Source organism: Carassius carassius, chromosome 24 (assembly GCF_963082965.1).
Source record: "Carassius carassius chromosome 24, fCarCar2.1, whole genome shotgun sequence".
NCBI lineage: Eukaryota > Metazoa > Chordata > Actinopteri > Cypriniformes > Cyprinidae > Carassius > Carassius carassius.
The window spans coordinates 26,926,474-27,044,137 of NC_081778.1; the positions used below are offsets into that span (position 1 = coordinate 26,926,474).

Here is a 117,664-nt window from a genome sequence, read left to right on the forward strand (position 1 = left end):
ACAGAGGAATAATAAGAGATGTGTCCTTCACACTGTATGTTAGGAGCTTAAGGCTAATTGCAGCATCTCTGATTCTCATTCTGTTTGCTTGACCCAGGGCTGGCGCTACCTAGGCAGAGCAGGCGATTGCCTAGGCCAGGGGTCACCAAACTCGGTCCTGAAGTGCCGGTGTCCTGCATAGTTTAGCTCCAAACCTAATTAAATACACCTGAACTAACTAATCAAGGTCTTACCAGGTCCACTTGTAACTTCTAGCTTGTGTTGAGGAAAGATGGAACTAAACTCTGCAAGACACCGGCCCCCCAGGACCAAGTTTGGTGGCGTTATGGTGGGGCCTTAACTTTAACGGTAACATCCCCAAAACGCTAGTCCACCATGTAAAAGAAAAAAGAAAAAAAATTATGTCCAAACAAAGTAGAGCTTTTAAAGACTCTACCTTTAAGACGATATCTAGTTGTGTAAGACACATTTGAGCTTATTCTTCCACAGCTGTGTGGAGACTCACACACACTGTGTTATGAGCTCAGAGCTTTCACCGTGGAAATGCTGAATCAGGTAGTTACACAACTCTAGATCTCAAAGGACGCTGAGTCTATTTTATTGCAGAGAACACATTTCAAGCATTAAGGGTTCTGCAAGGGGGCTTAAAACCTTTCTGGCTCACAGGGAGGAATTCTCTCCCTCTGGATTTGATTTAATTTTGTATTTGAAGTTGAGATTTAATTCAAAGGCCACCAACTTTGAAGCTCCCTCACTAAGACAAGTCTCAGCTCAGGAAAGCCCATAATACATGGCAGACACAGTTCATTCTGCAGATGAATGCAAGGCATGAGAATAAACAAATGTGTATTACAGCCAATGTTTTAAGTGTATTAAAATGATTAAAAATGAGTTTCATTATATAAAAATTACATTAAATCAAAATATTATATGAGCATAGAAAAAAATAAAAAAATAAAAAATAGAAATGGAAATGTTGTCTTGTCATCTAACTGAAATGAAATAAGTTTGAGCTGAAGCACTGAACTTACAAAAACTACAACTGAAATAAAAGAAACGGGAAAATAAAAATATTAAAAATGAAAAAAAAAGTGTAAAGCACATTACACTATCATTAAAAAGTAAAATTAAAATAAAAACTGAAAATGTCAAACTAAAAGCAAAATAAAAATATTAGTATATACTATTAATATATGTATATATATAGAGACATACAGACAGACAGACAGAGACATACAGACAGACAGACAGAGACAGATAGACAGAGACAGACAGACAGACCGACAAAGACAGACAGACAGACAGACAGAGACAGACAGACAGACAGACAGACAGACAGACAGAGACAGAGACAGACAGACAGACAAACAGACAGACAGACAGACAGACAGATAGACAGACAGAGCCAGAGCCAGAGCCAGAGCCAGAGAGAGTCAGAGTCAGAGTCAGAGACAGACAGAGTCAGACAGACAGACAGACAGACAGACAGACAGACAGACAGACAGAGACAGACAGAGACAGAGTGACAGACAGACAGAGACATACAGACAGACAGAGACAGACATACAGACAGAGACAGATAGCCAGAGACAGACAGACAAAGACAGACAGACAGACAGACAGACAGACAGACAGACAGAGACAGACAGACAGACAGACAGACAGACAGACAGACAGACAGAGACAGAGACAGACCGACAGACAGACAGAGAGAGACAGACAGACAGACAGACAGAGCCAGAGCCAGAGACACAGACAGACAGACAGACAGACAGACAGACAGAGACAGAAACACAGAGACAGACAGCTTCTTAAACAGTTTTTACTTCCTCTTGAGATAGAGCAGAATTTGTGTCCGGCCTCAACTGGAAAGGACCACCTTCCATCTCAAGGAATGAATCTATCTTGAGTTAGCAGGACAAGTGTAGGACAGGTGATGAGCGACAGGACATCTAATGGGCCAAGCACTGCTTCTTCCTCACCTATCCACACAACTCCGCTCCACTATTTCCAATTAATATCCACCTCTATCAGTCACAGCTCAGACAGGAGATGAGAATGGAAGGGGAAAATATAGCAATTATTACACACCAGTTAGTTTCAGGGATTGAAAAATTCAGTCCCTGTCTGGAAAAATAGGGTGAGGGGCAGGGAACAGTTACCAACGATCATGTATTCATTATAGGAGATGTTCCAGCGCCTATGAGCTCGATTAATATTTTAGCTAGTCCACCGCACAAAAGCGTAGGCAAGAGAGAAAGAGATTTATCCGCTGTCATAATCTGATCTGAAGCACCCCCCCCCCCCCACACACTCTGCTAAACAGTATAACTTTCTGATTAATTAAACTCCTGTGGATTATGAGCATGGCGAGCCTGACTATGCTGCCTGCTGAAGTGTGGGGTTTAATGTCCTCAGCGGCTTTGCAGATAATTGCATTCGCAGGCAATAAGTCTTTGTTAATATGACGGGGAACATGGAACAAAACACTGGGAGAATAAGATATGGATCCATTACACAAAGCCGAGTAGTGTCGAGTTGTGGGAGGTGGGCAGCAGTTCATGAACGACAGTAGACCCGAAGGCTTTCCTTCCTAAATTCTCTGTGCTGAACGAACATTTAAAACCAGCACCTGAATACTGTATGAACACTAAAGCTCCTTCTGAGACCCCATTGCGCCGTATGAATTTCAAATAGGCATAACTACGCCTCCTTCTTTAATTACGGAACAATTTGAAGGCCTTTTAGCATTCGACAGCAGTAAATGAAGCACTTTTATGCTCTGAGCAATAATTTTTTCACCTATATTTTTCATCATCTTCTTCTAATGAGGCATCGTGGGAGGATTATCTCGTTTCTTTCTATTCGCCCCATTGGTCGTCCACTCTCCAGATGACCAGAGGTCACACACAGATGCTCTGTACTGATGTAAGGAAGTCTGTATTGTGACAAACAATAGGGGCAACAGGAGACTGCTGATGGACAGTTCGGCCTCCAGAGGACCTTGCTCATGTGTAATGAACCTGCAATGGCACAATGACAGTTGCCAGATTAAATCACTGCGTATCATGGGAGGAAAAGGACAGCTTAAATGAAAGCAACACCTTGAGAATATTATCCTGAAATATTTTTTAGCACTGTAAAAAATAGTATCTGGGGCTGTTTTACAGAAACCTATGTTAATTCTCCATGTAAGATTTGGAAATTTCTATTTCCTTAGCTAAGTTAAGTGAAAAGTAAATGGATGGATTCTGAGGATGTTTCTTCAATATGGCATCTGGTCCTAAATAACCTTAGATTTACTTGATAATTATAATTATTTTAATTGTTTGGTTTGCTTACTCTTCTTAAGTTCTAACAACATTCAGGAACAAATTATTCACCTCACAACCTTAAAGTTTCTTTAAGGCATAGATGGTTCCATGAAGAACCTTTAACAGCCATTGAACTGAGCTATATACTTATATAAGTACCGGCTTTTAAGGTTGAAATAATCAGTTTGTAATTTTATTGAACCATTTTTCACATTCATTTTCACTTGTTAATGAATTGAGCATATTTACAATCAACTATTTGGCAAACCAGTCCAGTTGACAAGAGCCATAAACCTCTCTAAAACCGTGCAGCAAAGCAGATGAGCATGATCTTCTGATGCTCATCTGAGAATCCATCCAACAGTGAAAGCTGAGCACACAACAATCATTCCTGGAGAAAAGCTTGTCACTGCGTTATAAACAAGAAGGGAACGGTTCAGAGGCTGACGTCTATTTGTTTGGTAATGAAAGATTATTTTTTTTCTCTAAATCACATAGGGAAGAAAATAATTTTATATGTACAGTAGCTCCTGATGCGTGAAAACATTGTAAAGGTAAATCATCTCTGGTTATCAAACACTCTTAGCTGCAGCAGCGGCAATAAATCAATACATTTGCTCTGTTGATGTGGGGTGAATGAATAATGAATAACTCACAAAAGCATGCGAATTTACAGTTAAAAACTTTAAAGGAATATAGTATCTTAAAATGATGTTGAAAGAAATGCATATTACTTTTGTTACTTACAATGATCAAGCTTGAGCTGGCCCACAGATATTTGAGCATTTCAGTGATTAAAGTCAGCATGAATTTACCTAATCTGAAATATTCAATGAAAAAAGTGGTTTAGGGCTTGATTTTATTCATTATGAACTGACTGGGTTGGAGAAGTGGTTTTTACGTACCTGGATGAAGCAAAGGTGCATTATAATATCAGTTTACCTTCTTGCAAAAAACAAAATGCAACTTTATTTAGGACAGTATTCAAAATCAGACCTGGAAATGCTATTATAAACTTAAAAAGAATCCAGGGATGATCTAACTGGCTGTTTTAGTGGATTTGCCATTATTATGCAAAGCACTGGTTACTATTGACTTAAAAGAGCATGTCAAAAGACAAACAAGTCTTAATTATAATATTTTATTCTGAGAATGTGAAGCCAAATGGTATCTTAGAAACGTAGAGGTATTTAGTGACCCAGATTGAGCATGAAATTTATGTAGAGTCCACCAAACAGCTTTTATAATCATAATTGTATGCCATTTGGCTTGTGATTTTGGTACATTAGGTCACTCTTTCAACAGAGGGAACGTGCTGTGGACTCACAGAATGATATAAACAGAAAGAAAAAGACAACAGACACTTTTTGTGTGTGTTTGATCAAAATGTCTTATGTTCACCAAGGCTGCATTTATTTGATCAACAATGCAGTAAATACAGTAATCATGTCAAATCCGATAAAATTTTAAGCACCTGTTTTCTATTTTATACTTTATAATGTAATTTATTGCTGTGTTGCCAAAGCTACATTTTTCAGCAGCCATTACTGCAGTCATCAGTGTCACATGCTTTTAGGAAATAATTCAAATATGATGATTTGGTGGAAGGTTTTTATATATATATATATATAATATGTATATATATTATCAATATTGAACATTTGAAACAGTATTTTATGAATTGGACAATGGTTGTAGTGCTTACATAGCAGGATGCTGAAGTACACAGCTATATACCAAATAAACATGTGCACAAAATAGAATTGAATTAAAATAATAAATAAATAATGTTTACTTTAGAAAAGAAACTAATTTTGAAATATAAGAAAAAATAATCTATTATGATCAATAAAGTCAAAATTGTTGAATTGACATAGAGATATAAGAATCACAATTATGAGTAATAAGGGAGCTATAATAATATTTAAAGTCACACTGGGAGAAACAAAGTCACAATTATGAGTAATAAAGTCCTACTGGAGGATATTATTATCATATTAAGTCAGAATTATGAGAAACAAGTTACAACTGTGAGATACAGCAACAACGTGTTTACACTGATTGATACATTAGTCATTACACTGGCACAGCTATCTATGAAATTAACATCTGCCTGAGACACCAGTCAATTACACACTTTAGTGGTCATCATTGAAAGATAAACATTATTGTACAAAAATATACTGCAATTGGCTTTGAGAATATTTTAGACAGCCGCTGTAAATATCGGTAGATTCTGCATTTGTCTTGTATGCTTCAAGCTGTATAACCAAACAAGGATAAAATTGTCTTAAGTATCCCAGAAATAAAACAGAGGGACATAACATCTCACAGCAGAACTGCTGCCAGGCATCTTAACAATGCTGATTCTGTCAGGAGTTCAGCAGAGGAAGGCTGCCAACTGCTCCCCGAGGAATTTTACAAGAGATTCCTTCACATAACAAATGACTGTCTAGCAATGCCTCTTTTGTGCGCGTCCATTTTCTCTTTAATAGCCATATGTTTCATTTTCCCCACTTCTTTAGACATAACCATATGCTGTCCTTTTTTATTATTTAAATTAAGGCACTGAAGTGAGTGAATGCGATCAACGATTCTTCTCATATACTAGTTATAAGATGAAATAAATGTCTCATGTAATCGCTCATTTAGTGTTTTAACCGTGAAAAGACGTCAATAAAACAGCTTGTCACGTAGCAGTACTTAAATGTACAACAGGCAAGTCATCAGTGTCCACAGCGCCTTAAGAGAAGAGTATTTAGCTAAATATTAGTCTATATATTAATTATATATTCATTCATTGATGTTCAAATTTGTGGTGAACGTCAGGAAATCTCTTAAATGTGCAAATTACAAAACCAACGAGGAACAATACATTTCAAGGTTGCTGGCAGGCACAGCTTTCTTTGTCTGTGTTTGATGGTGTGCGTTCTGTCAAATAACTTTCCAACTGAACTGTCAACAGACCCAGAGGCGGAAACAATAGAAGCATGTCACTGCAAACAATAGGTGAACTTGCAAGTTGTCAGATAATGGTTTCAGGGGTGGCTGTGTAATTTGTATATTAAATATTTCATATTTGTCCTGTTTTATTAATGTAAACTCTTCTTTAGCTGCAGGTTTATTTGCTTTAAACTGTCTTGGCACTCTTAGCTAAATCGACTTGTCTGTTCACTAATGGATAGAAGTTATTAAAGAATTTTTACACGCAACAAACCAAACACATATCATTTATTATCATATTTTAAGAGCCAGTGAACTGAGACAATCACATAAAAAGACATGATCATTTATTGAGTGGTTGTCAGAAAAAAAAGAGGTTTTTCATTAAATTATTGTTGTTGCATACTACAAAAAGTCACATTCACTATAAGCACCTAAGGCTGAAAGCAGCACAATCAGTCTTCGTTGCATATGGATCCATAATGATGTCTCACAAGTACTGCATGTAAAAGGCAAAAAGGCACACTATTTTTGCATATTGAACCTGTATGACACATTAAGAGAAATGCTTTGCAAACAATATGTGTGTGAAACAATCGGCTCTCAAGCACCCATTAAAGGTCTGGCAATTTCCAATTTGCTGCTTGGCTTAAATGCAAAATAGAAGTTGTAAATTTGCCATCCAAGCCACTTGTGTAATGGTGTAAAATTTTCAGTGCAAAAAGTTTTTTAGTGCAACCTGATGTAATGGCACTTCATCTCAGCCTTGTCAAAATACCTGAAAACTACCATCTTCTTTCAGACAAATGGAAGAGATGAGTTAAAATATACTACATTTTGAAAATCTTAGTCTGCCCCTGGCCATTACTGATAGATGCTGAGGTGACATGAATGCAGGTCAGAATAACCTTTCCTAATGGCAAAATTTATTCAGACAGACGTTTTGGGTGAGATACTAGCAGCAATTGACGATTTTCCAGCCCAAGATGTCAAACTATAATGAAACTGACTGATGAAAATCTATTATATTCCTCATTCAAGTGCTTTTTCCCCCTAATTTTTAAACATAAATGAGAATTTAGGGATACAAAAAAAAGAGAAAGGCAATGGAGCACCAAAAATAAAATAGTCTTACTAACTTTCTCAGTTTTGCTTCTTGAGTTAATGTTTAGATATTTAGATTTTATTGGAAAACAAAACATATGATTTATCAAATTATATTGAAATATACTGAATTAACAAACAATTGGATGTTCTCTTTATTTCCATTTTGGGTTCAAGTAAAGCATGTTGTTCATATGGTAGTGTATATTTTTCAGATGCTTCCCATGAATCACAAAACGGATATCACAAAACCTATAATATTCAATAAAAGCAGACAAAATTAAGTCAGGGTAAGTCATGTTTTCCCAATGAGGCCCTCAGCTGCAGTCCGTCCACTAAATACAACATCATTGACAGAGACACCACCGTAGGAAGCTCCCGCCAGTGTAAGGGGCAGATTGTGGTTGCTGATGTACTGCCTCATCTTTTCTGAAAACAAGAAACAGCACACACAAACTGTCCCTCATTAACATTATCAGGGAAAGGTTAGTGGAATGAGTTTGGGTGATAAATAAACTCACCAAGTCGTTTCCAGTGTCCTAAATGATACTGTGGAATGCAGTTCTGAAAAAAAAAAGAATCACATAGATAAAATTATTTAATAACAGGAATCACAGAGCAGAGGAAAAACTCAAAAGAAATTACATTCATTAATAAAAATAAGTAAAATAATTTTTTTAGATATGAGATTCCTGAATATCTTTTCTCTTTGTGAGAATTTTCCTCTTGCTCTATGACCATATAATGAAGAATAAGTCAGTCAGAAATCAGAATCAGAATCAGAAAGAGCTTTATTGCCAAGTATGCTTGCGCATACAAGGAATTTGTTTTAGTGACATAAGCTTCCAGTACACAGAGACAACAACACACAGACCAACACATTACAAAAAAGGAGAATTACAAATTGGCAAATAAATAAGTGTATAAACAATTGTGCTATAAATGATAATGGAATAGGATTGAGTGAGATGCAGGAATTTTCTAGGATGGAGGGTTAACAAATAAATATAAGGATATTGCACATTTATAAGCATAATTGGGGAGCATTTAACTGTTCATGAGGTAGATTGCCTGGGGGAAGAAACTGTTCTTGTGCCTTGCTGTTCTGGTATTTGCGGCTCTGAGGCGCCGGCCAGATGGCAAAAGTTCAAAGATGGGGTGACTTGGATGTGAGGGATCCAGAGTGATTTTCTGAGCCCTTTTCCGCACTCTGGATGTATACAGTTCTTGAAGGGTGGGCAGAGGAGCACCAATAATCCTTTCGGCAGTCCGAACAGTTCTCTGTAGTCTTCTGATGTCTGATTTTGTAGCTGAACCAAACCAGACAGTAATTGAAGTACACAGGACTGACTCAATGACGGCTGAGTAGAACTGTTTCAACAGCTCCTGTGGCAGGTTAAACTTCTTCAGCTGGCGAAGGAAGTACAACCTTTGTTGGGCTTTTTTCACAATGGAGTCAATGTGATTGTCCCACTTCAGGTCCTGAGAGATGGTGGTTCCCAGGAATCTGAATGACTCCACTGCAGCCACAGTGCTGTTCATGATGGTGAGTGGGGAAAGTGCAGGGGGGTTTCTCCTAAAGTCCACAATCATCTCCACTGTTTTGAGCGTGTTCAGCTCCAGGTTGTTAAGACTGCACCAGACAGCCAGCTGCTCAACCTCCTGTCTGTAAGCAGACTCGTCACCGTCCTGGATGAGGCCGATGACTGTAGTGTCGTCTGCAAACTTCAGGAGCTTGACAGAGGGGTCTTTAGAGGTGCAGTCGTTGGTGTACAGGGAGAAGAGCAGAGGGGAGAGAACACATCCCTGAGGGGCACCAGTGTTGGTGGAGCAGCTGCTTGACATGAATTTCCCCAGTCTCACTAACTGTTGCCTATCTATCAGAAAGCTGGTGATCCACTGACAGATAGAGCTAGGAACAGAGAGCTGGGTCAGTTTGGTCTGGAGGGTTGTTGGGATGATGGTGTTGAAAGCCGAACTAAAGTCCACAAACAGGATCCTCACATAAGTCCCTGTTTTGTCCAGATGTTCAAGGATGAAGTGCAACCCCATGTTGATTTCATCATCCACTGACCTTTTTGCTCGGTAAGCAAACTGCAGGGTGTCCAGTAAGGGTCCAGTGATGTCCTTCAGATAAGCCAGAACCAGTTTTTCAAATGACTTCATGACGACAGACGTTAGAGCCACAGGTCTGTAGTCATTAAGTCCTGTTATCTTGGGTTTCTTTGGAATGGGGATTATGGTGGAGCGTTTGAAGCAGGAAGGCACTTCACACAACTCCAGGGATCTGTTGAAGATCTGTGAAAAGATGGGGGCCAGCTGGTCAGCACAGATTTTCAGACAGGCTGGTGTAACGCCATCTGGGCCTGGTGCTTTTCTTCTTTTGTTCTTCCTGAAGACCTGGCGCACATCATCTTCACAGATTTGAAGAGCAGGAGGTATGGAGAGGGGTATTGCAGGAGGTGTTAATGGTTGTGTAGGGAGATGGTCAGAGTGGGTGTTGGGGGTTTCAAATCTACAATAAAATTCATTCAGGTCGTTAGCAAGTCGTTGATTAGCCTCAGTGCAAGGGGATGGTGTCTTGTAGTTTGTTATGGCTCTCAGTCCTCTCCACACTGAAGTTGAGTCGTTGGAAGTAAACTGGTCTTCCAACTTTTTAGCGTAGGTCTTTTTAGCCGCTCTAATCTCTTTGTTCAGTGTGTTCCTGGCCTGATTGTACAAGACCCTGTCCCCAGTTCTGTAGGCATCCTCTTTGGCCTGACGAAGGTGTCTGAGTTTTACTGTAAACCATGGCTTCTTATCATTGTTGAATGTTAAATAAGTCCTGGTAGGAATGCATATATCCTCACAGAAACTAATATAGGATGTTACAGTCTCTGTGAGTTCGTCCAGATCGGTGGTAGCAGCTTCAAAAACGCTCCAGTCTGTGATGTCAAAACAAGATTGTAAATCCTGCTCTGTTTCGCTGGTCCATCTCTTCACAGTCTTTACTACGGGTTTAGCAGATTTAAGTTTCTGCTTGTAGGTCGGTATAAGATGAACCAGACAGTGATCAGAACGTCCCAAAGCTGCTCGTGGAAGAGAGTGATATGCATCCTTTATTGTGGTGTAACAGTGATCCAGTATATTACTGTCTCTGGTGGGACATGTAACATGCTGTCTGTATTTTGGCAGTTCACGGGAGAGATTGGCTTTATTAAAGTCCCCAAGAATGATTAAAACAGAGTCCGGGTGTTGTAGTTCTGTGTCTGTGATCTGATCAGCGAGTTTCTGTAAAGCTGAGCTCACATGCGCTTGTGGAGGAATGTAAACACTAACCAGAATGAACGAGTGAAACTCCCGCGGCAAATAGAACGGCTTGCAGTTGACAAACTGCATTTCTAGATCAGGACAGCACATCTTCTTTAACACAGTTACATCTGTACACCACCATTCATTGATGTAAAAGCATGTCCCGCCGCCGCGCGATTTCCCCGTTGATTCTGCTTCGCGGTCCGCTCTGAACAGCTGAAAGCCCGGCAGATGGAGTGCGCTGTCCGGTATGGCGTCATTAAGCCAGGTTTCTGTGAAACACAGAGCAGCAGAGTGAGAGAAATCCTTATTTGTCCGAGAGAGCAGAAGGAGTTCGTCCGTTTTGTTGGGTAGAGAGCGGAGATTTGCGAGATGGATGCCAGGCAACGGCGTTCGAAATCCGCGCTTCCTGAGTCTGACGAGCGCTCCCGCTCGCTTTCCCCGTCTGCGCGTCCTGAAGCGCTTGATCAGCGCCGCTGCTCCTCCGATAACAATGTTCAGTAAAACGTCTGTATAATAGAAATCCGGAAAAATATGAAGTAGAAGTAGAAGTAGAGCAGCTGGTTGCTCCTCTTGCAACCACAACACCAGTCTGTCATCTCCAGCCTGAAAACAAGAGACCCTCCCAGAGCCCCCCTGTTCTGCTCACTGAACTCCCAGAACCACAGAGATGGAGAGCAGGGGCAACGTTTAAAGAAATGGACCATCAGCCCTGATTTATGGCAGAGCAGAACCACAGAGAGCTGTGAGCTCCATAAAGCGGATGCTATGCATGGTTAACTCAAGTCAGAGCTTGTATAGTAAAGATTGTTTGGCCTTTCTTCAAATGAATGTGAATTAATGGGGCCATAGTCTAGACTTCTGTAACAATTTCATTTTTCTTCCCAGATCCACCAAAGTTCAACCAAAAACTGAAAAAAAAAATATTCGTTTTACACTAATGTTTTACACCCTTTCTCTGACCCAGTGAATTGCACTGGCTAATTTTTCCATTTTACTCTCTTTAAGACTTACATGCATAACTGCTATGTTATGATTGAGTCAACATTATTTAACATTATTTTATCAACTTTATGTAACGAACAGTCTCTAACTTCAAAAGAGCAGAAAAAGTCATTTTCCACAATATGCGCTCCGTAAACTAACTTTTTTTATATAGAATATATAAATATAAAATAGTATAATATATAGGTAAAAATATAGTATTTTAAAAAATATATTATTATTAATTGAACAAAAACATATTTTTTTCATATTTGTTATTTTATAATAGCAATAACTCAAGGCTATATTCACATATCTATGTCTATATCTATCAAATAAAAAATAAAAATGATTATTGTTATTGTTACTATTATAATTATTATTATATATTTTTAAATGACTTTAAATATATTAATAATAATTTTGTTATATTTTATAAGTACTACATTCATATATATCATATATCTATCTATTTTTTAACAATATTTTACACATAAAATTTATAGAAAAAAATGTATCTTCAAATTTCCTATCATTTCATAATGGCAATAACCAACTTAAGGGTACATATAGTTTACACATATTTTATAAAAATGTTCTTCTTTTTCTTGATTAAAGTTTTTAAAGATGTAACACCATTAATATGTATATAACAATTTAATAACAATGGTTGTAATTATTTTTAGCAGTTATTTTTCCTATTTGCATACATTTTATAATTGCTATAAGCTACTTAATGCCATATTTACAGAGACTTCAGGCACTTCGCTTTGCATAGAACTCCCCTCGCCTGTGGTAAAATCACTGTAATGGCTTATTGCTTTATTTCAACACACAGTCTCACCTTGAGTAACGCGACGCAACTCCATACAGGTTGAGAGTTTACGCCCAGGTGAGAGGTCACAGCCTGGGTGGCTCGATCCAACAGCGTCTGCTTCGTCACTGAATCAGGATGCCCAAATGTCTGCTCAAACCACGCACCCCCCATCATCACCTGGAGTCAAACACACACACAGCTAGAGCACGGAGCAGCAGTGATTACACTAGACAATAACACCATTCACAGAAATGGCTTCTGTGACGATAACAGCTGGATCATCCTCACAACATCCACTAACAGGAGCACTGCTTCCCCAGCTTGAGGGAGTAGCATTATGTTATTCAGGTTGCTAAAACTGCTCAAAGCATATTTCAGCTCCTCTAATGGCACTCTGAATCTAGATGTTTCTGGCCTCTCGACTACATAGATGTTTTCAAGCAGGGAAAAACAACATGTTCTAAGCAAAGGACATCTAACTATTAAATTAATAATGATTTAAGTGGGGGAGAAATGAATAATGCAATAGCAATTTTTGTTGTTGTGAGGACCACAGAGTACCGAAGGCTATTTTTATTACCGCATGTAATATGTTCCTGATAGGGGAAGGGGGAAGAATTCATATCAGAGACTCGCAAATCGCTGATGGGGCTACTCGTTTATAGACGCATCTCTCCAGAGACCTTGTCTTTAAAGTAAAGAATGGATTTTCTTTATGTAATTTTTCTTGTCACTTTCATTTTGCCAGATGTTCTATTTTACAACACTTACATGTTTTTATTACCCTTTTATATTAAAAATAATAAAATACTTTAGAAAGACATTTTACAAAAATATCCTCAACCCCCCCCTCTATTTATTTGATCAAAAATGCATAAATAATAATGATAAAAATAATAAATAAAATAAATATATACAAATGGTAAAATGTGGCTGCAATTTAAAATGACTGTTTTCTATTTTAATATATTTTTTTTATTCTAATTCATGTGAATTTTAGCATCATTACTCCAGTCCTCAGTGTCACATGATCCTTCAGAAATCATTGTAATATGCTGATTCGATGCTCAGAAAACATTTATTATTAGTATCATCAATGTTGTGTTGCTTGACTTAGCATTTACTCACTTTTGTGACAATGTAACAGTTTGTCACTTTTGGCAAATTTAAGGTGTCTTTGCAGAATAAAACTATACATTTCTTTAAAAAAAGAAAAGAAAATTACTCTATGTAAAAGGTAAAAAAAAAAAAAAACCTTCTCAGTCTCACCGTCAGTCTAGTGGTCAATCCTCCACTCCGATTGTGTTGGGGAAAGGGAACAGAGTCATACACCACCCCCAACAGACCTGGATCTTCAGAGGAAGGCACCAAATGTCCAAAACCCTAAAATATAATATATATATATATGTGCACATATACCATACACATGCATTATGAATAAAGCCTACACACATATAAAGTTCTTTGATGCATGTACAATTAGGAAAGCTCTTCCATACAAAGAGATTATGAACTGAACAAAGCAACCAAACTTCTTGAGCATTTAATAGTTTATGGATCTGCATTATATTTTGTCTCATGCATTTAAAATCACTGAGTGAAGTCTTACAGTAACAGGAAGGATGAAGCCTTCATATTCCAAATTCACCAGAGCAACGGTTACTAAAGCGATGGATCGCAGCTCTTCCAACAGAGGTTGAGCAGCAGAGGGCAGTACAGATGCTAATGCTGGTAAAAATACACAGAAATTAGTGTAAAATCTACTTTCTATTAATGTATGTTGACTGGGTAGAGAGCAGTGTGTGAATCTATAGCGCCACAGCAATAGTGATCACATTTAACTTCAGTTGTGAGCTCGCGACGTTAACTGAACATCAGAAAATGCATTATAATGTAAATGTAAATGCATTTCTATCGGACTTTTCAGCTTGAAACAATAATTAAAAGAACTCACTAAATTAGACTTCAAATTAAGCAAAAACCAGGAAACATTTGAGTACGCCACTGTAAGATGAGTGTATTTACCAGATGCAGGTAGTGTAGAAATCACATGATCAGCTTTCAAAGAGACCCCATCATCTAGTTTGATCTATTTAAAATATATTTTAACACTCAGCAAAAGATATTCAGTCAACTCATCTTGTTTGAATGTCAAAAGAAGTTACGTCTTCCTGCTGGGCCATCATCTCACCTCCCAGCCTCCACTGTTCATGTTCAGACTCTTCACTTTGGCATGATGATGAAGCTCCACTCGTTCTCGTCTCTTCAGCGTGTCCTCCAAGGCTTCTGGGAATGCCTGCATGCCTCTTTTAAGAGACCATTGAGTCCAAGACTCTTTAGATGCTCTCTTTGCCAAGTCAGAAGGGACTACTTTAGGACCACCTCCTTATATAATATGAATACAAACAAATATTAATCAGTAACACCTTCTATGAAATTAAACAATTATGCATTGTAAAAGGTATTTTAATGTCTTATATCTAATGTATAATAAACACCAATATCTATAAATGAGTAATTATAAACAACTTACCCATAAATAATTGATATGTATTAAACTATTTAACCATGGTTAAAATACATTATAAAATCATAAAAACCTTAAAATAATAAATATTACTACCTATTCACCTTTTAAAATAAATCATGGTTACAAGAAAACATGGTTACACTATACCTTTTAAAACACCTTTCAAAATTCATTAATTCGTTATTTTTTATTTAACAAAAATTGTAAAAAAAAAATATGGAATAAAAACATTCCTGCCTTATGGTTTTAAAGGTGTAACTATGAATATATAAATATCATAATGTAATGTGGCAATTTCACAGGGGTTGAATATGTACGCAAGCAAGATACTTACGCTTTTTATTTTTCCTAAAAATATTTCCAGCGCTTTCAAATCAAATATCCATCAGTATTAAATTTCAGTGTAACATTTCTAATATGAAAGAATTGGTCAGGGGTCTGAATACATTTGCAAAGCACTGTATATATATATATATACAAAATAAATACTTTTATACCTTTATTTAGCAATGCATTTAGCAAAGACATTTATAATGTTGGGAAATATTTCAATTTCAAACAAATGCAAATAAAAAATATTAAGCATTATTATGATTACTAATAATCGTATTATTATTACATGATATACAGTATATAAGCCAACAGGATTCAAAAATATTAATCAAAAGTCAATGTTTATCATATTAATGCATTGCATGGTGGCATAGTGTAAAAAAGAAAGAAAACCAGATTCTCCAGGCCCTTCTGTGCTCTCACCTGAACCCATCAGCATGCCCAGCACAATGGAGCCCCGAGACCGCTCTGCTTCATAAAGAGGAGGAAAGCAGGACCGCATGCTCAACTGTCTGCAGTCTCCTGCAAAAACTCCTCTACACAGGCTGTCTATGGCTATATCTGCCAGCTGCATGGAGAGATACAATCAGGCGTGTTGAATCAGTTTCAGATTCTCTACTCTCGCTAAACATTTGAGATTGATTTGTCATGGCAGCAAAGCACGTCATACAGGACAAGGACAACATGGATCGTTTAATAGGTCATTGAGCCTCCATGATAAATCTCACCTCAGAACCCAGTCGTCTGGACACAAATGCATGCACTGATTCATCCTCCTCTGTCCCTTTTCTGATCAGTATCTCCTTCAGAACACTCTGAATTATGGGTCGAGAGAAAGGAGGGATGGTGCGGACAACCCCACTAGAGGAAAGGAAAACAAGATATGAAATATTTATGACTTCAAATAAGTAACTGCACACACAGTGGTGTTTCCTCTCACCCAGGTCCTGATGGCATCTTGTGCAGCTGTCCCTTCACATACAGGAAGCGGTTCTTAGACGCCACATGATCCTTTGTAACAGGCAGGATTTCAGACTCAAGACCCAACTCTGAAACCTGCACAAGAAAACAATAACTAGAACGGTGTTCCTGCTTCATAAATTTGAAGTCCTTTAAGGTAAGTACAGTTTCATTTTTAAACACATTCTTTTATTTAGCAAGGAAACATTCAACTGGCCAAATGTGACAGTAAAGACATTTATAATGTTACAAAAGATTATTACTTCAAATGTATACTGTTCTTTTGAAGTTTACACCTACATCATACATAATCCGCTGTAATGCCACTCTCTCGTGAAAGCATGTACAACAGAAAGCGGAAACTAGAGATTACAGTTTATAAAGTTTTAAATATGGATATTTCTCTTGTACAAACACATTGCTTCACTTCAAGAGGGCTTTATTAATGTGGAGTACTTTTTATGATGGATGGATGCCATTTTCTGGGCTTCAAAATCTTAACCCCCATTCATTGCCATTATAAAGCTTGGAGATTTTTTAAATAACTCTTAGACTGTATTCGTCTGAAAGAAGGAAGTCATTCACACCTACAATAACATAAAGGTGAGTAAACCATGGGGTAATTTTCATTTTTTGGTAAACTATTCCTTTAACTATTTACTGAACATAGGTTTTTATATATATATATTGTTGTTTCCTCCCTATTTTGTAAAAGCAATAAGCAATGAAAGTTTGTGAGTTACAGTAAGTTTTTAGGTACAACCAAATGCTTTTGTTAAATTGGTGGCAACTCATTTTCCAAACCAATTATAATATCAGAGATTACACGAATTTGATCACGTGAATTGAAATTCTTGAATTCATGCAGATTTCTCCATCAATTCACACATGCATACCATATTTAAAGTGTTCCGGCCGACAGCACCTGCAGGTCGCACCCCTCGTGGTCCCTGTTCAAACACGGCTCCGTCATCCCTCCGTATGGAGCTCAACCAACCCCCACATCTCCCAGATCTCTCCAACAGCACAATCTACATCAGCAGAGGTGGAGTGTGGTGTACAGTGTAAAAGGAAATGTGTTGTTATTTTGACTTAAAACGTGATCTGACCTTCAGGTTTAATGTAGCAATGAAAGAATATCTATTAAATCACAAATTCACATTGAAAACTGGCAATAGCTTTAGCAGTAATGACCTTTGTTGCTTTATCAATGATTACAAGCTGGCTAGATCACAATGCTTCAGAGCAGCTCTGAAACATGAGAAATGCATCGGGGAAAGAGTGCTTTTTTTAGGAAAGTTGCATCTGTGGTGGTAAATCAACTCTCTGAAAAGAAGTTAATACTTTGATTCAGCAAGAATAAATGATTGAAGGTCACAGTAAAGACATTTATAATGTCACAAAATATTAGAATAATATTTGCATGATTTCTGACACTGAAAAATCTGCTGAAATTTCCATCAGTGTAATAAATTCCATTTTAAAACACATTAACATTTTAAATTGTAATAATATTTCACAATATTACTGTTTGGTGTAAAGATTTTATGGAAATTATTAGCAGATACTGTACCTTGGAAACATTAGGACTCTTGCTCAGATGATGGCAGGCCGACAGACCCCCAATCCCCCCACCAAGCACAGCTACAACCTTCTGCATTCAGCTCCAAACACTTCCACACCAGCAACAAAACTGACCAATGTCTAAAACCACAATGCCTGGTCAGCTGCAAGATCATTTGTGAATAATATAACAAGCATTCTTATACTAAAGCATGCAACCTGTCCTTTCCTAATCCAAGAAAAAATAAACATTGAAGTTGAGCCACATTCAGTCACTCGGTCATACTGGACACTGAATGCATCTTTGACAGTTAACTAGACTTGAAAGATAATAATTACGAAGGGTTTTTTTCTACATTGGTATGGGGCCCTGTGGGCTTGGATGGGAGTAACAGGGTGGTGGCCCCTGATAAGGTGAAGCAGCTGTCATTTATCATATTTAAACAAAAGAGGGAAGAAACATTTATCCTCCAATACCAACTGTCCATTATCTGTTAACTGGTCAGTTAAACTTAAATCTTAAAATATAAATATATATATTAAATATGTAGAGTGTAGAGTGAGAATATTATAGAGTCAAGTCTGACAGCATATTTTACATGACGAGTCTCAAATTTTAATACAGAAACGCGACAATGCACCCTGAAAATTAACATGTATTTATTGTAGCTAACGTTACATAGAAAGAAGAGACATATTAAAACATCAATGACAATGTTTGCAGACTTTCTAACATATTTCACTTGCCTTTGCTGACATACAGTATAAACAGGAAGACAAAATGTGGAAATGTAAAAAACAACAAAAAAAAAAAAAACAAACAGAGGGACCACTAGTTGAAAAAATATGAATTACATTCATAAGAATTGAGAAAAATCGTTTGTTACCTGCATATAATTGTGTGATTTGGATAGCACGGCTTCTGCTGTTACATAAGTTACACAAGAGTCTTGTGTAGTAGTGAAACTACAAGCAAACGGCGACATGAGTGTTTCAAAATAAAAGTCCCACCCGTTTCCGCAACTTACGCATCATGTAATGGAGTACTTCGACAACTAGATGACAGAAGAGACCATGCCATTTTCCTAGGATAATGACGGTTTATATGGCTTTTATTTCATCGTTGGCTTTTCCATTCAAAATGACTGCTACAGATGTGTTGCATTTTTGTTTTTTGTTGTTTTTTTGTTGTTAAAATTATATGTAGGCATATGCATGCGTGTGTATCTTGGCTCAACTCGCCCCCAGTGTAGGGTAAATTGAGCCTAGGTAGAGGGGCAAGTTGATCCACAATGATTTAAACTGTGCCATTGATTATAAGTAGTACTGAACATTTTCACCTCATGCTATATCAAAGGAAGATAAATTATATATATAATAATATATTTTATATATATATAAATTTCAACACAAAATAAAGTTCAGATTGAAGAGTTAAAAAAACAGACTGCAATTGACCTTAGAGAACTTGGCTGATAGAACTTGACATCCCACTTATAAATGTCGCAGGGAAATACAATTTCAGAAAAACTTAAATGGGCAATTTTCATTAACAAGTGAAAAATTATTATTATTATTTTTTAAATAATATAGAATTACAGTAAAATATTACTTATAATGAAAAGATGGGGTAAGACACTGGCTCAAATTACCCCATTCCTATCATTTTAACAAACTTGTATCATCCAGCAGTTTAGAACTAACATCATGCTATCAGTTTAGATCCATATTATAGCCTCCTAAAGGCTATATTTTTTTCAGATTTGTCTGTAATTGTTCAGACACAATAAGCATGAGTCATTGAACACATAAAAATGCTTTTTTTAAACTTACCAATCATTCCAAGGGCCTCTCACAATCACATGGTATATTTGTGGTCACATTACCCATTTTGTTCAAGGTTGCCAAGAAACAAGTTCTTCCCCACAGGGTCAAATCACCCCACTCTCCCCTATATTTGTTTTTATTTGGACACATCTTTGCAGCTTTTTATTTATTTATTGCTATTCTTACAGAATTTATTTCACTGTTGACAAGTACTTTTGCTGACGAATAAACGTTTTCATCATGGTAGACGGAGGGTGATTTTGTCCTTGACAGGGTTGAGTTAAGTACTTCTTTCTTGACAGTTTAATAATTAAATGCCCAAAAGTTACATCAACTGTAGAGAGTGTTTTTCTGTGATTTATGAAATACAAATATGTAAAAAGAGAAATTGTGAGAAAGAAAAAAAACCTCTTGACACCAAGTGTGCGTTATAGGTTTCACTAGCAGGCCATAGCGTCTTTGTGTCACTGAGAAGCTAATGGACCGTACTAATTTAATCCCATGTGACACAAAGAGGCCCAGGAGCTCCCTGCGGTTCAAGAGACGGCTCTGTTGCTTTTGGTATTGTGGAGACCTCTTTGCCCACATGTCATTGTTCACACTCACACATACCTCTGCTCCGGGGTTGTAGGGTTACCTACCATAAGACTATAAGAACTTCATAGACCCTCTTACCTAAAGCACATAACTTCAGCCTAAATTATGTCCTTGTGCAGTGGACCTGCTTTGAATTTTAATTAATAGCTCTGGATTTTCTTGCAGGCTTTTAGTGTGTCATAATTCGCAAAGGAGAATGTGGTAGCGTTTAATTATTTTCTCAACCTGATTACCATGCAATAAATTACAAAAATGCATGTGTGCAAAAACAAAAGGTGATCTGTTTAAAAGTCAGATTTATTGTTTGCAGAAAAAGGTTTTTCTAAACAATATGGTGAGGATAAATTCCCAAGAGATGTTCATTTTTCTTAGCTCAGAGACCATCTTATTGGGAAAAACATTTGCAGTGTATTTCACGCATTATGGTACAGTGCATTTAATTAGCATTACATTCAATTGCTACTACATATTTACTATCTGAGCACCATTAGGCCAGTATCAAAAAAGTCTGAATGAAAGTCACCATTCTTACAGTGTTGTTCAAGCACCCTGAGGATGCTGGTCATAGTCTCTGCTCAGAGTTCATGGGATGTTCTTGCGAGGTCCCCCCGTGGATGATTGCAGGCAGTGAGCGTGTGCTGGCGGGGCTGTAGGAGGGAGACTCATAGACACAATATTTACAGTCCTCCCATCTCACCCGGTGCTTTACCCTGCCATATGCTGGTGATTTGGCCACTTTATAGAGGAACACGTCATAGTGGACTAATGGGTTGGGCTTGGGTAGGACTTTGGCAATTTTGGGAAGGTGAAGCTCCATGTCAATTGTCATTCGTCTCTGCAAAGAGAACACACGCAAAGAGAGGTGCACAAAGCAGATTTCCATTGGCACACAATGTATGTGTTAAAATGTGTTCTATAAAAACATGATCATCTTTCCTCCAATCAAATGATTGTTTATATCTGACAGAAACACATGAAAGCTGTCAAAAACATCACATTTCATATCAAACAACACCACCACCAACCAAATAAACAAACGAACAAAACTTATAGAAATTTGACATTATATTTTGCTTAGGAAAATTCTATTTTATGACCATCAATATTTTATGTGACATTCTGAATTTTGTGTACATAAATTATTTTCATTACAGTTACATTATATATCGTGTGTTTATCTATATAAATATATGAGAACTAAATAAATAATATATAAAATACTTCCATGCATTTCACCCACAGCAACAATGCATTCAAGGTTTACATTTTTATGAATTTATAAATTACCTGGGGATCAAACTCTTGATTTTGATGTAATTAAACTTATAAAATAAAATAAAATAACATTAACCATTTTTTTTTAAATGACAAAATAATAAATAATAATAGTAAATACAAAAATGTCTTAACAAAACTTAATAATAAGACAATTGTCTGGAGGCATTACAAAAAAGGGAACTGTAAAATAAAGTATTATTTTGTATCATTTTTAAATACATTTATTTTAGGGTGAAATGTGACCTAGAGTTTCACTTTCCTGCACCTGCTTCCTGATCTCACGTGCTGTTCAACATCAAAAGGACGTGCCAAACTCAGCAGGACAAATCACACTTGGGGAAAAGTGGGGTGTGGGAGTATTTAAGCTTTTGGGCCATAATCTGTCGGGTCCATTTCCATTACAAAGGCTTCTCAGCCCACATTCCAAAGGCCTCATTAATAATCTTAAGCATTCCTTATTAGTTCAGCATGTTCTGATGAACCCACACAATCTAAATCTCCTAAACCAATGCGCTGAATGTTTGTGTGTGTGCACGCTTGTGTCCTAGTATTTCTAATGGCCAATGGATGAACTCTATATGTCATGAAGATCTGTATGTCATGGTATCATGGTATCCACCGTATCTGTAACCAATGGGGAAGCAGGGATGCTGCATCCATGTACCCATGCTGGTGGAGGCGGATGATGCCACACCTCAATGTTCTCTCTCATACAGCACTTGACGCAGAAGGTAAAACAGATTCATTTATAATATACACACAGAGTTAATTATGTGCCAGTTCAAGAATTGCTTTCTGTCACATTTTGGTATAAAGAAGCAAGGAGCATTAAAAGCAAATTATATGATGTAGTGCACTTCTGATTCTACAGGACAGTCTAGAACTTGTTTAGTGGCCCCAAAAGCATTTGGAGACTTAGGCCTTATTTTAATGTATAAATGCTATTGCCATTAGATTTAACAAACCAAATGTCATCTGAAAACAAATTATATCCGACCCTTTGTCAGATCTAACTTAACTATTTGTATAATTTCTCGTAAATAAATAAATATATAAATTACACTAAAGAAAATACAATATTATATAATATAAAAATAAGTATAACTATGTATGTGTATAATACGTCAACTGTTTTATTACATAACATTATATATAAAATACAAAAAATATAATAAAAATAATAGAATAACAGAATTAAAAAAATCTTTATTTTAAATTGTTGATTTAAATAAAAAAGTTACTTTATTCAGAATAACAAACATTACAAATAAAGACCTTACACCATAGCTTCCTCTATTATTTTTCTATTCTATCTTTTTTTCTTTTTATTTATTATATTATTTAAAAGCCCTTGCTTTGTGTACTGTGTTTAAGCTAACTGAGACTTGTTATAGCACTTGTATATCATTGCTCTTTTGTTGTTTTTGATTGCTTCCATTGTCCTCATTTGTAAGTCGCTTTGGATAAAAGTGTCTGCTTAATGTAAATGTCAGTGTAAAAGAGAGCTTCTTCAAGTAAATGCAGAATCTTCATTGTATTTCGCTGTACACTTCCACCTGAGTGACAGAAAATGAAAGCAGAGATTGACCAGCCTCTCCATAATCTAGCAATGAGCCATACTATCAGAATGTGTTTCTATGACGATTACACCCCCAGAGCTGCATTTGCATGAGGATCAGCACGGCAGAAAAAGGAAGGGGAGGGAGAGAAAGCAGTGAAAGAATTCTAGAGAGATGGTGAGATCGAGCTGGTTTGGATTCAACCAAAACTTGAGGCAGGAGTGCCTGGGGACATTAGTACTGTGTCCTTTTTCACAGTGTCAGAGACTGAGAGCCACCTCAGGGCACAGAGGATTTTTATTTTTAATGTGTGTAGCACATGTTGTGATCTCTCCCTTGTTTTTGATACTTGTGTATATGCTGTTGTCATGGAAGCGGGTGGGAATTAGATTAAGAAAAATCCTTTAATAAGTGGAGCTGCCTCGAACTCAGATTTGGCCAAAACTAAGCGAAGTGCTCTTGAGCATTGAAGTAGGAACAAGTTTCACATACCGAGTTTCACAGACAATGTGACCATATAGACTCGACGTGATTATGTAGGTCTGTATGTTCCAGGATCTGATTTCATAGGCATCTGTGGTGCATTGAAAAGATACTTATGTTGCTCTGTGAATGAGAGGATGAAGTGGTCCCTATTATTCATTATAATAGAGATTCATACAAAGAGCCCTGCAACCAGAGGCCCTCGAGGTACTGAACACACAGGACTGGAAAAAATCTGAAAAATCAAATCAAATGTTATTATTTATTATTACATAAAAATAAATGAATAAAAATAATGGCTGACTCGCACTGCTAAATGAAAAATTGTCTCAGCGGTGCTTCTGCTCCCTATTTGCTGGCAGTCTCAATTGAACTTGTTCTCTATTAGTGTGGTTAGGTGAAGGAGTCTTTGCTTTGGGGCTGAAACAAACCTCATCATCAAAATCTCATAAGAGGAAACCACAATAAAGAACCTGTGACTCATTTATAAGAGAAAGGAATCTTGGTGTGTCAGTTTGACAGCTGCACTGACTGGAAAAGAGATACTTATGAGGGATAGCGTTCTTTATGGTCCATTTAACTGGCTGTTTGTTTTTTTAAACCTTAGGTTTTTACTTTTAAATCAGGGGTCTTATGATATGAGGATGCTATATGAACAGGTCATGTGCTGCATTCATCCAGTCAGTGACACGGACATTGCAAATATGCAAATAACATTAATAAAGAATTTAGGAATGTACAGTGAATTTACTCCATGAGTAGTATGAAATGTGTAGCAAGATAACCCAGGACCGCTAGCTGGGGATAGAATGACCCAGCGTTGACTATTTCAAGCCCTTGACTAAAGAAACAATTTATGCCATTTTTCCCTGACAATAGATGTATAGGTTATTTTAAGCCATGCTTATTATGCAGTATTAAATTGGAAAAGGTTGAAGACCATTGCTGAGAGACATATCTAATACAAAAGCTCTAATATGAGTCTTAGCTGATCCCTATCACCTCCGAAACTGATGCAATTGATTTTAAATTCATACCAGAATAAAAAAACAGAAAGATGTGAAAGATGTGTATGATTTGGGGTCACCCACCTTATGACAGGCTTACCAGCTTCTGCACAACCCCGTCAGTGTGAAGGTCTAAAGAGATGCAGACCTTAGGGCAGGTATCAAAAAGCCATGCGCAACACCAAGCAAAGCAAGAGATAGTGAGTGCAAGACAGCATCTGGCCAGGGAAAAGAACGCAGGCTAGGAACACACGCGGACAAGGACTTTAATGTTAAAAAGGTTTATTTCAACAACTGGCAGATATTTTTCTCGTCGTAGTTTATATTCCCAAAAAAGTACAAAATAAAACTAGTACATCAAAGGATTAGAAATCACATCAAAACAAAGACACATTGTTTTTTTTTCTTTATATCAATCCAAGCGTTTTTTTCATATATTTATACATACTCACTGAATTAGTCAGACAAACATCAAAACCTCTCAGTAGCTTTTTCTTTTATGACAACGTTTGATATTTGAAAACCCAAATATGCTTTATTTATTTATTTTTTTAACAATATACACCAGCGCATGCCATAATTCAGTTAGGCAGGGGTAGGTGTGTGAATATATAAGGGCTGGGTCAGGGGCGGGTCGACTACAGGGCAAAAAGACTGCAACAAGAGGCGAGACAGGAGGTGGAGACTCAGTGGGTATGAGGGTTGTTTTCTTTTTCTTTTCTTTTTTTCTTCTTTTTTTAGGTTTCTGTCATGTGGTGATGGTGTGGTGGGTGTGGCTGCTCATTGCATCTGCTTCTCGATGCTTTAAGTGATCGTGGACGTGGTTGCGTGGGGTGCTTTTGTTTCTGTTCTACATCATGTTGTTCTGCAGCGAGTTTACCTCCGAAGAGTCCTCCTCGCCCAGCACCTTATGGTTCTCATGCTTAGGGGTGAGTGAGTTCTGGATGTTCAGCGACTCGTCCTCTTTGGGTGGGGGGGACTTCACGGGGTCCTCCAGCTTGTTCTGGGCATTAGGATCATCCTGAGAAAGATAGTCCCATGTTAGACCTCTGCAACAACCTCATATTGTTTATTACGTCATCTACTTTTATTAAATGTTAAAAAAAAAATTATTAGATAATATGCAACTGTATATTTGTTAAATGATTTAAAATATATATATAAAAAAATTTAACAAATTAATAAAAATAAATAAATCACACTCATAATGTGTTCCTGTGGCTCAGTGGTAAGAGCATTGTTTTAGCAGCGCAAAAGATTGTGGGTTCGATTCTCAGCGAACACATGATAGGTAAAAAATGTTAGCCTGGATGCAAGTTGCTTTGGATAAAAGCGTCTGCTAAAAGAATAATGTACTACTTTATCCCCCCCCCCCCCCCCCCCCCCAAAGAAACACCATTAAAGTAGTGTAGGAGATGTCACAAGGGAAATTATTTATTTATTTACTAAGTTTACAATTGCAAATTACCCAGTACATTTTTAAGTATTTAAAATAAATAAATGATAAATCATATGGTCCATTACTTCTCCTACTCTAATATATTTTTTCAATTAGATAATGTGCAATTGTAAAGTTATAAAATTGTTAATGTAGATAAATAAATACATTGCTCATAATGTCTTTTATAATGAATGTTTTTTTTAATAGTATACTGTGCAATTGTAAAGTTAATAAATAAACTATAATCATATTGCTCATTAGGTCTCGTAATACTTACAAAATTTATTAACATTTTTAATAAATAAAACCATACATAAATAAATACATACTGTGTCTGCTAGTAGAAAATAAAAATCTAAAAATAATTTCCACCAAACCAAAACCAAAATATATGTAGTGAATAAATGTAGTTGTTTACATACAAATTTTTAATAAATATAAATTATAATAATAAATGTGTAGATACTATTTCCAAAACACTTTGGCATCACATCCAAAAAGTTGGAGTGTGACGGCACTGCGGGAACAGATCCTGCATCAAATAAATCAATTGAATGCAGTTGATCAATGGTTGAGGCTGTTTTCTCCTCTGGGCAGAGCGGAGGCTGTGTCCTGACACACATGCATACATGCAAACCCATCAAAGCTCATACAGCCCATCCCACACTCCTGTCCCGCCAGTGAACAGGAGAAGCCATGGACTGAAACAAGAGTTCTGGCAAGAGGAGCTCACCTGCCATAGTAATAAATCCTAGCACTCTCTCTCTCTCTCTCTCTCTCTCTCTCTCTCTCTGTGGAATAACCATTCAGTGGCCTTTAATTAGAGCAGTAATTGAAACTTGAAGACTTACACATCCTTTAATCATCTAACTTGAGCTTCATAGTGAATTAAAGCTGATTTGCATCATTTTAAATACAAAAACAACTGGTTTTAGGGATAACTGACGCCCTCAATACAGAGCTGGTCTAGCATGTATTTTTCAGGGGAAGCTGTTTGGGCAAAACTTGTTTTGTTGGATAAGAAGCTAATATGGCATTCCTGTCCCTTGATGAAGTTGGATTAAGGCACGGGTGTGTCACATTTTGAGACAACTAATGATGATTTACCCATTCAGTGATGACTTAGATTGTAACTTCGGGCAGGACGTGGGGATACGCCACCTCCATCGTTACCGGAAAGGGGGCGTCCTTTCTTCCGTCGGCATGAAACTAGAAAATGTGCTTTTTATTTGCGATTGGATGGGGAGGTGTTTGGATGGGGACACTTCTTTTGAGCTGTTTGAGGGATTTTCTTTGGGTATAAAGAGAGTCATGATGGAGGTGACTGATGATTATTTCTTTGCATCCTTCCAGTCAACTTTTGCTATGGTATTACTGAGAAGTGGAGGCTACCATGTTGTTCTTACCATGGACTGCAATGTATTACATTTTAATGCATTTTCTTTTGAAGCTTAATTAGACAGTTAAACAATTGAGAGAATGCTGACAGGTATTAGCCAATCAAGACAAGTTATAATGTGGCTCATCCCTAATTACTTTTAAACTTTTTTTTTCCAACTCTTGAATAATAACGTCTATATATCACACACTACCAAATAATTTGGGTAAGTTTTTTTTTATTTATTTTTATAAATTAATACTTTTATTCAGCAAGGCCACAGTAAATTGATCAAAAGTAACAGTAAAGACATTTAAAATGTAAAAAAAATAAAAATAATAATAATTAAAAAAAATTCTTTCAAAAATATGTCATGATTTCCATAATAATATTAAGCAGCAAAACATTTTTAAACATTGATAATAAATGTTTCCTGAGCAGCAAATCAGCATATTAAAATGATTTCTGAAGGATCATGTGACACTGAAGATTAGAGTATTGACGCTGAAAATTCAATAAATGAATGAATAAATGAAATGAATCAATAAATGACGCAATAAATTACATTTAAAACACATTGAAATTGAAAATCATTCTTTTAAATGTTCATAATATTTCAGTTTTTACTATATTTTTTATCAAATAAGTACAGCCTTCTTTTAAAAAACATTTTAAAACATCTTAATGACCCTAAACTTTCAAATGGTAGTATTAATATTTTATAAAGGTATATAGTATATTAGTACATATATATTTAGCAGGCTTTGAAATTTATACACTAAACATAATTTTAGATGTAATACACAACACAGCAAAACCTAGCTTCTTTCTAAGGCAGTATTTTAACTGAAATGAAACCTAAGTAAGTGTCAGTTGCAGCTAACTGCAAAGCTTTGAGGAAGGACACTAAGACGACAAGAGAGGAGCAAGGACTATAGCTTAAAATTGTGTGGACAGAGGGGCAACTGACACATGGGAATAGAGCAGTGGGTCACCACACATAATTTCTGTGTATAAAGTAAAATTTCATTGTATACATTTTGAATCTGGAAAAGTGCGAGGATAGAGGTCAAAACTGCAGAGACTGGTTGGACAGATCCAGCTTTTCTGGTGTACTAGCATGGTCCATATGTTGTTTTAAAAAGAAAGATAACCCAAAAATGAAATTCTGACGTCATTTAATCACCCTCATGTCATTCCAAACCTGCTTGACTTTCTTTCTTTTTTGGAATACAAGATATTTTGAAGAATGTTGGCAACCAATGAGTTTTGGTTTCCATTTACTATAGCCAAAAATATAACAGAAATCACTGGAATCCGTAACGGTTTCCTCACCAGCATTCTTCAAAATGTCTTATTTATGTGTTCCAGAGATTGAACTATACAGTTTTGGAACAACACATGAGGGTGAATAAAATACATTTTTGACCTGACCTGTTCCTTTAAATCAAGTCAAAATCTCTAGAGTGAAGAATATGCGGCTACCACTTCACTTATCTGACCTCTCCGCTCTAGTTTATATATGCTCTATTTCATTCCAAAACATCTGTCAAGTCACAGACTTCCTGAGGGTTTAGGTCTGTGTGTGTGGAGTGAGATGGCATGAGAGAAAGAGGGTGTTTTGGCTGCTAGCCAGAGCCTGGCTCTTTTACTCAAGCGGATATCGATCTGTGGAGCAGTAGCTCTGAGCTGATGGTACTAAAGAGGCCTGACTGTCCACATTTTGTCCCCCCTTCTTGCCTTGAGAGATTCCTTGTTTCATGGCATGCATTTAATTTTCAGGAGTGTTTTCTCTGTGATGATGAGCTCTAAGCGGCTGGAGGAGACAATCAATTTTGGCGTCCTGTATTGTCTGAAGGTCATGGAGTGTTTGAAAGGATTTGAAGAATTTATCTCATTCTTGATCTCATATTGGCATATTATATTTCTGCAAACGAATCTAGTTGAAACAATATACACCCACAGATGTGAATTCCACTTATGGTGGTCTATAATTATTTGTAAGTGACCTTTTTTGTTAGTGGACATAAGCCCCTTTCACAGTGCACTTTGGTCTCACAATTGGGATTGATTCCGGGATTGATCCCGGGTCGGGGACCTAGTGACATTGCCGGATTCAGTCCCAGAATGAGCTCTGTGTGAACAAAAGCCAGAACCAATGCCGTAAAGGGTGTGTTGTAGTGATGACGCACGTTATTGTGCGACTCTGTTACTGGGTGTTTTGAAGGCAGATCAACGTTTGCGATGAAAAAATGTGCAAACTGTTCTAAAATCTAATGCAAAATGGACCACTTTTGTGGTGCACCAAAATAGGAAAATAAATCATACAGGTTTGGAACGACATGAGTGTGAGTAAATGATGACAGAACTTACATTTTGGGCTGAACCATCCCTTTAAGTATTCAAATGGACCATACTGTATCAAAAGTAGTTTGATTTCACTATGATGATGATGGTAGGAAGGGGCCAGGATTGGTCAGTACAGTTTGATTGACAGGAAAACAGCACAATGAAAGGACAGCTGCTGTTCTTTGGGCAGAGTTGTGGGGTTGTAAGTCTTACCTCACAGTTGGGCTCCTCTTTGGTCTTACACTCCCAGGTGTATCTGCTCATGGTTTTCTGAGGGGTGGGGGCATTAAGAGGATTATATACCTCATAAATATAATTTCCATTCAGAACGAGACAGAGATAGAGAATACAGAAAGAAAGTGACAGGGAAGGACAGACAGAAGGATAAGAAAAGGGCCCTTTGCATAAGATCCTTCAGCGGTGAGAAGTGTTCTCACACTAGAGCCATTTATCCTAGAGTTTATTTTTTATTTTATTATAATTTTTTGTTTTGCTTTATGCAAGCATCAACATTGTGGACATACATCTAGGGCCCTTTAAGGTCATTAGGTTTTTGACTCTGAGGCAAAAAAATATAACCATTGTGTGCTAGACATAAAGTGATAGATGTGTGTGTGTGTGTGTGTGTGTGTGTTTTCTTTCATTTAACAAAGAGTGACTATTTAATGACAAAAATGAATATATACTGGAAAAAGTATTTTTTTTCTTTCATTCTTTTTTGGAAAAGAGATATATAAAAATTCTCAATGATTTCTCCTTTTGTGTTCCATGGAATAAATATGATATATGGTGAGTAAAAAGTGACAGAATGTAATTTTGTCAGTGTAACTCTTTAAAAATGTGACCTCGAGTTACACTACTATATATATAATTTATTCAAAACTCTCAGGAGGAAAATAAGTTCTGAACTCAGGTCTTAAAGACATTTAAACCATGTCCCTTTTGCCCCAAAAATACTAAAAAGTAGAGCTATGATTTGGTTTTACTTTGATCTGACTGATACATCCAAGCTGGAATTTACAGGAACTATAAATGCATAGATGGTTTTATTTAACGTAGATGTCATACATATTGAGAGTTTTTGAGACTATTAATCCACTGCAGTTTACCTGTAGTAAACATAATATGACCGAGGTGCTCAAAAATGCACATCTTATGAACTAAATATCTATTCTATTGCAAAAAATTTCCATTACTTTCCACTGCAATACTGTATTTTCGAAAACACATCAGAATAATTGAAACCAAAAGAAAGCTGTGTTATGGTTATCCCACAGAAGAGAACGACGCTCGTGTTAGATCTACATCTACCCATGCGGCAGACCTGTTAGACAAGTGTTACGCCACCTATGGGCAGCAGTGAGACGTTGCATCTCAGATGTTTATCCTGTATTTTTGCTCAACACTTCATTGGTTGGTGAGGTCTGGCACAGAAAGAGCCCACTAACCCTCTCATCTTTTTGAACCAGGATAAACGAGTGAAACGACAGACAGTTATATTAATGTGATGCAATGGACATGCAGCAGCAGACCACAGGGCCACTAGAGGCCCGTGTGAACAGTCAGACATGCAGCGGTGCAGAGGAAGAGAGAAGGGGAGCAGGGTGATGGGGGGAGGAGGGTGGCATGGGTGGGCGCTCTCAGCGGAGTCCAAGGTCTGCAATCATGGCACAATGCTTGACCCAGAGATGCTGCCATTAACTCACTCTTAAAAATCTGTCATTGTGTGATCTCTCATCATGTTTGCTGTAAACAGTGACCACACTAAGAGTGGATTTCCTTCCCTTTCTAGATCTTACAAAGTTTGTTACATTGTATCTTATCTTTCCTTCAAGTCAGAAAACATCTAATCTGAACACTCTCTATTCCACTGAAAAAAAAGAAAAAAAACTCACAAAATGAAAATCAACCACCTATGCCACCATTACTGATATACCTTATTACTAATTTTAACCTAATAACTAATTACACCTAATTACTTTTTAAAATTAATTAAATTAATTAAAATTTTATAAATTATACTAAAAAATAATTGTAATTTAGTAATTACATTTAGTGATTTAATAAAAAGAATGTAAATTAAATTAGAATACAATTATGTATTAATGAATGTAATTAATATTTAATTAATAGTAATTAAATTAATTCTAATTAAAAAAAAAAAAATCAGTAACATATTAATAAATGAAACTGTATTATAAATAAAATTGAATAAAATAATAAAAATCAAAAAACAATAATTACATTTCTGCTGTACTAATTTAATGTCTCTAGCTCCCTTTTATTTTTACAAAATCAATCAATAATACAACCACTAAAATATAAAATTATGCATTAATCATTGTAATGAATATTAATAGTAATTAATTTTTAAATATTCAAATCAATTACAAATTACAAAATTAAGATGAATATAAATAAAAATGTAACAAATAAAATAATAATTTAATTTCTGCAATTTTATTTCATTAAAAAATAATAAAAAAATATATATACATACACCATCATTATATATTTAATGTCAAACAAATGCAATTATAATTTATAAAAAATAAAAAATAAATTATTTGAAAAAAAATCTTATTAAAATTATTAAAAAAAAAAAAATTATATCATGTTATAGACTCGAACTCACAACCTCTCTTACATAAAACGAGAAATATTCCTCTGAACGGTAAAATATGAATGAAAGGACCTAGAAACCTAGAATCATCTCTAGCCAAATTCCAAAAGGTCCAAATGAAATTACACAACACTGTCGCTTGCATTTATGTTTAAAACAAATGGCCTGCATGTGTATGTGTCAGGGGAAAACATGTCTTCCAGATCTGCCTCTGTATTGATTCATGTGTGGGATCAATAGGGCCGTTTTCCCATGAGTCTCTCAAACCGCTGTTAAAGAGTGTGTCTATAGGCTAGACTATCTGCTCAACTATAGGACACGGCCTTGAGGATGGATAGCCAGTCGAAAAGAGGCTGACAGACACTGACAGACTCAAGCCAGCCACAGTGCCGAGTCTCACCATTAACAGAGCATCAAAAGCAGTGCTCCCAACAAAAAACTCCAGCTTTTTCCCCCGTTTCCCGGTTACCCTGTTGCTATGGTAACAACTGTTGGCTCAGTAACCACACTCCTATATGAGAGCAGACCTTTTCAGCAGAGAAAACGTTCCCATCTCTCTGAGCGCTGTGCACCTCCTCCCTTACCAAAGGTGACGCTCGGGTCCATGCAGAGAGGGGAAGGAGGGGGAGAGGAAAGAGAAAGATGAGAAACACGTTACCTGACAGATAATGTTATCATAGTAAGCCAAAGCACGGGCATGAGGGAGGTTAGGAGGGGTGTCGCAAAGTTTCCTTACATTTGAATGGGAGCCCTCAGCGATGGTGGACAACGAGAAATTATCATTGTGGTGCTCCGAGGAAGGACGGTACTTACTGCTGCGAGGATTGGGGGTGGTATAGAAATACAAGAAGACAATGGAAAATATAGGGGAAGAATATTACAATGAGGTTATGAAGGGCAGGAGAGAGAGAAAGAAAGAGAGAGAGAGAGAGAGAGAGAGAGAGAGCAAGAGAAAAGAGCATTAGTGTAATTCTAGGATTGCTTTGGAGGCAGAAGTTTAGACACATTTAGTACACAACCTGTGATGCAACATTCCAGGAGACAAATTCAATAAATATGTCACTCTTTTTAAAATATTAGAAGTGCTGGATACATTTCATCACCATAAAATGAGCTCAGATTTGATTAATAAATTAAGTTTCCTGGGCTTATGTGTAGATCGCAATTTCTTCCCACTTCCTTCTAGACATTCCATTACCCATTACTCTTCCTCTTCTCAAATATATATTGAATGGACACTGAACAAAATTATAATTGCAACACTTTTGTTTTTGCACCCATTTTTCATGAGCTGAACTCAAAAATCTAAGACTTGTACACAAAAGGCCTATTTCTCTAAAATATTGTTCACAAATCTGTCTAAATCTGTGTTAGTGAGGACTTCTCCTTTGCCGAGATAATCCATCCACCTCACAGGTGTGGCATATCAAGATGCTGATTAGACGGCATTACTATTGCACAGGTGTGCCTTAGGCTGGCCACAATAAAAGGCCACTCTAAAATGTGCAGTTTTACTGTATTGGGGGGTCCGGGGGGTCTGAAAACCAATCAGTATCTGGTGTGACCACAATTTTTGCACACTGTAATATTTTCTATGCACTGATAGTATGAATAGAACTGATAGAACTGATAGTTCTATATGCTGATAGTATTTATAATCTGTAAATTATGTCCATAATACTTATCAGTATAGTTATTGTACATATTGTAGACCTTGTATATTCTGTACTTACTGCTTATTGCACTTCTGGTTAGATGCTAACTGCATTTCGTTGCCTTGTACCTCACTTGTGCAGTGACAATAAAATTGGATCTAATCTAATCTAATATAATTTGCCTCACGCAGTGCAACACATCTCCTTCACATGGAGTTGATCAGGTTGTTGATTGTGTCTTCTTCAATGGCTGTGCGAAGTTCCTGGATATTGGCAGGAACTGGAAATGCCGTCTTATACGCTGATCCAGAGCGTATAAGGGTGCTCAATGGGTGACATGTCCAGTGAGTATGCTGTCCATGCAAGAACTGGGATGTTTTCAGATTCCAGGAGTTGTGAACAGATCCTTGCAACATGGGGCTGTGCATTATCATGCTGCAACATGAGGTGATGGTCGTGGATGAATGGCACAACAATGGGCTTCAGGATCTTGTCATAGTATCTCAATAAAGTGCACCTGTGTTCGTTGTCCATAACATACGCCTGTCCATACCATAACCCCACCGCCACCATGGGCCACTCGATCCACAATGTTGACATCAGCAGAGTGCTCACCCACACAACGCCATACACGCTGTCTGCCATCTGCCCTGTACAGTGAAAACCAGGATTCATTCGTGAAAAGAACAACTCTCCAAAGCACCAGACGCCATCAAATGTGAGCATTTACCCACTCAAGTTGGTTACGACGAGGAACTGCAGTCAGTCAAGACCCCGATGAGGACGACAAGCATGCAGATGCGCTTCCCTGAGAAGGTTTCTGGCAGTTTGTGCAGAAATTCTTTGGTTATGCAAACCAACTGTAGCAGCAGCTGTACGGTGGTTGGTCTCAGACAATCTTGGAGGTGAAGATGCTGGATGTGCGCATCACCTGCTTATAATTGGAGCGCCATTTAATAGACAGAGCCGTAGATCACTGACAAGCTACGCAATATCGCGTTCATTATCGAAGGCTATCTATGGTAGAGAAATGAACATTCAATTCACGGGCAACAGCTCTGGTGGACATTCCTGCAGTCAGCATGCCAATTGCACACTTCCTCAAAACTTGCGACATCTGTGGCATTGTGTTTTGTGATAAAACTGCACATTTTAGAGTGGCCTTTTATTGTGGCCAGCCTAAGGCACACCTGTGCAATAATCATGCCGTCTAATCAGCATCTTGATATGCCACACCTGTGAGGTGGATGGATTATCTCGGCAAAGGAGAAGTGCTCACTAACACAGATTTAGACAGATTTGTGGACAATATTTGAGCAAAATAAGCTTTTTGTGTACATGGAAAAAGTCTTAAATCTTTGTGTTCAGCTCATGAAAAATGGGGGCAAAAACAAAAGTGTTGCATTTATAATTTTTGTCTGTGTATATATAATAACAACAATTAAATTATATATTTATATATATTCTCTGTTTTTGCCGTAATAAATACCATCTCTTCCTATATTTTCAGAGTATTTGATCTTGTTTAGGGCAGAGTGAATCTGAGCACATTTACTCATAGCAGATGGAGAGGTGGGCATCTGATGTATTCACAAGTCTCATCTGTAGCACTGCTGCTTCTCCTCTCCCTCCATCACTCACACTCTCCTCTGCAGCCTGTCATAAAACTCTCTGTTTCTCCACTGGCACTTGCTCTCCTCTTTTCCTTCATCATTTTCCTTCTGTTCTTTGAGGAGGGTGTGTGCCGTTTAATTCCTGGCTGTAGCTTCCACCCCCCCCAGGTCTCACAGCTGTATGTAGGTCAGCTGGCCCCTCCTCCCCCATCGCACTGCCCTACTTTCAGCTGTAGCTTCCGTGACATCATGCAGCATGCTAAGCATTAGCATGCCATCCACTCACTGCTTTATTTGGTCTATGCAGCATCCAGTTAGCAGCTTTGCTATCGTAAAACTAACACTTTTCAGGGAATTAAAAATGCTGCAGATAAAAAAATAATAAAAAATAAAAAAACATATAGATTTTTATGTTGTTTCTCTCAGGTAAAGCTTTAATATTTTTTTTTACCTAGTTGTAAAAATGCAAATTAAAGTTTGATTAAAGGGACAGTTCACCCAAAATGTTTAATTCTGTCATCATTTAAACACCCTCATGTCATTCCAAACTGTTTCCCATACTATGGAAGTCAATGGCTCCCAGCAACTTGTGTGTTTACCAACATTCTTTAAAATATCTTCTTCATCAGAAGAAAGACATTCATACAGTTTTGGAACAACAAACAACTTGAGGATGAATAAATGACGACGGAACTTTTTTGTGAACTATTTCTTTAAGCTGGTTTCCCTGCATGTTCAAGCTGGTTTAAATGTTTAGCTTGCCATTAAGTCCCTAAAATCCATCTAAAACCAGTAAACACAACATAATATTTGATCATAATAATTGAAAATTTGAGCAACAGATCAGCATAATAGAATGATTTCTGAAGGATCATGTGACACTGAGGACTGATGTAATGATGCTGAACATTCAGCGTTGAAATCATAAGAATAAGTTACATAAAAAATAATAAAAAACATTAAAATACAACACTCTTATTTTAAATGGTAATATTTCACAATATTAAATTTTTTTTACTGTAATTTGATCAAATAAAAACAGCCTTGGCGAGCATAAAGACTTTCAAAAACATAAATAAATCATAACTATTTTAACAGTGTACTGGTATATGCCTGAGGAAGTCAGATTAAACTATTGCTATTTAAATAACTACACAAATATTTGGCAAGCTCTACTGTGAGCCATTTATTTGTTCCCAATTCCACCACTAAAGATGAGCTTTCCCTCTACTTTATCTTACTTTCTCTAAAAATCAGTACCACTCCAGCCAGAGTCTCACCTGCGCTTGCGCAACTTGTTATTCTCAGTCTTGAGCACATGCAGCTTCTTGGCAAAGCAAACGACGATCATGAAGAGCAGGAGCACCATGAGAGCGGAGGCCCCGATGGTGATGCACATCACCTGGAACTCCGTGATGACTGACTCGCAGCGGGCACCCTTGTGCCACATGTAGTCCTGGATGTTGCACCTGCAAGACAAAGAAAGGAAAATGTATGTAAGCCTTTTCCACTAAACCAGTATCAGATTTTGTTGCAATGGTAAGAAGGTATTTCATTATACAATGAATAAAATTCATAACAATCCATATAAATATAGAAATAATGAAATACACAGGAACATCAACTGAATGTGTGTTGCATGGCCATGGTATTTCCAATGTAAACAGGTTTGGTCTCATTCATTTTGTGTGATATCAATTGGCAATATTAAGTTGCTGTTCAGAAAAGGTTACTCATATCCCTTCCATTGGCATGGTATTAGCAGTTCCTAGTTCAAGACCAGCAGGTTTTAGGGGCCAGCGCAGAGCCAATTTTTCCACCTTTTCTCCAATGAAAATAACCTGGAGCACCATGGCTTTTATTGGGATTCATTTACCAGACAATATCACACCAACACACACTCATTTTCTAAATGAGCCACACCATATTAAGACACTATTTGTAAGACACACTAGTTTCTGGTTCCACATGAATTATTCATGGGGGCTCAGTGCATCTCATACAGCAAGGGTGAGTTAAAATTCACTGCCTTCAGCATTTTTACCATTCATTTTAGCAGACAGCTGGTTGGATGACAAGTTCACTGCCTTTATCTTACCATAAGTTTCTTCTATACTGCATTAGACTGGATTAAACACTAGTTTAGAACTTCACTGACTTTCCCAGAAGTAAAGTCAGTGAACTAACTTCGAAGACTGTCAGGATTTGCCATTTTAAAACTCTGACATTTGCCTTGATAGTCCAATAAGGCAATACAATGTCACAATATTATGTTAAGTGTGTATGAAATTCTGCTTCCAAAAAAGGCTGCAGATCGCAGGGGTTTGCATCTGGGTTATGTCAGGAACAAAAGCACATGGGCATCTGCATCCTCTCCATCAGTTCCCTAAACTCTCCCTCCTCCATTTTGTGCACATAACAAACCGGTTTTGAGGACAGAGACCAGTAATCAAAAGTGCAGATTGAAGGTTGAAATTTGATGTATTAATAAATAAATAGAATATTTTATAATTTATATATTATATAAAAACACATAGTACATATTTTCTAATATATATATATATATATATATATATATATATATATATATATATATATATATATATATATATATATATATTTATATATATATATAATATTATTTTAATAATGTAACTTATTATAATTATTATAATAATATTGTAACATGCATATATAATAAATATTATTTAAATTAATTTAAAATGTTAAATATTTAAAAATATAAAAATTCTTTTTATTTTAGAAAATGTAAGCATTTTTACACATAAGCACATAAGCAATTTTATTATGTAATTTAGAATATTGTAACATGCATATATATATATATATATATATTTATATATATATATATATATATATATATATATATACATACACACACACACACACACACACACAAACATACATTATATATATATTAAATGTTATAATGATAAATAAAACTAATAATTAAACTATTTATAATCTATAATATTTTGAATATTAAACTAAATTATTTTATATTATTTTCTATTATAAATTATAGAATATTTTAATTACACTATAATTTAAAGTTCTATACATTTTATCAATTATATATTAAAAGTCTGAAAATCTGTTCATTGTTCATGAACAAGTCCTAGTTGGGCAAATCATGTTAAGTGTGAAATGCACCTTGTGCAAGTAGTATACAAAACTTCAATGTGGGGTCAATAATCAGATAATCATGGGAAAGACAGCTACAAATAGCTGGAGAACACAAGAACCTCACTGAAATAAAAAAACATGTATAATAAAAGACTGCAGCCCTGGGCTCTTTTCTCTCCACATCCACATATGCACACACTCAAATCTAAATATCTATAATGCAAGGAAGTCATCTTCATTCACAATCATGGTGGTCACGGGAGGGGATCTGAGTTTTCACTCCTTTTCACTACAGCATCCTGTATGCCCCTTTTGCCTGCGCCAACCCCGAGCGAGATGAAGAACAGGGTTGGCACAGCGCCACTGAGGGCATTCAATCCCAGGAGGGAGAGGTGACGGGCGCATTGATGTGAGCGTGCATTTAAATGCTTCCTTACAGTGAGCTGTATAAAGCAGCCTGTATATTCAGCCCCTCAGCTGTTTCTCATCCACCCTCCCAGATCTCAACACTCTCTTAATCATGTTTCTTCTGCAAAACTTTGCATGCTATCTAAATTACATTTTACATCCGTCCTCTTGCCTGTTTTCCAACCCAACCCAGTTCTCAGGGCTTTTAGTCAAGATCTTCCTTTTTTTCTTACATTCTTCTGTTCCTGTTTATCTCATGTCTCTCTCTCTCTCTCTCTCTCTCTCTCTCTTATGTTTCTAGCTGCAAAACCTTGGGACTGCGTCAGTAGTCAAAAATGTTATGCAATCAATCATATTCATCTCATGTAAGCCGTCGTCTCAAACAGAGCCTACAGCAATGAACCTGTTTACCCAATATTAAAATTATGTGAAATAAAGCTAAATAAAAGCAACTGCAACTGACAGGCTAAGTGCAACCGATAGGTTAAGTGAGTTTGTGTGTTTGATTCACAGACCAGATTACAAAACACAAGCCACCAGGATACTTAAAGGCATAGTTCACCCAAAATTGAAAATTCTGTCATCATTTACTCAATCTCATGTGGTGAGTTTCTTTTTTCTGTGGCTTTAACTCCAATAAACTTTCTTTCATTTATATCTTAGAAAAATCATGAATTTTTTCATGCACTTCTCATCATGTGTATTCATACGAAATTGCCACCTTAAAAATAGTTATTTTTAAATTATGTTTGCCTGTGAGATCGGTTTTATGAACACCAGTTAACTCTTGATTTCAGATTTTCCACACATAACACCAGATAACGATGGAAGCCCGTTTCCACCACTAAATATATATATTTTTAAAAAGGTAATTGTGATGTTTCATATCACAATTCTGACTTTTTTCTCACAACTGCGAGTTCTACAGTAAGATTTGTGTGATATAAAGTCACAATTGCGAGTTCTAAACTAGCAATTGTAAGATAGTTACTTTTTCCATATTGGAATTTATAATTTGCAATTGCGTGTTGGTCTAAACTAGATGAGGGTTAATCTCGGTGTATAAATATGGGCATTTTATGAAGTCAGATGGTCCGGCTAAGACCGTGTTTGTGTGTACATGTTTGTGTTGCATGGAGTGCTGAGATGGATGAATGCCAAACATCCCCAGCTGAGCAGTAGCAAGCAGCAGATGAAACAGATGTTACTCCATCTCTCTTAAGACCAAACCTCCTTTTGTTCCCCTCCCTTTCACCAATTCTCTTTTTTTCCCTGCTCTGCTATTTCTTCATCTTTCAAGAACAACAAATACAGATAGTTTTGCCTATATGTTGGAATAAAAATGTCAAGACACCTTCTTTGTTGTAATAAATATACATAAGGGTGGTTACACATATTTTGTGTTATAAACTGCTACAAAACCATTGAAAGAGATGCAAACTAAGTTCTTATAATCAATGGAAATTTAAGACAGGCGGATCTAGTAGCTTAAAAACATATACGTATAGAAACATATGATTTCATTCTTACTTTTCGTACAATCTGCTTGCGCTCCAGTGACACAGATGTTTAGGTTTCTAAAAATCATACGTTTTCATTCTATTCAAAATAAATAACACAAAATCACCTTTTAAAATAGTTTTCCGTTGAGACTTGGCTGGAAAATCCAAATCGCTCTTGATTTCAAATTTTCCACAGACATGAATTAATAACTCAAATTAACAAATTAAAAGCGATTTATACAAGTATATCTACCATTAACCATATATAGCAAATCTCAACTGCTCGATTGTTGTATAATCATAAAATTGAAACTATATTATTGCTTAGTGATATATTAAAACCTGGATATAAACTCAACTGCCTGATTTTATTTTATTTTGTAGCAAAACAACTAAATTATAGCCCAGCTTTTTATATAAAGGATGTCCAACTTTATCTGCATACAGTATACTTGTGTAGGGTGATATATTATATATATCCTCTAATCAGCTGTTTGATTACTTGTATAATTGTAAAATGTAAACTGTATTATCACCCAGTTCTAATCTGCTAAACGCAACTATTAAGTCATGAAGATAAAAATATACTATAAACATTAACATCATTATTTTCTTTAAAGCTGCTTTGAAACTATGTGTATTATTAAAAACGCTGTATAAATAAATTTGACTTTGACTTCATCAAAATGTTCCATCTTAGCTAGTCTTGACTGTATAGCCACCTTAAATATGCAAATATCTATTTACATGCTCACTGATAGTGCTACCAAGATTCACATTGATATTTTATGCAGAGAACGCTCTTACGCAGAGACCACCAATTACCCAGTGACAATAAGATGACACTAATAATAATAGTATAGTATGCTAGTATGTTATTACAAATTCAACCAAACTGTCTGAATTAATCAAACATGCCTATAGCAAAAAACGTAACTTGACATTTTGAGTAGATTGTAGCTTGGCTAGCAATAATTTTAATAATAAGTAGTATCCCCAACACTGTAAACTGTAAAGTTATGTTTTCTAAAAACATTAAAGTCTACAAGTCCTTTGTGCCTAGCATGGGAGGTTTGAATCAGACAAGAACAAACTTTTCAGACACAAAAAGTGATGACAAAAACTGATGCAAACAGTAAATAGCATTAGCTTGAATATTTCATCAACTCAAACAAAAACACAATTTTTGTGTAGCCTGACATGCTTAATCTGTTTCCTTACTGGCACACTGAGCAGAAGTCTGACTCACACTTTCTCTAAACTCCACATATCTCTCTGAACTCTCTGAATTTGTTTTCCGTGTCCTCCTGTGGATGACTAACACCCCATAGGAAGGAAAATCACATGTGAAATATCTTTAACATCTCAGTTGTTTATTCTAGACAGCAAAAAAAAAATTAAATAAAAAAGAGCTTAAAAATATGAATGAGACAGTTGAGGAGATGTAGGCGGCAATTTTTTTGACTTGCACTTCCTACTTCCTCCGTCTTACACTTTCAAAACTTTATTGGCTCATTGCAGCTTGTCTGTGCACTTACCCAAAGGCTGGAAAACTGTATTACAAACTAAAAATGTGATGTATTGCGTCTTTGAACAATCTTTTAATTTATTTATATTTTTATTTTAGAAGAAACATCTGAGATAAAGTTAATACTTAATATATGCACTACTGTACTGTTCTTAAGTTTTTGTTTATTGATGGATTTTTATTTTTAATTGTCATTCACCAAGGCTGTATTTAATTGATAAAAAATACAGTATATATATATATATATATATATATATATATATATATATATAAATACCTAATATTGTTAAATATTACAACTTTCACTGTTTTTGGTTTAGTTCTGTTAAAACATATATATTCAATCAATTAATTGTATAATTATAATTTATTCCTGTGATATCAAAGCTGAATTTTCAACAGACATTAGCCTTCAGTGTCACATGATCCTTCAGAAATCCTTCTAATATGCTGATTTGATCCTCTGGGATGTTGACAAAGTTTCACGGACTCAAAGCACAGCTAAAAACATGTTTTGTAACTGAAATGAAAGCCCAGCTGTCATATGTCTGCACATACTTACAGAGAGCTCTCGTCAGATCACTAAAAGATAGGTGCATGCGCAAGGGAGAGTAAATGACGGAGCGCTGAAAAGATGTCTGAGCCATTAACATTCATCCTCTAATAAGACTACAGTGGTGAATAAATTAGTGTTCAGACGAGCCTCATATAAACAAAGGCAACATGGCACACAGCTGCCCAGAGCTCCATTGACCCACTTTGACTAGGCCTGTTTTGGGGAGACAGTAAGGGTAACCGTTCCCAAAGGGCGGGGAGGGGGGGGGGGGGGTACTGGATAGGGAATGTGTCTGTTTACAGTGCAAGTTCATGAGCATGGGGAGGAACTCAGAGTGAGCTCAGAGGAATCACATTTGCAGGCATTTAGCAGATGCTGTAATTCAGAGTGAATAAAGATGTAATCAATTACACTGGTAATTATGATGACTAGGTGAGAGGAGTATCTGGGAGTAAGTTTTCAGCAAGATCATTTACTATGAGCACAGACTGCTCATATCATGTTACAACGGTATGATTTTAGGGGAGAGGGGGAGAGAAGAAAGATTTTTAATCTAGCACACATGGCAGACGGAAAATTGATTCCCCTAAACAGAAACGGGATTAAATGGAGAGCAAATGGAGATCTATATTTCCTGATCCATAGAAATAGATCTCAACAATGCCTCAAACTGTGCTCAATCATCAATCAAAAACCAAAGGTTTCAATATGTACACTTAAAAATAAAGGTTCTTTTTTGGCATCTATGGTTCCATGAAGAACCTTTAACATTCACAGAAACTTTACATTCCAAAAAGGCTCTTTTTAAAATGTTCTTCTCACAAAAAAAAAAAAGTTATGTTCACCAAAAGTTTCTTTGGGGAACCAAAAATGGTTCTACTTTGACATCATTGAAAAATTCAAACAATTTCAATTTTAAGAGTGTACTTAAATGTTTATCAAATTCTCACAAAATCAAATGATCTATTCTATCCAGATTTATTTGATATATATATATATTTACTCATGGATATAGCTCTATACTTATCGCATACTTCATATAAACCATCTTAATTTTAAAAGGAGAAACATCAGAGACAAAATCCTTACGTGAAGCATGACTCTCAAGAGCTATGAAAGATCAACCTCTGAGCAATAAAATGTTCCTCTAGAAATGGAATACATCAGAATCAGTGTAAGTACATCTGAGATTTACTCTAACTGCTAACCATGACCTCTTAGCTGATGTAAAGGTTGGGGTTACAGTCAGGGTCATCAAATCCAAGAAGAGGGAGGGGAGAGAGATTTATCACCATAAATAAGTTGTTAATGGTCACTGGCCAGAAAGGGGATGGTCTCAGATCTTAATCACAGCATGAATTATGACCTTTGGATGACAGGAAGACATTGTGGAGAGAAAATTGCACTCAATTTTACATTTCTGCAGTATTGAGAGCAACCATGAGATTGTAATTTATCCCAGGAATACCCTAATAAAACCCCAAGAATATCATCAGTATGTGACTTTTATATAAAAAATCTGGTAGTTACTTTTCAGGAAGCAGTGAGTTTAGCTCTCAAACACCCCCCCCCCCTGTTTTGACCTAATCTACCCTTGAACAAGCTGAATTTCATATCTCTTCATACTTATTTTCATCTTAAACATAATCCTCATGATGACCTCTTTATAGCGGCAGTCACAGGCCCTGCGTTTGCTTTCATGGTAAATGCATTTGTAGTGATAGCAAAGTTAACAACCCAAAGTTATTGTCATTTTTTTTAAATTGGACTTCTTAATATTTTTCTAGCAAAAGAAAGAGTTGTAGGCAAGACAGAGGAAAACAAAGCAGGTTTCATAACATGCATTTGTGTGACTATATTAGTGTAAATGTGGGTCACATGTTTGGGCAAAAACAGTTGTGCTCAAAATAATCTGGCAGCGAGAGGGACGTTTCCTAATAAACTTTCCTCATAAAGAATCTAGGAAAACATGTGGTACTTTCTGCTCCACAGCACTCGGCCTGTCCTTGTGCGAGTCCTTAGTTCCCCTTATGACCAAATGTGCCACGAGGAGAGCTGATCTTCTGGAGAGGTTCCCTCTGTTTTTTTTTTTTCAAATGTATAACTACATTATTACAATTCCCAAAGAAAAGGCCAGTGGTCTTTGATTATGCAAAAGCTGCCATCATCATACTAGGATGTCAGAATTCAGATTGGCTCCCCTTTAATTTGTGAATTTGAATGGAATTGGCCACATCCCACAGGGAGTTGAATCGGAATGGCATTCTCAATTCAATTCTGAATGGCACATAACCCTGCTGCTTAGGTTCTCTGAATGTTTGCTATGTAGTTGCTAGGGTGTTCTGGATGATTGCAAAGTGGTCACAGGAGCACAGTCACAATCTGGTTGCTAGATATGGCTTGAGAATTTCAATGTAAATCTATACCTGGCCGACGTCAGCGTTTGGTTAATGTGAATGCTGTTTTCTGATCTTGGGTACGCCCCTGCGAAACATACCTGAGTCCGCCCAAAAAAGGGTTGTCTGGGATATGGTTCATGCGAACTCTGGTAAGGTTGGCCTGTGATGTGAACGTAATCATTAAATGGATGCTGAGGCTTTTTAGGTCTGGTAGAATCAGCAATCTATGAGCCAGTTTGTTTTCAGGCTTCCATGGCTGCAATATGTCGTTTTGTCCACCAACTGGCAACACAGGGTGTCGAAATACTATTGGGTAAATTGGCAGTGGGCGGAATCATGCAGACCAAAACAAAACAGACATTCCGACATGGAAAGCACATTTCAAAATAGAATAACTGGCTGTAGCATTGTAAGTGAACTTACCATGTTTCCTAAATATTTACAAAATATTATGGTATTTTTATGTTTTTAGTACAGTAAGAAAAATACATACATCACATTTTATAGTAATTCTTGCCAAAGTGCATAACCTGTATCTTCTGCTTACCTGCAGAACATTTGGGTTCCTTCCATAACGTAGCACTGGCCCCCATTAAGGCAGTAGTTGGGCTGCAGGTCACATGGGGACTTGCAGGAGCCATTGGTGCGGACAAAGCCCTGCTGACACTCTGAGCCATTAACTGAGTCAACCACACCGGGGGGAGCCTGGGGGCCTTTGACCACAGTGGCTCCTTTGGGGAGCTTGAAAACGGTGTTCGAGGGCAATCGAGTAGTGGAGATGTCATCATCGTAAGAGTCAGTAGTGCTGCTGTAGGGGTAATCATCAGCAGTGGGAGGCACACTGTCATCATTGGGGGACGTGTAGTCATAGTTTTCGGGCATGGACCAGGAGGTGGGGTCACGGCCCTGAAGCTCATATGGGGAAAGAGTCGGTCGGCCAAGGTTCTTGCGGTGGGATCCAGAGTCGAAGAAATCTACAGTGACGTCAGGCGGGGAAGGGGAATGAGTTGGGGATGGGGTTGTGGGAGATGTCTCATGGTCGAGGTCAAACACAGTGGTCTCTATGTCTCCTTTAGCATCCTGCCAGGATGATAGTGTAGACACTTGCTGTCTCACTTCCTCTTCCTCTTCCTCTTCTGTTTTCTGTTCTTCTTCATCCTTGATGGAGATAACATGCTCCTTCGCGAAGGAGGTATCGACAGGCAAGAGTTCATTTTCTGCAGAGTCGAAGTTGTTATCTGGGCTTGCCAAAGTAGTTGTGGCTCCCTCACTGGAGGTTGGAGTTCCAGGGGTTGGCGAGGAGACCTCTTGCAGCATGCCACTGCCTGCTTCTTCATCTCTAAACTTTTGTCCGGTGTGAGTGAGGTCTAAGGAGCTGGACAAGTTGGTGAAATCTGACACCTCCTCTATCTTCTCCTTCTTATCCCCGGTAGACAAGGAGGTCACATTAACAGCACTATCAACTTCAGTTTCATTTCCCACAACAGAGTTACCTGTTGAAAGGAGGATATTACAGTTAGGAGAACTCAACGAATCAATGAAAACTCTTGCATTCATTCAAAAAGCCACTGGTAACTCTTTTGGTAACTTAATTATTTGCTCCTTCTTTCCTTCTCAGTGGTAGGTTTTTCAGTATCTTTAAAGATGCTGTATGCAGGATTGACACTGAGTGGTTGCACTAGGTATTGCAGTCTAAATTCAAAATATTGGAGAGGGTTTTTTTCACCCAGCCCTTCCTCCTCAGATTTGACACACATGCAGACACCAACAAGAACGAGCGCACTTGACAAAGAATGAAATTAAATACGCGGTGTTTTCTGCCAATTGGCAACCCGGGTGCCAAAATAAAATTGGGTAAACTGACAGAGGGCGGTTTCACAAACCAAAACAAAGACTGACATTCAGGCCTGGAACGCACATTTTCAAAGGAGAATAGCTGACTGTAGCATTGTTTTTCAGATAAACAATTATGTTAACTTAGTTTCTTAAATATCTGCAAACATATTATGGTATTTTTATTTATATGGTATTTTTATTTATGGTATTTTTATTTTATTTATACCTTTAGTAGAGTCAAAAACTTACATATAGCACCTTTAAAAATCTTCTTTAGCAAGCCTTGAGATTAGGTGCAATTATTTTACTAATGAACATGTTTCTCAAAGACGGGATTAGGGGTTATGACTAAATTCATAGTGGCTCCCGGAGGAGCAAAAACTAGCTGAAGAGACACACACCATATCTGCATAAAGCATGGATACTGCCAATGAATTAATGGTCAGCCAAAAGGATGGTCATCTCTTTCCAAACTAATATAGTAAGGAAGAAGGCCTTTTTTTCTCATTGTCTAACAGTCCCATAGACCTCAATACAGCTTTAAGTGCAATTCATTATCATTAAATTATTTTATATGGTTTCAGAACTTGACATTTAGTCACAGGGAAATATTGCTATGAACAGAGATTCAGTAGCTGTGGACTAAAAGCTCAAAAATATGTTGCAGTTTCCACGACACAGGAAATTGTGTGCATTTCTGGAACGGCAATAGTGCATTTTGTGAACAAGTATTTGGGCTCATGCAGCTAACAGTGTGTTTTAAAACACAGTGGATCTGTGATCCTGCTGTTCTATTTTAAAGATTATAAGTCCAAGCAAACTTACATGCCAGTCTATCTTTCTTTAAGTTCATTTTTCTTTCTGATTTGCATTGATTCTCCTTTGCCATTATCTGACCTCTCTAGCAATGAAAAGTTTATTTACATCTGTAAGGCCAGGACATTTTTGTTCCAAGAACAATTTGAAAAACTAAACGTACAACTATGAAAACACTATGTAGACAAATATATTTAGCTTAAGTGCACAGCATAAAAAATGAATACTATGTTTATTTTAATACTATTATTATTATTATTTTATATATCATTGCTCTTTTTGTTGTTTTTGATTGCTTCCACTGTCCTCATCTGTGAGTCGCTTTGGATAAAAGCGTCTGCTAAATTAATAAATGTAAATGTAATGTAATGTAATACTAAATACAATGATTTATACAGGAAGACATGAACAATCTAAATATAAATCAGATGTGTAATTAAAATTCATGATCTCTACTGTACGTTCAAAGAAAGTGTTTTGCACCATTAACACAGCCAATGCAAGTAATACAGCTCTCATTTAAGTATAGCAAAATCATATTTGCAGTTTAGTGTATCTGCTTAATTGTATAATGGTGTTTTAGAGTGACTCGTGTATAGAGCAGCCAGTGATTAAATTTGGGATAAAAAAAAAAAAACCCGTGGTGTGGAAGATTTGAATTTGATAAGCGAGGACAGTTAATGCACAGAATCCTTCAATCGCAAACATGTGTCATGGATACTTGACGGTAACCTAATCAGGATACGCTTTTAGGTATCTCCTTTTCCTGTAACAGAATATGTCAAGCCGGTAAAACAGTTAAGAATTTGTTTTGTAGAAGTAAGAACTTTTGACACCAGCTGGAATGCTGGTTTTGCAGATTTTGTGGGTTAAATAGCAAGATCTGGGTCAGATCTGGGTCAACCACGGCATTATCAAAGATCTCCTGCCATACTATTTAATGCTTCTCCCAGACGGGATGCAGTACAGAAGCGAGGAAACGGGGGCCCTAGGCAAAGCGGACACAAAAAGGTCCTTGTGTTTCCCCTTTTCTCTCAGATGGCCAAATCTTGTTACATAATACTCAGTTACCCCTTTTCTATCAGGCACCCCAATGCAGCCCAGAGGGGAGGAGGTAATTTGTGGTTTGCCGCTTTTTTGGTGGCCATGCTGGGAGGAATGATGGCCATGGGATCTTAGTTGCATGACTTTGGGGAGATGCCAAGCTCGTTGTTTGTGCAGCTCTGTAGACACTGAAGGGAGGACAGTAAAGAGCAATGACAGCTTGTCTGTACCTCAGATGGTTTTCTGATGGCAGGCTGCCCGAGCAAAAACTGTGGGAGGTACAACTCAGAAAATCCATGGACCCAACAGCTTCATTCAACATTTTCTGTCATCTTCTATCATAATCATATCTTACAGTAGGTCTGTTGTAACATTGCAGTTTCTTTAAAGTCAACTTATTTATAATTTACAATCAATGTAAAAAAAAAAAAAAACTAGTGCTGGACCATCAAGATCAATTTTATCCATTAATTTACTGGATCATGGAAAGTGGTGGTTAGGCATAAATATATATATCTTTTTTTCCAAGAATAAAATGGAATATTAATAAAAATAAATATTAATAAAAATTAATAAAATAAATAAATAAATAAAAATAAAAAACATTAAAAAAAATAAAAATAATATATGCAAAAAATTAAGAACAGATAGGGAGCAAACTGATGCAATGTGGTGGAAAACGTTCAGGAAAAAAAAGAAACTCATCAGTTTTGTCAACACAAAAATGTCTCTATTCAATAGGCTTTTCAGAAATTCCATAGTTTATAAAAACACAGGATTCCATCCCTCCATGGAATATTTAACCTTGACTAATTCTGCAGAGGTATTAACACTCAGATCTTTTGACCTTGAGACATAATCAGACAGCTGCCACTGGACATCTCTCCACCTCCCGTTGCACAAATCGTTTCATTTCTACCCTCAACAGGTGGTTGGATGGAGGAGGGATGTGTTGCCATGAGAACCAGCTTTCCCTCACTGTGCAGAGTGAATGCAACGATGGAGCTCAAATGTGCTGTGTGAAAAACCATCGTCAAATTAATAAGTCAGCATCATACAGATTCAAGTAAAACAAACACCTAGAAAATATAAACACGCAAAGCCTTCAACAAAATAGAGGTAAAAAAAATAGACAAAGCTGCTTAATTTTCTAGCATCAACACATACTACTGATTTTTATTTTATATCCTGTCATTTTTTTACACTACATGATAGATACATTAGGGGTGGGGTGATCAGTTTCTGATGAAACAAAATGGCAGCAGCCCACATCAACACGACACATCTTTATAATTCCCTCCCTTTACTCTGATTGCATTTAATTCATTAATTAAAAGGCAATGAAGACCCAGTAAATTAAAACAAATGAATCTATCACCAATAATGGCAATAATATCATTTGTCCTCCTCATGTTCTTACTCTGAATACGGACTGCAGTGACTTTCTTTGGCAGCAGAAGATTGTGAATGAATGCAAATCTGATTAAGCTCACCTAAAACCATCCAAAACATGCAAGTTGTTGTTTTCAACTAGTTTGCAACAAAATCCTTTTACTATTTTTCACATGAAGACTTAATACTTAACTGCAACCTGCAATTTAAGAAGCTATATAGATGACATCATACTTCTGGAACAAAGAACAGGGATGTTTAATTACTGGTACTCAGGACTGCATTGACATTTTAACTAAAACTGCACATTTTGCTCATTTGGGAATAATAGCCTAGGTTCAGAATCATGGATTCCATTTGAAGGGACCGATAAATATGATGGCATACAGCAAACATCATTACCTCGATCGAGTGAGGGTTTAATGCATCTTGATATCTTCCTCTAAATCTCAAGGGAATTGGGAATCCAGTGTTCAATGCTTTGGATTGATGAACAGTAGGTGGCACATACATATTGATAAAACTACTATTAATCATGCATGGGTCATTTAATTAAAAAAAAAAGTATTAAAATTATATGAAAAACAAAACAGATTTACATTAGTTAACACCAGAGCAGTTATTTTACATAATAAAAGAACATGATACATACATGATAAAGACTAAGCATTATGGTCCAATCGGAAAGATGTGGCAGGCAACACCTTTTTTCCTCTGCCAGCAGCAGAATCTCTCTGCACAGAAAATGGCAAGTGTGTCCACTGGACTCTTGAGACAATAAGAAGGCGATTCAGCAAATACAGATCAGAGCATTGAAAGCGAATACATGATCAAATCAGTTACTGGGACAAATCAAATTTTCCTGCAGGTTACACCACGCCAGTAATGACCTAATGGATTGGAAAAGGCTGTCTATGACGGCCAGAGCCACGCTTGATCTACCCCCATAACCAATTAGACAACAATTGAAAAAAAAAAAAAATACATTTACATGGAAAGTAGAAAGTGAACCGATCTAAAATCAAAAGCAGGTTCATGCATGAAGCTAACAAAGGACATGGCCACCAGTGACATCATTTTTACCTGAATGAGACCAAGACCACACTGGCCGCCATCACTGCAGCTTTAACAAAGGTGTAAAGCTGATGTAGTGCAGCTTTGGGAATCAAGTTAAAGGTGTCATAAAAACCCCAATTGTCATCCATTTTCATATTCCTATTAACAGATTCAAGAAGACACCATATTTTACCAATCCTGTTGCTGGGCGAAACTGAGGATCCAACTAGGTGGACAATGGACCTTCTAACCATCAATGGACAGTAGAATTCTACAATAGATTTTAAATGATTTCATGCTTATTTAAATTTTAAATAAGTTATTTATATAAGGACAGCGCGCATTAATGAGATCATCCCTAATGCTCCGTGATCTATCGGAATTTTAAACACACCACCGCTAAAGGAAGCCGTTGCTCCCATTGGGTTGGTCCTCCATCCTTTGGCAGTCTCAGAAGGAGGAGAACGACACAATCTCTGGAACAACCCAAGTGGGTAACCGTGACAACTATAAAGACATTCTTGTTCCGTGCGTAAAATCAAACTACACACATAAACAGTGTGATTTGCCGCGCGTGAATGTCCGAGCATAAATTATTTCGCGCTTTAATCCTGCCTTTGTGAACCTCCATCATTGCCATAGTGACAACAGCTGCTCTGTAGAGTAATCACAGCGCAGTAACTCTACACTACTACTACTACTACTACTACTACTACTACGACTGCATCAAACAGCCATATGGAATGAGGAATTTGCACATTTTTAAGGTCATTATTAATATCCAGAATGGTTGCAAATTGCTTGCAGATGTTTTCTGCGGTGTCCCTTAGGTACTTTTACTTAATGATGTGCATTTTGGACGAAGTCCCAAATTTCCCAGTTCGACATTTAACCTATATTTCACACGCTGGTCCAGGCACGTCATCATCATCATCAGCAGCAGCAGCCGGCGCGCAGTCAGGACTTACTCACAGCAAAACCCAGCAGCAGCTGCACTACTGACCGACATTCTCATTTTGTGATGCTGTTCTGTCATGCCTCCTCGTGTTCGTGCTACTGAGTCTTAACAATCAGCTGATTTTATATGCATGTGAAAAATCTTACCATGTGCAAACAGCGGTGTCAAGAAGACAAGCAGAAAGACAGAGAGCATCGGCACGCTCCAGCATCTCAAACACGACCTCATCTCTTTTCGGTTCATACTTGCTTGTAACTAAGAAATCTAGCAGAAGAACAATTTCTACAACACTTTGGAAACAAAATGTGTTCAAGACGAGAAGTAAATCCTAGATGTGTTTTGTCCAATCTGTTATATTGTGTCTCCTCTGCGCGTCTCCATGTCCACTTCTTTTGTGAGGTGTCTTAACTGGTCGTATTTGTTAACTTCTATTTTTCCCAATGCGATGGAATTTGTTCCTTTATGGTCCCATTGCCACAGACAAATTGCAAGCCGGTGATCTTGCTAAGAAGCGGGAGGACGGACGGACGGCGCTGCGCGGACACGGCCGAACCAATCGGGTTCTGAATCCAAATCGACGCGCGTCCACTTGGAGAGAAGCGATTCTAAGCGTTTTCACAGTATGAGAGGGAAAATGATTTCGGCTCCCACTGTCTCCCCACCCCCTCTTCTCCCCAACCCCTCCCCAAGTTCTTACTCCTTTCAATAGTGTTCAACTACTGACAGACACAAACACAGCCCTCCATTGTACAAGCGCGACTTGGCTTTGCTCATCCAATGGGGTTTAACTTGGAAACGATGTGGATTTCTCTGCTTGTCTTTCATATTCAAAGCTTTGTCTTTTATATACAAATATTAGCATGTAGTTTGAAAAAAATACATATAATTGTATATTTATGTACAATATGTATGTTATTATTATTTTTTTAATTTATAAAAAAGTGTGTAGCTCAAGTGGTAGAGCATTGCGTTATCAAGGTTGGGGGTTCGATTCCCCGGGGACACATGATAGGTAAAAATTGATAGCCTGAATGCTATCATTGTAAGTCGCTTTGGATAAAAGCGTCTGCTAAATGCATACATTTATTTATTTATTTAATTTATAAATATATCCAAAATATACAATTACATATTTAATTATTATTATAATTATTATTTAACTGATTGAATATTAAAGACTTAGCCACTTAATAATAAATTGTTAGATATGAAAGAATATAACTATATTTTATATTTTAAGGACATTATAATAACAATAGCAGTTTTTTGATAGATAGATAGATAGATAGACAGACAGACAGACAGACAGACAGACAGGCAGACAGACAGACAGACAGACAGGTAGACAGATAGGTGCAGGAACATGCAGATTTCAGTAATGAATTTAATCCATTTAAAAGTAGATAAAAGGCTGGAGGAGATGCATGTGTTATCTAGGGCTGTGATATGGTGCAGATTGGTTTTGGGTTGATGGTTTAAGGTGAGGAGAATGGGACAATAAAGCAGAGGAAGGGCAGGAGGCATGAGATACACTCCTCTGGCTGTGGTGATGAATGCGTGACGGATGGAGGTGTCGGTGGGGGTCGGCAGCATTCTTCCGCATTGAGAAAAACAAGAGACCAGCAACAGTCAGTTTACCAGTGCCTTGGGTTTGAGGTTTATGTGTGTGTGTGTGTTAATAGAGCTCATTTTGCCCAAGGTTGAAAATTCTCTCTTCTGTTTAGAAAAATAACTAATGCTATCAGCAAAAAAGGAAGAAGAACACAATATTGATTGTATCATCAAGAAGTGCTAGATTGCCTGACTGTTCTTCTGTAACATAATGGAACAAATGAACCATAATGCCATCACTTTACACTGAAAGTTTCATCCAAACCTATTCCACTATCACAAGTTTGATAACGCTGGAGTTGTTCAATATGTTTATGAAAATAAAAAGCTCCTCTGTGCGTTTCTTCTTATTGTAATGTACAGTGACTAATTGTTCTGTCGTTTTCTTTAAATTGGACATAATCACAATTCATTTCAGCCTGCGACAATGCCAGATCACATTTTTTGGTCAGTTATTTCACTCTTCTCAAGAAAAGCACTTTAAAATCAACAGAAAGTTCCACCGGGTGGCTTTTCTTTTTTCTTTTTTCACTTGCTGAATCTAAAGCGGTTATATACTGTATCACTGCATTCGTATTTCAAACAGGATATATGATTTTCCTCTGGTCACTGAATAGTCAGGACGGCATTATTATAATGAGTTTTTGCAATAGTAATATAGAGACAGCAACAAAAAACATTATAAATATATCTAAAATAAATGCAAATACATAAAACACTTTATGATATACGATAAAATATTCTTAACACAATCTTAACTGATAATGGTCCATAAAAAGTATAATAACAGACATTCTCCCACTCATTAGCCCTGTCCTTACACCTCCTTCTCCCCCTACTGGTGGGGGAGATTTGGGTTTAGTGCCAAAAGGCTCAGCTTCAAAGGGACTGTGGAAGTGAAGATCTGGTGTACTGCGGCCTCCGACCAGCACTCTGACATTGATAAAGGTACTGGAAAGGGTGGTGTTGGCGCAGTGGATAAGATGCATGCCTTTGGTGTGAGAAACCCGGGTTCGAATCCATTGTGAGACACCAATGTGTCCCTGAGCAAGACACTTAACCCCTAGTTGCTCCAGAGGCGTGCGACCTCTGACATATATTGTAAGCAATTGTAAGTCTCTTTGGATAAAAGCGTCAGATAAATCAAAAGAAAAGAAAGATTATGCTTAGATCTTAAAATCCTTTTGATCTAAAAGGTTTATGGGACAAAATTCTTCTTCATTACCATTTCAACACTTACTCACTCTCATGTAGTTCCAGACTTTCTCCTGTGGAAGAAAAAAGGAGAAATTCTGATGCCCTGGTCACTCTTTTCCATACACCTGTAGTAGATATTGACTCACTTTTAAACTTTAATAAGCAACATGCATACTTTTTTCTCTGTTGTAAATAGCACTGCGCTTCTGAAGTAAAATAAATAAATAAATAAATACATTTTAGATGATATAAACACATACATACATTCACACAGATAAGATTATAGAATGTGTATGTTTTAAATGTAATACATTTTATATTTATTATAAGAATACAAAAATGATAACAGTAAAAATACACAGCTAAGTAGGAGTTTAAATTGTTTCTGAAAGAAGTCTCAGTAACACTTTAGTATAGGGACCAATTCTCACTTTTCTTTTTTCTATTTTAAAATATTTTCAAATATAATTTATTCATATTTTAAAATGGGTTTTAAAGGATGAATTTTGAGATTTTAAGTTTTCAGTCGATATATAATTTCTGATGAATTCTAAAATGTGATAGAGGAAAAGGCAACGAAGAAGTCTTTTTTTTTTAAACAAAGGTCAAAACTCCTGTTATAATGTAGATTTTTGAGGGTGCATTCTTGTCATAAATTAATCTATTACTTTTCCTACATAATTTAACAAAAAACATTGATAAAATATATATTCGGGAGTCTTAGACCTTTCCAACAATATATAGTTTGTCAAGATTAGATTAGATTTAATTGTAATATAGTGAAGTAAATGTAGGCGTCCTGTATGACAGTTAAAGGGTTTGAAATAGTTTGAAGTGTAAATTAGTTTTAAAGCTTAAAGCTTGAAATTTTGATGGAAATACAGTAACATGTCACATAAATAAATAAGAACTATTAGAATGGAAGCTTAAATTAGTTCATATGGCTTATTGCTAGGGTGGTTGCTAGGGTGTTGCTATGCTGTTGCTATGGTACTCTGGGTGGCTGCTAGGTTAGTTTGGATGGTTGCTGGAGTTTTGCTATTGAGTTATATATTAGACAGACAGACAGATTTAATCTGAGAAAAAAAGGCATAAAACAGCATCCGTTTTCCTGCTCAATATACACAGATGATCAGGTTATGAATGAATGTGGAATAGGTTTCTTTTATTGAACTCATGAGGAATCACTAATATTAATAAGGTTAGGTTTAAAAATAGTCACAGAGGGATTGGCTATTAAATATGAATGATACTGATTATACATCTGTGTGAAAGGTTAAGGGCAGTGCACTGATCAAGCTGAACACAGATGAGATGTGTTTGTTAAACCTTATTCAGTTCTAAAAAGTGCTGCTTTTTTTTTTTTTTGAAAAATGGTAGGATTGTGTTCAGTTTTAATGTATAGATGAAGATGCTTAGTTTAGGATGGTCTGAAAGCCTCCAACAGCCTATTTGTAATTGATGATCCTTTATTGATTGGGCGAAGTGAAAAGCAGTGAAGAACAAGGCCCCATGATGAGCACCGCTGGCACAACACCTTCAATCCCTTTTCTTCTTTCAAAGCTAAAACACCCCACTGGGAAAACACACAACCACACAACTAGACACAAAAATATCAGGTGGTTCACTTTGTCCTTGGACTTGTTGAAAGCTGTAACCACTACACAAACAAACAGATGTCATGCTTTTTTTTTACTATGCTTAACCCATAATGCATTTAATAAAATAATAATAACACAATAATGACTTGGGAAGACAATGAAAAATATTAAGGTTAAATATCTATCATAATCCTGTCATCTCTTTAACTTGATAGTGCTGTTATGATAGATGTACCTTCAATTGGAACAAGACATGGAACATATTTAATCATAAAAATAACATAAACAGTTCCCCCAAGTACAATAATGTGCCCAGAACTGAGGGATCAAAAATAAAGTTCACTTTAAAAAATAGTTAATACCCTAAACTAGTTGTTAATGATATATTTAAATGAGTATCAGAGTTGTGGTGCAAGAAATCAGAGGGAAGAGGTACATCTTGATTCATGATTCCCAGATCGTGCACAAAAAAAAAAAAAAAAAAAGGACAAGCAAGCCTATAATAAACTTAAATCCAAATGTGTCACCATGGAAATAAGTCGCATACCAAAATATTGTGTCCTGCACCGGTCTATATTAATAACTCTATAAAAAGGATTGCTTTATGAACCATGCTCAATCAACAAGTCCAAAGATGTATGCTTAATAAGAATCACTTATAATAAGTGGACACGGCAACCCTTCAAGAGCGCATTTTGCAAACAGTATTGCCAAGTCTGTGGTTTTCCCACGTAATTGGGCTACTTTTATACTGCTGCCGTGGGTTGTGTTTTTAGTCTGTAGGTTAAAGTGACAAACTAGGTTCCTGTTTATGGGCTTCAGTTTGGTTTTCAATACAATCATCCCAGCACTCGTCCAGAGAGATCTAACCTAGCTCTCTGCTCCTAGCTCTATCTGTCAATGGATCACAAGCTTTTTGACAGAAAGGCAACAGTTAGAGAGACTGGGGAAATTCAAGTCAAACAGCAGCACCATCAGCACTGGTGCCCCCCAGGGATGTGTGCTCTCCCCACTGCTCTTCTCCCTCTCTACAGAAGCGAGGTTGAGCAGCTGGTTGTCTGGAGCAGTTTTAACAACCTGGAGCTGAACACACTAAACAGTGGAGATGATAGTGGACTTCAGAAGAAACCCCGGGCACTCCCCTCACTCACCATCATGAAGAGCACTGTGGCTGCAGTGGAGTCATTCAGGTTCCTGTGCACCACCATCTCTCTGGACCAAAAGTGGAAGTTCCACATAGACTCCACTCTCAAAAAGACCCAACAGAGATTATACTGTACTTCCTTTGTCAGCTGAGGAAGTTTAACCTGCCACAGGAGCTGCTCACACAGTTCGACTCAACCGTCATTGAGTCCTATGCACTTCAATAACTGTCTGGTTTGGCTCAGCTACAAAATCAGATATCAGAAGACTACAAAGGACAGTTCGAACTGAAAATATCACTTTTATTTACTTAATACTACCCTACATCTTACTCCATTCCTCGTAAATTCTATTCTTTTCCATCTATATACCACAACTGGGTTGGACCCCCTTCTACCTTCAGAACTGCTTTAATTCTTCATGGCATAGATTCAAAAAGGTGTTGGAAACATTCCTCAGAGATTTTGGTCCGTATTGACATGATAGCATCAGTTGCTGCAGATTTGCCGGCTGCACATCCATTATGGGAATATTTTGTTCCATTTGTGACATGGTGCATATTCCCGCTGGAAGTAACCATTACAAGATGGGTACACTGTAGTCATAAAGGGATGGGCATGGTCAGCAACAATACTCAGGTAGGCTGTGGCGTTTAAACAATGCTCAGTTGGTACTAAGGGGCCCAAAGTGTGCCAAGATAATATCCCCCACACCATTACACCACCACCAGCCTGAACCATTGAGACAAGGCAGGATGGATCCATGCTTTCATGTTCTTTACGACAAATTCTGACCCTACCATCTGTATGTCGCAGCAGAAATTGAGACTCATCAGACCAGGCAACAGTTTTCCAATCTTCTATTGTCCAATTTTAGTGAGCGATTTCATTTGCCTTTATTCAAGTGCCATTAGCACACTGCTGCTATTCCTGGCTCTGGACAGGCTGGAGTATGCATCATACAGACTTATGTGCTGCCAACCAGAGCAGAACTAAACTGTTTGTGCAGCCCCCCTCCTCAGCATTAGCTGCAGCCCATCCCCCCGTCTGTGTTCCCTCAATGCTCTGTCTCTCCGCTCTGCTCCATTGCTATACAGCGGACATGCTGTGTTTTTTCACTTGCACACTCATGTTGACTTGTGCGAGTGGTGACATATTAATGCCATATTAACAGATTACAGAAACATGATTCCTGGTTCCTTATTGTTGCGCATTAATCACAGCAGCGTGGATTAGCATGATGATCAATGATATTTGTTTGTTATATTTATGTATAGAAATGTTGAGACGAAAACTGTATTGACATAAGGTGTTCCTGCATAGCATTAGCATTAGCAAGGGCAGGAGTTAAAATTCTGTGAAACAATATATATTTTAGGGATTTTTAATTGTTTTTGAAAGCAGTCTCTTATGGTCATCAAGGTTGCATTTATTGGATTTTGTGGAATAAACAGTTGCAAAATATTGTTATATTTGATTCATTTAATGTGTCCTGAATTTTTTTTTAAAATTACATTGACCCCAAAATTCTGATTGATATTTTAAATGTATGATTTCTACATAAAAAAATTCTATATATTTTTCCCATTTATACGCAGATGTACGCACAAACACTCACATACACACTGCAAACTGTTACACAGACCGTGTGTGTGTTTTTCTTTATTTTTTTCCTAATTAAATTTAAGCCACAGGAACAATTTAAACCACAGGTAAACCCTACTTGGATATTTTTAAAATCAGATTTTGGGAAATGCATTCAAATCTGAATGCTTAATTTGGATTAGTTTGTAGCCACATACAAATGCATTAATTGTAACTCTTCTGTTCCTTATATCTTGAACTATAATACATTTGCCATGTATTTAATAGAGAAAAAGTGAATTGTTTTAAATGCAGTGCATGCAAGGACTTAAATGTTATAATACAACTGAGATTTGAAGTAGTTCAGAATCACAGGGCAATGTAATAGAAATCAAGAGAGTTAAAATTTTCCATATTTCCATCCTCTAGTTCCATACTGACAGCTACTCTCGGTTGTTGTGGAAAAGAGCCTCTTGCCATCATGCTGACACTTTAGTCATTACCATGGCAACCAATGTAGATATATCAGATGTTGACTACACTGAACAAATGTATTCAATTTCATCAACCTCAAAATGACATGCAGACTTCAAAGCTGGGCTCAATTGTTTACAAAGCGTTTACACAAAAGCGTCAGCTAAATGCATAAATTAAATATGAATGACACAAATTGGACATTTTGTGAAGGTATAACACTTCAGTCAAGAAGATAAAGTAAAAATCCATTTGGGAACTGTTTATAGAGAACAAAAGATGACAGACCAGCAATGACAACATATGGTTCATGTGAATCATAACCTATCAGAGATCTGTCAGATCCAGATGTCAGACTTGACGGCAACAGGAATGGGCTGATACAGGCAGGCCAAGTGTGCGTTTGCTGTGGCATCAAACCAAAAATGCTGGCAGGAGAGGTGACAACCTGAATGGAAAGAGGACAGCGAGAGAAAGAGACGGTTATGATGCTCCTACCGCAGACTTTAGAAAGACACTTGAATAGAAATAGAACAAGGTACACACTGCAAGCTAATCGTGGCACATGGTACACTGACCATTTGCTGGATAGACACTTGGACTGACAGAATTTCTGCAACAGAGCTAGTATTAAGCAGTGCTGTGTTCTGTTATTAGTTGGCAAAATGTTGAGGAATACAGGAAGAGCAAAACGTGGTTAATTGCTGCAAAACGCCAACGGAATATGTACATTAAACGAAAAAAATACACAGTTGTCTCTCCATATACAAATACAACAAAACAAATCTTCTCGTCCTGCATGGTGCAGTCTGGTTGCCAGCAGTGGCCCACGCAGCTTAATAGATGGCTATATTAACTGTTACCAAGTCACAAAATGAGTGAGAGCACAATGAAGTTCATTGTTGTGTAATACACTCATGATTCTAATGAAGGACTCAGATAACTGGAAACAAAAGGAACGAAGGTAATGAGACATTCAAAGCACAATGGCATGTTTGGCTAAAGTGCACTCAGCCTTGTGATATGCAGGGTATAATAGTCAGAAAATGAGGAGTGTCAAATAAGTTCACTTTACATGTGTTCATTAATGCTCGGTCTGTTCTGAAAATAGAGTCTAGCTTTCTTTCCAATTAGTAAAGGAGTAAATCAATAAAAAACCTTCACTAATTGCACTTAGGAAGCAACTGTAAATCAAAATGGAAGCTTAGAGCTTTAAGCATGTTTCACTGTTGTAATAATGAGCCAATTAGATATATAATAAAATGGCATTAGTCAGATGAAAGAGATGACTGGGCTATAGAAAAGTGCACAAGCCTTAAACTCCAGCTGAATCATACGTGACCCCGAACCACAAAACCAGCCGAAATTAAGATTTATACATCATATGAAAGCTGAATAAATAAGCTTTCCATTGATGTATGGTTTGTTAGGATCGAACAATATCTGGCCGAAATACAACTATTTGAAAATCTGGAATCTGAGGGAGCAAAAAGGTCAAAATACTGAGAAAATCGCCATTGAAGTTGTGCAAATAAATTCTTAGCAATGCATATTACTAAAATAAAAAATTAAGTTTTGGTATATTAACGGTAGGAAATTAACAAAATATCTTCATGGAACGTGATCTTTAATAAATATCCTAATGAGTTTTGCCATAAAAGAAAAATCTATATTTTTTTACCAATGCAATGTTTTTTGTTGGGGTTTTTTTGGCTACTGCTAAAAAATATACCCCAGCGACTGGTTTTGTGGTCCAGGGTCACATATTTCTTTTTACTGGGACAAATCCATGAGACCCCTCAGTCAGGGACAGCTTTAAATGTACTTTCGTTTTAATCTACTGCCTTCCTGCTGTGTCTTAATCATGCAGAATCTGCTAGAAAATGTTTTGTATGTACTCCCCAGTCTGTGTGGTTAGCCAATGTTTCTCTAGGTAAATACACACTAAAATGCTGTTGTTTATTACTGTTGCATTAGTGTCTCACACGTGATCTCAAGACCTTGCATATTTTTACATTCCACTGCCAAGCGTCTCACCTTTTTAAACACAAAAACAAGTTTTCTATAAACCTGCCCTTACATTTACATTTTACATTGATGTATTCGGCAAAGAGACTTGTATTGCATTGTTGGAATACATTTTAATCAGTTTCATCATGTATTCACTGTTAATCAAATCCAAGACGCTGGCATTGCAAAGAAAGGTCACATTTTATAGTTTTTAGTGGTAACTGACAGCATTTCGTAGATGCTGTATTGAACCCAGAAATTTAATTTAAGAAGGCAGAAATGGTTATGAACTAAAAGGCAGCCTTAATCTGGATGGATTAAAATTTGACATTTGGCAGACCCAGAACTAAACTTAATTCCTCAGCTTCAGAAACTGGCTTCAATATTTAGACAACTTAGAGCAGTAATGAAAGCACATAATCAAGTGTGTACCTTTATATTTTTTACTCTCAACAGTGCAATTACGAGGCAAGGACTTACATGAGATATTTCACTAGGAAATTGTGAATTGGGAAAATGCAGACACAACCTCTTCATGCAGAGAACGGAACAAGGGAAAACAGTGACATGGGATAGTCAATGTAGAACTTGGAATGGCTTTCCTTTCTCATTACCCATTGCTTCCACATCAGTAAACCGCTAGCCTACTTTCACAGCTTCCATTTTTAATGAGTTTCTCCAACACCAGCACCGGAGCTCACCAGTCCACAAGCCTGTCACATCCACAAGAAACCCACATAAAAGGAACACAGAATAATTGTAATAAATATTGAAAGAGTACTGGTTTAGTGGCCTTCAGACATGGAAGCAGCTGGTTCCTGGCTCTGGGTTCCTACAAAATTTATGCCGGTGACTCTTAGAGACGCCGTCAGAAAACAACGTGTATCTGGATATGAATACAGTGTATTTTATCATGTAGTAAGTCTGAACTTTAGTGCTCCAGATGTGTGGAGTAATTAAAGTCAGTCCATCACTTTGTTTTCCTGATATTCGTACATGCAAGAGTCTCAAAAACAGATTTACACAAACATGCAACTGATAGTAACAGGGTTATTGAAGACAATGAGGTCATAAGAAACATGGTGAATTAACAGGCCTCACTAAAACAAAAGACATCACACTTACCTCCACACATAAACACTCTGGCATGGGCTCAATCTCCCACTGGGAAGCGTGGTATTGGATCTAATTTCCTTTCTGCAGGCAGGCTGGAGGACACACCTGTGCTTCTCACGGGTCCAGCACACAACTTCAGGGCGAAGGAACCTCTCCAGGAAAACATTACAAAGTCCCAGAATCTTCTTTAGTTCAGAGCGAGTCATATTCCTGCTCTCACCCATCAGAAATGAAAAAATGCATTTATTTTATTTTTTTCTGGGAGGAGCTTGACGTGCTTGGCTGTTCGCAGAGCATGACTCAGGCAGTTGGGAAACTAAATTACACTTAGATTTATCTATTGCCAAAAAAGGTGGTAATAGAGTGTTCCAGGAATAGTCCTAAAAACGACGATATGGGATGGCATTTTTGAACTTCTAGTTACATCGTCTCAAAGTCATTTTATATATATACAGTATATATATATATATATATTTTAAATGGGATTTTGGTTAAATGCCTGAAAAAAGTTCTGTGGTTCACATATCTTCACATTTTATTCTATGACATAAAATACATCTGTAATCCCCACCTTGTGATTTTTTTAAGAGATGGCTAACAAATGGCTAAATGGGACTACAGAGATTGTTTGGGACATTTAAACATTATCAGGAGAAAAAAGAAAACTCACCTACTCACCGCATTCGCAGCCTTGTTCTGTTTATACTCACTCTCTAGTAAAACATTCTGATTCAAACTGTCCAACATGTACATTTTAAATAAATATTGAAAGGATTTTCAGCTTAGTTGTGGTGATGTTATAGTCATGCAACTCAATAGGCTCCAGTTATGTCAGTGGCCAAGAAAAATTATTAGACTACAAATAATGTTTTAACCAACATTACCAAATTTGTTATTATAACAAATTTTACCTCAAACTCCAACATTATTTATTATTATTATTTTTTTTTATGAACGTCAACTTGTGTTGTATTCAGAAACACCATAGGTGCTCCAGAGCTAGCGGGGGAAGCAGAGAGGCTAAAGTCTGATCTGATGTTTAGTATAAGACAAATAAAAGGCAGAAAAACAAACACATAATTATTTAGTACAGCATCATGCAAGCTATCATTGGTTTTCTGAGTTCTCTGTTAAACTACTACTAAACATAATGATGGCTGGTGGATGCTGGTTCAAATCTGCAAAGATTGAACCATAAGACATTACAATTGACCCCTTGAAAATAAAAGTAAACAAATCTCACTACCTGGTCACATGCACATAATACAGAAGTGATTCCAGAATGCTGTAAAAAGTTTCAAATTTTTTTTTTGCAGAACTGGAACATTCATAATTCACGTTCTACAAATCCTCACCTTCAGTCAGTTATTTTATTCTGATAATACTTTCAGCTTGCAATACAAGTGTACTACTCTCAGTTCTGTTTTAATGCATCTAAATACATTCATTTCCAACTATTTTGACAAAAATCTGCTAAAAAAAAAAAAAAAGGAAAACGTCTGCAGATTCCTGTGATGTGGTGTTGAGAATTCAGTTCTAATTTTATGTATACCTCATGCCATTTACTTTACAAAAAACATTAATATGAGCTGTCATGATGATGGTGTGAAAACCATTATCAGGATTCCAAGTTCTCTGTCTATCTTTGCAGCAAGACATTACATTTGCAAAAGCGGGATGCCAAATGCCCATGGCGCAAACACAGAGAAGGCCTAATTGAGAGTTTGTTGACAGGCTGGTGGCACAATCCCAGTTTTGCTCCTTTCAAACTGAAAGTCTTCTCTGATTCATAACCCGCTCAAAACCATCCAGAATACAGACTCGAATGAACTCGATGACCCTTAAGCTGCATATTTTAGGTCACACACATGGAACAACACAACGAATGCTGATTAGGGGGTAATTAATTTTGCTTTACAAACAAAGTCGTGGCTCTGTGAAACTGGAAAGGGAGGCTATCATCTCAGCAATTCTCCCGGTAATGTTGTCTCCTCCATTAAATCCACAGGAGCTCTTGCTTAACATTCAATCTTTATAGCACAAAACAGCCCCTCCTCTCCGACTACTCTTCATGCAGAACCATGAGAACTGTTACCATGGAAACGTCCTTTGAGATATAGTGCGGCTGCACAAACATGAAATGCTTAAATGCCTCCGTCAAGCACGTATCGAACTGAACCAATGGTGCTTGGACTACAAGGTAAGTATCCTTTATATTCAATCGAGAACGCACAGGCGCCTACTGTTTCTGGTAGCCCAAGAGCTCGAGCCATCTGCACATCACACACAGGCTGTCAGTGTTTGTTTTTTTAATTCAAAGTCTTTACAATTGGGGTTTCGCAGTTCCGCAGAAACACAGAAAACATTCTAGAACAAACTGAAGCCTTCTATTTAGCCTTCTGTACAAGCTGTAACTGTAAACCAGACAGGTTTGATCCAAATCTGGTAATGCACTTGGCATATATGAAGTGCATTCAAGGTATACAACATCCAGCAAATCAATGCTATCCAACTTCCATATAACTAATATTTGACTAGGCGTATATGGGCTTTGCCAAGCTGTCCTCGTTCCTAACATGCAGCCATACAGCCTGTGGCACTGAGCAGAGCACTCTTTTTTTTTTTTTTATTCACACATCTATGGATCTGCCACCATGGTTACGGCGGTGAAGGATGAAGACTGATGGATGAACACACAAGCAAGAATGAGGTGAGAGACAGAGATGGAGAGAAAGAAAAGAAATGAACCAGGGCGGAAAAATGAAGTCATAGCGGAAGAGGAAACCTGCTAAAAACCTGGGGAGGAAAATGGGTTGAAAATAGGGAGATGATGAGTGAGAAATTATGTGACAAGTTCGCCTGAGTGGCTGCGGAGTGACCGCATTGTCTCACTGGCGATGGCAGAACTGCTGAAGCTCAAGGAAACAAATGTTTTTGGAAGTGTTATAATTATGAACCATCTAATCGAGTACCTATCGTACATATACAATAACCAATATGTAGACAGCAGAGGGGTTGATACACAGGGTTCGGACAAAATACCCAATAGCCTACTTCTTTTACCACCATTTTCCTTTAATACAGCTTCCAACCCTTGAATAGATTTATACAACTTCTGAATTGTTTCCAGTTGAATGTTGTCTATCAGAACATTTACCAGTCGCTCAAATACGTTGTAGCAGATGATCTGCTTCTCACTCTTTATTGATGTGTGTTATCAGTTTTAGCAATCGCCGTTCTTTTATTGACTTTGTGTAGGTCTTGGTCAGCTGGAAACAAGGTCTTCCAAGGCGGTAATTAAAGTAATTAATAGTAATAAATCCTACCTATATATACAAAGGTATGTAATGTGAAAAAATATGCAATGTCAAGACTGCTTGTAATTCTCTGACATTAAGCAGAATGACCATTTCTCTGTTATTATGCCAGCAGGCACAAGTATTAGTCTAACAATAATCTGAACCAACACCATTAATAAGCTTTAAGATTCTTTGAAAACACCATTTCCCACCCTTTATTCTCATTCACCAAGAAACAAACGACAATGAAAAGTGAAGACAACAATTCGGGAAATCTGTGCCATGTGCTTTTACAAAAGCTGCATCGGAGTAAAAGAGGTGTTCAATATCTCTCAGAATCACTAGGCGTTTAGGTACGCCTCAAGATCAATTTTATGACCTGGGCCTCATCTGGTATCATTACACCAAACATAAATAACAGCAGTAAATGTTTCACATGGAGGCAGTGGGGTGCTCAAACACCAAGGTGACAAAATCTAATCTACATATGAGAACACAGTTTAAATCACCATCGTCTTATTTTGAAACTAAATGAAGTCACATGAGAATTATCAGCCTTCCTTGAAATAAAAAATAAAACATCCTGATTCTCATTTGAAATGGGTTAACTAAATGGCAAACTACTCTCCATTCAAATAGAACTAGTTGTTCCAAACTCAATATTGCAAATTCAATTTATAATTGCAGTTCTGTATTCATAATGTCTTAAAATATTAGAAATAACCACCACATTCAGATTTTCCCACAAATAATGATTTTAGAGGCTGCTGTTAATTTTAGATACAAGCATGTGACAAAACGTTGGTAATATTACTGTACTAACTTGCCAAGTATCCAACAGGCTAGTTAATGAACTATTACTTAATAGATTTTTTAATGCAACTCTTAAAGCAGTCTTTTGTTACTGCTGTTACGGTTTTATAAAAAGCTACAAGACATTCAATGTTTTGCATTACGTGTAATAAAGGTATCAGGAACTTCGCTGTGGGTTGAAACTACTAATGCATAGCCTCTAGTGGGTAATTATTTTAAAGTGCCAATCTTTAGGAAAAAACCACACTGGGGAAAAAATTAAACCAATATCTTATCGGGCACAGTCTAACACGTTCCAGCTCTACACATCCTGGGTTATCCGGGTTAGAGATTACATTACGTGAGGTTGTTGTTTTAATCCCTGCACATTTTTTCATCCTCACTGAGCAGGATTTATATTTGCCAAAGAGCATTTGGAGCAAATGATGAGCAATTGTTTATAAAACAAAAAAAAAAAAGATTTGGGAGATAAAAAGTTCCTAATTACTATTAGCATTATTATTATGACTTGCATATTATTATGATAGAGAATTTATAAAAAAAAAAAAAAATCCATGAAGGCATTACTGTACAAAAATTATCAAATTTACTACGAGTATGAACTTAAATGAAGATTTTTAGTTTCTTCTGATTTCTCAGATTCATACACTCTTAAAAGTCAAACTCCCAGAAACCTAGGAATACATCAAAAATATAAATCCGAGGAAACGGAAAGCAGTCTTACAAAAACAAAACCCACTTTATTTAGACAGTGTTCAGGTCTCAGTATCAATGTGCCGGTTGAAAATGAAAAGAGAAAGCTACAAACTTCCAAGAACAGCGATAACTGAGTCTACACAAACTTTATTTTCTTAAAAATACATTACCATAAAATAAAAAGCAATAAAAGATATATATGCAGATTGGGGAGGGCAGGGTTTCACCCCATTTTTCGGTGATATACAGCCTGGAAAGTTTTGGAAGAGGAATTATGCATGTATCTGCGTGTGTGTGTGTGTGTGTTTGTGTGTGTAGTGGAGTGGGCCGTGTTGAAGTGAGGGCTTGGTTCACCTGAGGAGGAGGAGGACGACAGCCTCCACACAGCAGTAATGCAGCAGTCACATGGGCACACATAAAGAAAAGATAGAGAGAACAGCCATAACAGGAAGAGAGAAGGAGAGAAGAGAGGTAGTAAAGTGAGAGAGGTAGAGCGAGGCGGGGCAGCTACTCTGTCAGCACCTAAGGGAGGAGCACAAAAGGCCAGCTACACCTAAGATAAGCAAAGTTTCTCCATCACTTCAGTGTGATACCATATACACCTCCATTTGCATTCTCCAAGAGAACAAAACAAAGGTTTTTAATGTGTGTTTGTGTGTGTGTGTTCGTACATCTGCACAGTATCTGAAGCAAACAAAGTTTAATGCATTTGTGGGTACATCTCTAAAAACAGCAGTTTGGTGTGCTCTCGTTCGGGGGTACAGTACTCAGGACGCGTTTAGGACAGTGGAGCACTTGTGGCGGTGTGAGTTACGATCTCTCATTGATCTCTGGGTCACAGCGTGGCTGATCAAGCAGAGTACCATAAAGCAAATCTGCTTTACACTCCAAGCACAGATTAAATACAATTGCACCGGCGAGGTAGATTATCAGCTAGATGTGCTCAAGGAAGGAAGCCACCGGGAACCCTGCTGAAATGGATACTGTACCACAAACACGAAAGGCATTGGAAAAGTTCTCTGCGCACCACAGACGGGCCGGCTCGTAGCTACAGTGTGATTTGATTTCGATATTAGAATGATTAGCTTACGTGGATTAGCACAATATACAAATATGATTCCATCAGTCACATTACAGGGAAGAGCCAGACGCCTGCAGCAATGTTTCTCTTCAAATGCAGGAGTCTGCAGAACGTTCTTGAAAACAAACACAGGGAAGAGAAATGAAACAGAAGCCAGTGCTATTACTAGCCAAGAGACCCAGGAAAGGCAGCACTCTTGACTCTGTGCCCTGAGCGTGTGAATGTTTACGGGTGAGGAGGTGAGTGCTCAGCTCAAACGAGAGGATTTAGAGATGACCCAACCATCAGCAAGGCGAAACTATGAGGGAAAAGACTGCAGGTCTGTGGGGATCCCAGATTAATCTGGATTTAAGTCGTGTGTATCTGCATGTGGATGTGTAAGTGTGTGCAGGGACGGGGGGAATAGTTTAGTTTTCAGCAGCACGAGGAGGGGGCGCAGATACAGGAGGTCCCACTGGGCCAGGGGGCATCCCATCAGGCTGTGAGGTTGGAGGTGGAACTTGGTCTATAAGAAGACAATGATGATGTTTTAAAAAAAATGCAGGCGAAAAATATATATAGAGCCCAGGACAAATGTGCATTGTGGAAGAACAAGAGTATGGGATCTAGTGACAGAACGGATACTCACACATGCCGTTGGGTGGTCCAGGGTGTCGAGGTCCCATCATGGGCGGCATGCCACCCTGTGGGGGTCCAACTAGGGGAGGTCCAGGCATTATTCGTCCTGGCATAGGCTGACTTGGCATGGGCTGGCCTGGTCCAACCATTGGTCCTGAATAAAGCAACAAAAGACACTTGAAAAGAGACGCATTGATGTGCTACAGAATATTCACTTTTGGAAAAGAATTAACAGGGTTTCTGCAGGTTTTGTGGAGGTATTTAAGAACCTTAAGACCAAATAAGGAAATAAATTAAAAGGGAGAGAAGAAAAATAGAGAATGATTAAAATAAGGGTAAAAAATGTCTGCAAATCGGGAAAATCTAGCTTTTTAAAAAGGAAAACACGTTTATTATTCTGATCCCACTGACAGATATTTGTTCTTGGTTTAAGCATAAACTCACTTAACTTGTTAAATATATTCATTTCACATCTCAAGTAAATATATATTGATTTAAGTGTTTAGATGTGTGAACTGAAAAAGGTCTTAATTTGTGGAATGGCAAATAAAGAAACCTTTTTATGAGTCTCTTGATTAGGGATGTGCGATTAATCAAAGTTCAGCTTCCAATGATTATAAAACACAACTGAAATACGATTATTTTATGCCACATTCCAAACACACAAGTGTAATTTAGGTCCTCATTACAAGCCCAAAATTAATGTTTAAATCAAATCATGTAACATGACAGTCGTACAGTGTAGACTACTGGGGGACATGCTGTATATTAAAAAGAGCCGTGTTAAGCTCTGAAAGACAATTCAAGCTGTTCTCCAGGTGGCTTTTTGTTTGTGCGCTCTGAGAATGCAGCCCTGGAATGAATGTTTTGCTCAATAAAAAAAAAAGAGCAACCCAACAGAAGACCTCAAACACACAACCAGAAGATCAGGGTGCATGCTGACCTGTCTGAGGGGCATGGTGGGGACCCATGGCATGGTGCATGGGGGGATATCCAGGGCCAGGGTGCCCGGGATGTCCTGGGTGTCCAGGGTGCATGCCTGGAGGGGGTCCATGTGGAGGTGGTCCGTGATGTCCTCCTGCATTCTGCTGCGCAGCTGCCTGCTGCTCCATCTGCTGACGAGCCTTCATCTCAGCATACTTCAGCTGCTCCATGTGGAAAGCCTGTCGCTCTGTCAAAAGCTGCTGCCTCTGGAGCTCCAGCTATAAAGAGAAAAACTCTTGTTAAATCAACTCATAGTCTGATGGGAAATAAGGGATGGTTTAAATTGATTACTAGGGCTTTACTCACACAGAACACTATTTCAAATTGCTTATCAAATCATTAGAAGTACCTTCAAACCATTTGAATGTTGTATTAAATGTAAAAATTAATAAAAAAAAATATGGCCAACGGGAACCAGTGTGGACCGGCTATGAATGCCAACAATGGTTACACATGCCATCTTTATGCTGCAGCTTTGGAAGTTTAAGTAAAGGCTCACGAAAAGTATGCATCACAAATATAGCATGAACCCGATTCATGCCACTAAAACAGCACAAAAAATGTTTCCGTGAGCAGAAAACACTATTACAGTAACCAACCTTTTTTTTTTTTTTTTTAAGAAACAGTGGGTGTTGCTAGACTGTGCAGAGGTTGCCAACATGCTTAACAAAAAACAAAGATGTATTTAGTGAATTTATGTGAATTTATGAACACTAGAAGGAAATAAAGTACTCCTGGACTGGGCTATATAAAGACATCCTTCAAGCACTATTTACAGCACCTAAATTGGGCTACTATCTTCAGCTACATTTGCTAAAGCATTCTGCAGTGCCTTCTAAGCCTCTTGTGGACAGCGCCTCAGATGTGTAGACATAACACTACATGATACAAAAGAAGAAGGCACAGCACAGTTCAGAGGATGAGTGAACTTTATAAAGACCAACAGAAATGAGGCATTTGATGCATAATGCAGAAATGATGCATGTTTGCATTTCCACTGACAAACTCTAAAGCATATCAGTAGTTGCTATTATAAATTTATTTTCTTTTTTTTGTGATTTCAGGGTGAAATGTTCTTGACAGTCAGATTCACCAAAGACAATCCGCAATACTTACAGCTTCCTTCTCACGGTCCATGATGGTCTCCAGCTCCTCAAAGTGTCTGAGTTTGAGCTCCAGCTTCTTCATCTGAGTCTCTACCAGAAGAGCCACAAGAGATTTGATCTTCCTCTCTTCCACTGCAGCCAGGTGCTGAGACACACAAAAACAACATGCATGAAATCAAGTTAGCCGCCAGGGTGATAAAAAGACTTTGACTGGAGACAGCTGCACAAAGCACAGTTTCTGTTGGTGCCAGCAAAGGAAGTTAAAGAATTGGTATACATTAAACCCAGTCCCTGCTGCAGCGAGAGCCATATCTGGGATGCATTACCTTTGCCTTTGTGGCAGCAGAGGCCAGAGCAGCAGCGGCGGCAGTGGAGATGTTACCCTCTCCGATATCCAACTCAAGCTTTTTCTTCCCCACTTCCTTCTCTTCCTCGCCCTCCTTCCCTTCCTCTGTGGTTTCCATGTCCTCCTCTTTGTCTTTCTCTGGAACAAGGTAACAAAATTATAACAACAACAAATGTATATATATAGTATTGTGCAAAAGTCTTAGGCCACTAGTATTTTCACCAACAAAAATGAAATGGTTTTAAGTAAGTAATTTCGATATTTTGCTGTAGTGTGTCAGTAGTAAATATCAGTTTACATTTCCAAACAAATTTTTTGTCATTAATTGTAATAATCCAATGAGATTTTTGTTTGCACAAGGAGTCTGACAGCAGCCAGTGCTCCACACACAGAGATCTGATCTCATCATCATCATCATCATCATCATCAGTGGAATAACATGAAAAAACAGAACAAACTGAGACAGACTCAATCCAGAAGAACTGTGGCAGTACTGTATATATATATAAGCAAAAGATGAAATTTTGAACCATGTGGGTAACCAATCAGTTGTTGGTCTCTCATGACATTCATAGTATTTTTTTCCCCATACCTACCTACATTCTTCAAAATATCTTATGTTGTGTTCAGCAGAAGAAACAAACCAATAAAGGTTTGGCACAACGGAGTAAAAAAAAAAAAAGCAAGCATGTCTCTATTTAACAAGGATAAAGCAGATTTCAGACAAGCCCATGTCCATTTGTTGCCGTTGTGGTTGTCAGAGTCTGTACCTGCTGTCTTGGATTCTCCTCCCTCACTCTCTTCGTCATCCTGTGGCTCAGATTTCTCTGTAGTCTCATTCTTTTCCTTCTCCGTCTCTGTCGGCTTTTCCGCAGACTCGCTGGGCTTCTCTGCTTCATCCTTTGACTCCGCCTGCAACAGATGAGATGGGAAATGACACGAGTTACACAACATGAAACAAGTGAAAAGCAAATGAAGCGCTGGTACAGATGACTACATAGAAGATATGCTTCGAAGAACTAGACTCAATATGGAGAAACAGAATGTAAAAAGGTGCATTGCAAGAAGTGCATTGCATTCCAGCAGTGCTCGAAATAATCACTTCTGATTCGATTCCAATCAGACCATAAACATGACAGTAGGAACACATCTGGTTACTGGTGGCAGGGCCATATCTGACCTTATCAGGCTGGGAGTCCGAGTCAGTGTCCATCTTCTCAGTCTCTGTAGGTTCTGTGAGTAAAGGAAAACAAACATTCATAATAAGAAACGGAGCAATTCCAAGAAGTTGGCCCTAATTAAAACACCAAGTGCCAGATGGTGGAGTGTATTGGACAAAAAGGCAAAAGAAATGCATTTTCTTCTTAAATTGATTTTTATTGATTTATTTTATTGATTGATTTATTGAAGTCCCTCTTTACCTGACTTGGTCAAAAATACAGTAAAACAAATACTGTAAATTATAACTTGCATATTGCATATTACATTACCTAAAAGAATATTAAATGTTATATTTCAATTTAAAGTAACCATTTTCTGATTTAATATATTCTAAAATGTAATTTATACCCGTGATAAAACAATGAATGAAGCATTAGTGTGAACACGATCAAACAAACGCATGGCAAAGTCAAAACTAAAGAGTGACAGCACTCAGAAACCAAAAAAAGGAACCAGCCATTAAAGAATAGAACAGGGTGACCAAATGAGTGAATGACCTTATGAACAGTCATTAGAGCATCAGAGCAGAACAAAGAGTTGTGGCACACATGACGTTGTTGCCTTTAATAAGGTATGTGTGGCAAATCCTGCACTGGCACACCATGTCACACTAGTTCACTCCACTGACCCAGTTTCAACCCCTCCCAAGACTGTGCCCCATCTGCCAGTGCTGCATAATGCCATCAGCTACCATTGTATGCAGTCATACATGCTACCTCCAGTGCTGTGTTGTCTCACATAATTAATGTATTATTACACAAGGTCTATAGATTTTAGAGAGGTGTATAGATGAAATTTGTATCATGTTCTTTTTAATTTGACTAATTGTTATTAAATAACAACAAGTCCATGCACAGCCAATGAGGGTCATTGGGTTTGTCCATTTGTCCATAAGTACTGATCTGCTTCCACCTAGTGGAGGTAGCTAGAACTACAGAGGAACAATTAACGACATGGAAATCCCACCCCATCAGAGCTAATTTCACCTTATGCAAAATTACCTGTTTTCTCTGGTTCCTCAGGAGCTGTGCCAGCAATGCCACTGTTCTCCAGGCCGAACGCAGGGTCTACTTTTCCTGTGCTGCGTGCAGCCTCCTGCACCTTCTTCACATGAGCCTCCACCAGCTCCGTAGGAACCTCCTCACGCACACGCGAGAACTCCTCTATAATCAATGGACAGTAACATCATCTTAAAATACACAATGGCACACAATGTTGTTCACTGTGAGCTATTAAAGTTTCATAACCACCCTGTTTTGCAATGCAGAAGCTATTTTCACTAAATTTGTGAGACTTCCTAATCAATAGACACTGCAGAATAATTAGAAGAATAACTGGTTTTGTGCTATAAACCAGGGTGTTTATGATTATTATAAATTAAAGTTATATAATAACAAGGTGCCGTCAATTCCTCAGGTTAATTTGGTGCAAACAATTATGGGGGGGGGGGGGGGGGGGTCCCACATGTATCTGCACTATTGCAAATGTGAAATTGATTCTATACAATGGTTCAGTAAACAAATTAATATTTGTAGCAATAATATTTTATAGCAACAGAAAGAATTCAAAACAAAGCCACAAGAGAACTGTTGTGCCTTTCTCCAAGCAATACACAGCGATGTTTTGTTAGAACGAATGAGCAGTTTTTAACGAATTGAATTGAATCAATGAGCCATTTACAAAGCCAGTTACTTGCTAAGTTTCCGAACAAGTCGTTTGAACAAATCAGTTGTATGAATGACTGAATGGGCCACTCATTAAGACTTGCTGCCACCTATTCCTGGCTTCATATTTAGAGTATCATTTCATTTAAAAAAATAATAATAATAAAAATATCTCATTAAGAATCCATTAATTCATAGCATCATGTATGCAATTAATTCATGCCACCTCTGAACAGTTTGGGAAACCTAAATGCCTCTTCAGAAGCATCTAAAGCTACTTTTTTGTCATGTGTAGTCATTACTTTTCTCATTTAAAACAATGATGCCTTAATATTTTGGGGGTAATTTCTTTAATATTTGAAAAAAAAAAAAAAGTATTTGCAATTAACGACAACGGAAGCCTAGCACATTAAAGTAACAAATGGTCACACTCGCTCATATTAAAAATAAAGTGGATACACCAAAACTTGACAACATACCCAAAGCTGCTTTGGCAGCAGCTGCCGCCACACGCGGGTCGACCACAGAGGCAAGGAATGCAACAGTGCTCATGACAGGATTCCCTGATTGGCTGAAGGGGACCGGCTGGTAAGCCAGAGGGCCTAGCGAGGCTTCAGAGCTCTCCAGGTATTGATCCTCTATGGGCAGCCGCAGGAAGTGCAAGATGCACTCATCTTGTGTACGGCTGCCCACGTGCTCTGAAACCTTATTCCAGTCATCCTTATACATCTCCAGAGCCTGGAATTAGTAGTTTAAATAATACTGTTAAAAACAAAACAGTGTGAAAGGAGAATCTTATGGTGTAGATGAGCTTATGAGGCCCACTGTTTTATTTTAAAGGGGTCATCGAATGCTTATTTTCCACAAGCTGATATGATTCTTTAGGGTCTTAATGAAAACCCCTTTAATGATTCATAGCTGACCTCCAACAGAAGCAACGTTTCCTGCTCAGTCCACTCTCTGCCACCAGCAGCCCCTTTACCCTGTAAGGCAAATGATCACATCAAGAATTACGAAAGATAAAAGAAAAAGCAGTGAAAAATTCCAAATATTAGGCGACTTGCCTTGGGATTCTTCTTTGAGTAAATATCTGTACGTAGACCAAAGTTCTGCAGGTCAGTTGGCTTGTCTTTGCCCTTTTCTGGGAAGTTCAGCATCTGCTGAGCAGGGGGAACCTGGAATAAAAAACAGAGACTTTATTGCAACTTTTTAACAAAGTTTGTGCCTTTTGAGAATTAAAAGGGAAGTCACCCCAGTCTCACCTGTGGAGGACGGTGGTGCAGCGGCACCAACCCAGAGGGAGTATCAGCCAGAACGTTGAAATGTGGTGTTGGTGGAGGGCCCATGGGGAGGGGTCTACTCTCAGAGTCAACCTGGTAGTTCACCAGCCCCCACTGCTCCAAAAAGGCATGCACTCTGGAAAAAAAAGAGACAACACTGAAGGTAAAATATACAATAACAACTAAAAGAAATAATCCTATTTAACATCATGCAAGACTCTCTGCATAATATTCTAATGAAAGTTCTGACCTCATGACTGCACACACATCTCCAGTGAGGTTCCTCCTGCAGGAAGTGGAGGTCAGGTACTCCTGAGGATTCAGCCGGTATGTGTCAATCATGAAGTTGCGATAAGCCAGATAGCTGAGGAATAGGTAATAGTACGGAAGTTGGAACAGAAAAACAAACATGAATCGTAAGAGAACCACAAAAAAACATGCGAGCATAATGATTTAAAATGAGGATATTTTAATGTGCAAACTTACATCTCTGGAGTCTTAGATTTGTTTTTGCCATTGAAGAACTCTGGAAGGGCACGCCTCTCAATTTCATGTATACTGGGAAAAAAAGAAATGACATTCACAACTCAGGGAAAAGGTTTAGTGATTTTTTCCAGGATTGAACTGAGAAAAAAAAAATAGGCAAATATTATGCATTATATTTTTGGATAAATTCAAGATTATTTGCATAGGTCAAGATACAAATCGTTGCAAAGTTTCAATATATTTAGTAGCTGTAACTGGTTAAGCTGCAAAAAAATTTTACTTAAAAAAAATTACATTACAGCTTAACCAAAAATTATTCTCTAAACCACATGATGTTTGTTTAATACAGTGGTTATCAATCAAGGGGCCAGGGGTGACTTAAGTTAAATTACTTTATAAGTCAAATAATTCAAATTAAAATGAAAATCTTTTTACATTAAAAATACAGAACTACTTCATGGCAAAATGCAACTATCGTTTCATTAAAGAACAGTTCTTAAAATAATTGAAGTTAATTTAATACTGACAATCCCTAGCTTTTTAACAATAATAATAATAATAATAATAATAATACACACAAAAAAGGAGATTTGACCTTTGAAAAAGAAGAATGACCTTTATCATAACTACTGCAGAACATACCAGAGGAGATATCACAGCATATATGAGTGAGAGTCTTCAAAACTTGTGATGGACAAAAAGGTTGAGAACCACAGGTCTATAACATCATTTCCATCCAAACAAGCTCTCTGGACATTGCTACAGCACGTGGTGGAGGGTATTTGATACCTGTTGTAGTCGAACCAGGCAGCATAGCTAGGTATAATGATGTGATGGGTTTGTTCAGTCACGTTGTCCTCAGAGTCGATCAGACGATTGACCTCTGTCTTGCCCTGCTCATCCTCCTCCTATCAATTATGATTTGTAACACTTTCAGAACCATTTGATTCAGTATAAATGGCTTGGCATTAAAGTCATATATTGATAGACTACTTAATTTATGGCTAAAACACAAGGATTGTTATCAACATAATGCTGTGCATCTATTATAATGGTGGAGAGGAACTTTCCAGAAACACTGATTTACAACCTACCTTGCCTCCAGATGCTAGTGAATCATCTTCCTGGTCATCTAAGAGGGCAATAAAAATTATGTGATCATTTAAATTTCCTCAGAGAAGATATATTCATACCCAAAACAAATATGAAGTAAAACACTCACCCAAATCAGCAATCATTCCGCCTTTCATTGGTGTGTTCTCACTGTCCTTCTTCTGATTGACTGCAAGCGATAAGGCAGAGGACATTAAGCAAAGCAGCTGATGATGATGCATCAGAGAGACAATTCAATACAATAACATTTAAAAGCTTTCAATGTAAAGTAGGGTTGGGTATCGAAAATCAATTCCAGAATTCCTTCGAATCATTCAGAAAACACCACCAGTTCAAATAAGGGACCATTAATGAAGACTGACCATTTTTTGGCAACGTAACTTCCTCCATTCCTGGCACAGGCGAGGGATCTTCCAGGTCCTTTGTGAGGTCTTCATCCTGCTCGTCATCATTCTGATGTCCACGGCGCCTCCCCTGCGACCCAGGATTCCTGTTTGAAGTAAATGAATGAATGAGACTGCTACAATTAAAATGATCGTGACTAATTACATTTTATACAAGAAATGTTTCTTGTATGAAAAGCAGCAAATCAACATCTTATAATGATTTCTGAAGGATCACGTGACACTGAAGACTGGAGAAAAGGCTGCTGAAAAATCAGTGTTGCCATCACAAAAAATAAATTACATTAAAACATACCGAAAAATAAATCAACTATTTCAAATTGTAATACTGTGTCATAATATTCCTGTTTTTTCTGAATTTTTAGAAAATAAAAACTTCTTCCAAAAAACATATTATATAATAACATATAATCCAATTCCTTACAGAATCCAAATATTTGAACTGTAGTGCATATATTTAACAGACTCCAACAAGACAGTTACCCTTTCTTGCCCTTTTTGCGGGACTCTGCAGGGGTGCTGGGTGGGGATGGAGAGCGTCTCCTCTTCTTGCCGGCAACCAGGGACTTGCGGTCCTTTCGATCGGGTGTACGGGAAGACTGATCAGAACCATGGAGGGGTGAAGGATGAGAGAAAGAGCGAGAGAATGAGAGAATGGAACGGTTTTACACACAAGGGGGGGGGGGGGGGTGCTGCTGAGGGGATATTTGGGTGGGTGGGTGAGGTACGTGAGGGTGAGGCAGCAAGGAAGAGCTTTAGAGGATGATTGACAGACACATACACCGTGACAGAACAAACCCTGCCAAGACCTCAAAGAGTCTGGCTTAGCAACACAATGAAAATCAGAACATGCACCATATCCGTTTCTTTAGTGCTCATGTCTTTGGGTCTCTTACCACTTCCTCCCCTGGGAAGATTCGCTGGCGGAAACTCACAGGCTTCTTGTTCTCATCCACTTCGTAATCTTCCTCATTCATCCACTCGTTGAAAGCATCCGTGTCGATGACCCATTTTGCATGCACCTGAGAGGATCACAGAGCATACTAAGAAAAGCTGCAAAATGTAATCTGGCTGTATCGCTTACAATATGATTATGCTTAATAACGTAAGCCTTTTGAAATGTGTTTATTTTAAAACTGTGAATTAGGAAACATCACAATATTTACAGATCCCCTTACCCTCCATGGTTTCTCAGAACTTGGTGGATCCTCAACATCTCCATCCACATCACTTGTTGATATCCATGTGTCATAACTGGAGAGTTAAACAATCATAAATATCATAAGAACTGAGAGATAGACAATATTAGGCTTGATGCGATATTCAGTGTTTACTTTTTTTTTTTTTCTTTTTTTTTTTTTTTTTAAGTAATACAAATAATTTAGTTCAGTTAGACAAAAGACACCACAATTAAAAACTGAATGCGGTTGCACAATGCAGTGTACCGAACGACAGTCGAATCACAGATTTGACGTCTGGAGAGTGAGTCGAGCTGACTGCCAGGGGAGAGAGTGAGGGGAGAGAGACAAGACGATGGCGGAAGATGGTATATCAGAACGAAATGCAAAAGCGCCTGTTTGGCAATATTTTGGATTTTGAAATCCCTGTTGACTTTTGACATTTTTTCCGAAGGTGATTTTTTTTCTTTTTTTATTGATTTGGTTCCACCGTGTTTTTTTTTTTATATTTAATTTTTCTGCAAGTTATTTATTTTATATTAGGCCTATAACATGGGGTATTTTTGTTAGGTTTGTTAACTAATGTTCTGTGTAATATATAACAGAACTGCAGCTAATTAAAAAATGAAAGTAAAATACAAGATATTTAAAAGTAAAGGAAAGCGCGTTTACATATGCAAATATATTTATATATCCAATAGATATTAAACAAATATAGAATTCTCCTTTTTTTTTTTACACCAACATACAATGTGTGTGTATATATACACTACCTACCTGTCAGGATAATTGCCCCAGTGAACCAAAACTTGCTTGTCTTTGCGCATGACGGGACGTAGCCATTCCTCTGGAAGGCAAAAGCAGAATTCAAAAGGTAAGTTTAAGAAAACAAATATAATGTCCTATTAAATTAAATTACTTAAGAAGGAAGATAGGAGAAGACTTTTGTTCATCTAGAACTCTTCTGTTATAAAAGTCAAACACCAACCTTCTTCCGCCTGGGCTGTGGAGGGGTAAATAATATGAGTGGCCTTTGACTTATCTTCAGTCATGGTTCCCTAGTAGTTTGAGTGAAACAAAAACAAATAAGTGCAAAAAAAAAAACACAAGATGGAATTTTAGAAACAACTTGATCGATCATCATTTTTTTACCTGATGTCGCTTAATGATATCTTTGAGCTTATTGGCTTGCTTTTGCTCCATGTCAGACACAAGGTACACAATTGGTCGGGTGAAAGAGTTGTTCTGGAGGGAAGAATGAGATCTACATTATTGCATACAGAGAACATTCTACATATTCAGGACTGGGAGAACCAAGAGTGACAAAAAATCAACAAAGTACATTTAAAATGAGTCCTATTATCCCAGCACAAGGATTGTTACCTGAACAAGAGTCTTCTCAATATTCATGAACATCTCCACGTTTCGATCCATTCTGGATGGATTCTGCAGATCAAACCTCCTCCTGAAGAAATTCAGGCAAATCAATATTAATCATATTAGCATTATCTTTTAAAACATTACTGCTTTGAGGGTGTTGTCATTACAGTTATTATCCCAACTCTCTTTTTCACCCTTCCTGAAATTGTACTCACCAGCCTTGCTCACTTTTGAACTTGTATGCAGAACCCAGAATGTGGCAAAGGGCTCCTCCAGGTTTGAAATCCAGAAAGCTCTTTGCCTAGAACGACAGAATGACTTAATGAAATTTCCCATTTGGTTTACAATTATGTAAAAATTTACATTTCTGCAGAACTGTAACACAAGAACATGGCAATGTACTTGAAATGTGTCACAAGTCAAGTAATAAGTTACAATATAGAGAGGAATGATGAAGTGCACTTTCAAGGGATAATTCTCCTGAAAATGACTATTCTGTCAGTTACTCAACCTCATTTCATTCCAAATCCATAAGACATCTTTGAAACACAATGAAGATATCAATCTTCAAACATTTCACAGAGAGATTGTAAAAGAAACCATATGAATGAGTTGTTTAATTCAAGCTTTCTAAAGAGACAATCACTTTATATGATTTTACATATGAATAAATTTTGACTTTAATTTTCACATAAACATCAATTGACGCACATACATAGAGCCCATCATAATATGATCAACAGCAGCTCATTGCGCTATAACAAACCTCATTGGTTCTTGTGTGACATAAGTATGTATGAGCTTCTATTTACTATATTTGATGTGCTCTATTTATGTGCATTGATCAGTGCTTATATGTGAATAAAAGCCTGATTTAAAGTTGTTCATCTTATAAATGTTGTCTTCATTAGCGACTTCAACTACTGTAGGATTTAACTACTCGATTCCTATGGATTACATTTACTTCTATTTTATGAACTTTGGGTGAATGGACTTTCAATGGGGAGACTATCTTCAGTTGTGTTTCGAAGAGGAGTCTTATTAGATTTGGAATGTGAAGAACAAGAAGTGTAAACACTGCAAACCGAGACTTACAGGTAGTTTGGTAAGAGCAGGATTGCTGACTCTACGTCCAAATGCATCCTCCTGAAACTGCAGCAACTGCACCACCAGCGCAGCCAACGTTTTGCTTGTAGGAGAGTCGGTTTGGACATACTGCAGAAAAATTAAAACCAACAATGAATACCAGAAAATCAATCAGAAACCAAAGTATTGCATCTTTATGTTGCTGTTTTCAGTAATCACACAAAAACAAAATTACAGTCAAGTTCTCCTTCTAGCAATCATTACAATATTATTTGTGGAAATAATACTGAAGGTGCATAACAAATGAACTTCATTCACAAAAGTGCATTACAGGAGACTGATACTGGACAAGCCAGAGCAAGGGTGAAATTATTCAGTGTCAACAAATATCTGCCAAAGAAAAACCATCACACTTGATTTAAATAACATACACGCATGTGTTTTAGCTTTGTGGAGTAACGTTAGATATCACACTAACAAAAGTCCCATGGTTTCAATGGACACAGTACAATTATAAATACTATGATATACCTTAGAGTACCATATAAATACCATGATGGGGGACAGTTATAATTGTTCAGTACAACATGTATATGCCTAATATTATACTATTTACTGAATCATGGTACCACCAGAACATGAAATAATCGGTAAACAAACTTCAACATAAACAACCGAAGCTTTGTGGCGAGAACCACCAAGTGACCTCCGATATATAAAACAGTGGACTTAAAAACAGGACATGCCTGTCAAAATGTTGAAAATAAAGACAATAAATTGGCCGATTTTGAGACACAACCAACATGACGGCAGATCACACATATCAGTCAGTATCGTTAGCGAGCCAGCTAACTTAGCCCACAACACTTCTGCTTAAAACAACACAAAAGCAAAACTTGCTGGCTAAAATGCCAGACTGGGACCTAAACAACATCTGCACCACTGCTCTGATTCGAGCCTTTCGAATAATCGATCATAACAGCAAATAAACAATAAGCAAGCAAGCGTGCCGCTTCTTGTAGCTATTGTGTGATGCGCGCGCGCCCCCATTCAACGGGCGCCTCACGAGCCGCAGACCTTCTTATAATGTTTCCCAATCCACAGCCGAACTGTCTCCAACTGCGACACCGTTTCCGAGCTCTCCCAAAATTTGGAAGATGGCCCTCCGTCTTTTTTACGTCCGATCGAGGAACCGGCGCCCGCCTGTCCGGCCGATGGTCCTCCGGAGCCCGTTCCGCCCGCTGCAGTCGCCGCTGTCGCCATTGTTTCTTTATTAGCGATAGAAGCTAGCCCGTGGAAAATGTTTTAAAACAACACTGCGCCTGCGCAACTGTCGACGCAAGAGTCGTTGGTTGAGGAACTCTCGCGAGATTTCATTTGTCTCACACTGTACAATTACTATTTTTGTATATTTACTGAAAATTACTACAGCAACCCACAATATGTTAATTAACTTAAATACACATATACCTTTAAAAATGTCTACAGCTATTAACAAACTACATCCCAAACACTGTTAACTTGATGTTACCAGATATGATAAATCAAAACAACTTATAATTACTAAACTTTATAATTACTAATCATTACTTGTCTATTCAAGCTTGTTTGCTATTCCATCAGACTAGTGAAATAAGCATAATATATTTAAACCAAATGAAACATTATTCATAACAGTGTATGTACAAACTTTTGAGAGAAGTTCAATCACTTTTCAATGACACAACTGTTTACAGCCCTTTAAAGCTCTAAAAATTATCCAATTTAAATAGCATTTTTAATGGGATGACCAAAATGTACTTTGTGGTAAACAAACACTTACTAAAATGGTAAAAAAGACATAAAATCACCCATGTAACCAGTAGATGGCAGCAGAGAAGCTTTAATTGGCTTATTAGTCATTCATTTCCACTTGATTATATTTGAAGATGATTAAATCACTAATATAAAATATCAAATCATCTAGAAATCAAATTTTGTCAAATTAAGTTTTTTGTGTGTATGTGAAAAGAAAAATCACAAAGTGCCTCGAAAAACAATCTTTTCTCTAATTTGTGAACTTTTATAATTACTCAAGTTAAGTCAGTTCAGTATTATACTATAGAACACATTAAATAAGAGTAGTATATATACATTTTCCATAAAAATATTAGATCTTGCATGTTACTTTTTTTAATTCAGAAGACAGTATAAAAACAAAACAAATACACCAAACCAGTCAAACAGAATGTTTAGTGCAATGATCCTTCCCAGCCTTCCAATACATTTTAGAAGAAAACATTTGTAATAATAATAATAATAATACACAGTTGTAATATATTAACATATGCAGATGTAGTATGGACCCATTACTATTATTGATTTTATATATATATATATATATATATATATATATAAAACCCAATCGAGATGGTTTAGGGGTGAGCTGGACCGCAGACAGAAGGCAAAAGGGCCAACAAGTGCTAAGCATCTCTCGGGGAACTCCTTCAAGACTGTTGGAAGACCATTTCAGGTGACTACCTCTTGAAGCTCATCAAGAGAATGCCAAGAGTGTGCAAAGCAGTAATCAAAGCAAAAGGTGGCTACTTTGAAGAACCTAGAATATGACATATTTTCAGTTGTTTCACACTTTTTTGTTATATATATATATAATTCCATATATAATTCCACGTGTTAATTCATAGGTTTGATGCCTTCAGTGTGAATCTACAATTTTCATAGTCATGAAAATAAAGAAAACTCTTTGAATGAGAAGGTGTGTCCAAACTTTTGGTCTGTACTGTATATATATGTGTGTATGTGTGTTTGTGTGTGTGTGTGTGAAGAAATCATCAGAAATCATTATTCTCTATTATATTAGTATATTCCTTCTCTGCTTGTGGAAGAGCTATTTGTGATGAGCTTTGATTCATGATGTGACTTTCTCATCATGACCTGTTTTTGCTGGTTATCAGTATTACAATGGTTCAAATATCAAATATTTACAATGGTAAAATATGCTGGTTTATTAACATTACATCAGTGAATGAAATAAGGTTTTTTTTTTGTTTTGTTTTTTTGTGAATTTAAGTTAACTCTGTAAGACCTAAAATGTTGCTACCATATTTTTTACGGTGAAATTCTGGCAACCACAGCTGCCAATATTTCACCGTAATTGCCACAGACTTTTTTTTACAGTGCATCTGGTTTGGATACAGACTGGATCTGGGGGACTGCAGTGACCATCGGATCTGGATACAGACTGGATATGGCTACGGTGAACTCGGAATAAGAATCAAACAGACTATCAGACAATCCTTTAAAGTAATGTAATCATCTGGATTTAGCAAGGTTTCTGTCAAACAGAGCACATCAAGGTTTTGATAACAGATCATTTACAAAAAGCACTTTTGTAGAAAGGGATCTAATATTAATTTATCATTTGTTTATATATTTGTTGAACATCAATTAAATTGCTACCCTTAAATTTGTTTGACTCAGACAAAGTCTCACTTGGTAACACTTTACAACAAGGTTTCATTTGTTAACATCAGTTAATGCATTAACTAACAAACTATGAACAATAGATTTTACAGAATTTATTAAGCTTTTTTTAATGTTAGTCAATACGGTTACACTGTATATTTCTATTTAATGTTCATTTAAGACTTTAATTAGTTTACGTGGATTTGTTCAAAACAGATTATGGGTATCAGTGCACAAACTAAAAAACATTAATAGGCTATGTAAAAAGGCCAGTTTGAGAAGCTAAAGTTCTGTTTAATGTATGATTACAAGAGACTTCTTTAGAATTAGCCTGTATAAGATACAGGGTTATGGAGCCAGGTACAATTCAAAGGTAAGGTCAGTAAAACTGAATGTTCTTTACAATACAGTGTTCAAATCCTGCAAATAGATAAGTGCCACAACATGAAAGGCTGTACAGAATTAAACATTGTAAAACGTTCCTCTTCTATTCTACACTTAAATGCAATAACATTTACCATTCTTCAATTCCTTCAATTACACTGAAAAAAATGTGGAGTAGGATTTACTTGAAAAAAGCTTGGAAAGTTTTTCACTCAGAAAAGGCTAGTTAATTTACAAACATTTGCCAAGTGAAAGCCTAAACTATTAGTAGGTTTAATTAGACATTTCTAAGTTAAGTTTATTTGGGAATTCACAGTTAATTTTGTTGACTCTTTGTTTGTAAATTTTACATTATGTAATGCTTATCACTGTAATAAAAGTATGCTGTTAAATATCAATAATTTACTGCACTGAAAAAAAAACTATTTGTAAGATTTACTTAATTTTTCTTTCTTTTGCAAATTTTGCACTCATATATTTTAAGTAAAAGGTAAGCATTGAATTAAATAAAATCTGTAAGTTTATAAAATGTACTTTAACAAGGTAACATTGGAGAACCACCATGCTATTAAGTAAGCATGTAGACATGCTGTTAACCTTTTAAGATAATATGCCCACTCAATAAAATTACAAGCCAAATGAACACAGAGAACTGGATACTTACACCACACACAATGATAACAATCAGTAAATAACTAACATGAAATTTACTTTATATTTTTTAATTCTTGCCTCAACTTAATTATTTAATGTAGAAATTAAATTTCTTTGTTATGTACAGTAGTATTTACTGCACCACAACATCATTTTGATCATTATCAGCATTCTTCAATTGCCCTCTCTGCAAGAAAACTTTTATTTCATCCTGTTAATTTGTATCAATTAACTGATCATATTGTCCTTTATCCATTTGCACTGCATATTTATATCTTAAATATATAAAGGGTTGAAGAATCAGTCTGTTTCTTTAGTGTTGTTGCATAAATGTATAAATTATTAAACATACCTCATAAAACAGTCATGATTAAGCACATTTATATCAGGTTATTTATAGATAAAACATTGACACCTTTAAATTTCATTTAAATACAACTGGCCTCCTGATGAACACTTTTTGCCCATAGAGTGAACTTTATCTTTTTCTTGAAGGGGAACGTAATTTTGGAGCTTTTAAAATACAGGTGAGTCAATTAAACGTTTTCTTTTTTTTTGAAATTCTCAAAATCAGTGTCACTAGTTCATTACTGTGATAATGTTATACAGGTAGCCTACTTGTCAAAAACGATTTTATGTGTGTTTTCTCATTGCTAGACATTTTACTTACTTAAATGACTTTAGTTATTTCAATTACATTCTGTTAAATCTTAAAACTCATAATAATTCCATTAAAAAATGGGATTATAAATTATTTCATGACTTCATTTATGATCAAACTGCAAACAGAAAGCTTAATGTGTTTAGAAGCATGGTATTTTCTGAATTTGTTTACTTTTTTCAGTTGCAGAACAATGGACATGCATGTATTTTTCCAACATTGCATTTTTATGATGCCTTATTTTACAGACACGACTACAGCTAAAGGTAAAGTTTTAACAGACAGTTGGTTTGTTTTGAAAATACAGTCATGCTTCACAATATATAGACACATATTTTGATATATTTCATTAATTGCTTTGTCTTGCATACACAGACTTGCATTTTTATATTTAAACCGTAAACATATTAAATTTTGCTGCATATTATCCTATAAGGACTGTTTTGTCCTTGCCAATAATGATGGAAAAATTCAATAGTTTTCAGTAATATACACTTAATATGTATCTATATAGAAAATAATGCATATAGACAAATACATGTACAAAGCCCATAAATAACTTTTGATTATAATGTTTCATCAATGTCAGCCAGAAATCTTGCTTTATATGGCAAGGCTACACAATCAGATCTGGTCGAGAATCCTTGGTCAGCACATGGCCATGCCATTAATGCTACTGATGGAAATCGTGACTCAAATTTTGAACATGAATCCTGTACTGCTACCAAGATGCAAGATGACCCATGGCGGAGGTTAGATTTACTAGATAAGTACATAGTGACCTCCATAACTATCACCAATCGAAAAGACTGCTAAACTGAAAGGCTTGATGGAGCCGAGGTACACATTGGTAACTCTCTGCTGAACAATGGCAACAGCAATCCACTGTAAAAAAACGACATTTTAAAAGGTTCTCTTAAAGAACAATGTGATGGATCAAGACAAGTGATTATAATGGGAAATATATTCAATTACAAGAATTAAAGTGTGACAAACTGCTAAATATTCTATTTGATTATTTGCCTGCTGGCTTACTGGAGCTTTATATTCAAGTTTGCAATGTTGATCTGCCTTTAGCAGTTAGTAGTTAGCACTTCTACCAAATTACTAATTCAGTGAATCATCCACTGACTGTAATGTGGATTGTAATCCATCTACCTGTTAATGTAGCGAGTTTCAGGAACTGTGGTCTCCACTTTCCATAGAGATTAGAGAAAAAAAGTTTGTTAAGATATGACAAAGGGCCAGCAGCCAGAATTCTGTTGATCTAGAGCTAATATTGACTCTAAGAAGCCATTATATTATTATGTTATTTAGCTTCATTAAAACTCTGAATTTCTCTAAACGATTATGTTCTCTTACTCATCTTTTAAAACCTAAGGTCATCATAGGTCATAAAACTATGTGGAACACTCATCAGTCACTCAAAAGACTTAATAAACATTATTTTTCTTCTCTCTTTAATAACTACCCACAATACACTCTGGAGAAAAAAGTAAATTTCCTCGTGGTATTCAATTAAATTTTCTGAGAAATAATAATGAGAATACAATTGTATACAGAGGTTCGTTTTATTCATCCAAAGACTACATTACCCAGAATGCATTGTTCCGTAAGCCGGAAAATGAACCCTTAATCTCATCGTCCTTTCTTTAACACGTTGCGCTTCAGGATTCATAAGGTAAATGTATTCACAGGAATATCATAAAGTTAGCAGCTAGCTAATCATCCTATTCCTCATTTTCTCTTTGAGATACGACAACACATTTAAGGATTTGCATTCATTTTTGTTTTACTTCGACCTTTATGTTTATTCATTCAATGGTCGAACTGCAACCAATATATCGTTTTATGCAGACTTTTCCTCAATTATCTCATATGCCTATCTCAGCCCAAAATCTAAAGTGAATCCGTTTATATCTGGCTTTTATTCCGTTACCGGTACTAATAAGTACTTCTTCAGTGGTAACTTGACGCTAAGTGATGATGATTTTAATTCAAAAAAAAATTTCTGCTAATTTTATTCTTCAGAATGAAGCAGGAACACGAAGACCTGGTTTTGAAAGCATGCGGAGCAAAGTCTCTGCAGATTGGTGTGAAGATTCAGACTTTGTGGAGCGGTTATGGTGAAATACTACGAGTACACTTGGAGGGATGTGACCGTCCCTCTGTGGTTGTCAAACATGTGATGTTTCCCCAAAACCAGAAACATCCAGGGGGCTGGAACACAAACATATCTCACCAGCGCAAGGTGCGATCCTATCAAGTTGAAAGTCACTGGTACCAGAACTACACTACCAACGAACAATGCCGAGTTCCCGCTTGTCTTGCTGTCCAGTCATTTGGTGATGAGCAGTTGATTGTTTTAGAGGACCTTGATGTTGTAGGATTCCCGGTGAGAAAAACCTATGTTAATGATGCTGAAATAAAGGCCTGCCTCAGCTGGATTGCCAACTTTCATGCACTTTTCCTCAACGTTGCCCCAGAAGGGCTTTGGCCTATAGGAACGTATTGGCATTTAGAAACAAGGCCTGAAGAGCTAGAAGCCATGTCAGATCAAAAACTCAAAGCAGCTGCTGCAGAGATAGACAGCACCCTCAACAACTGCCACTTTAAGACAATTCTACATGGTGATGCAAAACTAGCTAATTTCTGCTTCTCCAAGGATGGTTTACAGGTTGCAGCTGTTGATTTTCAGTATGTTGGTGGAGGGTGTGGGATGAAGGATGTTATCTACTTTTTGGGCAGCTGTTTGGATGAGAGAGAGTGTGAAAAGAGAGTGCCTGGCCTTCTGGATCACTATTTTTCAGAGCTACGGAAATCTTTGGACGGGAAGGCCAACTTTCCAGAGCTGGAGAAAGAATGGCGAAGCATGTTCGCTTTCGCTTGGACAGACTTTCATCGCTTCCTCCTTGGATGGATGCCCGGTCATCAGAAGATTAATAAGTATAGCAAAAGACTTACTCAGGAGGTTTTATACAAATTGAAGCAATCTCAATTGAACTGAAACACAGAGGAAGAAAGATGTGGCTTGACTTTTATAATAACAAAATACACTGGACTGCAAATTATTCTTGAGGATGTACCACAAAATGCTGATTATTTCAGAACTGGATTTATTCTGTATGTAATATGAGCACTTAATTGTGAGATTAAAATGTATTTCTATTTATTTTTTGTATTCCGTATTCATTTTTAATGTAGCATACCCACTCATTCATCTTTCATAGTAACATTTTATAATTAGAAAAAATTATAAAGGCATCATTAAGCCTGTTTAGAGAACTGGATTTATTCTGTATGTAATGTGAACACTTCTATTTAATGTTTAATGTTTCAATTTGTCTAGATTGTTTTAGAATTGTCTAATGGATACATATTTTTTTAAACAACATTTAATGTTTAATGCTAAAGCATACATACCCATACACTCATCTCTCATATAAACTTTAAATTATAAAGTCTTCATTAGAAACTTTCATTATGTTTCTTTAAACATTTTATTATTTGTTTAAACAAATTATGATTTTTTTTTTAACTGTATTTGTTTTTTACCATAAATGCTCTATATCAAAATTGCTCTCCGATTTGAGGTTGTTTGAATTACTCGTTTTGACTTATTGACAAACTTTTGAACAAGGTGCATATAAAGTTATGGGGAAATAATCTGTTTATATCTAAAAAAAAAAGAAAAACGTTTGTCTATCTGTTTTATCTTTATAATCCACTAAATACATTTATTCAGTTGCATGGTTTAGCTGCATTTAATGTAAAATAATGACAAAAGTAAAAATAAGTTTAGGTTTGAAGAGTTGTGTGGTACATTAAATAATTGGAAAAGCCTAATCTGTTCATTAACCGGTGTTTGTCCTTTGAGAAGAGGCCCCGCCTTCATGCTGAGCTAGGAACGGCCTACAATACCCCAGAGCTGCATTGGAAAAGAAAAAGAAATCGCAAAGCTGATCTCAGGTCAGTGAATACGTGCTTCTTTTATGTATGTGGAAACATCTCCAAATGTACTGAACTGATTTTTGTTTTTTCAAAAACATGAAAATATACAATCCCTTTCAGAAAAACATAAAGCATTAAAAAAATAAAAACAAAAGAAGGGAGTAATCGTACACACACATGAAATAAAAAGTCTATTTAATGACAACGAGATAGAAATAAAATAAAAACAAAGAAAGCAGGCTTAACTTATTCAGAGTCACAAGAAATTAATTTTAATGTAGCCTATCTTCAGAAACTTATTACAATTTTGTTATTGCTAGATAAAAACAAAAAGATGTTAGCAGTGAGTACTTCACTCAAAAGGTGTGACAGAGTAGGAAGTGATCCTCCCATACACCTTTTCTATTATTTTACCTGTGAATTGGTATTCTAGATCACAGGTAAAATAAATATGAATGTTTCATCTTCATGACCACAAAATGTGTAAATATTAGGAATTTTAACATATTCGGACAGTTAAATTAACGGTATATTTTGTGCAGTATTTTAAAGTAGACCTCTTTGGTCTTGTAAGGAAGAAAATATATGTGGTAACAGCCATACTCTTCTCCAGTCTATAGCCTATTGTCAATTAAGGCAGACCAATGGGATTTGCCTCGAGGAAAAATACGGCCTCACTTAAAAAAAAACCTTCCAAATATGTTTATTATTGCATTTTGGTCATAAATACCAATGCCATCCAGTAACAAAACCGAACCTTTTGTATCATTGTGTCCATATAAAATATGGACCTTGACCGGCTGCATTGCATATATTGGAATAGCTTTTAGAACAGTGTTGTTTTCTTTGAAAGGACTAGGAAAGTCATGGACGGTCATGAAGCCCAAATGTACGGAACTGTCTGTTCTGTTCTGCTGTGCTGACGACATTTCCGGAGTCACGCCCGGAGTGACTCCATTTTGCACGAAAACAATCTTTGGGGAAGATTTTTTTTTTCACGGCTGCGTATATTTTTGTTTTCTCTCCTGATGCTTGCAAAATACTTTCTTTATTTTAATGTCAACTCATATCGAGCATTCTTGCTGTCTGTGGGATTAATGTTGAGCCTGTAGCTCACCGGTTAGCTCGGGTAAGCTAGCTGGTCATTGTCGTCTGATGCTTGTTTGTTTTCTGTGTATTTAATAATTTTACAGAGAAACCTTTTTTAGCAATTCATATTCGTTTTCTGATCAAGCAGACAAACAGTTAATACGAGGCCACAATAATTGTTGTAGTGTTTTGTTTAGTTAATGTTACCTAGTAACGGTTACTAGTCTTGTATCTCTATGTCTGATAACTGTCACGAATATGATGCATTTATTCTCGTATTATTTCATAAATAATAAATTTGTATTGTATTGTTATGTGTTATAATAATTTACTTTTGTTAAAAATCTTCTGCCATCGTCACACAAAAATCTGACACACAAAATGAAAATGTGGCCCTTTACAGAGCTGCCATGCTTGTTTTGGGTGTTAAGAGTGTAATAATGAGAAATTAATCATTTAATTTCTACCTACCATTGCCAGTGGTGATTTAACAGGCCTGTTAGCATACAAAACTGGTATTTTATACAGTGTCACGTTTTCATTTACGAGTAACATATTTCCTCTCCATTCTGTTTTTCTTTACAGGCTGATTGAGTGCATCCACCTGTTGCTCATTCCTTGCGCTGAAATTTGAATGTGGAGAGCAACATGAAGGATACTTAAAGCGTTTATCAACCATGAATCAAGTCTGAGGAAGCCAAATATCCCTGTCCTTGAACAGGACAACTGGTGCAGTGTGATTTTCCTGTTTCAGAGTTCAAGCGCTGCTTTATTATGAACCATGGACCAGGGTAGAGTTGACAGCCCCGTTACTCTTGTCATCAAGGCACCCAACCAGAAGTATGATGACCAGACCATCAGTTGTTTTTTGAACTGGACTGTAGAAAAGTTGAAAAAACACATATCCAAAGTGTATCCTAGCAAGCCGGTAAGTGTATATTATTGTCAAGATTATTATTCTATTATTAATTCAGTCAGTCTGTTGCCAATTATCCAACAACTGTATTTATGTGAACAATCATATTAGGAGCATTTTCTTTATTTGTTTAGTAGTATGACCAAGTCTTAGTGTCTCACTAATCATTAGTGCATTATTTTAAAGGAATAGTTCACTCAAAAATTAGAATTGCTGAAAATTTACTCCCCATCAGGCCATCCAAGATGTAGATGCGTTTCTTTTTCATTGGAACAGATTTGGAGGAATTTTGCGTTATATCACTTGCTCATCAATGGATCCTCTGCAGTGAATGGGTGCTGTCAAAATGAGAGTCCAGACAGCTGATTAAAAAAAAAACAAAAAAAAACACAAGTAATTCACAGAACTCCAGTCCATGTCTTGTGATAAGTTAAAAGCTGCATGTTTGTAATAAGCAAATCATTAAGATGTTTTTAACTTCAAACCATTAATTCTGGCTGTAATACAAATACTCCATCCATTATATTTCTTTTTTCAGTAAAAAAAAAAAAGGTTGACTCATTATCATTAGGTTAAAGGGAATTCTATTTTTAAATCACAGAATTACCATTTTAGCTAAGGTTTGGTCTTTTGAAACATGTTTTTATGATGATTATAAATGTTTTTAGAAGAATCCTATGAAATTGCTTGTTGGTTTCAGGAAATGGCAGCTAGATGCCTCCTGCTCTACAGGAATGTTTGGCATTGCTGGCATTTTGCCCGAGAGCCCCATGCAGAGCTGTGCAGTTCAGATTCAAGTTCCTTATAAAAAATGTTTTTACATGCTGACACTTTTATTTTATGTGATTTCAGTGAACACATTTTTAATCAAACCCTACCTTTCTTGCATTTAGACAAGCTTAGTTATAAAAAGTCCATGTTTATGTTCTTTCTTTCAGTTATCCAAGGATCAGAGACTTGTCTATTCTGGACGGCTTCTTCAGGATCACTTGCATTTGAGGGATGTGCTAAGAAAGGTACTCCTCCTGTTCTCTGATTTTTTTTTTTTAAATATCAAATCCGATGCAGTATACAAAAGCAAGTCAAATGTTTTAAAGAGAAGTTTGGTGTCGCTTCAAACAGTTTGAGTGTTTCTGATTGAGATGTTTAAATTACTGCTTTACTTTATAGATTCTAAAACTTGTAACTCATCGTCATAATCTTTTTTTATTTTATTTATTTATTTTTTTAGGTACTGTTATTAGGCCATCCAGACCCAAATGATCATGGGGTGTTTTTTTTATTTTTTTATATTCTTTTATTTTATAATTAAATGCGTCTTATTGTGAACTGTTCATCCATGCATATGTTTCATTATTTAATTTTTTTTTGGTAATGAAAAAATTCCAGCCTCATTGTTATAATTTGTTTCACTGGGATGTATTTCACAATGCAGAAGAAAATATCTGTTGCTACTTCCACTTCCTTTAAAGCTAAACTGTGACATGGTGTTTTTAAAGCACTGAGAGAGGACATAGTAACCAAAGACATTTGTTAAATGCATTTGTACATCAACCAACAACAACAATAAAAATCAGAAAGAGTTTTATTGCCAGGTATGTTTACATATGGGGATTTTGGTGAAAATTTGTTTTGGTAACAGAAGCAGCCAAAACACAAACAGAATGACAGTAACTCTCAAGTTCGTGATCGTACATACTATGTTTACACTATGAAGCAGCGGTACTTGCCACATATTTTACAAGATTATATGTTTGTCAGTGGTACTGAGGATCTACAAATCATTTACCATTGTCCTATCTGTCATCTCTCTATCTCTCCAGTCATCATTACACCGCGTCTACACCTGACGCGACAGTTGACATGTGGCGCCGCGCCGTATCAGCTAAAGACTTCTACACTGGACGTGTCAATGCAACCACTGAAAATGCTGTGAAATTTTTGTCAGCACATCATAAATAGAGTAATGCAGCAGTTTACTTTTACAGGGATTTGTGGTGTCATGCCGCGCCACATCCAGTGTAGACCGCATCACTGATTATAATGAGTTATATTGACTTATCTGTATAATTAATCTATATTATAGTCAGTGGTTCTATAGTATTTTGTCGCGCTGCTTGCATCCAGTGTAGACATGGTGTTAGGAATCATTTAGTTGTTTTCCCTTTTAAGGATTCACCATTTGGTCACACAGGGGGTTCCTCCTTAAGTCCACTATCATCTCCATTGTTTTGAGCGTGTTCAGCTCCAGGTTGTTGTAACTGCACCAGACAGCCAGCTCTTTAACCTCCTGTCTGTAAGCAAACTCGCTTCCGTCCTGGATGAGGCTGTTGAGTATGGTGTCGTCTGCAAACATCAGGAGCTTAACAGAGGGGTCCTTTGCAGTGCAGCTGTGAACAGGGTAAAGAGCAGTGGGGAGAGAACACACCCCTGAGGGGCGCCAGTACTGATGGTGCAGGTGCTGGATGAGAATTTTCCTAGCCTAACTAGCTGGTGATCTACTGAAAAGGGAGGTGGGCACAGAGAGTTGAGTTAATTTGGACAGGAGGAGGTTTGGTATGATAGTGTTGAAGGCCGAGCTGAAGTCCACAAATAGGTTCTTCACATAAGCCCCTGATCTGTACAGATGTTGAAGGAAATAATGAATGTTAACTGCATCATCAACAGACCTGTTGGCTCAGTAAGCAAACTGCAGGGGGTCTAGTAAGGGTCCAGTGATGTCCTTCAGGTGGGCCAGCATCAGTCTTTCAAATGACTTCATGGCCACAGATATTAAAGCCACAGGTCTGTAATCATTTAGTCCTGTACTACTGTCTCTGGTAGGAAATGTAACATGCTGACTGTATCCATACAAATGACTCAGACTGGATTGAACTCTACAAATGAGACAAACTGGATGCAAAACTTGTATAGTGTCCACTTTAAAAGAATACAATAAACAACACTCTCTTTTTTTGACCAGAGATCAGGTTTTGTTGTACTGATTCTAATCACTGAATTTCTTTAACCCCAACAGCAAGATGAATACCACATGGTCCACCTGGTGTGTGCGTCACAAAGCCCCCCATCATCCCCCACTTCTGACAACAATTCCAGCTCTTTAGTGAGTACATAGATTAAAAAAGAAATAGATTATTATGATATATTATATATTATCATTCCGGTAACCCTTTAGTTTCTTTCTTCTATTGAACACAAAAGAAGATATTTTTAAAGTTTTAACATTGTCTATTGTTCTTTCTTTTTTTTTTCTTCATAGACATCAGACAGTGCTGGTCCATCCTCCTCATCCTCTACCCCTAGTCAGGAAATTTCAGCCAACTCTGATGGTCTACGGTACCGGGGGAACCCAACACAAACACATGGCGTCAATCCTGCCCCTACTGGTGTAATGCAGAGGTAAAGACACAAATGGCACTCTCAAATAACCCACTCAAAGCAAAATATGTTCAGTTGAGTTTTGAGGCCTATGAGTTTCATTTTGGATATTTCATTAGGCCTGAAGGAATGCCTCTTCCGATGCAAGGTGGTCCTGCTGCTGGCTTCCCTGCCCATCCTATGTACATGCCGATGCAAATGTTTTGGTGGCAGCAGATGTATGCCCGCCATTATTACATGCAATAGTAAGTTACTACAGCCCAGTTGTTATTAAATATGAGGTTAGGACCCTGAATAATCTGTTTGAGCCCTTTCATGCTGAGAATTCAGAAAATAGTTGTGCAAATCATTGTAATCATACATGACAGGTCAAACATTTTGAATAATTATTAATAAAAAGAATACTTGAAATCATTTTTTAGGCTTACTAAGGCTGCATTTATTTGATCCTATATGCAGTAGAAACAGTAATATTGTGAACATTTTTCTATTTTGAAATGTTTTTGAAATTAATTTGTGATGGCAAAACTGAACTTTCAGCAGTAATTAATACTTTTATTTAGCAATTATATTAAGCATTAAATTGATCAAATGTTAAAGACATTTATTAATGTTATGTCATCATATAGTGTATGCGGTTTCAACAAAAATATTTTGATAAAATAAATAAGCAAAAATTATTTTCCACCTTAAAAATTATAATCACAACATTTATTAATATTTTAGCACCAATACTAATTGATAAAAAGCACCAAATCAACATATTAGAATAATTTCGGTAGGATTATGTGACACTGAAGACTAGAGTAATGGCTGCTGAAAATTCAGCGTTGCCATCACATTTGTGAATTACATTGAACAGTATATTAAAATAAAAAGTAGTTTTTTTATTGTAATAATATTTCACAGTTTTACAGTTCTGATCAAATAAATGCAGCCTTGGTGAGCATAAGAGATTTCTTTCAAAAAGCATAAAAAAAAAAAGTTACTAGTAGTGCAAATGCATATATAGGTTTTTTTTCTATAAAGACAACATTAAATCAAAACAGACCATTTTTACTTTCCAATTCTTTTAAATCACATAGTTCATTGATGTGCACTGCATTTTGTTCATAATTTGTCGTTCACAATCTTTCAGTCATGCAGCCATGGCAGCCTCCCGGGCGTCCAGCGTTGCCCCCTTTCCCGCTCCCAGTGCTGGCCCCGCCACTCAGCCAGCTCGGCCTAATGAACCTGCAGCCCCTATGGGGCCCAACCCTGCCCCTGAGGACCACCCTGCCAACCCCAACATCCAGATGAATGCTCAGGGAGGAGCCATGTTGAACGATGATGAGCTCAACCGAGACTGGCTGGACTGGATTTACACAGTGTCACGGGCTGCCATTCTGCTCAGCATCGTCTATTTCTATTCCTCCTTTGGCCGCTTCGTTGTGGTGATCGGTGCCATGCTGCTGGTTTATCTGTAGGTCATGTTTGAAATAGAAGCTTCTTGATTAGCAGAAGTTGACTTGTAGGAAGTTGAACATTGTATTTGCACTCACTGTCTCTGTTTGTGTTCTCAAGGCACCAGGTTGGCTGGTTTCCCTTTAGAGCAGAACTACAGAATCCAGTAGCTGGAGAAGGCCCTCAGGATGAGGCTGAGCAAAATCTGGATATGCAAGAGATGGTTAGTTATAGTAGTTGACTTTTGCCAATATAGTTGCAGATATCTAGAGAGCAAGAAATACTGACAGAACTGAAAAGTTTGGAGACGTTTGATGTCTCTATATATATTTATGTATATTATAATTTTTCTCTTTTTAATGACTTCTCTATTTTCAAATGTGAAAAATTGAGATGATAATGGGCTTGGTCTGTCTAAACTTTTTAAAGATGGAGCATATGGAAGTTTAATGCAGTTAATGTCATTTTTGATTAACAAATTAGCATTTTACACTATTTACTGTTTGAGGTTTAATTAGTCTTATGTATTTAATTGTACAAAAATAGAGAAAAAAATACAATTTAAAAGTTTTTTTTATTTTAATATATTTTTAAACGTATTGTATTCCCGTGATGCAAAGTTGAATTTTCAGCAGCCATTACTCAATACTAAAATATTTTATATTTGAAATAAGAAACATTCTAAATGACTTGACTATCATTAAAACCACTTCAGCTGTTATTTTGAGAATTAGGCATATGCAATATTGGACCCACCGGTGGGTCCCCAGAGTTGATGTGGTTAAAAAAAACCAAACTTTTGAACAATAGTGTATATTGTAAAATATATAAAAATGATATATTGTTAAGACTGTCAGGGGAATACTGACATACTTCACAATTATTGGCTGATACCAATAATCTTAGAATGGTCACACATTGTCCTAAAAAATTTTTTTGAAAATAATACACATCTTTCTCATGAACTGAAGTAATGGATTTATATGTATTTTTAATAAACCTACCCATCATTTTTTTTTTCTCCGTAGGAGCATATGATGGATGAGGGAATGGAGGATGATGAGGGGGACAGCGGGGAGGAAGGTCCTGAAGATCCCATGAACGCAGACCCTCATCAGCCGGGCTTCCTCTCAGCCTCTTGGTCGTTCATCAGCACTTTCTTCACCTCCCTCATCCCTGAGGGTCCTCCACACGCTGCCAACTGAACTTAGATGTCTCCACATTGTCTGTGGACAGTGGGGAGAAGAAATTGACAATAGACATAAAAAATTATAATAATAAAATACAAAAACAAGTACAACATGGTCTGCCATGTCCTGGAAAGTCTGTAATGCTGCTTCAATGGTATTCAATTGTCTCCCTATGCCAATGCTTTTCTTCCCGTATTTGTTTAACAAGTCAGGGTGAGGTTTCATAGATGTGCTGTCCATGTTATTATGAAATACTTTATTTCTCAAGACTGGTTGATAAACATAAGACTTAGTGAATCATGCAGTTACTTTAGTGCATAACTACTTTTCTTGTGTGTAAATAAATAGTAAATATTTACAGATATGAATATATGCATCTCATTGAAATAAGGTGTGTTTTTGAATAAAATCAGGTTTTGGTTTCTTATCATAATTCGTGGTTTTGATTTTCTTCAGCTGGTCAGATGATGCACCACTAGTGGGCGCCACCGATTGAAAAAAAACTACATGTACAGATTTAAAAGATGCCTCTGTTAATAACTTTTCTTACTCTCTTAAATATAACTTTTATATTTAATAATAATAATATTAAGATTTACACCTATATATAAGAGTAGGAGTTACTCAGGAAAAATATACATATATGCACTGTTTAGTCTTGAAACATTAATGAAAACGAAATAAAGAAAAATATGAAAGTAAAAATTTGGTAGTTCAGAACGTGATGCATTCTATATGCTATAATATCTAAATACTATGATATTTTATGTTATATTGTTTTTATATGACAACATTTAAAATAGATAAAGTGGTGATGCACCAAGTACTTCTGCCAATATCTTCAGTGGAAAGGTGATTATAGATAGATAGATATTCAAGAAATAAAGGCTATCGGTTTTATAATTAAACCATTTTGTGTAATTATTGTTTCTTGGGGAAAAATTCTTCATGAGACATACTTGATGGCATTGGTAAGAGCTGGCACACATATATGTACATGCCACCGTAACACCACAAAATCCCTTTTACATTCTGAAATAAAAGTTGTCATCTGCATTCTATCTACAGCCCTCCGTCCAGTCATATACAGACACTGAGGTGAGATGGACACGAAAAAGTAGACCATCATGCACTTCAGTGCCTTCAGAAAACCTCTAATCAAATGAAGATGGATTTTGTACGGTTCATTGTAACAACACAATTAATTATGCATGACAGAGACATTTATTGGGCTCATTTCACCCGGACTCCACTAAGTAACTGGACAAATCGGGTTAAAGTCCGTCTTTCCAAGGTAGGACAACTCTTATCAGGAGAACAGATCTGTGTCTGTCAGACCATGATTTCATCATGACTCCAGCCTTTGTTGGATAGACCTGAACAAATGTAGTTGTTGAAATTCTTTAGCTTGAATTAAGACGATTTCTTCAGGAATGCAAAAAGGAATAAAAAAAAATAAACAATATGACTGATCACTCTATAAAATAGAGGAGACTGGGGCTAGTTGTCACAAAGGCATTTCTGAGTAAGACGTTTCAGTGCAGCAGTGGCTTTATATATATATATATATATATATATGCTCACCAAGGCTGTATTTATCTGATTAATTTATTCCTGGGATAGTAATACATTCAAATAGAAACCAACTATTTTTATTTGTAATATTTCACAATATTATTGTTTTACAAGGTGGAGAATATAAGATTCTCATATATATATATATATTGTGAAAACATTCCATGTTATTTGGGCATTTCTTCCACAAAATGTAAATGTTAAGTTTACTGTGTTGTCCTGGGCAATAATGGTGGAGATGTTAAAAACAAAATGTAATTTTTGTAGCTTAAAGTTGGCTTATAAAATAACCCCCCAAAAATGTGCCAAAATAGCCAAAGTCTCTGCAATTTACATCATTTATCCATATGCCTATACAAATTCTAACCTTATTAAATAAGAAATAAGAGAGTGAAAAAAGGCTCTCCAAGTATTAAAATAAAAAAAGTGTTTTGTTTGAGTTAGAAATTGAATCTACCATCTAATTATGTAATTATTTTTCAAATAAAAGTAAGTGCAGCATCTATATGGTCAACCATTGTTTAACAGAGGAAATAAAGAACATGGACTCTATTGACAGGGATGTGGCTTAACCTTAATTCACTGGTAAAGACAGCAGACAGTTTTCCATTCCTGCCCATCATTGAAATGTGCTCCTTTTGTCTTAGGGATAAATTAGAAAATCATGGCGGGAAAGAAAAAAAGCTGAACAAAATTACATTAGACTTAGCTGGCAGTCCTTGCTTTGTAAATGACACTCTTATTCCTTAAAATGGACTTCCTGGTGAACTGTTCCTTTCAATTTATTTCTCCATAGCTCATGGCCTCAGATCGCCCTTCTCCTATCATTTTAATCCAATCACCCTCTCACTGGATGTTATTTATTTGCTTATTTATTTTCAAAGGATGTAACTGATTTTTATCAGAGGGTAGAAGTGCCTTTTCTTCCTGGTGAAACGGTGACTAACGACCTGCTATCGATTTGTTGATTTGTCCATGAAAGAGATGGCTGTGTGATAGAGAGGCCATCTTTATATTTAGAATTATGCTACAGATACCTCAGACATTTCCTGCCCTGCAGCGTCATGCCTTACAAATAATGCATGCAGAATAATAAATAATAATTGGTGTCACCTCTGTGTAAGATTAGTCAGAAACAGGCAGATAATTGTTGGGGATTTAGCTAGCAAATCCATTTATGTGAACTAATCAATAAATGCGCTGTTATATACATATATATATATATATATGGAGCATAAAGATTCTGAAGTGACAGAATATTGAGTTTTGGTTGGTACAAACTGTGTTTTTAAAAAAATTAATTAAAACTTTTAATTTACTAGATATCAGTTCAGAGCAAATTTCAAACTGTAAATAAGATTAAAATGTAGATGAATTTCAATATGCTACACTCTTTAAAATAAAGGTTAAAGGGGGGGGGGGGCACGTTTTGGTTCCCCAAAGAACATTTTGGTCAAGATTTCTTAGTGTGAGGAACATTTTTGTGGAATTGAAAGATACCATGGATTTGAAAGGTTCTTCATATGAACCATCATTGCCAATTAAGACCCTTTATTTTTAAGGGTGTATATATATTATAGCTATTTAATACAATGATGTGAGGGCAGCATGAAACAACAATGCAAAAATCACACACTCACAGCATTATTATGGGGTGATATATATTTCTTTTTGTTTACAAATAACATCTATCATTGCTTCAAATATTACATTAGCCATATCTTTTTTTATAGCTGAAATAAATATATTGCACTTAAAAAAAGGCATCAAAACAAAAATGGTCAGACATCTCCTTATAGATAGGATACAGCTGACATAGAAATAAATACGCACATACAAACAAACAAAAACAGGAATAAAGAGAAAACATTTAATATATTGCAACTCCATAACTGTTTGTACAGTCTGTTCATAACAAATCAAAGGCTTGAAATGGTGGGCATTTTTTTTAACCATCTTTACTTTAGACAACACCACATTCAATCTAAATAAAACACCCAGAACCCTAAAATGCAGAAAGATTGACTGAATATCTGTATTGTGTGGCTCTGTTTGTGTATTTATGCTTGTCTGTTCTGTTCAAATTTGAAGGATAAATAAAAACTGCAGCATCAACTTCCTCACACTTACACAAACACACACACTCCAGTTCCTCTTCATCTGCCTATTACAGCTAGTGCTGTTTCTCTGTGATTTGGTTACAGGATGCTGATGAATTGTTGTCGATGTGACTGTATGTACAAATAGGAACACTTCAGCCACAAATCACCCAATTTCCCTCATTCCCTCGGGGAAGACAAGACTATTATTTAAAAGGTAGCCCATTATTTACAGGTGTAGACTTCCTGCAAGCTGGCTGTCGACAAGCAGCCTAGAGTGGCTAAAGATCAGTTTCTGGTACTGGAAAGAAAAATTAGCCAGTTCCAAAACCTGTCCATATTCCTCTGGTTTTCTTGGTTGTTACTTGTAGAAATGGCCTCACATTGTCCGCTGGTTCATATCGGTTGCAGTTCACCCTCATCACACTTTTGTCTTTTAAACTAAAAAATTTAATGAATTTTGTCATAATTTACTTGTAACCCTCATGTCATTCCAACATAAAAGATGATATATTAGATAATAGTAACCAAACGGTTTAAGTTAAATTTGACATCAATTGTATGGATAAAAATACAATGGAACTCAAAGGAAACCAAAACTGTTTTGTTACCAACATTCTATAAAATATATATATTTTTTGTGTTAGACCAATATGAGGGTGAGTAAATGATGACAGAATATCAATTTCCTGGAGAACAGTCTTTTTAAATATAAAATACATTTTAATGCCTTAAACAGTTTTTAAAGAAAAGAAACTTATCAGAGCAGAAAGATAAAATCAACCTGTCCAGCATTTTTGGGTCCACATGTTTCCATCCAGTACTGCGGTTTTCATATAGCACAGCGTCCTCTAGTGTCGACAGTTTGAAAACGAGGGTGGAGAGTGGTTGGCAGATCCACAGATACTGTATCACATCATTAAGAAGTGACAGATCACGGGGAATGAGAAAAGCAGTAGTCCAGTGTTACATTCTCACTCATTTGGCTCTGAGTGGCGATAAAGGCAATGAGACGCATCATTAAAGAGATAGTTCACCCAAAAATGTAAATTAAAATTCTGTCATCATTTACTCACCCTCATGTCATTCCAAACCTGTATGACTTTATATCCTTTTGTGGAACACAAAAGAAGATATTTTGTAAAAAGCTGGCTCCCATTGACTTCCAAAACACAAAATAATACATTCTCAAGAAATCTGGCACCTAAACACCTTTTATGCTCATTAGAAGAAAGAAAGTCATACAGGTTTGGAAAAACATGAGGGTGATTAAATAATGAAAGAATTTTTCATTTTTTTGGTTTACTATCCCTTTCAAGGTAGCATTAACACAGATGAATAGCCGATGAAGACGGATCTCTGAGTCTCTTATCAACGCTAAAACTCATGCTTAAAGTTCTCTTTTACAAGAATCCATGTCCGTTGGGCATTTCGTTCACCTTTTCTCCAGCACAACTGCTAGAAGCAGCACGTCCGGGTCGTTAGTCAATGCTGTGTCAGTATTATTTACATGTGGTTCTTCCTTTCGTGTAAGCATGTTTTTTGCATGTGTATGGGTGGCGTATGTCTTTGCATGCCAGTGATGGGGAATTCCGGCTGAGGTGACAGGAATCATACGAACGGGGTCATGACTGTGGAAGAATGGCGAAGTCCCTGGATGGCGGCGTAGGGCCCCTGCTGGAAATAGTGGTGGTAGCGTGGCATGTGGAAGGAGGGGAAGGTCGGCCCGCTGCCCTGCATGGAGCCGGCCAGGGCGGATGGGGTGAGAGGCATGCCCAGTCGACTGTAAGGGGGTAGAGAGCCCTGGATGGGGTGAGGAAGAGGACTGGCCAAGGACGCTGTGCTGGTTCCGATGGCAGACAGAGACTGAGGGTGCTGAAAACCCGAGAAGCCAGACGTTGTGGTGACCCAGGAGCTGAGGGAGAGGTTGTCTGATGCGGTGAATGCTGAACCTACAGGGGAAGAGCTGAATTAATTATTTGTACCATAAAATTAGCATATTTACCATAATGTAAAACACCTTTTTTTTTTTTTTTTTTTACAGCAAAAAGAAGAATTTTCCAAGATTCTTAATGGAACTATAGATTTTTTTAAGAGTATAAGGGGTTTACATTACATTTTGTGAAATGTACTTTTTATTGTAAATGGAAATAAAACTATGAATTGCCATTAGTGAAAAACTGTACTGGGAAACTGTGTGACAAATGACATGATTACATTTTATAGTACTTTTTTAGTTTTTTTAATACTACCACTTATTTCCAGTATTATAGTGGTTATCAGTAAATATTTAAATTGGTAAAACATAAATTGGTATATTAAGATTATATCACTTGTTGTAAAAACTAGTCATCCTGAAATACTTGAAACATATATTTTTTACTGTGAATTTCTAGCATTCACAGCTGCTATTTTTAAGCAAATTGAGCAGAATATTTCTAGTGTACAGTTTACTGTTACAGGAGGGTTTTCTTACCTCTACTGTGTGCAGAGAGCCCATCTTCACCCAAGGATTCCTCATCACCAGTGTAAGTCCGAATGGGCGACCGGGCGTAAGAATGCTTGTGGATCAAACTCTCAACACTTTCCCTACAGCAAAACCAAAAGACAACAGCCCAAAATATATCTCTAAATCCACAACTACTAAAAAAAATATTTTGATCCGGTTAAATATCCTAAATCTAGTGCATTTTAATCAACTAAACCATTTTTTTTCAAGGCATCACAGAATATCTTCTCATTTAAAGAGATTCCAAATCTCCAAAAATGAACACAAAAGAACATTTTAACAATTTTTGTCCATGAAATTAAAGCCAGGGTTCAAAATAACACAGTGGGTATGAATTACACATCTAGAGTGTCTCTCTGAAGCTTTGTGAGTTCAATGAATCAGACAGTTCATGCTTGCTTAAACTACAAGGGCATACAAATATGTTAACACACAGCAAGTGCGTAGAGAGAAGTGTGTCTGCTAGCCTTGCAGTAAGTGCATTAGCTCCTGTTAGATTAGACTCCTCAGACAGGCTGAGATGGTCTGCATCACAAGAGCCATGCGTCCACATTAGCCTCCCAATTAGGTTAGGAAAGTGCAATATCTGTCAGCAGCGCAATACAAATATGTGTGTTTTTATCTGCGACGCGCTCCCGAGGAGAGGGGGCTCGCAGCCCTGCAACTTGGGTGGCTGTTTTCAATCAGTCACGGGGCTCAATTGAATTACGCTGTGTTTTAGTGCAGTGCCCGACTCCAGACTAATGCGATTTCTGCAGCTCCCTGAAGATCAATTGATCAGATCTAATTCACAGCCCTTCCAAAGAGAAAAAGAAATAAAGAGACGGAGAAAGAGATGGAACAGGATGCATTTTTGTGTGGTATTTTTGGCACTCATTGACTTTCGTTTGTTCTTTCGTTGGGGTTCGAAATGGAACTCGCTGGCAAATGTTTAACTGGAATGCTAATTTGAGAGCACATCGCCAAAACCGGTCATTTCCAGCATTTCTAGCTTTATCAGATTATTTTTCAGGCCATTCAGTTGTTTTGCTCGTGAATCTTGGATCAGAAAAGAGACCATTTTTTCTTGTATTTATATATGTCAACATTGACTTAATTAAAATATTTGGTATTTAGTTTAGAGATCTCATAACACACATTCAACAGCGAGTAAAAAGTGCATTATTAATAAATATAAAGCAATAAAAATAAATAAATAAACGACAACAAGGGAGAACCTGCAACTATTTCTATATGATTTAAATTTTATATTCGTTTTGTTGTGTATTTTGAGAGCACGTTTCCAAAATCTTTTTTTTAATTTTTTTTTATAGCATTTCTAACTTTATCAAGCGATTCGATCAATTTCAAGTGTGTTTTCTTGTGTTAATTTTGTATGTTAGGCTACTATTGACTTAATTAAATATATAGGGTATTCAGAGGTCATATAACACATTCAAAGGTGGGCAAAATTCATAAATATGTGAAAAGCAAATAAATATAGGCTACTATAAAAAGCGATAAGCTGCAAATGTTAAGCCTACCTTTAGAAGTTATTTCTAGCCGATCTTAACAAAAAATAAATAAATAAATAAATAAATTTGATGTAGTAATTTAACATTATATAATATTATGATAATATAATTTTCTACCTTTTTGCTATGGCATTATTATTGTTATTATACTTCAATGTGTTTCTTAATTGACCACATGAACCACACTCTTAAATTAACGTTTTTTTTCAGCTTTTATTGTACCAACCCGCCCACACACGTCTAGGACTAATGAGACTCTAATGAAAAGCCACTTGTGCACTTGTTAATGAGTGTGGCTGAACGTTTCCCACCACACACACGCTTCACTCCTCCCTCTGCAATCACTCACTGCACCGAGCACGGGTCAGAAATCAACACGCCACTAGCAGCAGAATTCCTCATACCTCTCAATATCCGTGAGTCTGGAGGAGTCTCTGAAGCCTTTAGCGAAAGGGTTGCTGTCAATCTTCAGTTTGGTTATCTGAAGTGAAAATAGGAAACAACTAAATTAATCCGGTAGCTCTGTTCCTCTCCCACTTCCAGTAAATTGTTCTGCTAAAATTTAATCCATTTTAAACAGCTGCCGAAATATACTTTTTAAAAATTCAAAATAGTAGCCTACTACTAATTACAAAGGAACAGATTCATAAAAATAGCCAATTGGTAAATAAATACTCAAAAGATAAGTATTCTTGCACAAATATAGGCTACTACAGGCTTTTCCAGGTGCCTTTCAAGGGGATTAGGAAACTGGTTGATTTGTACTCACCAGCTGGTTCTGGTAAGCAGTGACTGCAGTGAAAACTGTCTCAGTGAAGACGAATGTACGAAACTCCTCAGACTTTAGATTAAGAAGTGACGCAGTGTGATCTTTCTTCTTGATGATATGAACTCGGGGTTGGTACTTGTGCATGGAGTTCAGGATGATCTGTTAAATAAAGTGTGAGACAATTTGAATTTATGTGATGCAGGAAAACTATAAAAATATAAATGTAGCAATTATTTATTATATATTATTATTATTATTATATAATTATACTATTCTATATAATTTATATATATACATTACTGCAGGCATTACTATTTAGTAAAACAAAACAACAACAAATCCTATTATGCCTCATCAGTCTAATTTTCCTGTATATCCAAATGTCCTATTTGAATTATAATCGTCAAATTATTTAAAAACAAAAATGAAACAATTGATCTTCACAGGCAAAATATATTTTCTGTAAAGCCACTTGCTTTTACAAATACAAATCGTTACAGATAGCCTACTTTTTTCATTAAACAATTACAGGTTGACACAGAATAAATGTAAAGCCGAAATTGCACAATGATTTGAAATAGGCTAATGCTTTCTTCTTACGTGACCGTGCTGGTCCAGTTCGTTGTTTGTAAGCTTCACTTTTTCGAAAGAAACCATTTGTTTCAACAGCTGTTCCCCTGTAAACGGCGAATCTGGATGCACGTACAACCTGTAAAATTATAAGAGAATACATTAATAAATATATGCTGTAGATCCGTTTGCATGTGCATTAAGTTATTCGATTTTCATTCATTTTATCCTTAAGCTATAATTACCATACATTTCACAACATTTATATTTGGATTTGAATCTAAAAATGAGTATAGGCTAAACCGGCTGTTCACAATTTGTTGTGATTTGGCAACTTAAGTAATCATAGCAAAACGACGCATTGAGGAAATGTCAAGTTTCTTACCTAGCAGGTAAAGGTGGATCTGCCTTTCCCGCCACAAGCCATGAGGATCTATGGTAGGCATATCGATATCTCTTATTGTCCACCGGAACGATGTCCATTAGTACGATATATTTGGCGTCCGGATCTACCCCGGAAAATGACACACGTATTGTCGGAAACATTCGTCTGTTGAAACAACATGTGCGTAAGTGGCATTCAGCTACATGAGTAGACTGCACATGATTTCTAAGATGTTGGTTCAAATAGACAAATGAGCTTAAATAGCCTATTTTAGATGTTGGCTACTGACAACAGGCATGTCCTTTAAAAATAATGTTAAATGCGTCTATAAAGATAGCATACTAAACAAATTCGTCTACTGGTTTGAAAATACAGATAAAGTAAAGTAATTTCAGCTGTTTTTTTTACCTTCCAGATTTTGTGATAATCATTTCCGTGCCGAGTTCGTGGAACTTGTCCCACAGTTCTTTGGTCTCGAGGCTGCAGGAGATCTTGGCCATCTCCTCGCTGGGCACGCCGGGGCTCGTAGGGATGAGCGGCTCCGTACATAACGGAGCGCCGCCGCCGCTGCTGCTGAAGTCTCCGTGGGCTTCCAGCGAAGACAGGTCGCCGATGTTTTGATGGCATGATGACTTCTCTACGAATTGTTCTAGAATAAAAAAAGAACTAATGAAATGTATATGTGCACCAGTTGATTGCAGTTGGTGTTACAAAAGGTGTTAAAGTCAGGGACTAACATGCCGATAGTCCTATTGGTTTGGTTCTTAAAAAAAAAAAAAACTTTCACACATTATACCGTTTACATGATTTGCTTTAGTTATAAATATAATAGAATATAACAGCCTAGCCTATATGAAATGTAGAAATAATATCACTGCATGTAGAAACATAACTGATAATGTGCAATTATTTATAGGTAGCCTATATTAATAGTGGCCTAAAATGAATGGTTTTATGTGCTTAAATATTTATTAGATAAGTATTTTTTTAACTGTAATCAATTTAGCCTGAAACGTAATATTACAAACGGCATAGAAATACTAAAATATTCCAATGCAGTGGCCATTAAACCCACAAATATTAATGTTTTTAAATCTTACAGTTACTGACAGGCAAATTAGACCTCACTTGTATGTTTATAGGCTACTGTAGCCTAAATATAAATAAACTGTTAGCCGTACGAGATGGTTTGTCGTTTGTTTCCCTAGAAAATTAAATGTGTTCATTTTGATTTGCCAGGAAAGTGTGCAAAAAATAAATAAATAATAATCTTCAAAAACCAACACAAATTGGCCAAATAAAAAATCTGACTTTCATATGCTTTCCTTTATACTTTTTTATAAAAAGTTTAATAGAATTACTCCTTACACTGACAAGTCACAATTTTACCCCATTTCTTTAAAATGAAATTTAATAAAATGAAATTTATGCATTTAGCAGACGCTTTTATGTTTTATTCAAAGCGACTTACAGTGCATTCAGGCTAACATTTTATCTAACGTGTTCAAATGTTAAAATATTTACTTTTTACGACCGCACAAGCTCACGCAATTGTACAACCCACTGCAAATAAAAAAGGTTTAATTATTTAAATACTCAGCTATTTTACTAGGTTCTATTTTCCTTTACATAAAACTGCTGGAGTTTGACACAGATACGCCTCACGAGCAAACTCACGTCACTGCTGCAAAACAAGAAAACACTGCTGCTATCAAATCTCGTTGATCTGCTCTCACCCAGCGGCTTGATGGTATTTTCCTCCGACTCCTTGTCTTTCGGTTTCCCACTTGACATGAGTGCGGCTATGGAGAAGGCATTCGCCCTTGAAGAGAGCTGAGGCTTTGAGGAAGAAGTGTACTCCATGATGCGAGTGCTCAAAACTATTCTCAACAGCACAAATATCCAGATTAAGCCCCGAAACGACTTTAAATTGCAAGATGATATTTGAGTCAGGACTAAGAAGATTGCAGGCTACAGGCTGTTCCGTCTGTTACTTCCAAATCGGTTGGGACATTGTGTGTCTCGCTCCAGTCACCCTCAAGCTCTCTTGCACAAGCAAGGTTTTCAAAGTAAGTGTTGGACACTTGCAGTCCCCTTCATTTCACTAGCCCCTCCGTCGTGCACAGCCATGACCAATCGTTGTGTGGCTTCTAGATCATTGGTTCTTCAACACCCTCCACTGTATGGTCAGCTTATTTATAAATCCTGTATACGATGACGGCTTGGCTCATGAATATTAATTTATTCTCGTGACGTTGACCTTGGTGATTTGCCGAAAGAACGAATAGATTTTTGGAACATCATTTTCAAGGAACATCAGAACGACATTATTAATATTCATGAGTTCATCAATAGTGATTTCGCCTGCTGGGCGCATCGCAGACCTGAGAGAGCCGTCAAAAGGAAAAATAAACTTCATCAGTGTTAAACACGTCACATCTGTCTACACGTGTATAACCTTCCATCATGCATGAAAACTTAAATGTACACATCTTGTAAGGGAATACATACTTCCCATGACAAATGTTTTATCACCAAGCTATAATTAAACTAATTATAGCCTGTTTGTTTTATTTGTCTTGTAAGTTCCCACATTTTTGAGTAGGCTAGCTATGACATAATCCATTACTACTTAGAACATTTATCTCCGACAAAAACACACCTCCATCCAGACGTTTTTAAATCATTAATACATTTAGCCAGTAAAATTGTATTCTAAGAATTGTAAACTCGCCAGTTATGCTGCTATAAATATAAATATTGGAAAGAGAAAAACAACATTTAGGCCTATCAGTTTCTTGATTTTGTCGCTTGTTTGTAACGACACAGTCCTGTCTTTACAAACCAGCGAAAAAACTAATCAGGAAATTGATATAGGCCTATTTAATAATTTGACTAATTAGTAGGCTAACCATAAATTGGAACGGAAAAGTCCAATCAAAATTAAAGAAAAAAATACTAAATAACATACATAGGCCTATAGTTGTATTCTATAATTAAATAAATTATAATTATTATTAGCCTATTATCGATGTTTTTATTTTCGTAGATTCATCAACATTACTTAGCCTATCTGATTTGTAACAGTTATGTTTTTGTTGTTGTTGTTGTTGTTGTTTGTTTCTCTCTGCGTTATTCTTTGAACTTTTGATAAGAACAAATCCTGTCTAGACGCCACCTCAGGCCAACGCTCTCGCTTGATGCCAAAACTGAGACACAGGCCCTTTGTCAAGTCAAACACTTAGTAATCTTATGTCGATCAAGCTTGGTGAAATCATTACTGCAGATTTTAACTAACACGTTTCACACAAAAAGCACTGGTTTGTCGCGTTAAGCCTAGCCTGGGTTCAACTGGTCGGCTGTGGCATTAACATTACATTTACGTTTAGTCATACCTACACTTCCTGCGCGTGCTCGAGCCGAGTGAGAGTCAGTATATAAATATTTAGGCCTATAGCCTATATATTAAAAGCGCTGACTCTTGTGTTTTTTCCGCTTGAGGAATCACCTCAATGTCACTCTCTCTGGAGAGACGCATGAGCCCCAGATCTACAGCGTTTAAACCCACATTAAGGCGACACTCAAATGCAAATCCAGTGCTGCAGATATATTATAAGGGACCTTGGCTGGAAAAAAAAATTGATTACTGTGCAATTGCCAGCGGATAATGTGCTAAAAGCTTTCCCACTTAGCGTAACTCCTTACTGAATATTATCCACACTTTCAGGGCCGATGTGCCAGCCGGACCAGGGGCGTAGATTACGCGGGGGACGCGGGGGACGTGTCCCCCCCACTTTTATCATCAAGAAAAATTTTTTTCGGGCAAATGTGGTTGTATAGAGGTTTTCAAGAGCTGGTGTGAATAAATATAGATTTAAACTCAAAGAGACATGATAGTCTGCGCATGACCTGATGTTTTTTCGGACCGAGAAGGCGAGATGAACGTCACAGAGCTCTAAACTCTCCTGCAGTGCGTGTGTGTGTGTGTGTGTGTGTGTGTTTCATTCATACTCGAAGCCGGAGGGCGCTCTCGCGCAGAAAGTCATATCAGGAAACTCATATGGACAACAGTGTCCAGGGAAATAATGGGGCGGACTAAGCTTTTGAATGATATAGTTTATAATGTTGCAAAAGCTTTTTATTTCACACAAATGCCGATCTGTGGATCCTTCTATTCATCAAAGAATGCTGAAAAATTACTCATCTGTTTTAAATATTGATAATCAGCATATAAGAATGATTTCTGATTAATGTGACACTGAAGACTGGAGGAATGATGCTTTGATCACAGAAATACATTACATTTAAAATATATTCAAATAGAAAACAGTTATTTTAAAAAGTAAAAATATTTCACAATATTACTGCTTTTGCTGTACTTTGGATCAAATAAAGGCAGGCTTCGTGAACAGAAGAGACTAAAAATCTTACTGTTAAAAAACTTTTGACTAGTAGGCCTAGGCTATATAGCTAGATTACAGAAATGTTATATCTTAATGTTATATATATGTGTGTGTGTGTGTGTGTGTGTGTGTGTGTGTGTGATTTCTGTCCCCCTCACTTCTGAAAAGATGGCTACGGCCCTGAGCCGGACCATGGCGAATTTTAAAGATAAAGCCGACACATGCTCGTCAGGTGCAGTGTTGCCATGTCCGCTTTTTATAAGCGACTTTGGATTTAGGCTACATAGAGTCACGGTTTTGCTAGTCCTTGGCAAAGATGTGACCAACCACAAATCATTTGCCGAATGCTGTTTAAGAGCAATAATGCCATTATTAATGGTTGTAGTTTCCTCTTTATTCTGTTTATTTATTAGGCTAACTTATGATTAATAACTACAGTAGGCTAGTCTATGTGTGCAACATTTTAATTAGGCCTATTATTATTTATTTTTTGTTGTTGTCTTTTAGTGTAGAAGATATGATTATTGTAATAAAACATTGTTATTAAATTAACAATTTAGCATCTTTTATGCTTTATGCAACTTTAAGCTTTTTATGATGATGATCCAACTAGCTTTTTTTTATTGCGACATCTGGCAACACTGGTCCAGCGTCGATTTCATACTGGCAAAATAGGAATCTAAACAGGAACTGTGTTTAAAACACAGGACTGACGGACGCATCTCGGGGATTGTTTGCTATATTATGTCTCAAAAAAAGTTTGTTTTAATGTTTTAATAATTTCTGTACATCGGACGGGAGATAATATAACGTTGGTGAGCATAATTAAGACTTTGGAATATAACTAATGTGCTGTCCTTAATTATTTATAGGTAAACAGTGTTGTTATGAATTTTTTTGATCATTGTTAAGGAACTAATCCATCTAAAGTAGCATTAATTCCATGCATTTATGCCGTGTAGGCCAAATCATATTGGCCACAAGCTTGTGAGGTTTTGAGGATCAGTATAGTGAGTTATATGTTCCCAACATTATAAATTATTACAAAGTCTTAAATAATTGATTTCAATATTTTATTAAGGCCTATATCAGTGCTCTTCGATGTAAATGTTGTTTGAGTGAAAATAGAGAAAAAAATTGATCATAGCTTCTCCACCTCAATATTAACAGGTCATGATCATCAGAAGAAATGCATATTGTTTATTGTTAAAATACTGAAGTATTATTATTTAAATAATTCAAGATTATTTAGTCAAGAATGCATATACTTATATATATACGCTAAATATATACCACATAAATGACTATTGAAATAATTTTTGTGGACAGTTTTTAAACCCACTTGACTTTTTGTGCTGTCAGACTTTAGGTTTCATTTTGTTGGTGTTTAAAAAATATTGTATTGCTTTTTGCCCATAAAGAAATAGGCAGCAACAAAATAAATGTCAACATTTTGTTTCCATTTATGCATATTCACATTAAATGTCTTTTTTTATCATCATGAAGTGTGAATCATATTGTCAGTATTAAAATTCCTGTTGGGCCTATATGTTAAGTGGATTAATTATATTCAGGATTAATCCAGAGGCGTGAAATACAACAATCATCCTCCATTCAGACGGCTCAACAGGAAAAGTAAAACATTCAGTCAGCTGTACTAAGTTGCCATGGTTAGTAATGACCTTAAAATTCTAGGGCAGCAAAGTAAGTCCTGTTGCATCAGACTAGTTCAAAGAAAGCAGAGAAGCTTTTCCAGTTTTCACCCGTGAGAAGTGCCCCCATATTCCCCCTTGGCTTTCAGGCAAAGGCAAGCCTTTTCCGAGCTGACCAGGCTGTCAGGCATGCAGTGGCTGAGCCAGTGCCTCCGTTCATATGACTAATTAGACCAGCTTCACGCTGCGCTGTTCTTTTTGTTGCTGCACCCTGGTGCTAATTGCCACGTCCGTCCTGGGGCACATGGAGGTTAAGTTCAAATGCAGCACCGGCTCAATGCACTCCTCCACCCCGCAGTCTAAACAGCCCCTTCTCAGCCTTTTTTTGCCCTGACCTGGGCCATGACCAGAGCCTGTTGGGGACATGCTTGGGATTATGTGGAGGCAATACGAACTGTAGAGGAGAAGTGTTCAGACGAGAAGGAGGAGGTGTATGCCTAGAGGGTATTAGACGCATCTCAGATTAGGCTCATTAAGGACTGAAAAATGAATGAGGTGTCTTTGCTCAAGCAGAGTTAAATCAACCCAGGAAGTCTGGGTCTGACCTCTTGCCTTCTCATCACCTCAAACCCTTCTGTTCGTCTCGCTTGTGGCAGTAATTTTTACAGGGACCATCAGAGGGGAAGACAGTCCCAAGTAAGAGTGAAAGTCATTAGTCTTGTGTGAGTGAGTGAGAACTTGTCAGAGTGATGCTCATGGTTTAGTTAACACTGTGATGTCACAAGTAGCCCGCTGATAGTACTGATGGATGTGGTTTCAAATAACACTAATTTGTTCACACCGCCCATACCTTCTGCTATGGTTATTGTTGATACTTTGAGTTAAATTATTTATTAGGGATAAAGAAAGACAGCTTTATCTCAGTTTTGAACAATTGTGTAATTGTTGCATTCATTCATTGTAGAGATCATATTTGAATTACCATAAAACAGTGGTTCTCAGACAATGGATGGTGACTGGCAAGGTAATTGCCTGATTATTAAAATAAAAATATATTAAATATATTAAAATGAAAAGAATATCAAAATATATTCAAGTAGTACAAGTACACATTACATTTGTCAAACTTTACAGTAAAGAAATGTATAATTTTTATTTCTATTTCAAAGAATTGCTTTTGAACTTTCTATTCTTCAAATAATTCTGGAAAATGAAAAGGTTTCCAAAAAAGTTTTTAACACTGATAATAGTAAGAAATGTTTCTTGAGCATGAAATTTTCATAAAAAGGATAGATATAGCACTTGGCACTGATGGCAGATAGAGTGCAAACCAGTGAAAAAAACAAAGTGCAAATATAATGGAAAAAAAGCTTATCAGTCTGTTTAAACTGCTCAATGCCTCATTACAGCGTTGCACTGCACAAATACCTATTCTGACAGTTTAAATAAGACTGCTCTCTAAGCTCTCTGCCACTTTAAACAGACGGATAAGCTCTTTTTAGTTTTTATTAATTTTTTTTTGTGTCTGAAGCAATCCACCAAACTGAAATCTAACATTACATTAATATAGTTAATATTATTATAGCAATATTTCCTTTAGGACCGTCCTATATCTGCCCACGTCAGTGTCCTTCCAGAGCGTGTTTGTTTGATGTGGGACAGAGTGAATGTGTGATAAAAGCGTTGGCATGGGCAGCCCGTCTCTCCATGGTCACACCGGTCAGCATGTGCTCCCCACACACTTCTAAGGTCCCCATCAGAGACGTGATTGGATCTCTCTCACTGTATCTGTCTTTCAGCTCTATTTATCTCTTTTCCTCCCTCTCGCATTGGCAATAGCAAACTGCAGAAAAAGGAGACTGCGTCTGTCCTTCCTCTCCCCTCCACTCTCCTGTCCGTACATGACTATCGGACATTCTCCTGGTCAAACAAGTGTAAAATCTTTAAATGGGAATGTTTGACTTTGCCACAGCCATGAATAATAGAGAAGCCTGGTGATTAAAAACGGTTCTAATGTGGTTGAACACACTTGTGAAGGAAGAATATGAGTGGCCCATCCCACAGGGGAAAGGGTGTGACAGAGAATGGTTCGGAGAGCGGATGTCTATGATGCTGAAATCCTTTTTGCAGCATCACACCGATGTTGTTGGGGTTTTAGCGGTGAGCGTGCAGTGGTAAAAGCCACCAAGAGTCGCAGGTCTCCAGTGTACATGCAACACTGCGAGCTGCAGGGACCGAAGCACACTAACATCTCTTTAATGGTGTTTCTACTCGGCCGCTCCTGTCCCATCCTCCTTGTGCCTCTCCAGCGGTGATCACATTTCCAGACAGGACTCAAGTAGTAATCTTACTTGACTCTCTAAATTGTGGGCGTCCACTTGGTGTCCTTTCTTTACTTTGAGCTCTGCTTTAACTTCCACTGATTTTCACTAGCACAAACCAAGGAATCTTGTAAAAACTAAAATGTATTCATTCAAATGGTTAGAATTTCTTTGTTTCTCATTTCAGTATGCTACATGAATTTTTTGATATATCATCTTAATAATGCCGAAACACCATTGGTTCTTGCATGTCACCAGTGTTAGCATTACTTAGTATTATTTATGTACTATTAGTTTTTATATATAATTTGAATTAGCATTTGTTTTATATTCATATAAATTCAGTTTCAATTTTAATTTGAGATTTGGCTGTAAATTTGTCATTTTTATTATTATTATTTAAATATCACTAAGGTTGCATTTATTTTTATTTCAGTTTTATTTTTAGTTCATTTTAGTTTTTATTTATTTCTGATTAGTAATTGTAGTGATTCACCTTAATTTTCAGTTAGTTGCCAAGACATTTAACTTGTAAGTTTTTCATTTTAATAATTTGATTGGATTTCAATTAACAAACATGTTTTTAATAGTTTTTTAGTTTTAGTTAACAACAATAACCCTGAATGTGATGTAAACACGTTTAACCAGCAAGTTTAAATATGCAAATATGATATCCAAGGTAAAATGACGGGGACGTTTTTCAGAGAATACTAACTTAAATTTGATTTTGCTTACACTAAGCTATTGTATAGCTTCAGAAGTTTTGAAATATAGAAAATGGTTCCTATGGACTACTTATATTGTGCTTTCTTTGTTCTTTTGGAGCTTGACAGTCCATAGTCACTACGTGTTATACAGCCAAAGTTCAAAATGCGATTCCACAGAAATTAGTCAGTCGTACGCTTTTGGAACAAAAAGAGAGAATAATCAATTGAATGGTATATATTTAAATAAC

General features: G+C 36.8%; 6 protein-coding genes across 19 annotated transcripts; 2 read left to right on the forward strand and 4 right to left on the reverse strand.

Moving 5' to 3' along the window:
* Positions 1 to 6,888: 6,888 nt before the first annotated feature.
* LOC132103331 (protoporphyrinogen oxidase-like) lies at positions 6,889 to 18,877 on the reverse strand. 2 transcript variants are annotated; one of them, XM_059508344.1, is made up of 13 exons: positions 18,727 to 18,877; positions 17,850 to 17,995; positions 17,173 to 17,307; positions 16,257 to 16,372; positions 16,045 to 16,177; positions 15,740 to 15,884; positions 14,645 to 14,838; positions 14,479 to 14,542; positions 14,063 to 14,181; positions 13,723 to 13,836; positions 12,481 to 12,630; positions 7,883 to 7,925; positions 6,889 to 7,790 (listed from the first exon to the last, which is right to left on the reverse strand). In XM_059508344.1, exons 2-13 carry the CDS (start codon positions 17,934 to 17,936, stop codon positions 7,657 to 7,659), a joined length of 1,434 nt encoding a protein of 477 aa, XP_059364327.1. In that variant the 5' UTR covers positions 17,937 to 17,995; positions 18,727 to 18,877; the 3' UTR covers positions 6,889 to 7,656. The 2 variants fall into 2 exon arrangements, with proteins under 2 accessions (XP_059364327.1, XP_059364329.1); XM_059508346.1 differs by having other exon boundaries at positions 17,850 to 17,980; positions 18,727 to 18,854.
* Positions 18,878 to 24,855: 5,978 nt separating this feature from the next.
* On the reverse strand, positions 24,856 to 52,943 carry LOC132103332 (chondroitin sulfate proteoglycan 5-like). 10 transcript variants are annotated; one of them, XM_059508353.1, is made up of 7 exons: positions 52,438 to 52,943; positions 45,737 to 46,682; positions 36,930 to 37,118; positions 33,040 to 33,196; positions 29,972 to 30,028; positions 27,139 to 27,240; positions 25,578 to 25,611 (listed from the first exon to the last, which is right to left on the reverse strand). In XM_059508353.1, the coding sequence occupies exons 1-6, from the start codon at positions 52,532 to 52,534 to the stop codon at positions 27,154 to 27,156; spliced, it is 1,533 nt and encodes a 510-aa protein (XP_059364336.1). In that variant the 5' UTR covers positions 52,535 to 52,943; the 3' UTR covers positions 25,578 to 25,611; positions 27,139 to 27,153. The 10 variants fall into 10 exon arrangements, with proteins under 10 accessions (XP_059364331.1, XP_059364330.1, XP_059364335.1 ...); XM_059508356.1 differs by having other exon boundaries at positions 25,586 to 25,611; positions 33,118 to 33,196; positions 52,438 to 52,942; XM_059508348.1 differs by lacking the exon at positions 27,139 to 27,240 and having other exon boundaries at positions 24,856 to 25,611; positions 33,040 to 33,193; positions 52,438 to 52,942.
* A 15,022-nt stretch (positions 52,944 to 67,965) lies between these two features.
* LOC132103334 (SWI/SNF complex subunit SMARCC1-like) lies at positions 67,966 to 83,080 on the reverse strand. Of its 2 annotated transcripts, none has more exons than XM_059508358.1 (28): positions 82,859 to 83,080; positions 81,791 to 81,910; positions 80,911 to 80,996; positions 80,699 to 80,780; positions 80,468 to 80,560; positions 80,304 to 80,373; positions 80,093 to 80,162; positions 79,316 to 79,391; positions 79,034 to 79,159; positions 78,621 to 78,712; positions 78,096 to 78,223; positions 77,843 to 77,902; positions 77,715 to 77,752; positions 77,410 to 77,528; positions 76,621 to 76,692; positions 76,385 to 76,498; positions 76,117 to 76,270; positions 75,919 to 76,029; positions 75,778 to 75,837; positions 75,334 to 75,592; positions 74,192 to 74,353; positions 73,150 to 73,202; positions 72,740 to 72,881; positions 71,950 to 72,107; positions 71,634 to 71,768; positions 70,477 to 70,735; positions 69,544 to 69,687; positions 67,966 to 69,420 (listed from the first exon to the last, which is right to left on the reverse strand). In XM_059508358.1, exons 1-28 carry the CDS (start codon positions 83,042 to 83,044, stop codon positions 69,323 to 69,325), a joined length of 3,267 nt encoding a protein of 1,088 aa, XP_059364341.1. In that variant the 5' UTR covers positions 83,045 to 83,080; the 3' UTR covers positions 67,966 to 69,322. The 2 variants fall into 2 exon arrangements, with proteins under 2 accessions (XP_059364341.1, XP_059364340.1); XM_059508357.1 differs by having other exon boundaries at positions 78,621 to 78,736; positions 82,859 to 83,079.
* Positions 83,081 to 88,515: 5,435 nt separating this feature from the next.
* Positions 88,516 to 90,117, forward strand: pkdc (protein kinase-like domain containing). 2 transcript variants are annotated; one of them, XM_059508803.1, is made up of 2 exons: positions 88,516 to 88,626; positions 88,977 to 90,117. In XM_059508803.1, the coding sequence occupies exon 2, from the start codon at positions 88,978 to 88,980 to the stop codon at positions 89,950 to 89,952; it is 975 nt and encodes a 324-aa protein (XP_059364786.1). In that variant the 5' UTR covers positions 88,516 to 88,626; position 88,977; the 3' UTR covers positions 89,953 to 90,117. The 2 variants fall into 2 exon arrangements, with proteins under 2 accessions (XP_059364786.1, XP_059364787.1); XM_059508804.1 differs by lacking the exon at positions 88,516 to 88,626 and adding an exon at positions 88,639 to 88,886.
* Positions 90,118 to 91,810: 1,693 nt separating this feature from the next.
* LOC132103335 (homocysteine-responsive endoplasmic reticulum-resident ubiquitin-like domain member 2 protein) lies at positions 91,811 to 99,339 on the forward strand. The gene is made up of 9 exons (XM_059508359.1): positions 91,811 to 92,025; positions 92,571 to 92,913; positions 93,840 to 93,917; positions 95,918 to 96,004; positions 96,161 to 96,300; positions 96,399 to 96,524; positions 97,418 to 97,741; positions 97,843 to 97,945; positions 98,751 to 99,339. The coding sequence occupies exons 2-9, from the start codon at positions 92,767 to 92,769 to the stop codon at positions 98,925 to 98,927; spliced, it is 1,182 nt and encodes a 393-aa protein (XP_059364342.1). The 5' UTR covers positions 91,811 to 92,025; positions 92,571 to 92,766; the 3' UTR covers positions 98,928 to 99,339.
* Positions 99,340 to 103,367: 4,028 nt separating this feature from the next.
* LOC132103336 (T-box transcription factor TBX20-like) lies at positions 103,368 to 110,517 on the reverse strand. 2 transcript variants are annotated; one of them, XM_059508362.1, is made up of 8 exons: positions 110,070 to 110,517; positions 108,742 to 108,982; positions 108,334 to 108,498; positions 107,979 to 108,087; positions 107,379 to 107,537; positions 107,014 to 107,090; positions 105,063 to 105,175; positions 103,368 to 104,538 (listed from the first exon to the last, which is right to left on the reverse strand). In XM_059508362.1, exons 1-8 carry the CDS (start codon positions 110,194 to 110,196, stop codon positions 104,198 to 104,200), a joined length of 1,332 nt encoding a protein of 443 aa, XP_059364345.1. In that variant the 5' UTR covers positions 110,197 to 110,517; the 3' UTR covers positions 103,368 to 104,197. The 2 variants fall into 2 exon arrangements, with proteins under 2 accessions (XP_059364345.1, XP_059364344.1); XM_059508361.1 differs by having other exon boundaries at positions 105,063 to 105,178.
* Positions 110,518 to 117,664: the final 7,147 nt, after the last annotated feature.

Bases quoted from the DNA above. Each gene is read 5' to 3' on its own strand.
- LOC132103332 (XM_059508347.1), bottom strand. From the start codon at position 52,534: ATGAACCGAAAAGAGATGAGGTCGTGTTTGAGATGCTGGAGCGTGCCG. The intron at 46,683-52,437 runs GTAAGATTTTTC...TCCTTTCAACAG, and splicing joins GACACCGCTGTTTGCACATG to GTAACTCTGTTGTGGGAAAT. The intron at 30,029-33,039 runs GTAACGTGTTTC...CCCACCCCTCAG, and splicing joins ATGATAACATTATCTGTCAG to AAAACCATGAGCAGATACAC.
- LOC132103334 (XM_059508357.1), bottom strand. From the start codon at position 83,044: ATGGCGACAGCGGCGACTGCAGCGGGCGGAACGGGCTCCGGAGGACCA. The intron at 81,911-82,858 runs GTCTGCGGCTCG...ATTTTTCTGCAG, and splicing joins TTGGGAAACATTATAAGAAG to TATGTCCAAACCGACTCTCC. The intron at 79,392-80,092 runs GTAGGTAGTGTA...TTAACTCTCCAG, and splicing joins TGGGGCAATTATCCTGACAG to TTATGACACATGGATATCAA.
- LOC132103336 (XM_059508361.1), bottom strand. From the start codon at position 110,196: ATGGAGTACACTTCTTCCTCAAAGCCTCAGCTCTCTTCAAGGGCGAAT. The intron at 108,499-108,741 runs GTAAAAAAAACA...TTGTTTCAACAG, and splicing joins ATTATCACAAAATCTGGAAG to ACGAATGTTTCCGACAATAC. The intron at 107,538-107,978 runs GTAAGAAGAAAG...TTTATTTAACAG, and splicing joins AACTGGACCAGCACGGTCAC to ATCATCCTGAACTCCATGCA.
- LOC132103331 (XM_059508344.1), bottom strand. From the start codon at position 17,936: ATGCAGAAGGTTGTAGCTGTGCTTGGTGGGGGGATTGGGGGTCTGTCG. The intron at 14,839-15,739 runs GTGAGAGCACAG...ATATTATATAAG, and splicing joins GGGCATGCTGATGGGTTCAG to GAGGTGGTCCTAAAGTAGTC. The intron at 7,791-7,882 runs GTGAGTTTATTT...TCTTGTTTTCAG, and splicing joins AGGACACTGGAAACGACTTG to AAAAGATGAGGCAGTACATC.
- LOC132103335 (XM_059508359.1), top strand. From the start codon at position 92,767: ATGGACCAGGGTAGAGTTGACAGCCCCGTTACTCTTGTCATCAAGGCA. The intron at 96,301-96,398 runs GTAAAGACACAA...ATATTTCATTAG, and splicing joins CCTACTGGTGTAATGCAGAG to GCCTGAAGGAATGCCTCTTC. The intron at 97,742-97,842 runs GTAGGTCATGTT...TGTGTTCTCAAG, and splicing joins GCCATGCTGCTGGTTTATCT to GCACCAGGTTGGCTGGTTTC.
- pkdc (XM_059508803.1), top strand. From the start codon at position 88,978: ATGAAGCAGGAACACGAAGACCTGGTTTTGAAAGCATGCGGAGCAAAG.